Source organism: Chionomys nivalis, chromosome 4 (genome assembly GCF_950005125.1).
Source record: "Chionomys nivalis chromosome 4, mChiNiv1.1, whole genome shotgun sequence".
Classification (NCBI taxonomy): domain Eukaryota; kingdom Metazoa; phylum Chordata; class Mammalia; order Rodentia; family Cricetidae; genus Chionomys; species Chionomys nivalis.
In genome coordinates, this window is record NC_080089.1 from 118419733 (window position 1) to 118563911 (window position 144179).

Below are 144179 nucleotides of genomic sequence, written 5' to 3' on the forward strand. Positions count from 1 at the left end.
GGGACCCAGAGTGGCAGGGTTGTTCTTCATCTTGAGAGTGGCTGTGGTTCTGTGGCTATCTTTCTCTGGGCTTGCAGACGTCTGTACTAAACATGGGACACTGAGCTGTGTGCCAATCCTTAATGCAGCACGCAGGGGAATGATCACAAGGCCAGTAGGGCCATTTTTTGTACCCATCAGACAGTCACTCTCCTCCGTGCTGTGCCAAACACCCAGTGACCCAGCAGACCACGCTGGCCCTCCTGCCTCATCTGCTTTGCCCTGGCCTCTTTTTTCCCATTTTTTCCAACACTTAAGCCTTGCTTGTCTCAGATATTAGCTTTTTCTCTCATTGCTTTGACCAATTACCTGTCAGGAAGGGATTTAGCAACACACTTGAGAAGGGTGAGTAGGAATAGAGCGTCCCACAAGGAGAAGGATGCAGGGCTGGAGAGATGGTTCGTCGGTTGAGAGTGCAGTTTTGAGAACCAGAGTTCATATTCTAGCATTCAGGATAAGGAGGCCCTGTGCACACCTGTAACCCCAGCTCCCAGGATGGTGAGTACAGGAGGATCCCTGGGGCTGGCCGGCTTCCAAACTTAATGTGAGCTCCGAGTTTAGGGAGAGACCCTGACTCATATAGATGGAGAGTGAGGAAGGATACTTGACATCTGTTCTGGCTTTCGTGAACACGAGGGAGGGAGGGAGGGAGGGAGGGAGAGGGAGAGGGGGAGAGAGAGAGAGAGAGAGAGAGAGAGAGAGAGAGAGAGAGAGATTATATTAACTGTCTACCACTTCAATAAGTTCACTTTCTCGTTCTACAAAAGAGGTTGGATCTCTTCTGCCTTAGTTCACGTCCGCAGTTTTTCTCAGCAATTTCTACAACGAGCCCGCTCCCTAGAGAAACAAGGATGAGCAGGTATTCACCAGTTTTTCTTCTGGGTCACCAACCAGCTCCCAGGTCATGACACAGAGACTTACTATTAGTTTTGAACGCTCAGCCTGGCTTAGGCACATTTCTGGCTAGCTCTCTTAACTGAAATTAACCTGCTTCTCTTTAACTTCTGCCTCAGGGCTTTTTACTTTCCTTGCTTTTGTGTATCTCACTTTCATTGCTTCTCTGTGTATGACTGGCTGCTTGCCTGGGGCCTGTCCTTGTTCTCTCCTCCCTCTTCTTAGCCTAGAGTTCTCCTCCTATTTATTCTTTCTCTCAGCCAGTCCCGCCTATCCTTTCTCTGCCCAGCTATTGGCTGTTCAGCTCTATATTAGACAAGTCAGGGGCCTTAGGCAGAAAAGGTGAAACAGATGCAACGTATCTTTACATAATTAAGCAAATACAGCATAAACAAAAGTAACACACCTTTACACAGTTAAATATTCCACAGCATAAACAAAAGTAACACACCTTTACACAGTTAAATAGTCCACAGCATAAACAAAAGTAACACACCTTTACACAGTTAAGTATTCCACAACATAAACAAAACACACCTTTACACAGTTAAATATTCCACAGCATAAACAAAAGTAACACACCTTTACACAGTTAAATATTCCACAGCATAAACAAAAGTAACACACCTTTACACAGTTAAATATTCCACAGCATAAACAAAAGTAACACACCTTTACACAGTTAAATAGTCCACAGCATAAACAAAAGTAACACACCTTTACACAGTTAAATAGTCCACAGCATAAACAAAAGTAACACACCTTTACACAGTTAAATATTCCACAGCACAAACAAAAGTAACACACCTTTACACAGTTAAGTATTCCACAACATAAACAAAAGTAACACACCTTTACACAGTTAAGTATTCTACAACAGCCAGGCGGTGGTGGCGCACGCCTTTAATCCCAGCACTCGGGAGGCAGAGACAGGCGGATCTCTGTGAGTTCGAGGCCAGCCTGGTCTACAAGAGCTAGTTCCAGGACAGGAACCAAAAGCTACGGAGAAACCCTGTCTGGAAAAATCCAAAAAAAAAACCAAAAAGTATTCTACAACATAAACAAAAGTAACACACCTTTACACAGTTACATATTCCACAGCATAAACAAAAGTAACACACCTTTACACAGTTAAATATTCCACAGCATAAACAAATGTAACATATATTTACACAGTTAAATATTCCACAGCATAAACAAATGTAACATATATTTACACAGTTAAATGTCCCACCACACAGGTGTTTACATGGCCTTTCCTGAGGAGTCTATTCGCCCCATAAAGAGGACCCCAACTACAGAACAACAAAGCAATTCCACCCAAGTTTGGCTTAGTGTACCAGTGAGTTTTGGGGGTCACTTTCGGGAGAGTAGGTGACTCAAGACAGAAGCACCGCTGCAAAGCCTACCAGAGTAGGGGGTGACTCATGAGAGCGACACATCTCTGCAGGGGCAGATAGATAGATCAGTCTGTTAGAGGACCCCCTGCTCCAGTAATGGTTACTGCTTATTTGATCTTGGGGAGGGGCCCAGAGAAACTCTGTGTTCCAAGACCTTCCAGAAAGCTGTGTTTTGTTTGCTACCAACTCCTAGAAGTTGTTCTCTGATGGCTGCATGAGTGCTGTTGAGTGCATGTGTGTGTGCACACTTGTATGTGCGCGCATGCGCGCACACCCACACCACAATTTTAAAATTGTGGTGGCACACGCTTTTAATCCCAGAGGTTGGTGGATCCCTGTGAACTCAAGGTCAGCCTGGTCTACAGAGTGAATTTCATGACAGCCAGGGCTACACAGAGAAACCCTGTCTCAAAAAATGAAGAGGGAGGAGGAGGAGGAGGAGGAGGAGGAGGAGGAGGAGGAGGAGGAGGAGGAGGAGGAGGAGGAGGAGGAGGAGGAGGAAGAGAAAGCATTGATGAAACAGCAAAGCTAAGATGTCTGGGACTGGCTGGCAGAGGCTAGGAGGAAGGCCACCATGCTCCTGTGGGCATTCTGCATTCAGCCGAGGTGTCGGCAAGGGAAGCCTCCAGAGTTACTGTAGCAGAAGGCAAATGGTTGGAACCAGGGAGTTGAGCAGCCCAGCCTGGCTGCCTCTGCTGGGTTGTCCCCCTGTCTCTGTTTACAGGTTGCTGCATGGATGCCCCCTACCCTGGAGGAGGGGCATGGCCTTGTGGAGAGAGCACTTGGAACCCTAAAGCCCGAATCCTGGACTGGGTTAAGGTTTTTATTGAATTAGCCTGGGCTTAGCTGGAGTGGGCTGAGTGTGGCAGTGCTGCCAAGCCGGAAAGAGAGCTCATTAAAGAAAGCACATGCAATTACTATTATTTTTTAAGTGCAGTTAGGCTCTCTCAGGCCCCACTTTCATTTGGCCAGAAGCCCTGTCCTTGAATGTGAGCCCTAAGGAGAGCCAAGCAGACTCCCAGAGTTGGATAAATGATACTCCTAGTACTGAACCTGGGATCACAAGGCCTTGGGTGAACCACCAGGATGCTGGAGTGTGGGTGAGTGGCGGAGCCCATGTGCTAGAGAGGTTCCTGGCTGTAGGAATGCTGGTGATGGGCGGATGTGCAGCTTCTAGTTAGTGTGTACCTCACTCTTTGTGAACACAGCCCCAGGACCATAGTTGACTGTGTGTGTGTGTGTGTGTGTGTGTGTGTGAGAGAGAGAGAGAGAGAGAGAGAGAGTGTGTGTGAGTGAGTGTGTGTGTGTGAGAGAGAGAGAGGGGTGTGTGTGTGTGTGTGTGAGTGAGTGTGTGTGTGTGTGTAAAGAAATTAAGAGCTCAGACCTCTTTTTTGAGACAGGGTTTCTCTGTAGCTTTGGAACCTGTCCTGGAACTAGTTCTGTACACCAGGCTGGCCTCAGACTCACAGAGATCCACCTGCCTCTGCCTCCCGAATGCTGGGATTAAAGACGTGCGCCACCCCTGCCTGGCTCACAGACCCAGATGTGAAACTCAGCTTTACCACCTATTAGTACTTCTTCTCCTTTACCAGGCCCCGCCTGCCTTGTGTAAATTGAGATTGTCATATGTACCTACCTCACCAAATAATTGTGTGACTCCAGGCCTTAGCGTCATATGGCACCTTCACTTTGGGTTGGACATTCCCTGCTCCTCCCTTACCCCAGTTGGGTACAGCCTCTGTCTGGGTCTGCAGTGGGAGAATAATATGTTCCTCACCAAGTCCCACAAGGGGGAAGGCTTGGTAGCACCTCTTTGGTTCCCTGTCTCCATCCAAGAATCAGACCCACTTGGTGGCTCCAGCAAGCATTGGGTTCCAGGTCCTTTCTTGATCCTGCAAAAGCAGACACTCTGGAGGGCTACTCTCTGAGATTGCCATGTTCTACAGAACGTTTGCTTTGTCCCAGGGATCTGTGGGTATCCCTTCATTGTGTCAGAGAAGGGTTTTTTTTATTACCAACCCTGGATAATATGCTTCTGTTTAAATCAGTGTTTTTCTTAAACAAATTCACATAATTTGTTTTATAAGAATTTTTCGCAGCAGATCACTTGGCATGCTGGTGTTAGCCTTTCCCAAAATGCATTAAAATAAACAAGAAGAAACACTGGAAATAAGGTGCTGACTACATTCTACATAAGAGCCTTTGGCATCTACAGCCCACGTAGCTCCTGTCAAAGACTGGATCATTGCGTCCTGAAAATGAGGTCCCTGTGCCAAATGGCAGCAATGTAGGCCTGGAGACATGAATAAGACCTGTATTGTTGGGAATGGAGAGCCAAGATTTCAATCTTCACTAGAACTTTCTCTTACTTGAAGAGGGTGAAAACTTTATTTTGAAAGAAAGAATTGCTTCCATGGTCCCTGTACAAACACAACATCTCCCCTTACATGTATCCTCAAGGTCCTTGAAGTCTGTCTTCAAACTGCATGCATTTGTTCTGGAGAGACAGCTCAGCAGTTAAGAACACTGGCCTCTTCCAGAGGACCTGAGTTCACTTTCCAGCATCCACTTGGTGGCTCCCAACTGTCTGTAACTCCAGGTCCAGGTGATCTGACGCCCTCTTCTGGCCTCTATGGGCACTGCATGTACACACATATACACACACACACACACACACACACATGCAGGCAAACTCATTACGTGTAAAATAAAAATTAATGACTCATTAAACAAACAAACAAGAAGCATCTATGTCATTAGTGAGTCACACCTTTGGGTATGTCCATCAGGTGTTCCCAGAGTGCAGATTAACTTCTCTGAGTGTGGGCATCCCTATCTCAGGAACTGGGAACCCAGACTTAATAAAGGTGAAAAGGAAACAGCCAAGTGAGCGGCATCTCTGCCCTTCCTATGTTCCCCGACCCTCTCCCATGTAAGATGTGAGCTCTAGCCACATGTTCTGCCACTGCCACCGTGAATCTGGCTTCCTCTGTGCCTCCCTTTCCCTGGGCTCTCAGACCATGAGGGGAAGATCTTTCTGCCAGGTACTTTGTCACATTCTAGGAAAAGCAACCAACCATCTGTGTCGCTGGAGAATCTTCATCCATTCCAGCAGACTAAAGACACACTGTTTTATTTTGTTTTTCATATAAATAAAATCCTTATCCAAGAAATCCCTAGTATGGTGGAAAAGCAGACGTCTTGTTAGACACGGCCACGGTTTACGTCTGCCACTAAGGCTGCACATTGCAACTGGACGAAAGCTAAGGGGCTGGACACTGGAACGGAGAAAATACTCTCCCTTCACACTGGGACAGGTGTGGTATTTTAAAATTTAAATCTGGAGGGCTGAGGATATGCCTCAGTGGACAGGACTGCCGCCTCACTGAATACCAAATTCCAAGCTAGGAATGTGTTTCTTTCAGCATTTTGAAACTCATTCTTTTAATTGTCTCTATTTTATGTTTCTGAAATGACTGATCTCACTCTGATCCTGGCCCTTTGGGTGTGGCCCAACTCCATAGGGAGCTCCAAGAATCTCCTCATTATTCTGACATACTTAAATCCGCAAAAATATGCTTTATGTGGCTCATTCCCCTTAAAATACCCTCTCTGGGATATTTACTTAAAAGGATATGTTAATCTATTTGTGTTTTACATGCAGAAGTGTTTTACCCGCATGTATTTCTGGGCACTATGGGCATGCAATGTCTGCAGAGGTCGGAAGAGGCGCTGGATGCCCTAGAACTGCAGTTACAGATGGCTGTGAGCTGCCGCGTAGGTGTGGGGATCAGAACCCAGGTCCTCTGCAGCAGCAATGGAAAGATTCCAAAGAAAACTCCTCCGCATGGGAATTGTGCCTAGCCTAGGCCATTCACAGGACATCTTGGCCTAAGAATGATGTAAAGAGGAAAGTGTTTTGTTCTAAGGAGCCCTTTTTAACTCTTGATGCCCAGGGTTCTTCCTCAAACAGATCCAGACCCCCTAGGAACGGGACTCAAAGCACCTGTAGTTCTTGTCGCTCCTCCTGAGTCTCATAACCATCTGAGCTTAGAAGCAATGCGGACCAGCATTTTACAAACTGGAATGTGGCCTTAGCCACCTGGTAAGAACAAAGCTTTAGCTTCCCCGAGGGCTGAGTATTGACCCTTTGCTCCCCCATGACCTTACCTGCCTTCTTTTAGAATCTAACCCCCAACCTAGTGGTGTTATGAGGTGGAGCCTTAAGGGAACCCTCTCCCACGTCTGCCTTACGTGGGCCCAGCAAGGACGCTCTCATCAGGCACAAAGTCCACTGGCCCCTTGTTCTTCGACTTCCCAGCCTCCAGAGCTTTGAACAATACCTCTCTGTTGTCTGTAAATTACCCAGGGCTATTACCGTAGCTAACAGACTAAGACACCAGATGACCCTGTAGCAGCAGAAAAATCTTGCCTGGGAGATGGCAACCAAGCCTAGCTCAAAGATGCGAATTCTAAGTTCACAGTTAACTCTTTTTATATATAATTGCTATCAAAATTCATGTATTACAAAAAGGGATATAAATTTTATAACAGGGTTCTAAAAAAAAAGTAAGGCGAATATTCATTCGCCAAGACATCGATGCTTTTACAAGAAAAAGTAGATGCTGCTGCAGATTTGATAGGGAGGTGGGGGAGGCAGTGGTACCCACCTCATGGTAGGTGTGCAAGCCAATTAGATGTCTTCAGGACACAGGGGCCACTTGCAAGATAGCTTACTGTCCCCTCAACTCTTCCTGCTTGGTGCCCTTCAGCACCACACAAACACCTCTCCTCCAAGTGACAGCCACCTTGACATTCCAGACCAATCACTTCCTAGTCCCTTTCTAAAGGGCATCGGGCAAATTCAACATTCATACTTCATGAGGGCAGAGAAGAGGCCCAGGTTTGCAGAGCTAAGTGTTGATGCATTTCTACAAGATAGAGTCCTTGTGGGGCAGGTATTACCAGGGCTGTCAGGGCCAGAGCTTGGGCCTCAGCAGGGCCGCTCTAACAAGCTGGGCTCTGCCCTCATTCTCAGTAGGGCCAATTAAAGAAGCAAGGAGCTGCGCAAGGCAGAAAAAGGAGACACATTCGTCGTGGCTGTGGGAAGATGGACCGAGAGGCCATCAGACTTCCCCTGTCACCCACTCTACCTGAGGTGTCCTGACATGAGATTCAAGTTTAAACAGAAGACAAGGGGTTTCAGAACTGAACAGTTCAGGTCAGAGTCTGGGCCCACCCATCACCATTGCTTGGCTCTTTGTGTAAAGTTGTCAGAACTGTGTGATGTCTCTTTCTGGGAGGTAAGAAGCCCCTCTGGCTGGCACCAGGCTTTAGCCTCCTTTTCCTCCCCCCAGTATGAGGCTCTAGGGAACACTCCAAGTCCTTGGGGGTCTGTTATTTTACTAGCTTGACAGCCAAGGGAGAGGCGCAATTGGTTCTCTTTAGATTGTCTTTGTTCCTGCCAGGATGGTCACACAGGAGATTTGGGGATTGTAAAATGACTTTTGTTGACTTATATGACCCTTAACCTCCAACCCCCACCTGGCCTCTCATCTTCCCCTTTCTTTTCTCCACCAGTTCACCAGGTGTCATACATCAGAGACAAAGAAGAAATCTGCATTGTCCTTATTTCAAAAATCGGGTTTAATAATTCATCTAAGAGAGAATTTTTAGCAACAAGCCACGAATATAAAAAGGGAACAGGCCTTCGCTAAACCGCGTCTGTTCTCTAGTTGCAATGCTGAGTGGGGAGAGGAAAAAATGGCAGTCGGGCCCAAGTGTATCTCTCACATCGGCTAAGGACACGGCCGTCCTCAGCCTGTTAGGCAAAAGTGATTTTTAAAGCAACCTTTGCAAGGGAAGGATGTCAAGCCACACCCTGAAAAGTCTCCTTTGTTGCTGCAGAAATCCACCGGCAGGTCATTGCAACAAACTAGCCTGCAGAAACACGTACAGATTGTGAGTCTGTTTGTTTCCCCATCTTAAAATGCCACCTGCCCAGACCCCCACCATCGCCTGGAATACCAAACCACTTCTGCTTTGTGAGGCAGACGGCAGCAGGTGAGGGTCTGTGGGTCTCTGCGTGCGTGCACAAAGCTGTTTAGAGTGTCACAGAAATCAGCCATTCATCCCGCCGAGCTGCCGGAGCGAAGCCTGACAGGCTGACTTTAAATACCTGTCACTTGAACTTGCTGATACTCAGGGAGGAGGGGAAGCTGGTGGAATAAGAAGGCAGAAATTAACAGAAACCTCTAATTGCCCAGGTTGCCTGTCATGAATGCAGCTGCACCCGGTCTGCAGTAGCCCTGCAGCAGGAGGCGCCTGCAACCCTTTGAGAGGATGGGAAAGCTGCCAGGGAGTGTTGAACACCTCCTCCTTCATTTGATAGACTGAGGAGGCTCGGCTTGGAGATTAGCATCTGCACTTCCCTTTCCCTCCTGGTTCTCTGAGGCTTTTACAGAGTCTCATGGAATATGGGAGCATCTTGAACAAACTGAATTTCCTAAATGCTTCAACTATCTGTGATCATGTGAAGTCTCTAGAAATCTGGCAGGTTGCTATTCAGGCAATTTTTTCCCCCTTGAAGTTGTAACCTGTTTATCATTCAAGAGTCTCTAGAGCACAGATATCCGGAACTAGGAGAGAAAATAAGCGCATATGCTCTGTCTAGAAGTGTGCAGTTTGACCCTTTTGAAAGTGTGACCTGCTGAACAGGGCATGTAGTTCACCTGGTAGAGAGTTTGCCTAATGTTCATGAAGCCCTGGGTTCAATACCCAGCACCACCTCAAACCAGGCATGGTGGTACGTGTTGCAGCTCCAGCATTCCAGAGGTAGAGACAGGCGAACCTGAAGTTCAAGGGCATCCTTGCCTGCTATTAGAGCTTGCTTTCTATTGCTGCAATGAGCTCCATGACCAAAGCAGCTTGGGAAAGAAAGGGTTTATTTGATCTTACAGCTTACAGGCCACCATGAAGGGAAGTCAGGAATTGAAAGCAGGAATCCGGAGGCAGGAACGGAAGCAGAAGCCATGGATGAGTACTGCTCACCAGCGTGCTCCCACGGCTCCTTCACCCTGGTTTGTTATGACACCCAGGACCACCAGTGTGGGGGTGACACCACCCACAGTGGACTGGGCCCAAACTTCATCAGCCATCAATCAAAAAAATGCCTCACAGACTTAATAGAACTGATAGAGGCAGCTTCTCAACTAAAGTTCCCTCTTCCAAACTGAGTCTAGTTTATGTCAAGTTGACCAAACAAACAAATAGAACAATTACAAGACAGCTGTGTAGTGAGTTGAAGCCAGCCTGGGCTACATGAGACCTTCTCTCAAAAGAAAAAAAAAAAGATGAAAGTGCCATTCTTGGCCCTGGCAAAATTGTTGCTGCATGTTTGTCTTTAGGGAAGAGTCAGGGTGCAGCCAAGATGACTGCATTCTGGGTTCAGCATTTACAAGAGCGAAAGCTGAAAAGCAACTGAGATGGGCAAGATGGAGACCAGTGATTAATTTAAATCTCAGTGAATGCTTGCAGTAAAATATTGCGTAGTCGTTAACATGGCTGCAGAGAGTTGGGTGACTCACGGAAGCATTAGTTTCGTGGAGTTAAATAAAAAACCATAGTATTAGTTCTTAGTTCTTTCTAACAAATTTAAATGTGTTAGATACACACACTTAGGACCACACTTGGGAGTATTTTCTGGACCATCTCTGGAGGAAACTGAGATCAGGCCGCCTCTGTCTTTCCTCTGCACAGCTACTGTGCACAGCACTCGCCGTGAGGAAAACCATGGAGAAACCCGCGGCAGAGTCTGCTGCAGCTTCGCGGCCTTTGTATTGTCACTTTGAAAAGACAGCTCCCATCAGTTCGGTTTGACAAAGCGCACCGGACAGTCCACTTCACCAGGCCAAAGCTAATTGCCTAGATGTGTGCTGTGCCTCTGGGTTTCAGATGACTGGAACAGTGATGCCTGCATTGGAGGGGGCACGGCACTGATCCCTCAACCGCTGCCTTTCAAACAGGAGCCCCTAGGCTTTGTGCTTTGAAGCAACAGGGAGTCGTGGGGTTGAGGGTAGAGATGCCAGAGCCGGACTGTCTGGGTTCAAAGTCTCCTGATAGCTGGGCCACTTAACCTCTCTAAGCCTTGCATCCTCCTGCCGAAATGGGAGATAATAGCACCAACTGGTGGTTGTTGGGGTCACCTGAGAGACTGTGTGCAGGGCTTAGATAGTGCCTTGGCCTAGAGGTGTCCGCAGGCCTGCTCGCTCAGCCAGAAGCTGCCAGTCTCTCCTGAGACTTAGCAGAGGCGTCTGAGGCACTTTGGCTAGGGGAGGGGACAGGGCACCCGAACCAGGGACCCCCTACTCAGGCAGAAACAGTGAATACACACCCCACATTCATGTATACACACCCGGGCCACGCTGGAACCCACCTGACTTTTGGCCCATCTCCTGTCCCCCAGACTGGTTTTTAAATGTTGTCTGCTATCACCCAACAACTACAGGTAACAGAGTGAAGAAGGGAAGTCGGTGAACTACAGAGTAAAATGGGGTCTTCCCCAGGATGAGGCCACCAACCATCTGGTCCCCAGTGTGTGTACAGGTCACTATCCCATCTGGGAGCTTCAGTGGTCTCTAGTACTGAAAGGGAGGGAGGGAGGGAGGGAGGGAGGGAGGGAGGAAGCCAATGAGGAGTGAACAACAGTAATATCCTTGATTGTCCCCAGCCTCATGCTCGTCACCCTTGCCCCAGTCCCTGGTTGTGCTGGGAAAGCCATCTAGAGACCCTCTCGGCCACCCTCCAGAGCTGCTGGACTCACTAAGCCTAGGGCTTCTCCCTAGCCGGGTGGCATCCAAACCATCATGAACCAAGCCCTGAGTACACTGCCAGCACTGAGCCAAGCAATTTCTAATTATGTGTGTCCCTATCTCTGTCTCTGTCCCTTTCCCTGTGTGTGTGTGTGTTAGTAAGTGCATTTGAGTACAGTGCCCAAAGAGGTCATCGCTGTCCCATCCCCTGGGTCCTCTGTAAGAGCAGCAAGTGCTCTCAACGGCTGAGCCATCTGTCCATCCCCTCTATTTTTCTGTCAATCCCCCATTGTATAAGAAACCGATACTCAGAGACAGTAAGTTACTTACCCAAATTGTAGGAGGTGAAATAATGGTTTCCCAGGAGGTCCGTCTTAGTTTTTTTGTGACTGTGACATGTATGCACACTGGGGACCAGATGGTTGGTGGCCTCATCCTGGGGAGACCCCGTTTTACTCTGTAGTTCACCTGTTTCCCTTCTTCACTCTGTTACCTATGGTTGTTGGGTGACAGCAAACAACATTTAAAAACCAGTCTGGGGGCCTAGAAGCAGAGCGGGGAAGGGGCTGGGGACCTGGCATCACCAAAGGCACTTGGTAACCTGCTTCCTGCTTAACCCTGTGACCTCCTTCCCCAGCTAGACCTCTCAAGGCTTCACCAGTCGGGGACCCAGTACTCCACAGGTGAGTCTGTGGGGACATTTGATAATCAAATCACGACAGTATCCTTGTCTGTAAGGTCTAACCCACATTGTCAGGGTGACCGGATTGGGAGCCACCTAGAAGATGTTTTATGAATGGCTGAGCCGAGCACCAGGATTCAGTGCTCTCCACTTCCTGCCTACGGACACCATGTGACCAGATGCCTTCCATCCGTGCTGCCATGACTTCCCCTCCCACCACAGGCTGTACCACCAAATGCCGAAATCTAAAGGAAACCCTCTCTTTCCCTATGTTGCTTTTCTCAGACATTTTGTCTCAGTAATGGAAAAAGTTACTAATGTATCCTAATGTCCAGAGCCAATAACTGTTACCAGACTGAAGCTCTTGAGATGGGGAAGAGAACCCTGGGCCAGTGTGGGCGCCGCACAATCATATGGGTCTTTATAAGAGAAGGAAGGAGGCAGGAGATGTGATAACAGACTCCAAAGTCAGTGATTGCTCCATGAGCCAAGACCTGTGGGCATCTCTGCTATCTGAAAACGTCCAGGAAACAGGTTTTTCTTTGGGACTTTCAGATGAACAGAGCCCTGGCTTACTCACATTAGATTTCTGACCTCTGGGATAGTAGGCAACTCAGAGTCAATATAAGTCACTAAGCTTGTTCTATCCACAGGGGGAAAAATACTAGGCAATAGCACATGCATGTTAAATGGCAGAAGCAGAATTTGAACCCTGTTCCCTGTGACACAAAGATTATGTTCTTATTTCCGTGTTACATGACAGAGTTTCAGTTTAGGACTTTAAAATATGACTTCTATAATATACAATAAACAAGGTATAGGACCTGGAAGGCTTTCATAAGGTTAAAAACGAGACATGAAACAGTGCCAACAGGATGTAAGTAGCATCCAAGCTGGCGTTTCCACGTGGTGAACTGGGCGATGTTGAAGGTGGGAGGGTACCACAGAGCCATGGTCCAAAGACAGAGTATGCAGTCACTGGTAGCAGGAAGCAGCTCCACACAACTTAAAGTTGGCCCCACCTGCACCTTCTGAAGGAAAAATCCAAGTGATTAAAGGCAGAAGAACGGAAAGACTATCAATAAAGCCAACAAAGGACACCCCCATAACCAAGAGGTTGCAAGAAGGCTCTCACACACAGATGCAGCAAATCGTGTTGGGTGATTTCTATTCAATAGATAGCTGTGGCAAACAGGTAAAGATATTTGCAATGATTTTCTTTTTAAATTAGGTTCCAGTGAAGTTCTTGCCACCATGCCTGGACCCACAGGGTAGAAGAAGAGAACAAATTCCAGATTTTGATTTTGATGCTCTCACCATGGCAAAGGCATGTACACAATATACACACTCAAAATAAATCAACAAAATGTAATACCAGGCTGGGCGGTGGTGGTGCACGCCTTTAATCCAGCACTCAAGAGGCAGACACAGGCAGATATCTGAGTTCGAAAAAAACCTGGTCTACAGAGCAGGTTCCAGGACAGTCAGGACTATACAGAGAAATCCTGTCTCAAAAAACAAAAGCAAGCAAATAAACAAGCAAAAGTAATACCAAAAATAAATTGTTTTATATATATTAAAAGGAAAAAACCTCTTGGAAATTAGCAAGAGGAAATTAAAAAACCTTACAGAGGATGGGTAAGAGAGAGGTGTTAACAATTCGCCGCTAAGATTTTAAATACTAATAACCAAGTAATATGATTAAAACAGTGGACTTAACATATTACACCCACAGGAAGAGAGAAAACTATAATGAATGGTGAGGGCTAATGAGGTTGTCAGGAGGCGGGAGGTTCTGTGCTCCACTTCCCAAAGGGTGAACTTGGTAGTCCAGGAAGACTCTCTGATAGAACCCTGCTCCTGGGAACATGGCTGTAAGTCCTGTGGACTGAACCTCTACAGAGGTGTGGGCAAGCGCGTTCACAGCTATGGTTTTGTTTGCTCTTGAGGGTTATTTATGCATATGGGTGCATATGACTTGGGGTCTCCCTGCACCTGAAATAGTAAAACAAGAAGAGACCCCACTTCTTCAACAGGTCAAGGCAAACCGGAACCAGGGGCCGAGGACAGCCGCTTATCTCGCACTGGTAGGAAGTGGAGTGTTTGTTGACAGGTGGGTACTGCTGTCTGCTTCCCCAAAGTCTGAGAGTTGGCTGGACCGAAGGAGACAGAGTGAGTCCACACAAAAAGAAGCCATTCCAAGTTGCTGAAAAAAAGAAAACAATGAGATTTTTTTTTCCAATCTTGGAAAATGAAACCAGAGATTACAAAGATGTGTTTTGTATTTTACAAAATTACGCCTTCAGTGAGGCATCTCAGTTGTTTGTAGTGTTCTGAGCAAGAGCTAGCACACTGAACACTGGATATGTCTGTGAGAGGATGAACGAGTGGGGGCAGGCTCTCGGAACCCAGAACAAACCGCACGTCAGCTTTCTCGGGTTACTCCACATCCTTTCTCTTCCTGCCTTCAAGCCACGAGATTCTGAGTTTTGTGGCTTTCTGAGTTTTTGCTAACCTCACATGGCGTTAGCAGTTCTCCAGCTTAGCATTTATCATCTCCACGAAATCCCGTCTCCTCAAATACTAGTTTCCCTCCGGCATTGATCTGCACTGTTTGCTTTGCTGGCAGCGACGGGGACTTGTCAGCAGGAACCCACTTTGTAAAGGATCTGCCAGAACCATCTGATCGCTTACTTCTGCCTGCCGGGTAGCCTTGCTCCTCTAATGGGAAGGTGACACTGCCACTCAGGTGACAGAGACGCTCTCTGAAGTGGATGAAATTGATGGATCTAGAATCACTCAGGAGAGGAGCCTCTGGGCATGACTGCAGGGGAGCTTCTAGTTGGGTTATCTGAGGTGGAAGGACCCGCCCTAAATATAGAAAGCGCCATCCCATGAACTGGGGTCCTAGACTGAGTCAGAAGGAGAATACAGGCTGAGCATCAACCCCTCTTTGCTTTCTGATGTGGGGACGCAATGCGACCAGGTGCCTCACGCTCCTGCCATCCTGCTTTCCCTGCTAGGACAGAGCGCACCCTTCTAGTGATTTCATTTGTATTTTAATAGATAAAACTTTCCTGACAATCAGAACAGAAAGCAACCACACTAGTCAGCTGTACAGACCAGGGAGTGGTGGCACACACCTTTAATCCCAGCAGCCACACTAGATAGCCATCGAGGCTGGGCGGTGGTGGTGCATGCCTTTAATCCCAGCACTAGAGAGGAATATAAGGTGGGATGAGACTGGAACTCGCTCTCTTTCAGTCTGAAGATTTCATATAGGTGAGAACTCTCCAGGCTTGGCTGCTTTTCTGATCTTCAGGTTGAACCCCAATATCTGTCTCTAGGTTTTTCTCATTCGTGCTGCACACCCTCAAACGGTGCACTCAGGTAAACCCTTCCTTCCTCAGGCTGCTCAGGCATCTTGCCGTGGAACAACAAGCTCTCTATCATCCAGGACGACGGAAGCTCCCAGAAGGCAGACAACTTGCTCAGTGGGCAGTGCTGACAGGGAGAGGAGAGATGGGCAGCGCTGCAGGAAATACAAAGGCGGCGAAAGGATGGTGTGGCTAACAGGGAAGTGGAGGCACGCGCCCACTGCTATTGGTGATAGTTTGTAAGCTCACAGCTCTGGCAAGGAAAGCGGTCTTCGTCCCACACAGAACCATTTCCCTTTTGGTTCTTCATCCTTGAGGAAGCAAGGAACATGAATTTGTCACTGATTGGCAGCTCTGTGCTTCTCAGTCCCCTTGGACTTTGTTGCCCCATCCTTCCCTCCCAGGGGCTGCTTGTGATACACAGTGTCTCACTGAACCTGGAGCTCACAGCCTTAGCTGGACTACCTGGCCAGCAAGCCCTCTCCACCTCTGCCTCCTCTGCTCTGGGCTGAGGCGTGACATTCTTTGCTACTTCTTTGGGGGCTCATCAGCTTTCAAAGCAGAAGGTTGCAGAAGGCCATGAAACAGGAGCACTTGGAAGACACCGGCTAACAGCCCCATAAACAGCGTAGACTCTCCTGGCTCTGAGAGGACCTCAGACTGACAGCGGTGTTCCGCTGACGGATAGCTACACACCGATGTGCCAAGAGAGCTTGGTCTGTGATCCTCCGGCAGCCTCACTGCGGACTGGGTGCCACTGCGGCTGAGAGAGAGTATTTGCAGATCCAAAACCTTAATGAACAATGTGAGCTTCGAGCGTGCGTGACTTCTGGATTTTCATTCCTGGCTTTTTTCCCCCTGGTTCCTCAGCTAGTTCTTGCTTCGGTTGTATTTGCCCTCTTTTCAAGTCATCCCTTCTCCATTTCTCCTGCAACCCCACAGGAAGTGCTGCCAGAACAAGTCTTCCTCATTTAGCTCTCCTGAAGATGCCTTGGGCAGCAAGCCCAGCCACATTGGAGGTCATCAATGTCCCACACAGTAGTCAACCATGGGAAGCAGAAACCTTCCCCATCCGCCCAAGTTAGGCAGCTCTTGGAGCCTTGCCAGTTCCTGGGGGAATTCACTCAAGCCTTTGCAGTGACTTTGTCCCAGTCCTGCTTCTTCCTACCCTTATTTGCCTCCACAGCAGTCACACCACTGAGCGGAGGACTCATCCTTCATGCTGCCTTGCTCCCCAGAGAATCAGATCACCTCCAGCAGCTGCGGAGTACTCAGTCTGGGGTAGCAGATGCCCAGAGAAGAAGGTGATGAGCCTGCAGGCAGCGAAGCTTCTAGAAGCACAATCAGGAAATTCAAAGTCAAAGAGGAAATTTGGGACGGTGGTAGCTGCCCTTAACCCTGAGGAGACATGAAGCAGCCCCCCCCCTCCCGCCCCCGGGCATTGAACATGACGAGGAGCTGATTCTAGAACCATAGCACGCAGTCTGGTTCTCACCCTGCTAAATCTCTCTGGGTCTTGAGCTTTGCCAGGTGTCTGATTAAAATGACATTAATGAGAAAGCGGGAAACGATGATTCAAGAGCAATCATGGAGAAGCAGGCACGCGCTGAAGCCCCTGTCGCTGGGGAAGTCCTGTGCCTTCGGAGAGCTTCTCTCCAGCATTTTTTTCCCTCTGCAGAGATACAGACAGCAGCCCAAAGATCATCAGCATTCCGCTCAGAGCCTTCCTGGTGCAGCACCAGAGACAGACGCCTTGTCACTGAGCAGGGCCCGTGTCCAGTTCTTCAGGGAGCCTGCCAGAGGGCACAGGGCAGCACCAGGCGCGTCTGCTGAAACTTGGTGTGCGTGTCAGCGAAGGGTGGTGTCCCTGAGCACTTATGGTCACCTTTATGGGGAACGGGAATGCGTTGGCTTTGTGTTGTGCCGTCACCTTGTTTCACTAAAAAGCAAACAAACAAACAAAAACCTTATTCAGCAATTCTTAGGAAGGAATTCTATTAGAGAGAATAACTCTGCCCCAACTCCCTTCCTCATCATGTGGTGTGCGTGCGTGCGTGTGTGCAGGGTGCCCCTCTTCCTGCCTCTTCCTCTTCCTTCTGTGTATATGTGTATACATACATGTGCACATCAGAGGCCAGCTTTCAGTGTCTTTCCCCAGGAAGCTGTTGATTGAGACAGGCTCTCTCACTGGCCTGGAAGACCTGCAGGATCGCACTGCTTAGTTTCCATCCAAAGCCTAACCGGGCGAATCGGTGACAGGTAATCGGCAATGCTGTGACAGCCACATCATTTTGCTTTTTTTCTAGATAGTCCTCTTTGATGTCTTCCTGTTGGCAGCAGGTGCCTGCTGTGGTCAAACCCAATACCCAGTTTGCCAGATGCTCTGACAGCAACTAACTTTGCCGTGAGAAGCTCTCACTCTCATTTTTGCCAAGTCAGAAAAATCCCCTTTCCATGATGCTGTTAGCTTCATTTTCATTTGGAAGGGAAGGAATTTTTCCATTCCTTCCTTCACGGAGAGATCAGACCTGCAGTGTGGTCCCATTGGGTCATGCATTTCTGCGGGAGGACGTGGTCGGGGCTCTCTCGTGGTTGTGCTAAGCCTGGCGCACAGTGAGTGGCATGAGCTGCTGGCTGATGGGTGAAGAGGATCATCCCCCGCTGGCCTTTCCGCAGGCTGATGTCCACTCACAAATGACTCAGGGTGCTTTCTTTTCAAGACAATTGGATTTGGAGCTGGACCTTCTAGACACCTGTATCCAAGAAAGCACCTGCACCAAAAGCTAGCAGGAAATAAAGACCCGAAGGGGAAGTCCCAAGCAATTAGAATAGACATTCACGATGGACAGAACAGGGGAGCGCTGAGCAAGGGTGGGATCAGGAACACGGTCTTGTAAAATTTAATAACCTGCAATTGACCCTTATTAGATTTATTTGTGTTACAAAAGAAAAGCTGTTTGCTAACGAGTGAAGCTTTACTCCCCAAATTTCAGATCATAAATTTATTTTCCCTCTTCCTTGCTAGTTTGGTGTGTTCTTAAATGGCTTGGTTAAAATGATTATTAATCCTAAATTAAATCACCTTGGTGATGAATCCCTAAGAGCCGAGGATGTCACCCCTGCTTCCCGCTCCCACTTCTCCATGACCACGGCGCTGTCTTCTTTCTCTAGTACTCCTTGTAAGCTAAATTAAAGCGAAAGAAATAGCCTCTAGGTTAAAGGGAAAAAATACATGAAAACAAAGCAATGAAATCATTGGCTAACCCAGGCAAAGGCTTCTCGGCTCTAAGATGAACTTCCCACCGAGGAGTCTATTTTAAAATGAAATATCAAGTATTTGTGTTCACAGGGTACCTTATCTGTAAGATATGAATAATAACTGTAGTTCATAATCTGTGGGGCTTATGGGAGTTAAGTGCTTAGAACAGCACAAGCCCACAGCAACTATCACCTTCTGGTCCTGGCTTCTCCATGTGTCATCTGGGGCCACTCAGGTTGCTGGATGGCAAGCTCTCAGAGAACACTTTTAAAGATTTCTGAGCATTGTTCAATTTGAAAGGGCTCCAAGAATTACTTTTCAATTAATAAATGTATTTTTTTCGAACAAAACCTAGTTTTAAAAATTGTGTGAGTAGGCCGAGTGGTGGTGCATGACTTTAATCCCAGCACTAAGGAGGCAGAGGCAGGTGGATCTCTGAGTTTGAGGCCAGCCTGGTCTACAGAGCGAGCTCCAGGACAGCCAGGGCTACACAGAGAAACACTATCTTGAAAAACAAACAAACAAAATAAAAGCGTGTGTGAGTGTTTTCATGAAACTAGGAAGGAAGCCGTGAGAGGAAACGCGGAGATCTCTTAAGAGCGGAGGGTACGAAAGCATACATGGTAAGCAAGCAGAGAGGGGGTTCCTGGGGGAAGGAAGGAGAAGAGTCATGGAGGAAGCAGGGGTGAAAGCAACTAAGATCCAAGTGTAACACCCTGTGTGAGAAATGATGTTACCATTGTTTTGTGTGGTAACAAATGTTACCAACACATACTGGTTATGTTCAGTTGGTTCTCCAGGGCAGGAGAGCTCAATAGCATTTGATAAACTTTCAAAATTCAGATGACCAATCGCTCCTACCATCTCTGACTTCTTCTGGTTTAAAACACAAGCAAGAGCAGCTGCTGTGCCCAGCCATGGCCAGCTGGTGAGGGATGCCAGGGTCCTGCACTCGGTTCTACTTCTCACAAGTGACTGGAACCACAGTAGAAAAGAGCCGTTCTGGGCTCTGTATTTCTTTTTAATAGTACATCTTGCTTGTCAGCAGTAACAAACCACCACAGAACTGAGGGAGGCTCTTTCATTCTCATCAAAGGACAGTAGCCATGGCCTCCACCTCCTGAAGTGAGTCTGGCTTACATTTTAACCATGGCTCACAGAGCCTTGCTTGCACACCCAGGGACAGCACATTTAAAAGCACGTTGCCTTTCTGTTTGTACTTCTGTTCAGCAGATGGACCACCCCTTAACTTCTCCTCAGATGACGCCCCAACCTGACTCCTGCCTCATTAGCATACCTCTTGAATTTTCCGTCTAACTAAACCTTCTTCTTGTGGGATTCTCGAGTTGTCTCAATTCAGGACAGAAGCCACAGGTAGGAAGCAAGGAAAGAGAGATCCTGGGGTGAGGAGGCTGGGATTTCTGGATGCAGATTCACTGCGAGCTGGAAGCATGTGCCCTTGGGTTCCAGTAAAATCTGTGTCACTCCCCAGCACTCTCCGGAGGTGAACTGGAACATCTCCCTGCAGCCACCACCTTGACCGTGAAGCTGGCAATCCCTGTGCTTGTCTGGCTCTGTGTGCTTTCGCAGCTGCGCTAACTCTCAGTTCAGAGAAACCCAAGAGGGACGGTTTAATCAAATAAGGGCTTTATTTTCCTCAAGTGACTGAGAGTCCAGATCTGTGGCCTGGAGCTGGCTGCAGTTGCTTCAAATTCACCAGGAATCCAAGGCTGCAACCCCCTGAGCAGGAGGCTTCTGTTTTCCTGCTAGAACAATAGCTGCTTGCCCCAGGGACAGCATCTGCACCCCAGGTACAAGGAACAAGAGGTGTGTACCCATTACCTTCACCCCTATGTAGAAGGAAAGCAGCTGCTTTCTGAGGCGCCGCATCTACAGACTTCTGGGTACGACAGCTTAGCCAGAACCTCTGCTTCTTCAAGCAAGGTTGGGGTTCAAATGATAAGAACACCAGGGAGAGCTGCTGTCGACTGGGGCTGTGTCTGCCTTGGTGTCCTTATTGCTGCCCTGATGATGAAGAAATAGATTTGAAGTTTTCTGAAGTTTTCCTGGTCTTAACGCTGGTCAGTGGCAAAGCCAGGGTATCCACCAAAAAGCTCCATTCGGCACAGATTGGGAATGGAACCTAAATCAGTTACTTTTCTTTTCTTTTTTTTTTTTTTTTTTTTTTTTTTTTTTTTTTTTTTGATTTTTCGAGACAGGGTTTCTCTGTAGTTTTTGTTGTTGTTGTTGTTCCTGTCCTGGAACTAGCTCTTGTAGACCAGGCTGGCCTCTAACTCACAGAGATCCGCCTGCCTCTGCCCCCCGAGTGCTGGGATTAAAGGCGTGCGCCACCACTGCCCGGCTCCAGTTACTTTTCTTATAGCTGCAACCGAATACCTGGTGAAAGCAGTTTACAGACTTGGAAGGGTTTAATTGTCTTGAGTCTTGAGGGTAGAGTCCAGCATGGAGAAGGTACCTGCTATGGGACAATGGTCTTGTACTTTGTAAAGATTTGTCACTTGTATTTTAATAAAACACTGATTGACCAGTAGCCAGGCAGGAAGTATAGGTGGGGAAACCAGGCAGGAAGTAGAGTCAAGGCAACGAGAACAGGAGAATTCTGGGAAGAGAAAGGCTCAGTCTGCAGTTGTCACACAGATGCAGAGGAAGCAAGATAAGACCGCCTCTCTGAAAAAGGTACCAAGCCACATGGCTAACATAGACAAGAATAATGGGCTAATTTAAGATGTGAGAATTAGTTAATAAGAAGCCTGAGCTAGTAGGCCAACCAGTTTATAATTAATGTAGGCCTCTGTGTGTTTCTTTGGGACTGGGCAACTGTGGGACCGGACAGGACAGAAACTCCGTCAGCAGGTACCCAGGCAGGAGCGTGAGGCAGCTGGTCACACTGCATCTGAGATGAGGAAAGCAGAAGAATGCTGATCTGGACCCAGCCCACCTTCTCTGGTTTTATGCAGTCTAGGGCCTCAGCACACAAAATGGTGCCAAGCACATTATGACTTTGTCTTCCCACCTCAATCTGATCTAGACAGTCCCCAACAAACATGCCCAGAGGAGCTTAGACTGTGAGCCACCAAAGCCCCTCCCCCTTAAGTTACATTCGTCAGAGCAATGAGGACAACAGTGGCTCTCGGCACACCATGATGTGAACCCTGCCCAAATGCAATGGTGGGTGGAGAATCCCATCGGTCAAAGGCACATATGGAATTTATGCTTTTACCTTTTGTTTTTAAGACAGGATCTCACTCTGCAGCCCTGGCTGTCCTGGACCTTGTTATCTAAACCAGGCTAGACTTGAATTCACAGAGATCCTCCTGCTTCTGCATCTCCCATGCTGGGATTAAAGGTGTGTACCGCCAGGCCTGGCTCTTTTACCATTTTTTCAAAATTATGAACTGACTTAGTGAAACTGTTTGGCAGTGGCAGAGCAGCAACTGGTGTCCCAGGAGCCAGAGGAAGAAGAACCCTCGCAGATGTGAACAAAACCCCAGAAAAACCCAGGAGGTGCAAAGCTGCTGTGTCCACAGACAATGCTACTAACGTCCTGCCTTAAAATGCTCACCCAAGAATCAAAGCCGTGCTGGGGCTGCTGCATGGGGAGGTGGGATGTGCTGGAGAGTGGGCTGAGAAAGTTTCTGATGTTCATAGCCACGTGGTTGGCTGGCACAAGCCAGCCCCAGCACAAACTCATTCGGTCTTCTCTCTCCTAATTCACCCTGGCTATTTGACCTAGGCTTGCCAGTTCTTTGCCAAGCGTCTCCTTATTGATAGCTCTGGTCCCTGGTGCTGATCAGGAGCAGCGTGAAGCCCCAACAGAGGTCTTCAGTGGGTATCACACACATGAGTATCTAGGGCCACACCCACTGTCTCACTGTGACTCAGCCACCCCCACTGTGTGCCTCGTCCCTGAGTGTCTCGCTAATCCCAGGACTTATCCTCACAGGGAGGCACTGCTAGACTTGATCACCTTCTTGATACCCCGTCCTCCAGTTGAGACCCTTCTCACCCTCAGGCTCCCCTTCAGAGTGCCTGGTTCTATCTAAAGACAGAGGCTGCCACTACGGAAGGTGGTCTAGAGTAGCTATCATTTATCATACCAACAGAAACTCGAGAAGAAATGAAAATACTGCTATAATAGTACAATAATGTAAGAGCAAGGAGCATTAGCGAAGACAGCAATAAAGTGTGTGTGTGTGTGTGTGTGTGTGTGTGTGGTGGAGGTTCATCTTGGAATCAAAGCACTAGGGGTTATTTGGCAGCAGCCACACAAGACCTTGCAGCCCTTCGTGGTCTCTGATGCCATGATTCTGTCTGGATCACACCACTCTCATGGGTAAATGAAGGGCTGCAACCTGCAGAAATGTGTTTGTGTGTGTGTGTGTGTGTGTGTGTGTGTGTGTATCACAGCATTAGTCAAAACAGGAAGAACTTTACCCTGTTGATAGCGGATCCAGTGAATCACAGTTCAACTCTTGACAAAACACCAGGAATAACAGGAAAAATTTCTAAAGACTTAATGGCATATAATTAAACAGAAAAATCCATAAATCCATAAAATAATTTATGAATACTCCATTTTCATTTTTAAAGTATTTGTATGATGAGAACTACGGTTGTATTCTCTACATGCTAGAAAAGACTAAACTTGGGCAGGAGCTGGACAGATGGCTCAGTGGTTCAGAGCGCTGGCTGCTCTTGCAGAGGACCTGGATTCTGTTCCTATCACCACATGGAGCTCCTAACCATCTCTAGCTCCAGCTCCAGAGGGTCCAGTGACTTTTCTCTGGTCTCTGTGGGTGATGCACACAAGTAGTATACAAACACACACACACACACACCGATACTTTTTAAAAAGAAACAACTGTAAGAATATACATACACACACACTTATATATAGTGTGTGTGTATGTATATTCTTACATATTATATATATATAATATATATATATAAAATTCTTATGATTTCCCCTTATTTGTTTCAATAGTTTCTGATGATAAACACAAAATAAGAAATCACAGGGGCCAGTGAGGTGGCTCAGTAAGTCTAGGCGCTTGCTGCCAAGGTTGGCACCTGAGTTCAGACTCCAGGACACACAGAGGAAGAGGAGAACTGGCTCAGTAAGTTGCCCTCTGACCTTCACGTGTCAGCTGTGATACATGCGGTCTCCTCTATACATAAATAAATAAATGCAATTTTTAAAGAAGAAATTACAAAGCAACCTTAACAAAAATATGTTTAAATAAAAAACTTCTAACATAACACATTTCAGTAAAAATACTTTAGATGATTTTCCTGTATCTACGACTCATCCCATCCGACTATGAAAAGAGAGGTGTGTTTGGAACATTCTCTTCAGCCTGGGAGTTGATTTTTGAAGAACCAAAGAACAGTGTCTGGCTTTGCCAAACATGGTTTTTCTTTAGTACATAAAGAGACACTTTTATCCATGAGATTGTACTTTTTATAAAAAACTTCTTAAAGGAAAGATAAATTTTCTGTTTTGTTTTTTACAGCACTGTGTTTGTGTCTCCCCGAGCTTCATCCAGGGGAATCCTGGTCCCCACAGGGATGGCACTAAGAGTGATGGAGAACTCTTGAGCAAAGTCTGGAGGAGGGTCTTCCCCAGACCTACCTGGAAGAGGGTCTTCCCCAGACCTACCTGGAGGAAGGTCTTCCCCAGACCTACCTGGAGGAGGGTCTTCCCCAGGCCTACCTGGAGGAGGGTCTTCCCCAGGCCTACCTGGAGGACGGTTTTCCCCAGGCCTACCTGGAGGAGGGTCTTCCTCAGTCCCTACCCATGCTGGCACACTGACACAGGGGACCTTTAGCCTCCAGAACTGAGAAATAAATCCCTGCTCCTTCTAAGCTGCTCAGTTTCAGTGTTCGTTACAGCAGCTCACAGTTCCTAATACGCACTAAAACTTACATTTGCTTTTCCAGTGGGAAAACCAAGTTCCCCTGCTGTTCTTAGAACCCCAAATGATGGCTGCCCCAGGCTGATACTCACACCGTGGTTAGCCTCAGTAACCAGGGCAGCCTTTCCGGTGACAACAGCATCGAGCTTCCTGAACGTCAGAAAAATCTGTGCTGATGGCACAGGCCAAAACTCGGGTGGGAATTCATTCATGTGGCTTAGTCTGTGTTGCCATCCAGTCCTTCTGCAGCATCTTCAGGAGCTGCATGGTGACAGTGGGAAGCATTTGCCGTGCAGCCATTGCAGTGGCTGCAACTCCCCCACCCCCCCGTGTCTAGGGATGTCTTTTGCAGCATCTTCAGGAGCAGCAGCAGGTGGCCAGAGCATGCTCATCATCAGATGTCATTCCTTCCCCCGAAGGTTGCTCTTGTAATTCCTTCCCAATGCCTTTTTAATCATTCCTTTGCAACTTCTCTCTGTCTAAAAATACCTAGGAGTTCCTACTTTCTTTTATTTAAAAAAAAATTATTGGTATATTTTAAAACTGTTTTATGTATTGTTAGCTTGAGTCTATATGTGTATGTGTGCCTGTGTGTGTGTGTGTGTGTGTGTGTCCATGTGGAGGTCAGAAGATGAATTTTTATCGTTGACCCTCTCTCTACTGTAGACTCTAACACTCAGGTCAGCAGACTTTCACGCAGGTGCTTTATCCACTGAGCCATCTTCCCACCCACTCAGTCCATGATGGGGCCGCAAGTGATACACCATAACTCCCAACCACATTCAGGGTATTTATATTCTAACATTCTGGAAACTGACACTTGGATTTTAACACCCTTGCAAGAAACTAGAAACCCAAGTTGGAGACTCTGCCTCCTCCTCTCTGCTTCACATGGCCACTGCCATTAAAACGGAGCAAAACCAGCCCAGGGCAGCCAGAGGGTGCATAAGGACCTGAGGGCTCTGTGGGTCAGAGTGCCTGAGTTAGCTTCCTGCTGCTGCAATGAAAATACATAGGCTAACAGCTTACAGGAAGGGATCCTGGCTGTCACAGTCCCTACTGCTCTGGACCTGACAGTGAGGGGGTGGTACTAGGAGAGGGTGCAATGAGATCATGGAGGTTAAGAAGCAGAGAGAGAGATCGAGCAAGATGGGGTCAGGTTCCCGAATGTACCCTTTAAGGGCATGTCACCATGATCTACTTCCTCCAGTTATGCTCCATTTCTAGAAGTTTCTACACCCTACCAAAGATGCCGTCATCTGGGGATGAAGCCTTCAGGGGACTTTTGAGACTGAACCATGACAACAGCTGCATCCAGATTGTCTCTCTCCAGGTAAGTATCCCACTCCCTACCCTAGAAGCTGAAACACCAGATAGACAACCAAAATACCACGAGGGACAGTGGACTTCCCTTGGACTTGGTGTTGCCTAGGGAGGGATGGCATGTTCTAGAAGGGGAAATGAAGAACTCGCAAAGAAAAAATGTAAGGTTGAAAGATTTGAGCCGTGACAATGAGAAGTGAGGTACACCACATGGACACCCAAAGATCAGGCATCAGACAGACAGCTCTGAGTTGGTGCCATCTGGAGCTCGGACTGAAAGCCCTTTTATAAGGATGCCATTAAATCATTATCATCAGCCAGGTGGCATGGTGGCGCACACCTTTAATTCCAGCACTCAGGGAGGCAGAGGCAGGTGAATCTCTGTGAGCTCAAGTCAGCCTGGTCTACAGAGTGAATTCCAGGTCAGCCAGAGAAACACAGAGAAACCCTGTCTAGAATAATAAACAAAGCACATTATCATCAATAAATTTGTTTAACTACTAGTGTGTCAATTAAACATTTTTAATTAAAAATAAAAACCTTCAAAGGTTGATTTGTGTTTAAGACATGTAAAACTGACAAAAAACATTTCTAAAGGAATAACCCAACCCCCAAGACACAGGGTCTTTCCTAACTTCTGGTGGGCACAACCCACTTCTCTCAGATTGGCCTAAGAAGCCAGAGGTGACCTGTTCCTTTCACTGTTCTGCTTAGGAGACAGTGTGGGGTCTCCCTGATTCTGCGGGACTGAAGCAATGACAAGCCTGGAGGACAAATGCCCAGTGGGCAAGGTCCTTGTGTGTGAAGACACAGAGACCAGAGTTTCATTTTAAAAACCCACCTAAGGCTAAATACTAAAAGGGGCCCTGGGACCCACTAACCAACCAGTTCTTGGTGAGAGCTCCTGTCTTTAAAAGCAAGGGGATGGTACCTGAGGTTCACAATTGCCTCCAGATAAATGTGCACCCACGGCACCCACACAAATTTGTATGTACACATAGAAAGTAAGAAAGAAAGGAGGGAGGCAGGGAGAAGGCAGGGAGGGAGGGAGGCAGGAAGGCAGGAGGAAGGCAGAAAGGGAAGGAGGGAGAGAAAGAGAGGGAGGGAGAGAGGGAAGGAGGGAGGAAGGAAGGGAGGGAGGGAGGGAGGGAGGGAGGGAGGGAGGGAGGGAGAGAGAGAGAGAGAAAGAAAGAAAGAAAGAAAGAAAGAAAGAAAGAAAGAAAGAAAGAAAGAAAGAAAGAAAGAAAAGAAAGAAAGAAAGAAGGCTGGAGTGAGAGTTACGATGGAATAGTAGGGTCTCTGAGGCTCAATCTCAAATCTTCCTGCAAAATAGCTCAGTCAGCCTCCAATACATGTTTATCAAATCAAACTTCGTTTTTGCTTTTGGGCTTCTCCGCAAATCTCCCAGCTGGAGAGCACTCTGCAGCTCTGATGAGCCAATGTACTGCTCTCATCTCTTTTAGCAACCTTATGGGATTTGGATCAGCTCTGAGGAATCCACCAGCATTAGGAAGTGGGGAAGGGCCTGAGGATAAGTCAGCCAGGGATGTGCTCTGCTGAGCCAGCACCAGCAGAAGGTCTCCCCTGACCTGCAAGGGCTATGAAGTCTCCCTTCCTGGGTGAGATTAACACCAAAGGTCTTTCAGAAGCAACAGAGTTTGGGATGAGCATTCCCTTCCAAGCAGTGAGTTGGCAGGGCCGCCCAACTAAAGTTCACAGCGATCTGAGTCACACTTCCTGGCTTCCTGGCTCCTTCCTTTTCCTTGCCTACTTGTTTGTGAAACACACACTTCTCCTCTGGAAAACACTGTGGATAACACATTTGACACTAATGTAGACACTAATGATTTTAAGTCTCTCCAACCAAATCTGAGCATTTTCCCGTGGTGCAAAAAAAACATGTGCACGGGCTGCCATGGTGTTTCCCCATAGAAGCTGTTTGGAATTCTGCACACTTGTGTTCCCCCATTCCCCCCTAAAGTCTGGTGTTTTCACAAATGCAGGGCAAATGTCTCAGGGGAGGGTACACTGTAGAAGCTTATGGGAGGGCTGTGAGCAATGTCACCAGCCACTTTTCTCGCAGGTAAATGGACTGGAGCTATGAGTTCAGAATCTCACGGTGTATTTTGAAGGTTGACTCCATTTGGTTTTCCTGTTGGGTGCCACATTTTTGTTGTTGTTATTGTTGTTTTGCTGTTTTCCTTAAGTGAACCAGCACTGACTGAGAACACGGCAATAAAGTGGTGTAATTCCTTTCTTCCCCCACACTCCAGAAACAGTCATTTAGTTCAGCTGCTGTCCTGAGTACCCATCCTGCCTTTCTAAATAACAAGAGCAGATTGCAATTTCTTGATTTATCGGTGTTAGAAATGTTCTGTTGATAAACAATAAATCTAAAAAAAAATAAGAAAACAAAACAAGCAAAAATAACAACAAAAAAACATGTTCCAGAGAACCCAAGTTTAGTTTTCAGCGCCTGTGTGGGGCAGGAGGCTCACAACGACCTGGAACTTTGGCTCCAGGCAATCGGACGCCCTCTTCTGGCCTCTGAAAGCACCTGTAAGAGTTAGCAGACACACCTACATTTTCATATATATCTTTTTAAAAAATAAAGAAATAAGCCACTAACTTCCTTTTAGGCTAGATCAGAGAAGCTCCCTTACATTTTGTATACATGCCAGTCGTTGCTGGAGCAGGGAGGCGATTGCATCTTTTCATCTCTTATAAATTGTTGCGTCTCCTGGAGTTTATCATTGCCTCAAGATCTCCCATCCATTTCATATCTGCAGTGGATATATAGAATGTCTGAGAATAACATTTATTAAGTGGCCATGGGAGCAGGGAGATGTTCTCTGTGTTCTGTCGTCTCTCTGGTGATCTCTCTTCGTAGCTCTCCATTCGATAACTATCGTTCTAGGCTGAGTGTAGACTCACCCAGGGTTTCCTCCATGACCATTCTGGTTGGTGTCTCTCACTTGGATCTGTTTCCCTTTCTCTCCTTCGCTTGCTTGAGCTCATCCAGTAAGCGTCTCGGGAGTGGCTGCTGTGGAAGCAGCTTTTGGACGATGTGTTCATTTAAAGACATTTGCTTTCAGGCTTGATTAATATAACTTGAAAGTATAGATTCCTTGGTTTGAGATGTTTCTCCTCATGCATCTATTTTCTCTCCTGTCATCTGACTTTGGTTATGCTTTTGAGAGCTCCAACATCTTTATGCACACAGTGCCTGGTGTGAGGCATATTTTGTAACATTTTCTTGTTTCTTCTATGCTTTGGTATGAACACTTTTACACCTTTACACTGAAGACTGGTGTGTGGCAGGCGGTGAGCCAATCAACAGCGCCTGAAGTTGTTTCTTCCTATGTCTCCACAATGCAGAGAAAGAGTCAGGAGAGCACACCTAAAAGCTGATGGCAGACCAAATATCAGTCACCAAGTGAGGATATACAGATAACGCATGTACAAACATGTGTCATACATGTTCATCTTTACATGAGCATATTTGTACAAGTGCAAGCCACATGGATTTATCTTGGTTATAACCAGCCACACATCTGCAGCGGTGGCCCCCACCAGCATCACTTAGGGACATCACAGTGATCCTGGCTGGGGTATGTGCTCTGCAATGTTGACACAGAGACAACTTCAGCCAGTTTTCTCAGGCATCTTGTCATTAAGCAATCCACGGCTGTGCATCATGGCACATATGAACACACATACATAGGACCAGGCGAGCTGAGTTTCCAGTCTATATTCATTTTGAAACATAAATTTTTGCTTAACAAAAGAAACCATTTAAAAGTCTTCCTATTTTATGGAAAGCCACATGATCCAGGACTTCATGACAAAATCTTATGTCCTTATAAGCTAAGCTTACCTTTATTATGTAGCTTTGACGGTTCCCAGCAAGATGGACTAATGGCCTCTGAACAAGGAGGGAGAAGAGAAGGGATGGAGTAGCTCACAGCTTTCGTTTCATTTGGGGGCAGATCTGGAGAAGGAAGGAGGATGCTCTGGGCGGAACCCACTCCACTGAGGGAAAGGTAAGTCAGGGTTGTTTTGTCTCTGAATGTGGACCCCACAGGAAACTGCCTTCCAGAAATCCTGAGTTGGTCCCACAGGGGCTCCTCCAGAGCAACTTAACTAACTCTGCCTCCTGCTTGGGGACCAAGATGTGAGCTCTCAACTGCCTCGTGTCTCTGCTCCACTATCATGGACTCTAACCCTCTGAAACCGTAAGCCTCAAATTAAACACTTTCTTTTATAAGTTGCTTTGGTCAGGGTGTCTTATCACAATAAGAAAAGTTACTAAAACCAGAGCAACTTATGGGAAGAGTCTTCTGGGATCATAGTTCTGAGGCCCCATGATATTCGGTCCAGGTGTTGGGCAGAGCATCGAGGTGGCCCAAGCAGAATCTGTGACAGAAGAGGAAGGAAGCAGGAGCCCTACAGAAAGAGGCCACAGACTGTTGACAGAAGCTGCTTGTTCATTTCCTGGCTGACCAGACTTCCGAAATAATTACACAGAAACTATATTATTTGCAATACTGTTTGGCCAATAGCATAAACGTATTGTTATCTAGCTCTTACGTATCTAGAATTAACCCATTTCCATTATTTTATATTTTACCAGAAGATTTGTGGCCTACCGGCAAGGTTCCAACTGGCAGCTCACATCTTTCCCCTTTGGCGGCTACTTGGCGCTCCTTGACTCTGCCTACTCTCTGTATATATCTTTTCCAGCCTAGCTATATTCTGTTAAGTCATTGGCCAAAAGCAGTTTCTTTATTCATTAACCAACAAAAGCAACACATATACAGAAGGACTTCCCACAACAGACAATATAATGTTGGGAACCCATCTTCAGTGTCCTACTTCCTCCCATAAATCTCAGGTTCTCCCAGTTCTACAACAGCATCAGCTGGGAGCCAAGTATTCAAATACACCAGCCCTTGGGACATTTCGTATTCAAACCATAACAACAGATTCTCTCTCCTGGAAATAACTAACTGGTCTCTGACATCCAGAACCTACCCAACAAAATCTGAGTCCATCCGATCCTGTTACTATGGGCCAACCAAATGACCTTAAACTTGATGTCCAAGAACCAGGAATGGGCTGGGTTGGGCCCTCAACTAAGGGGTATAAAACTTTTAGTTAAAATCAGATCTTGTCCTTAAATGAATATGTCTTTGTAATAGTTTTTTTTTCTTTTTTGTGGGAGATGTGAAATATCTAAACATTTAGGGTCTCAGTCTTTGAAATTTATTCTTAATGTGAGAACAACAAAAAATAGAAATAAGTGTGAATAATAATGATAATAGAAAAATAAAATATAGAATAAACATGAACAGAAATACATAAACATGACCAAGTTGTCTGCCAACAAAGGAGTGAGCAAAGAAAATGTGATATACATACACAGGAGAATTATTTTCATTTATTAAGAAGTGGGTTATGCTATTTACAAGGAAATGGATGGAACTGGCAATAATCATATTAAATAAATTAAGTCAGTCTCTGAAAACAAATAACATGTTTTCTCTGATTTGTGGTTCCAAGACATTATAGGTATACAGAATCATACACACACACACACACACAGGACATGAGAGTATAAACAAAGCTGTCTGCAGTGGGGCTCAGTGTTCAAGAGCACTGGCTGCTCTTCTAGAGGACTTGGGTTTGATTCCCAGCACCCACCTGGCATCTCACAACCAACTGAAACTCCTGTTCCAGGGGATCTAACACCCTCTCTGGCCTCTGTGGGCACCAAGTACACATGTAGTACACAGACACACATGTTAGACAAAACACCCATACTTATAAAAAAAGAAGAAGAATCCATGATAGTGGTGTAGGGTGTGCTGCCCCTCCCCCAGCTTATGAAATCTTCCCCTGGGGTGTTACCTGGTTAACAGAACATCCCATTTTAAAGTGTGGAGTCTGACCTCTTCTAGGACTAGCTGTGTGTGGGGCCACACATTCTTGCCTGCTGGGCGGCCCTAGCTAGACACAGCTCCCTGTCACAGGACCCTGTGGCCACGTCTTGCTGCCAGGCATGTGAAGTATCCTCCTGGCCTACAATATTTTCAACTTTTGATTGGTTTATCAGAACAACCCCGCTGTAAATGGATGAGCATTTGTATACTGCAACCCGCTTCATTGCAAAACGGTAAGTGTTGCGATAAATAAACCACATCTCGACAAAAGCATTTTAAAGATGCAGGGGGCCGCAGGTTGATATCGTGGAACAACTTACCCCACAGGGCTATAGTGATGGCTCTGGGGTTGAGCATGCAGCCTGCTCTTCCAGCTTACCTGGATTTGCTTCCCACACAGTCAGGGGAGCAGAGGACTTCCCCAGTTCTCCTGGGCCCTACCACACCACACACAATTTCTGATCTAAGACTTGGCACGGTCCATGGTGACTGATGGATTCTCTCCTGTCCATCCCTACCAGACTGAGAGCTTTGGAAGCTGGAGTCTTGGTTTGCTAGCTCTGAGCACAAGGCTGCTTCATCATGAAATCTTAAGAACTGTGTGCCTCAGATACTGCCCAGCCGACTGCTCCGTCTGAGACATTGTAATGTCGGCAAGCCAGTAAGGTTTTTGTACTACTGGGGAGCAGGGGTTAGTTTCGGTTTTTAATCTTTTGTTTTGTGAGGGTTTTCTTTTTTGTTTGTTTTGTTTTTTAATTTTTTTTCAAGACAGGGTTTCTCTGTGTAGGCCTGGTTGTCCTGGAACTTGCTCTGTAGTTCAGGCTGATCCTCCTGCCTCTGCTCCTGAGTGCTGGGATTAGAGGTGTGCGCCACCACTGCCCAGCTGGGAGTTAATCTTTTATTATTTGTTAATTTTATTTATTTGTTCGTGCATTCATGCACTTATGTATGTTGGGGGAGGACATGTGTGGACGCCAGAGGTTACCCTTGGGTGCTGTTCCTCAGGAGTCATTCACCCTGTTTTTGTTTTGGGACAGGGTCTCTCACTGACCTGAACCTAGCTAATTTAGCTGGTCTAGCTAGCCAGAGCCCCCGGGATTCTCCTGTCCCATCTCTCCAGGGTTAGGATTATGGATTCACCACCAGGCTCAGTTTTTACGTGGGATCTGGGGATCTGAACTCAGGTCTTCATGTTGTGCAGCAAGCATACTAGAAGTAGATTTTGTTGTTGCTGCTGCTGTTGATAGCTTAAACCTATCCGGGAGGATTCCACAAAGCCACGGCCGTTCTCTTTGTGAAAATAACAAATGCTACAAGATGCCGGGGCCTGGTGTGACTCTCTCTCTGTGACTGGCAGATGCTTGCCCGCTGCATTCTCGTGTGAACTCCAGCAGTTTCTGGTCAGTAAGGAACAAAAGACAAAAAGACAGAGAGAGAAGAAAAGACGCGTATTTGATGATAAATAAATCAGCATGACCAGACTGTCAATGTGGAAGACAATGCCAAACTATAAAGGATTGCTTAAGAAACCCAAGTGCATGGAGAAAGAATGGGAAAAGTCTGCTCAGCACTGGGCAGACTTAAACTTCTACCCTGGTCACGTCTGCTGTGGAGACCAGGATTCCTGCACACGGGGCTGCAGCAGGTTCTGTCTGAGTCCTCCCACATCGGTGAGTACTTTCCTGGGGAACTAACTGGGCACACAGGGCGGCCATTACCCTCTCTCTCATTGTCTCCTTTTTCCCTCCTCCTGCCCCCTCCCTCTCATCACAGGCTGCTCTCTGGCTCCTTCCCAAGTCTCGGCGAACATCTGGAACGATTTCTCTATTGTTCTTGATCTAAGTTTGAAAAACCACAAAGAACTTCGGTAAACACCATTTCCTTTAGTGTCTAAGCCTACTCGATTTGAGACGTACTCTCTTCCTGTGCTTCTGACTCATGTGTACCTGACTCATCAAGGGCCTTTTTCTTCTTCTTCCTCTGTTTTGAGGTTTTTTGTTTTGTTTTGTTTTGTTTTTAATGAGCCTTTTGCATCCTGGAACCTGGGGGGAGCCTCACCATCCTGGTATCACTCACCTTTTCTCCCAAGAAGGTGGATCATGAACGGAAAAGGAGACTGAGGCAGGAGGGACTCAGGGTGCCCTCACTCACCCCAAACATCACCTATTGATCTGGGAACACTGGGGCGTCTTTGAGAATGACTGAGCCTTTCTCTGCTCAGAGTTAGGGTCCCAGAAACTTTATGACCACCTTGAGCTAGTGACTTCAAAAAGTAAAATTTGTGAGAGAGAGAGAGAGACAGAGACAGAGAACAACTCCTGTGGGAGATGGAGTACCAGCCAACCATCAAGCTGCCAATCCAGGGGCTCTTTAAGGGTTCACAGTTGAAAGGATGCTCAGTCGGTCCAGCCAGGCATTCAGGTTTCTCCTCACAGTCTTGGCCACACAGAGACTTCTGGGCTCAGGCTCAGCGTGTGGCCTCTAACCAGATCAGAAAGTAAGGGAGAAGGGCTAAACACCATGCAGGGATAAGAAGTGTGTTACCTCTTACCTCCAAAGGAAACCATTTCTGTGAAGGGAGGAGGGAGGCTCACAAGGCACAGAAAGCTACAAAATTAGTGAAGGCCACCCCCACTGAAGTATTAACCAATTGCAGGTGTGGGGGTTGGAGCCTGGAGACTCTCCTGGAGATGTTCTTTAGGCTGGAAGCTCCAGGGGTACAACTTCCAGGAATCACCCTTGTTGGGGTGGGATTTCTGGTGACTCCAGTTAATTCACTGGCCCACCAAGTTAGGCTCGGTTGGAATCGTGTCTTCAATCTGTCCTAACTGGGGTGAATAAACATTTGTCTATCGTGCAACAAGAACACAGGTGCGCGTTTTAAAACAAGGCACTTTGTCAACAAACAGCAGTCTTGAAATCGTTGACCTGAATCAAATCTTGGCCCATAAAGAATGAGTGGAGTAGATTAAATCATAATAAAGATTCAGTCTGAGTATTGAAGATAATAACCAGGAATGGTTTTGTTAATGAATGAATGGCGCCTGCACCTCTCTTGCCCTAACGATTCTGAGACAGGCTGTTTGGTTTCGTTTATTTATTTATGTTTATTGGGCAAACTTGTGCTGGAGGGCAAAAGTCCCACTTGTAACGCTAGAAACTTCATACCCTGTACTCAAAGACCAAATCAGAGAGAGATGTTGCTGGGAACTGCCGAGGGTCATCTTCGGCCTCAAGGTCATCCATCAATTGACCTTTGGCACAGGAGGTAGCCAAATGTTGTCATCCAGGTCCTGTCAAGAACACGTACAGAAAAGCAGGGGCCAATAATTCAGAACTTTTCAGAGGTAGGATTCTTCAAGGAAAGGAGTCACATATGAGCCTGACTTCCCCTGCCCAGTTCTAAGCCTGCATCCCTGGTCCTGACTGTTTCATTCACATTTGATGTCTTCAAGATGAACGGCAGCAATATATTTTGCTGAGTGTTTCGGAGACAATCGCCTTACTGTTGACATCTGTTTAACTTGCTAGCAATCCCCATTTTACAGATGCAAACACTGAGTCTCAGCAGGATCTAGTAGTAACTTGGCCAAGGCCACAGAATTAATGATCCTAGTGATCGACACGGGATACCGCGGTTCTGATATCATATCTCCTGGCTGGATTTATGGGGTGACGGCTATGACAGCTGAATCTCTGCATCATCTTGATTTTGGCCCAGCCAGGGAAGACTGGGTTCTCCCTTCCTGCTTTCTTACTGTCTGCCCCCACTAGCATAAAGTCACACTGAAACAAGGTCTGCTCTTGGGGTACAGTTGTCCTGACACCCTGGCAGATCCGGCTGGGGCTTGGGGAGACAGGAACAAGGCTCTGCTTGCTCTTTGCCCATTCGCCTTCAGGGTACACTGGGCAAGATGGGGTGGGGGCAAGGTTGAAATTGCCAAGATTCTTCATGCAGGCAGTTGGCCATGCTTCTCAAGTGGAGAGAGACAATTGTCTCAGCTCGAGTAACATCAGCAACAACCAAACGGCAGCTCCAGAGCGCAGCCCTGAGCAGTGAAATAGAGATGAGCCAAGGAGAAAACAGAGGAAACCGGGAAGAGTTGCACAGTGGGCTAGAGTCCCTGTCTTCAGACGATCGTCTCTTTAAATTTTATTCGTGATTAAGTGCTGCCGGTACCAGAGGCTTATGGGAATGAACCTAGCTGGAGCTGGGAGCAGGAAAACCGGGCATCTAAGCAAGCAAGCGTGATGGAGGCTGGGCCCGCCGAGCAGAGCTGCCAGCACCGGGTGCGGAAGGCTGACTTCCTGCTTCCGCCTGGTCTGAATTCCGAAGACGTCTAACTGCATCTCGGAGCTCTTTACTGCATCTGTCATGAATTTTCTGGCTCCTGCAACCTTTTTAAGGGGGGCGGGCAGGCGGGTGCAGAGAGAGCTGCGTCTCGGCTGCTCTTTAATAACACGGAAGGCTTGGTGAGTGTGTGCGAGTAGGAAGGACCTGAGGAGTGGCTGGAGCCAGGGTTTTCCTAATGCTATTAGAAGGCCAGTGGACAGAGAGCTGTCTGCTGGCAGAGCCCAGAAGACAGACACTGTGGCTGATGAGCCTGTGATGAATAGGGGCTCTTGGGAGTCGCAGCTCCAGAGGGACCCACGGCTGAAGAGGGAACTGTCCTTGAGGAACTTCTTAGACCACAAGGCAAGGGCGCCCAAACAAAGGGTCGTCTATTTCTCTGTAACAAAACCAACTGTGCGTGTCTCGGATGACACACAGGCTTTCCGTACCAGTACCAAGGTCCCAGCTCCAGTGCACAGGCCCTTGTCAAGTCCCTGTTTGTGACTCACTGGGGGACATCTCATTGGTCCTATATTCTAGAAGTGGAGAAATACAGGGCACCCCTCTCTTGATGAGAAGCCTGGCTGGCTCAAGGACCTGAGTTCGGTACTCCATAAGCTACATACAAAGCTAGGCACTGTGGTATGTGCTTGTGAATCGAGATGACAAACAGAGACAGAATTCCAGAATTTGCTAACCAGCTTGACTAACCTACTTGGTGAAGATCCAGGATCCAGTAAGGGAGATCCTGTCCCAAACAAAAGATGGAAGGATCTTGAGGATGACCTCGAAGGTTGTCTTCTGACCTGCAAAGTCACACGCGGGCTCACACGCGGGCACACACACTCATGGACACACACAGAGGAAGTGGAAAGCCATACTGCAAAGAGTATAGAGAAGGGAGGGGACGCATTCTTTGAGCCATTTTGCAAACAGCATGTGGTGTACTGGCCCTGGCCCACTCAACTTTGAAGAACTCCGAGTTTATTTTTATCTCACTTCAGTTCATGGACTTTGGTTCAGATTCATATTTTAAAAGGTCACTCTCGCAAAATGATTGGCAGGATGCTGTGGGGCCAGCCAGTTGAGAGAATTACTTACTAGCTCTCTGCATCTGTGCGGTCTACATCCTTACATGCAGAGCCAAGCTTTGAAAATGTTCAGTGGAGATCACGCGTCTGTAGATGGGAAGATGTTTTCTTATCATTATTCTCTAACAACACAGGATAGCAACTACCTAAGCAGTATTCAGCTGGATGAGACCTTGCAAGCCACCTAGAGAATTAAAGCCTGGAGGATGCATATGCAAATTTGTAGGAGGGGCTTGATACCCACAGGATAATCTCATTCCCACACTTGCCCTGGAGTGACAGGGCATTGTTTTTAAATGGTCTCGGATTCTCTTGCTCTTCACTCCTGGATGGAACAACTGGATGAAGGCAGCTGGATCAGCGGTGACGTCTAAACCGTTCTGTATCAGTGACTGTTTATCCCTATTTTAAACCCAAATAAATTCTTGAGAATCATTAACAGACTCTTGTGCTTTCTCGCTACAAAGAACTGACTCCTGCAAGTTGTACCCTGACTGCCACATTCATGACAAGACTCCACACATGAATGTACATGTATGCCCACATATGTAAGTGAATAAACATAATGTTTTTAATGCATATTGCGAACTCTGGGGAAAAGACTTAAACTTTAAAAATAAAATAAATATGATCAATATGTCAAGAGCTGAAAGTACTTAGGAGCAGCAGGCAGTGTGTCCCCTCCAGTAGCCCTCTGTAACTTGACCTGAAGACTTACAATATCTATCCTAGCTTTGCCTGTCATATGGCAAAGGCCTGGTTTCCTTGAACTGAGAGATCTCTGAGAGGGGAGGAATGCCTTATTTATGTATGCATACTAGCCTGTCTCCCCCACCCTTAGTACAGGAGCTGGGAAGTAGTAAGTGTCTTCGTTGGATGGATGGATGGATGGATGGATGGATGGATTGATGGATGGATAGATGGATGGATGGATAGATGGATAGATGATGGATGGATGGATGATGGATGGATGGATAGATGGATAGACGATGGATGGATGGATGGATGGATGGATGGATGGATGGATAGATGATGGATGGATGATGGATGGATGGATGGATGGATGGATGGATGGATAGATGATGGATGGATGGATGGATGATGGATGGATGGATGGATGGATGGATAGGAAGATGAGTGAATGGGTGGGTGGATATTGTTTACTTTGATCCCCTCAAATAGAGCCAATATAAGACTTGATTGCAAGACATTTTCTAGGAGGTGATCTCAGAAAGAAGTGTAAGAGGAGAGAGAAGAGGAAGAAAAGCAGGGATATGAATTTCCTTAAGGAGATGAAAGGCGTGATTGCTTTGGCTGAGGAGAAAGGATGTTGAACATGTCCCTGTGGGGTCTCACCCTGAACAAAGATGCTGAGATATCTATATACCTCACCCTACCACTCACAGGTTGGTATAACTGCCCACTTTCTTCCATGCCCAGGCTCTTCCTGTTTCTAACTCAGCAACTTCCTGTGTGTAGGAGAAAGCCTCAGACCGGGCATCCACAGCATCTGCTGCCAGTGTGCATGTACCAGGTGTATGGGACTCAGAAACGCTTTTCTTCAGGGTGAGTAGCTCGCCCAGCTCCTGCCAGCCCAGATACGATACTTCCTTTGCAGATGGTCAACACTATTTGCTGTCTGAAGTGACATATGTTGTCCATGTCATAGTCTAGCGGGTGAGTCATGTCCTGTGGCCCCCAGAGACTAGCGTGTCTCTCACTCTGACCCCAATTGCCTAAGATAATATTATCTCATATTTGCTCACTTTTACTTTGCTTGTTTTAGTGTTCAGGACTTTGCACATGCTAGGCAAAGGCTCTACCACTGAGCTACGTCCTCCAAAGTCTGCCCTGAATTATTATAGGTTTTTGGATTCCTAGGCAGATTGAAAGTGTGGCCACCACTCTCAAGGGCCTCCTCACCGAAGAGAAATTATTATAGGTTTTTGGATTTCTAGGCAGATTGAAAGTGTGGCCACCACTCTCAAGGGCTTCCTCACCAAAGAGAATCCTCTAGGAACATACTGGGTTGCCAATGATGTTCTATACAAGGAGCAGAAGAGAGGAGGCTTGGCGGTGCAGCAAGGATGTGCCGTCTCGTTTCAACAAAGCTATATGGTTTTGCTGATGTTTCTCTGAGCTTCGATGGTCTTTCCAGCTGTGAGGAACATACACGAGGGCAGAAAGAACAATTCAGTTCAGAGTAGGAGAGAGGAAAAGCTGTCTGCAGCTGATAATAGAATTGCTGGGCTGAAAGTTTCCCATTGTTCTGCTTTTTCTTTGCATTTTAGGAGACAACAGAGGGAGCTGGAATTCTTGCTGGAACGTGAATACTTTTTCCACTCTAAGCCATAGTGTCTCCTGACTTTCTGATGTTCTTGTTCGGAATTAGAAACCTGTACTCACCTGCACACCCCTGAGCAAAGAAGATGGCCCAGAATTGGCTTATGGGCACCAATCCCAGAGAACAGGACCTCTGTGCTAAATCACAAATACTTTCCCCGTCTTGGAACCAAATACTAAGCGCCTAGATGAAAGTCCAGCAGAGCGTTTCTGGACCAAATCCAAGTCCCTTCAGAAAGTGGTGACATTTTCAGGCCAAAAGAACCTGGGGGGAAGCAATACCAGAGGTGGACAGATGGCCTCCACAGGAAGCATGAAGGAACTAGTAAGAGAAGGTTTGGGTTGGGGACCATTCTCAGCCTGTCCCCAGAAGCTCAGAAGCAAGAATTACCCCAGAAGCTGCAATGCAGCCCAGTCATTGGCTGGGAAGAAGGTCAGGGGGATTTATAGCCAGGAAGAGAGTTGGGGCAGGTGAGTCTCTTACCCAGCTAAAGCCAGTGTGAGCCCAGCAGCCTACACTCCTGACAGCTTCAGATACATTCTTGTCCACAAAGGATCTGTGTGGGTTTCCACAACCCCCACTCCACAGAACCGTCATCCAGAGTGTCTTCATCCACGTGGTATCAGTAAACACGCAGAACCACAGTGAGGCAAGACAGTGATCTGACACGGCTCACTCTGTTTGCCGGGGAGGTTGGTCCTTAACAACTCGAAGTTCCTCTGGACACTTCTCATCTGTTAGCTTCTGGTATTTCAATTGTGTGTGTGTGTGTGGTGTGTGTGTGGGGGAGAAGAGACTAGTAACCACACTAAATAACTATACTGTAGGATTCCAGTGAACTTTATCTTGTTGAAATATATATATCTGAATTGTACTTCTACCACCTGGGTCACAACCAAGTAGAGAAACAAACACCACACAATGTGAGTCAGTTAAATTCATGCCGGGCAGTGGTGGCACACGCCTTTAATCCCAGCACTCCGGAGGCAGAGGCAGGCTGATCTCTGGGAGTTCAAGGCCAGCCTGGTCTACAGAGCAAGTTCTAGGACAGGTTCTCCAAACTGAAAGGTTTTGGGTGCAATTTCATTTGTTTTGAGTCGCTCATGGACATTTGTCCCAAATAAGCATCTGACTCGGTCTTGTGGACATGCTCTCTCCGTGGCACTCACTTAAAAGTCTCATCATTTGCCCCGAAAACTGACCCAGGGAGGGAGGGTACCTGTTTGAGAGCTGGCAGAGTGTGGAGGAGGGGTGAGGATGCGCTCGGGAAGAAGTGACTCTCACTTGGCAGCAAGCTTGCCTGGTTGTTAACCTGTTCATTATGTCCCTTCCTGCCTCTCTTTCTTTGTAAAAAAAGCACCTGGCTTTTGTGTGCATGTGTGTTGGTGCACCTGTATGCATATGTGTGTATACATATATGAGCGTGTATTATGTGTGTGTCTGTGTATAGTATATTTGTGTAGGTATGTTGGTGCACCTATGTGTGTGTGTGTGTATTTTGTGCATATATTTAAGTACGTGTATATGTGTGTGCATGTAGGTTCATGTATATGTATTGTGTAGGTGTATGTATGTATGTTATGTATGTGTGTTTATGTGTGTATATGCATGTTTGTATGTATATCATGTATTTGTGCATGTGTACTGGTATACCTGTAGGCATATGTATGTGAGTGTGAGTATGTATGTGTGCATCTATATAGTGTGTTCGTATATGTACGTTGGTATACATGTATGCATATGTATGAATGTGTATGCATGTATGTATGTGAGTATATATGTGTGTATATGTATGTGTATATAGTGTGTTTGTGTATATGTTTTGGTATACATGCATGCATTTGTATGTTGTATGCGTGTATGTATGAATATGTATATATGTATGTGTATACGTATATAGTGTGTTTGTGTATGTGTGTTAGTGCACCTGTATACATATATGTGTATGTATATGTGAATATGAGTATATATGCATATAGCATGTTTTAATGCACCTATATGCATATTGTGCATGTATGTATATGCATACATACACAGTATGTATTGTGTGGGCTTATGTATGTGTGTATATGTATATGCATAAGTGTAGGTGTGTATATGTGTATATGATGTATATATATGTGTGTATATGTGTATATATATATGTGGGTGTATAGGTGTGTAAGTGTATGATGTGTTATGTATGTATATATATGTTTGTGTATGTGTGTATTGTATGTATTTGTATGTATGTGTGTGTGTGCATATAGCAGTCAAAGGTTGATATTAGGTCTTGCTCAGTCTCTCTCTATCTTATTTTTGAGACAGTCTCTCCCTGAACCCAGAGCAACTGATGCGCTTGGGATTTGCTTGTCTCTGCACCCAGGGCTGTGATTACAGATGCAGGTCTCTATGACTGTGACCTTTTACGTGGGCACTGGAGATCTTAGCCCTTTGTGAACTGAGACACCTCCCCAACCCCTGCTTCCTCCCTTCTTATCACCGTTCTTTCCTTTGCTCCTATACCCTCTGGCCCTGAAGGCAGCGTTGGCACTGACGGCCTGTTTGCTATACTCTAGGGCCTGCAAGACGACAGTGGCAGCTTTGTGCTGGGCCCAGTGCAGCTTCAGTGTCCTGTGACTGTTCCCAGGCAGGAGACAAGGACACTGGAACCCACTTCATTTGCTAGAGGAGGCCCAGGCCGCACCAAGACTGAAGTCGGCAATTGTGTCTGCAGGGCTATGAAGGCCACGGAGCCTGCTGCTCACTTGGGGTTCTGGCAGGATCCCATTGATTATTTTAAAAGATGAGCTTCCCCCTCTTTCTCTTTGAATATTTGCTTACATACACTTTCTCACTTTTCTTCCCATCTTCCCACCCTTCCCACGTACACACTAAAATAGCTCACTCCTGCCGCACTGTCAGAGAGGGGCTGCGGAAGCCTATGGTCTCTCCCTTAGCTGGCAAGCTGCCAAGGAGGGAAAGGGGGGTTCTGGCCCCGAACCAAGGACACAATTATCGACACGCTTAGCATCCAGTGTCTCATCTCCTTCAAGGCCCCGTTAATGAGATAATCTGCCGTGCAGGTCTTCCTCTTCTTAGGACCCCAGAGCATTGCTGGAGTGGAGCCCACTTGCCCAGCCTGATGTTTCTTTTCTTAACAAAAAAACAAAACAAAACAAAAAGCCACTGTAGAGTGTGTATGTACCACTGACCATCTTGCTGACCACAGGCTGATGTTTCTAAGGAGAAATCTCTTTCCAAATCCAGACTGGATTAAGTGCCAGCACACAGAGCACCTGTCTGTGACATCGAAAAGCTCTTATGTCCCAAGGAGATGAAGTGTTCCAACTCTGAAATTAATCCCAATTAGCTCTGAAGCCCTAGGCAGAAGCCTGCACTCAGCGACGAGGTCTGTGATGATTTCACCTGAGGTCACACCTTCCTCAGTCTCCCGGGCAGGCTTTCTTCCTGTGCTATGTGAAGCCACGCCCATACCACATGCCACGCCTGGCAATGTGGTAGGCATCCGCTGGGGATACCTACTGTGTTTGCGGCATCATCAGGAACGCCACCAGTACACATTCCCACACTCATGAGACCCAGGCTGCAGCAATGCCACAGGCAGAAATTCATAGGGCGGATGGCAGGTGGAGCTAGCCAAGCCCTGTGGGTGATCTGAATTGCATGAGGACACATGACCAGGGGCTGCTGACCCATTTTTTTTCCAGAAAAGCTCAATATTCAAAATGTGACATAAAGTCTCTGATTTTCAATTAGTGTTTAAATACGTTTTGAACAACCCGCAGGCCCCATCATGGACTGTCATGAGTTGGATCCTCCCTAAAGCTTGGAGACAGTTGTCAAGCATGAATTGAAACTTCCTGGGAATATTCACTGAAACCTGTGAACTCTGTAGAGATCTTTCTGTCCACATTGTTCAGAGGAGAGGCTGAAGGCTAGATTACATTCTCTGATGATATTTCTAAACTCACGGCAGTTGAGAGACCTGCAGAGGGAGACCGCCTCTGCAGCAGCCTGCAATGACAAAGCAGTCAGTCACCGCTGAGGCAAAGATGCTGACTCACTCAGGCTCAGGGACAGGCATCCCCCACCCCAATACAGGTTACCCCAGCAATTTGAGCCATGTAACGTCTGTCAGTGGGTACTGGGTGGAACCCTAGTATCAGGTAGTTAAATGCTGGATTGTTTGGGCTAGAACAAGACTTCAACCCAGGAATGGTGGGGTATGCCTGCAATCCCAGCACTCTGGAGGTACAGACAGAAAAAATGCAATCCAAGACCACCTACATAATAAGACCCTGTTTCAAAAACCCCAAACAACTCCCTCCACTGAGAGAGAGAGAGAGAGAGAGAGAGAGAGAGAGAGAGAGAGAGAGCAGAAGTATCAATATGCCCCTCTGTTCTCCATCCCTAACCTAGACCCCATACAGTCAGCTGCTGATAGAGAGACGTACTGTGCAGACTCCACCCACAGCATTTCCTGAGGTCTTGATTCCTTCCCTAGGCTAGCCTTCTCGCCCCTTCAGGACAGCTTCTATTTACTTCTATTTACCCCTTTACCAGTTGCTGCACACTCTAAGACTCCCCTGAAGACAATGGCATGGTCGTTCCTCACCCTACCAGTGCCATGATGCCTTCTCAGGCCACGAGCAGAAAAATAAACCCATGCCCACAAAGTACAGCTTGCAGCATGGTAGGCGTCCATGGTGTCTGTGTCTCCCCTCCAAGCCTTGCCTACTCTCTGCAGCTCCTTGCTTGAAGTCTGTACTCAGAGCTGTTGCTTGGTCCTGTGACCCACAGACTTGCTCAGGACACCAAGCCAAACCTTGCGCTTGACTCGCTGTGTATCTTGAAGTTCCTAGCAACATTTAGACATGATGCTCCTTGCTTTCTTTGTACTGGGCTCTGTCAGTTCTGTAGTCAACACTGATGGTCTTCCCTAAAGCCAGGCAGTGCTCTAGGGGAACTGGGTGGGAACACCCTTCACCCACAGCTTTCAGCCTCACAACAGAGTTGCCTGCCTACCTCTCACTGTGGTAGAGAGGCTACACAGTCAGGCACAGGATAGGAGTGGATATTCCCTAATGCCCTGAACCACGAGGGCAAAGCAGAAGGGAGCTAGGATGGGGAAGGCATGGGGGCCTGGGCCACATACAAAGCCCTCTGCAGAGCCATGGGGGCTCTCCCTATTCATAATAAAATGTTATTTGTCAGGAATATATCACATGTTAGGCTCTTTTTGTTCTCCATAGCTTGTCTTTACAGCATAGAAAATCCCTGTTTTATAGAGGGGAAACTGAGTCACAAAAGGTTCCGTAACTTGGACAGAAGACTGAACCTTAGACAGCAACCTCCAGCTATTCCTGCCCTGTCCTGTTCTGGAATAAAAGTGCTCCTTCCTGTTCTTGGGGCCTGGAAAACACCTCAGACGCACCCATGAGGGAGCTCAGGGCCTGAGCCCTCATCCCTCAGCACACACTGGGAAGATAAATATTAAGAAGGGTCAGAAAAGGAAGAAAAGCCAATGACAGGAAGGACAAAGGAAGTCTCACATCTAAGTTTAGTTTAGTGAGCAGTGAGCTTACTAAGTTTACCCACAGGAGCAGGGGTGAGGGGTTACTCACAGGAGCAGGGGTGAGGGGTTACTCACAGGAGCAGGGGTGAGGGGTTACTCACAGGAGCAGGGGAGAGAGGTTACTCACAGGAGCAGGGGTGAGGGGTTACTCACAGGAGCAGGGGTGAGGGGTTGCTCACAGGAGCAGGGGTGAGGGGTTACTCGCAGGAGCAGGGGTGAGGGGTTACTCACAGGAGCAGGGGTGAGGGGTTGCTCACAGGAGCAGGGGTGAGGGGTTACTCACAGGAGCAGGGGTGAGGGGTTACTCACAGGGGTGAGGAGTTGCTCACAGAAGCAGGGGTGAGGGGTTACTCATAGGGGTGAGGTGTTGCTCACAGGAGCAGGGGTGAGGGGTTACTCACAGGGGTGAGGAGTTGCTCACAGGAGCAGGAGTGTGGGGTTACTCATAGGGGTGAGGGGTTGCTCACAGGAGCAGGGGTGAGGGGTTACTCACAGGGGTGAGGAGTTGCTCACAGGAGCAGGAGTGTGGGGTTACTCATAGGGGTGAGGGGTTGCTCACAGGAGCAGGAGTGTGGGGTTACTCATAGGGGTGAGGGGTTGCTCACAGGAGCAGGGGTGAGGGGTTACTCACAGGAACAGGGGTGAGAAACATGGTACTCAGGTTCCTGTTTTTTATTGTCAACTTCACACTACCAAAAGCCACCTGGGCAAAGGAAGTCTTAATTGAGGGATCGCCTGCGACTATTTCTGTGGGAAATCATCTTGATTACTGATTGATATGTGAAGACCCAGTCCACTGTAGGTGGCGTCACCCCTAGGCAGGTGATCTTGGGTTCTATAAGAAGGCGGGTTGAGCAAACCATGAGGAGGAACCAGTAAGTCTCAGTCTTATTCTTCTATGGTCCCTGCTTTCAGGTTTCTGCCTTGAGTTCCTGCCCTGACCTCCCTTAGGGAGTGATGCTACCTGGAAGGGTAAGCCAGATAAACCCTTTCCCCTTGCAAGTTGCTTTGGGGCATGGTTTTGATCACAGTCACAGAAAGAAACTGAAATAAAGGCTATTGGGAGGTCACAGTCGGGATATGAGAAGCTGCATGAGCAAGCAGACAATAGCTCAAGGTGAACATTGTTGTTCTTCAGAAGAGTTCAGAGCTGGGCAAGAACGGACAGGTTCTAGTGCCACCATGCAAAGAGCACTGGGCACACGAAATAGTCTTGGAAGCCGAGGAAGACTTAAAGCCTGCACAACCGGGGTCATCAGCTTACCCAGCTCCTTTCGGCAGAATGGCAAGTCCTTTCTGGAAGACACACCCATAACTACACCATCATGGTGGCCACAGCAGACCTGCACCATCATGGCTGACACACCAGACCTGCACCATCATGGCTGACACACCAGACCTGCACCATCATGGCTGACACACCAGACCTGCACCATCATGGCTGACACACCAGACCTGCACCATCATGGCTGACACACCAGACCTGCACCATCATGGCTGACACACCAGACCTGCACCATCATGGCTGACACACCAGACCTGCGCCATCATGGCTGCCACACCAGACCTGCACCATCATGGCTGACACACCAGACCTGTGCCATCATGGCTGACACACTCAGAACTACACCATCACGGCCGACACACGCCTTTCTCTTTGTAGGTCAAAGTTTCCAGTTTCTGCTGGGGAACCTTCTTCAGCCAATGGCCTTTGAGAGGCTGGACCAGGTTGGGCGTGGCCTTGGGACCAAAAAGGTGCTCACATGTGCACCTGCTCTCTCTCCTCTCTCACCTGGATACTGGACCCGGTTCCTGTTCCCCATCCGTGCAGAGAACTGTGATCTGTGAGTCACCCCTAAATAAAGAACCCCTTATTATACTCAATTCTGAGTTAGTGTGGGTTGCTTTATTAGCGTTTCCTGCAGGTCTCCTTGGGGATGGGTGAGGGAATGCTGCGGATTCCCACTGCCACACCATATGAGTGGAACAAAACCAAAATGAAAACAGAATCTTTTCTCAGCACTCTGGACATAAAAAGGAAGGAGAGACATGGGTGGGCCTCCATGCCCACACTTACAGGCTCAGTGCACACCGTGAGAATTTTCTTCCCTGTCTTCCTTCACATCAAAACAATCACAACTATACTAGGATTCCAGACATGTGAGCAATGCTATCTCTTTGCACAGAGTTCTGGATGTGACACACACGGCTGGTGTCTGCCACTAATATGTGTGGCTTCCCTGACTGCCCAGACCCCTTCTGGACTTTGACTGAGGGGTGCTTTCTGGGAAGACCACATGCTCTATGCTCGCTGGAGACCCAGGGGCTCTAGATCTCTCAAAATGGATGGGCGATTGCTAGGTGAGCAGCCAGGCTCCTGCTCTACCCTGCCCTGCCCAATGGGACAGCTCATCAGGTGCCTGAACAGTAGCACTAAGTCCCAATTGTCCTCAGAAATTAACTGCTCAAAAAAGACGCCTGGAAGTAGAGAGATGGCTCAGCACTTAAGGTACATACTCCTCTTGCAGAGGACCCCAGCTGGGCTCCCAGCAGCCACATCAGGCGACTCCAGCTCCAGAAGATTTGACGCCCTCTTCTGGACTCCAAGGGTACTGTACTCACATGCACATTCGATAGATAGATAGATAGATAGATAGATAGATAGATAGATAGATAGATAGACAGAGACTCACAAATAAACACAAAATTAAAAATAAAAAGTAAATACATAAGCCTATTTTTAAAATTTTTGTTTGATATGTATGGATATTTTGCCTGTGTGTATGTCCGTGGTGCCCAAGGAGACAGAAGAAGGAGTCAGGTCCCCTGGAACTGGAGTTACAGATAGTTGCAATCAGCCATATGGGTTCTGGGAATCAAACCCTGGTCCTCTAGAAGAGAAGCAAGTGCTCTTAACTTCTAAGCTGTATCTTCAGCCCCCATAAAAATCTATTTTTAAAAGTCTCACCAGGCGGTGGTGGTGCACGCCCTTAATCCCAACACTCGGGAGGCAGAGGCAAATTGATCTCTGTGAGTCTGAGGCCTAGCTAGTTCCAGGACAGGCTCCAAAGTTACAGAGAAGTCCTGTCTCGAAAAAAAAACAAAAAACAAAACAAACAAACAAAAAGTCTCTTGCAGCATCTTCCTCCCCTGACCTGAATTACTTCCCCAACCCCTAAAGGGGCTTCCTGTTGACTCCCCACTTGGTCTTGAATTCTTGTCTCAGAGTCAACCTCCTGTGTACACACTGTCATTCCACCCTGTGTGAAGGAAGATTGTCAAACAGCATGTGAAGTCGCACAAATCACCTAGCTGGCACGGGACACTCACAGACGTCTGTCACTTACGGAAGGGTGTTTGGGGGCGCTTACATCTGCAATGGTTAGCTTTCGTTGGCAGAATACATACTCACCTGGGAGATGGTTCCCTGGGCATGTCTGTGGGGATTCTCTTGACTCCATTAATTGAGGTACAAAGATTACCCAGTTTGAGTAGCACCATTCCCTAGCTGGGATCCTGGACTGCTTAAGGGGGAGCTCTCTGCCTCCTGACTGTGGATGTGACGTGACCAGCTTTTCAAACCTCTGCCACCTTGATGTCCCCACCATGATGAATTGCACCCTTGAACTATAAGGCTGAGGAAAACCCTCCTCAAGTTGCATTTGTGAGAGTATTTTTACCAAAGAAACAAAGACAGCATCCTAAAGACAGGATGACTAGCCGCAGCAGGATCTGCAAATCTGAAGATTCTCAAAAGTCTAGGGTCATATCTCTGTAGAATATCAACTCTTCCATGATTGCTACATCCTTTTGCTCCGTGCCACTCATACAAAAAAGAAAAGAAAAGAAGAGAAAAGAAAGAAAGAAAGAAAGAAAGAAAGAAAGAAAGAAAGAAAGAAAGAAAGAAAACAAAGAGAGCACCTCCTGCTGACAGGCCTCACCTGAGACAGCGCTGGCCTTGTCTTCATCAAGGTCCTCTTGCATCCTGCCATAAGGAAGTGCTGGGACAGAGCCCAGGGTTTTGGGCACATCAGGCCAACGTTAAGATGCAGCCCTGTTTCACTCCACTCTCAGACAATGTTGCTATTTTATTTATGTATCTGTGTTTTTGAAGATTGGTGCTCCGTGAGATAAGGGATTTCTATCTGGATGCTGTGAACACCATTGGTTAATAAAAAACTGTCTTGGGCCTGCACAGTGAATAGAGGTGGGGGGGGGGACTAAATTGAATGCTGGGAAAAAAGAGGTGGAGTTTGGAGAAGCCATGGAGCCTCCGGCAGAGATAAACATGCCAGAAACTTGCCAGTAGGTCACAAGCCTCATGGTAAAATATAAAATATTGGAAATGGGTTAGCCAAGCAGTGATTTAATTAATACAGTTTCTGTGTGGTTATTTTGGGAGTCTGTGCAGCCAGGAAACAGACAAGTGCTCTTCCTACAACATCAGTGACCTGGGTTTTAGCCAAACACTGCTGGGGAAGACACTGCCTGCCTTGTTTTCAGGAACCACACCAGCCATCATGGCGGAAACAGCTGAGAGCAGCTAGAGGGTTGATCTGAGCTTGGTTTCTATGCCAGGCCTGGTCTAGGAGACAAGATCACAGAGGGAATGACACAGCAGCGCTAAAGCCAGAGTGTGACCACGGGACTATCCTCAGCTACGTCTACTCCCATTTAGCGTGGACATAGAAGATCCAGCAGCCAGGGCACAGTTACTTGCTGAAAAACAGCTTTGCCGCATTTGGGAACCCCCTTCTGTGTAGCCCCAAGGCTTTGTGAGGGAAAAAGGAGGGTGCTGTAAGTCCTTGGTCTGTACCCCTTTTACTAGACGTCACAGATCTTTCCCACGGAGCCATCGTCCCTGTCCCTAGGAGATGCATCTTTACCTTTCAAAGCGTTGCTCCTGCTCCAAGCGCAAGGAGAGCCATTTCTCCAGCATCCTGACTCTCAGCAGCCGCAGCCCATGTTCCCATACTATCGACGATTGCGTTAGTCAGGGTGTTCTAGATGAAGGACTGAAACAATGAATATGTACTACACAGGGGGGTTGTTAAGCTGGCTTCCACGATGAGAACTGGGTGGCCCGACAATGGCTGCCTACACCCAGGAAGGCTGAAAACCCAGTAGCTGCTCAGTCAGGAGACCGGATGCCTCAGCAGTCCCAACCTGCTGCTGATGGCCTAGAGGATTTCTGGAAGCCATCAGCCTTCAGTCCAGACTGGAAGTTTGAAGAAGATGGGTACCGATGCTGTTGAAAGTCCGAGGCACCGCCACGGGACAAACACATGCACCAGCCAGGAGCGAAGCCGGGCAGCAAATCTGATGTTCCTTCAGACCTCTTTGCACCTGGACTGTGGCTCAAAGTACCACCCATGCTGCGGGGAGGGTCTTCTCCCCACAATCAATCCTTCCTCAGATGTCTTCAGATCTACCCAGAGGCGTACGTCATCGTCATCGATTCCAGACCGATCAAGCTGACTACAGAGATTAACTGCTATATATATGTTTATTCGAGTGACACGCCTTGTCAGGACAATGGCATCAGTCTCAATGTGGGAACCATGTGCCAGAAGAGCTGGGTGTGGCATGGCTACTACACTCTTTAGTGTGCTATCCTCTATGCCCATGCACACAGCCTGCAGTTCCTGGGAATCACACCGCCTGAGAAGATGCAGCACTTCTTCCTCAGAGGCTGAGGGTCCAGCTCAAGGCAGAACTCTCAAGCGCTGCGCAGGCTGTGACATCAGGACTGGAGTCTCAGAATGGAGCAGTTGGATCTTGGGAGGACTTCAGAATGGTGGCCAAGGGCAGGGGTGATTTGTGGCCAGTACCTTTGACTGCCAGATTCATACTCAAATCTGCAAGATGATCCAGCCCGCAGGACCACATTAGAATGAGACTCAGAACTGTGGCTTTGGTTCCTGATATTGGAACTTGCTGCTTTATAGTCTTTGTTGTGTTGGCAAAAGGAGATTAATGCAGAGAATGAAAAGAGGCCATATTAACAGAAGGGACGTTTAAATTTGTATTCTGAGCAGCGAATCAGCAGGGCTCGGCGGCGCTCAGCAGCGACGGGTACAGAGGCAAAGAATGGCATGTTAAATTACCCTTGTCTCAGGCTGTCAGTTTTCAACACCTTGCCTGCATTCTTTTCTTTGACCAAGTACATGTGCATTTCACACACAGTATGAAGGCAACACATGCTAGCCTGCAACGTTGGTCCCTCCCACAGATACAAAGCGTTCAGTGGGGAAGGATTCTGAGTTCAACAGAAGAATTGCTTTTATCAGGAGCATTTTTGTGTATGAATATAGGTCGCTACGAAAGTGTATGTAGTGTGTATATGTGTGTGTGTGTGTGTAATATAATGTAGTTGCAATTAAAAAATAAAGACTGCCGTGGTTTGAATCATAATGATTTGCAACTAAAAATCCATTAGCCCTGTCTACAGAAGATACTAAATATACCCAGTGTCGGGATGTGGTGGACTAGAAGGGTAGCCTTAAAATAGTTCCTTTGAAAATAGCCCCTCTGGATAGCTTTTCTCTGCAGATCTATCTCCTTGACACACATTCCTGGGGAAAGAAAGCAAATGATCAGGGTGCAGGGAGATTGCTATAGACTGTTCCAAGGTGTAGAGCTCCAGGGATACTAAGCCAGGGGTCCCTCACCCCGTTAGATATTGCTTGCGCTCCAATCCTGAGACCCTGGATTGAGGTGACGTTCCCGGGAAGAGTCGAGCTGTCCTGTTGTCAGGAAGTCTCCCTGCAGCTGGGAACATGGAGCATTTGAGAAGCAGAGACGGTCGGGGAAGAATAAGCAGGACTGAGTCCTCCTGGCAGGGAGCTGCTTGACATGACTGTGGAGTGTGATTGTAATTTCTCCTGTTGTCAGGTGCCTGCCTGGGCAGTGGCCTCAAGGCTCAGGGGATTCACTTCCCTAGAGGCAGCCCCCCGCACACCTCAGTAGTTGCGTCAATATCTCAGCTCCCCTGCCTCAATTTGGACAGGGCTGAGGGGCCTATTTTGTGTTGCTCCAGGGTTTCACAAGCGGAATGAGTCTGATCTCCCAGAGGCAGCTGCTTTCTGCCAAGCTTCCATTGGTCGGTTTCTCTTCCCAGCCTCAGCTCCGCCCGCCCCCTTGATAATGTCTCCTGGGGACCCCCAAATCCATCACACTGAATCTTTCTCATGAGTGACTCTTGAAGAGCCCACGCTAGACCCAGCCTGGGATTCCATGGCTATCATTCAGAGCCCTTTGCTGTTTTTTCAGAATGCAGATGAAAGCCGTGGAAGTGCGCCAATCTGATTTTTTTTAATACGCCTTAATTATGTGGGAAGCAGGAATGGAGATGGATGGAGAGGAAAGAGCTCTGGGGTAAGGGAAACAGTACTTGTCTCTGGTCTTCAGGGTCACCTTGGATGCTCTTGCAAGGCAAACCAGGACACCTGGAAATCTCCCAGAAGATACCCTCCTGCCAGCACTGGGGAAAATGAAGAAGACTGTGAACTGATCAAGCAGATGATCTGAGTTTGTGAAAAGCCGAGACTATCTCATTCCAGCTCCTCCCTTAAGGTAGAACTCCAGTTGCAGAGGGAACCAGACAACATAGGGAACCAGGGACCCTCGGCATCAGCATCACCTAGGGACGCACCAACAGTGAGGGGATGATCCCCTTCTGTGGACCCTGGGCGTCTGGCCCGAACACATCTGGCATTTAGAAGTGGTTATCTTTTGGAAGGATTACAGTAGGAGCTAAATGAGTAGACACAACTTGAATAAAAATTGAATGTTACTACCAAGAAAGAAAATAGATGTCTTATATAGTATTATTTAGAACTGTAGATATAATATAAAAACTTTTTTGTATTACGGCAGAGGGACAAGCACCATCTTTTGTAGAAAGGAGTTCAAGTAGATGTGTGTTGGTTAATTGGCATCGTCAACTGGACTGGGTTTGAGAACCACCCAGGAGCCATGCCTCTGGATGCGTCTGTGAGTGCATCTACACGAAGGTTTCCTGAGGCAAGAAAACCACCCCGATAGGAACTGAGTGAGCAGACAGAATAAAGCAGACTGAGGAAAAGAAACATGAAAGCCAGCTGCTGAGCACCAGCATCCCTCTCTCTCTGCTTCCTGACTCTGAACACAATGTGACCATCCACCTCTCATTTCTGTACCTTTGCCTTCCCCACCTTGGACACAATGTGACCAGCCACCTCCCATTTTTGTCTCCTGCTTTTGTGGGGGTACTTTGTCACAATGAGCTAAGAAATAGAGATACCATCACATTGCTTAGAAGCCAAATCTTTTTCAAGGTCCTGGCTCCAGGAAGCAGCAATAGCAGAGACACCATGGACAGGAAAACAATGATTTTATTTTTGTTGTTTATTTTAATTTGTTTCATTTTAATTTTTGACTTATACATGCATGCGCTCATTTCTTTTACTGATGGAGTCAACTTTGGAAAAGAAAGAAGATGCCTGAAATAAGATAAACAAAGACAAAGGGTGAAGGAGTATTTTTAGAACACATAAGACTTGGTATATCTGTAAACAAAGAATAAAACAGGAAACATGTAAAGAGAAAGAAAAGAAGTGGTAATTAAATCTTGGTCCTTTGCTTAGTTTTCCCAAGAATGTTGACAGGATGACAGGAGACTGTATCTTCTGAATCTCAAAAATAAATATTACAAAATGGTTATCTTGTTAAAGATTTCCTCCTTCTCTCCTCCTCTTCCCCCTCTTCCTCTCAAAGCTAGTTCACCCCTATCCATCCTCAAAGGTTGTCATTGTTATCAGTTAGGCAATGTTTCTCTTTGTATCTGTTAGCTAATGCCACATAACAAAATTCCAGAGCCAATTGCTTACATACACACTCACACACATAGTTAAGAATAAAAATAAATCTTAACAATGGTTTCTAATGACTTACTTTGGTATATTAGCCTTGGATCTTTTGACATTACTAAATTTATGTCTTGGCTCAATAGATATTTTATAGATTCTGTGCAGCGGTTTACTTAAGATTATGTAACTTGCAAATGTAAACAGTTTTTACTATTTTTTCTGATTTTTGCACCCTTTATTTATTTTCTTGCTAGTAAAAACTGAGCAGATTTGTTGACCAGAGGTGTTGCCTAATTTCAGCTCTGAGGAGGAAGAAGTTGAGAACACTACCAAGAGACACAATGTGAGCCATTAAGTTTCTAATAGATTAACTTTATCCATTTGAGGAATAACTTTCCTACTCTTCTGAACTGATTGTTAAATGCTTTATCTGTACCTAGTTAGACAATTATATGGGTTGTCTCTTCTATTTTGCTAATTGAATATAATGACTGTTACTTTAAAAAAAACTAAACTAACCTTTCATTCCTCACATAAATACTACTTGCTATATATTATAATTACTGTAAATCAATGTGAGACTTAATTTTCTAGAATTTTACTAAGGATCTTTCTACCTATAACTATGAGAGATATTATTGATCAATAATATTTGGGTGATACTTATGTCTGATTTTGCTATTAAGGTAGTACTCACCTCATGAAGTCAGACAATGTGTTACTGCCTCCCTTGCTTTATGAAAGTTTGTGTAAGAGAATTTTCTCTATGTTTCGTAGAATTACCAGTTAAACCATCTGAGCCTAGGAAATGAATGCGCACGGAAACTCAAGATTAAAGCTGCTTTCATTACAGCAGTGCTTAGATTTCCTCTTCCATCCTGTGCCTATTTTGGTAACTTATATTTGTCAAAGAATCTAAAGGAATTATCCGTTTTGTCCAATGCATCAAACAAATTGTCATATAATTATTCAGAATAGCCATTTGTGAACCTTATTTTGCCTGTAGAACATTTTATTTTTCATTCTTGATATTGCACAACCTCCCCCCATCTCACTCTCCTGTCTAAATACTTTGATTGATCTCTTCAAATAACAAACTTTTAGCTTAATTAATTTATGCAGTTCTTTGTTCGCCTCTATTATATTGATTTCTTCTCTCTTTAGTTTTGAAACACGGTACTGGACAGACTCCTGAGAAGCTGCCGCCAGTCTCTCAACAGCACATGAACGTACGGTGCCATCCCATCTTCCATTTATGTAATAGTTCATCAAAAACCCCGAGGGTCCTCTGTTTCCACCATCAAGGTCTTTTGATGTGTCCAGCTCACTGTTGGGATCAGACATTACGTTATGTCTTTGTTGGCCTTTTGTTTTACCTTTTCTATGAACTATCTATTCACAGGTTTCTCAAAGATTGTTTCTTTCTTGATTTGGAGGCAGGGACTACAGACGTGTGCCATCATGTGCCACCAAGTCCAGTTTTCTCCAGTTTTAAGCAAAATGTGCTAATTTTCATTGGGTCTGTAAGTTTTTATGTTATAATGCCTACCGGTCTTCATGTGCTGCAGTTTAGCCTCAGCACGCAGTCTTCATAACATCTTTCTATGGCGCTGTAGGTTTTTTTTTTTTTAACTGTGCACAGCTTTTCAATATTTTACATTTCGTGTCTTTACAATGCTAAATTTACTCTCAACACTGCAAGAGTTCTCATCCGCAGCTCCTCGTTTATCTCATGTTACTCCTTAATCCACCTGGAACATTGTGTTTATGACAGGAGATAAAATCTAAGTTTGTTTGCTCCAAGTGAATAGGAAATTATCCTAAGCATCTCCCTCATTGAGTCAAGGTCCTGTCTTTCTCTCCCACCACGTTATCAATTCAGGGAGTTCACACCTGGTCTGCTAATCCCTTTATTCCTGGGGCAATGCCTTCCTCCACCACTGTCACTTTTGCTGTGGTTCCGGCATAGTTTGGCCCCTCCAAACGTTAGGCTGAAGTCGTCCTCAAGTGTTGGCAGGTGCTGGGACCCTGGAGAGGTGTCTGAGTTGAGTTCTTCCCTCACTTCGGCTTGGACCAGGGACTATGAGAACTGATTACTTATTACAAGACAGGTCACCCCTCGTGTTCCACCTCCTACACATTCCTGCCAGCCCTTCCTCACCTCTGACTTGTTACAGTGCGGGTAACGCAGCATGTGATGGGGGATCAGTTACCAGAGCCCTCATTCAAAACAAACTGCTTCCCTTTCTAAATTATCCAGTGTCAGATATTTTGTTACAGCGGCTGAAAACAGACTAAGGCCTCCTAGAGCATGCTCTGCAATCAGGGGAACTTTATTGGGTTTTTTGTTTTTCGTCTTTTTTTTTCAAATACATGACTTTGCTGTTCTCATTAGCTTTCCATTGGGGTAATTTTAGCAGATTCTACTGGAGCTTGGCCAATGGTCACTTGGTCTCCTAATTACCATCAATTATCATTGCTTTGGCCAGGAATGAAAAGCAGCTTGTGCCTTGTTCCTTCTGTTTGTGCCCCACATACTTGAATTTCCCATCTTCTTGTCATTTTTATTTTTATTTGATAAGCTTTGCACTGTAGGTCGGGCTCATCGGTTCACTGTCAACTATGCCAGGTGATTTTGTTCCTAAGTATATATATTTTTCAGAGACACGGTTTCTCTGTAGCTTTGGAGCCTGTCCTGGAACTAGCTCTTGTAAACCAGGCTGGCCTCGAACTCACAGAGATCTGCCTGTCTCTGCCTCCCAAGTGCTCGGATTAACAGCGTGCACCACCGCTGCCTGGCTGGTCCCCAAATGATGATGATGATGATGATGATGATAATAATAATAATAATAATTTTACTATTATTAACAATGATATTACTTTTACAATATTACTTTTATGACTTAAACGAGACAAAACATTTTACTTGGAAATATAATTCCATATTGCTTTTTTGATATTGATTCTTCTTACATGATTTTTGTTTGTTTCCTCATTCAAGGATTCAATTTTCAGTATTTCACGGAGTGCAGCAGGCTGGCCAGCTGCCTGCGAGCTTCTACGTCATCTTCATTTCTTTACTCACCCGCTTGAAAGTTTAGGGATCCCATCTTCATTTCTTCACTGGTCTGCTTGAGAGTTTAGGGATCTGCGTTGAGATCCCGAGCACCACGCCACCTCGCCTCCCTAACCAACTGAAATATCTACATCTATTGGACATCCGTCTCCTCAGTATGAATATTGAGAGGAGCAGCCTTATTCATCCCCGCAAACTCGCTCTGGCCTCCACGTGGTCACTGGCCTTGTGAGCTCCGTTGAGAGAATTCAGATGAAACCCAGGATAGTGAGGAGGACAGGGGTTCCTCACACAGCAAAAGAGGGCAGCTGCAGGGGTGAGCGTGGACACTGACCAGAGAGCACTATTCTGATTTTATCGACTATTTTTAAGTCTCTGGGGCAGACAGTTTCCTAGGGAGTAACTTTCCAAGTGACTCTGACTGGAGGGCAACGGCGTCTTTGGTCTTCACTGTAGAGCCGCCTGCTATGCAGTACCCATCTCAGAAGGCTGAGGACAAGCTCTCCCTGAAACTGCAGTTCTTGCTTCTATAAGTTATTGACTATGAAGGAGGGGGTGAGCCTTGATGTTGTTCAATATCTAATTGCTAGCAGCTTACTAGCTACCTGAAAGTGTCCGCATCAGTCCTGTGAAGACTTGGGGTCCTGCTGCTGTCCTTTGCTTGGGAAAGACATTTATCCTTTAACTAGGGAACGGATGAGGAGCCTTGCAGAAAATGCTTGCGTGCGCACATGCGTGCGCACACACACCCATCCATCCCAGGTCCCTCTTCTACCTGCATCCTCAGGATTTAAGAGCGAAAAGAGAAGCCACAGGCCCCCACTTGTGCAGCCAGGAAAGTCTGCTTTTTGTTTAAGTTTGCAAATCCAGCAAATCTTTGTTTTATAAAAGTTATTTCTTCTGAAAAGGAATTTAATGCAAATTTCCTTTTTAATATCCAAATTTTCAAAAAAAAATACTTCAAATATGATCCTGTTTCCAAACCTCAGTTGAATTTTTCTGTTTTAAATGAACTCTTCCATTATGTAAACACTGGGGGAAAAACACCTGATTAAAGTTGTTTAGGGATGGAAAGTTTGGTTTTGGCTCACATTTGAGAGTGTATCCAGTGCATCGTGGTGGAGAAGACACAGTAGCAGGAGAATGAGGTGTCTGGTCTTATCGTTTCCAGTCAGGAAGCAGAGAAGGGAACACTTGTGCCCAGCTCACTTTCTTTTTACACAGTAGAGGACCCCACCCTATGGATGGTGACACACATTTAGGGTGGGTCTTCTCTCGTGGACTAAACCTCTCCAGAAACACACGCAAGGACGGGCATGCTCAGAGTGGTGTCTCCTGGGTGACTCTGAACCCAGGCAGTGGACATTCGAGGTGAGCTATCACTGCCTCCAGAACAGACTTAGCAGGGAGTTTCCTTTATTGGGTTGAAGTCCAAGAATGAAATTATATAAATTCACACAAGATTTTGAAGGACTTGGTTATGATTTCTGGGTATGGACACTGTCACTGAGTTGTTGAAATGGGAAAAAAAGAACAGAAAGGAATATCAAAAGCTCTCTTGAGTCTGCAAGCTATTATTTTTAACAGATTATCAGCACCACAACTAATAGTCCATCATCTAGAACCTTCTTCCTGTAGGTTTTCAAGCCACCAATAGTCTTGTTCCCAGCTAACGACCTACAAAACAAAGGTTCCAAAGACCGACACACAGCCCAGAGTGACACACAGCCACCTCTGTGGAGCGCCGAGTCTGGAGCCTGACGTTCAGCTGGTGCTTGGTGAACGTTTGTTACATGGAGACTCTGGATCCTTTTCCATCTGCCTTTGCCAATGACATCTCACTCTCCCGTGTTACTGCCCAGGTCACCGGGGACCGCTCGTTAGTGCACTGTTTCCCAGAGACAATGTTACACACACGTTGGAAGGTCAGCCTCTCGTCTGTGGTATTTGTGCATAAAATACCTTTACAGAGAAGCGCTCAGCATGTATGAGTCCTCACTCAACTGATAGGTTTCCCAAGAGTGGCATTAAGGGTGACCTTTCATACAGTGACCAATGCTGCATTCGTGGTTGGGGCTGGTACAGCAGTGCTCCAGGGAGCTCAGCACTTAATTCAATGCTCTACCTTCTCCATTTAAAAATTCTGTTTTTGTTTTGATTTTGAGACAGGCTGTCTTAGTGTTCTGTCACTGTGAAGAGACACCATGACCATGGCAGTTCTTATGAAGAGAAACGTTTAAGTGGGGCTGGCTTACAGCTTCAGAGGTTCAGTCTGTTATCAGCATGGCGGGAAGCATGGTACAAGCAGACACTGTGCTGGAGAAGGAGCTGAGAGTTCTGCATCTGGATCGGCAGGCAGCCGTAAGAGAACACCACACTGTCATCGGTCATGGCTTGAGCATCTGAGACGTCAAGGCCCACGCACAGAGACATACCTCCTCCAAAACTACCACACCTGCTCCAGCAAGGCCGCACCTCTGATCACGCCACTCCATGTGAGCCTGGGGAGCACACATTTTCTGTCAAACCACCACAGAGGGTCTCACAACTTAACCCTTGCTGGACTGGAATTTACAACATAGATCAGGCTGGCCTGTAGCTCACAGAGATCTGCCTGCCTCTGCCTCTTGAGTGTTGGGATTAAAGGTGTGTGCCACCACATCTGCCTTAAAAAGTCAAAATAATTTTTAAACAAAGACACTGTAATTTCATTCTTCACTAGGGAATGTCGGTGAGGTTGTCAATCCTATGGACACAGACTAATACCAGAAAAGGGGTGGGGAGGGAATGAAGATTTTTGGCATGTGTGGTGATTTGAATGAGCCATCCTTGCAGTCTCGACACTGAAATACTTGGTCACCAGCTGGCGGACTGTTTAAGATTAGGGGTGTGGCCTTGCTGGGGGAAGCTCGTCACCTAGGATTTGAGGTTTCAAATGCTACATCTCATTCCCAGTCACTTTTTTCTGCTTCTTGTTTGCACTTTAAGACGTGAGCTCTCCAGCCAGGTGGTGGAGGAAGAGGCAGGTGGATCTCTGAGTTCAAAGCCAGCCTGGTCTACCAAGAGAGTTCCAGGACAACCAGGGCTACACAGAGAAACCCTGTCTTGGGAAAGAAAGAAAAAATAGATGTGAGCTCTCAGCTGTTCTTGATGCCATGCCTGTCTCCTGCCACACTTCCCAGCATGGCAATGGACTTTTCCCCTCTGGAACCGTAAGCCCCAAACAAACCCCGATGTCTGCAAGTTTCCTTGGTTGTTGTGTCTTACCACAGCCGTAACAAAGCACAAGTGGTAGACCATATAACACAGGTGGCGTGACGTTACCTGGAGTGCCTGGGACAGACGTGTTTCCATGTCAGGTTGATCTCAGGTTTTAGGGTTTTTTGCGTCTACATAACGAGACACTTTGGAGACTCAAACGTGAGATCCATTCATGTTTCGCGCACGTGTTATTCGCATAGCCCGGAAGTACCAGGGCTTCCGTGCGCCGATGTTGCCAGTGGGAGCCCTACAGGTCAGTCATGGAATTCTCTGCTTGTGGCTTCATGGCAGGTGCTAAAGAATCAAAGCATTTGAGGTTTGGAATTTTTGGGGTTACTGATGCTCAGCCTGTGTGTTCTTTGTGGGAAGACACGTCACATTCATTTGATAGGAGTCGGGTGGTAGTTTGAAACATCACCCATAGACTTATGTATTTGAACGAGTGGTCCCTGGTAGATGGTGCCATTTGGGAAGGTTGTGGAACCTTTAAGGGGTGGAGCTTTGCTGGAGGAAGTAGTCACTGGGGGCAAATTTTGAGAGTTTCTAGCCTGGTTCTACTTTTACTTCATTCTCTGCTTTGCTTTTGTGGTTGAAGATGCAATTTCCTCAGCTTCCTGCTCCAGCCGCCTCCTGCTGCCTTGTCTCCTCCAGCACTTAGCGACTGTCCTTCCGGAACCGTGCGCCAAAATAAATGCTTTCTTCTAGAAGCCGCCTTTGGTCATGGTGCTTCAGTGCAGCCACAGAACGGTGACTAATACTCTGCACAGGGACCTGAGCCCTCCTCAGACATAGGTGTCTGCCTGGCTTACAGTACCAGTTTGCGACCTGTGGAGGCGGGCTTTACATCTAACTGGAAAGGAACTGGCTGCACCTATGCCAGACACACTACTAACAGGTGGGGACACCTTACATGCAGCTGGCAGTGCAGTTTGCAGGGTTCCTGGCTGAACAGGGCAGCTGGCAATAGTTCTCTCCCATCAGCCTGGTACCATGACAGTCACTCTGCCAGGAGGAGCTTCCAGCTCAGTCTCAGGCTGATTTCCCCATATCCTTGCAACCGAAGTGTGTAGTGTCCTCAGCCGCAGAGATTCACAGTCTGGCTTTGGTATGCAACCAACAGCAATAGCAATTGCCTTTTTGGTTTTGGGGGTACCAGGGATCTTCCCGGCCAATAATTCATGGTGAAGCAGCACACCCTGCAGCCTAAAATTTATACCCAACAACCCCATGATGCCTATGAATGCCTTTTCCTACCCACACAGGCTGGCTTCTACATTTTATTACATTTACTATGTGTTTTTGTGCATGTGGGTGCACACATGCCATGGTGCCCATGTAGAGGTCAGAGGAAAACATTTGAGACTTTTCTCTCGTTCTCCACCATGTAGGTCATGGTAAGGCTCGGCAGCAGGCACCTTTCCCGGCTGGCCCATCTTACTGGCTTTTTTCCTGCAGGGAAGACGTGCATACAGTTCTGGAGGAAATGATTGCTTACACTCCTACTATAAGCCTAAGTTTTCACCTGTACTATCCTGCCACTCACTCCTCTTCCACACCTCTGGTGAACTGCTCCTTGGGCTTTAGAACCTTCTGGAAGCTCAGTAGCACAGCATTTAGCTTTCTGTCAGTTTTTCCCCTGAGAATTCCATCTAAATACAAACTTTGCTATTATTGCTTTCAAGTGACCCCGACAGGATCCAACATGTTCTTCTCCTCTTTGAGCCTTCCCTAATTGCCTTATAAACCTGGCTTACATGCCAATTTCAATTATTCAGACTCACCAGAACATCTCATGTTTTGTAACAACCAGGTACCACCATGGGGCTCAGCAAAGTAGTTAAATGCCAGCACCAGTCCTGAGGTCTCTGATAAATCCACTTCTTTCTTCTCCATGGCACTGTCTTCCCAGGACTGGTGAAATGAGCACCAGACAGCATCCTGAGCACAGAACACTCAGCAACCCCTGCCCTTCCTTGCTCAGTTGTCTACCGGTCTCCAGTGTGCACAAGGCACCTGTGAGCCCATCTGTGGCTGATTTTCCTTCTTTTGCCTTAGGTTGTGCAGCCTGTGTTACAAGGGAGGATAAGCAATGACATCCTTGGTGTCTCCATTTCTGTGATGCTCAGACAGACATCCTGCCCATCGCTTGTCCCTTGGGCATGAGGACTCCTTAATTTTTGTTTGAAAATCTTTCCTAATTCAACAAGTTCAGGGGTATTCTCTTATAATGGTTTTCTGTTTTAAGGCCCCTGTCTACATGATGACGCATGGACTTTCCTCTCTTCTGCAGTAAAGAGTGTACTAGCAGAATATTTCCTATCACCTCTACATCTTCCTTCCTCTCTGTCCAGCTCTTCCCACTCTCCCACGTCTTTGGGCCCTAAGAGCTCTTCAGTCCAGGTGTGATTCACGCCTGCTCCCTGGCTGTTAGAAACAGCAAGTCAACCACTCGCTCTTACCTTCACTTTGTTCTACTTTTCTTGCCAAATCCGTGACTAGCACGGAGGAAAGTCACCAAATGTCCTTTTCCCTAAGGCAGGCAAGTTCTTCCTGGGCTGACAGTCATACGTCTTATCACCTACAGCGAATGGAGGTCATACAGCCCGCTTATGACTCCGTGGCATGCATTTTGCCTGCAGGGTTCATACTATTTCCCTACTCATCAGCCATTTGGGGACATTCACATGACAGATCTCATTTGCTAGGAGGCACACCCAATACCAAGAAAAGGATGTCTATCATGGGGTTCAGACAGCCTAGCCTTGAATACCTGTCCAAAACCCATAGTAGGGAATAAATAACCACCATTGCAGAAAGAAAGCACACATTCCCAGTCACACAGGGAATGTAGTCATATTGGAATTGCCCTGCAAACGCGCCACCCTCAGACAGGTCAGCCCCAAGATTATCACAGCAAAAAGGCTCATTCAGTTTCTCCTTAGCCTCGGCCTTGGTTCTGTTGGTTCCTGTGTAACAACAGGTTGGATGGTCGTATGAACAAGTATCTGTTCGCCCACATAGAGCACCAACAATGAGCTGAGGGAGGAACTACTTGGCTTGAGAGGCGTCTCGTGCCCCATTGCAGTTCCCGTGCCGTTGGCAGGAAGTGCCAAGGAAGGGTCTCCTCCTCCCCAGCAATCTTTCACTTGTGTGTATAATCTTAGTGGGGTGAACACCATGAGTCTTGCAACTTTCTTGGGAGCATCCAGGAGAAAATGTGTGAATCCAGAGGACGTAACCAACATGTGGAACACTCTTCATTCAACAACAGTGGTGTGTGTGTGTGTGTGTGTGTGTGTGTGTTTCTCTCAAGAACCAAAGAAGCTATCTTGCCTCATAGGAAAAACCTCTAAAAATTTAAAATAGTGAACTTTGCAAACTGTCTTCTCTGACTACAGTACAGTCGAACTAGAAATCAATAGCAAATGGACAGGAAAAAAAACTTCAAACACTTAGAATTTAAACAACACACTTACAAATTAACGGTTGGTCAAGGAGAAAGTCTGAGAAGGAAATTTAAATGTATTAAAGCTGAATGGTAATGAAAATGCCTATCAAAAATATCAAGAAAAAAGCAGTGCCAGAAGGGAAATTTACAGCTTTTGTTGATTGCAGCAAATGAAGAATTCACAAGCCAATAATGCAGGTTCCTCCTAAGAAGCTAGAAAAGTACAGCCAAGTGAACTCGAAGCAACAGACACAGGAAAAAATAAGGAGGAAAATAATAAACTTTAAAATCAGAGACTTAGGGATGTCTCAGTCAGCAAAGCACTTGTTTCCAAGCACAAGGACTCTGAAGACTGAATCCTAGAGTTCACATAATGTGCTGGGCAAGGAGACACACGCTGGAATCCCAGATCTGGTGTGATGGGTATGAACACGCTGGAATACCAGCCCTGGTGTGATGGACATGATGACACACGCTGGAATCCCAGCTCTGGTGTGATGGGCATGAACACACTGGAATCCCTGCTCTGGTGTGAGGGCATGACGATACATGGTGTAGTCACACTCTGGTGTGATGGGCATGATGACACACACTGGAATCCCAGCTCTGGTGTGATGGGCATGAACACACTGGAATCCCTGCTCTGGTGTGAGGGCATGACGATACATGGTATAGTCACACTCTGGTGTGCTGGGCATGGTGACACACGCTGGAATTCCAGCTCTGGGGAGGCAGAGACAACAGTATCCTGGAGCTCACTGGCCAAATAACCTGTTTGATGAGCTCCAGGTCAGGGAGAGACCCTGTCTCAGAGGCAACGGATGGCGTTTTGAAAGATCACATGACCTTCACATGCACAAACATTATGCTCACATGCACCTGCACACACAAGTGCACAAACATGCATAAGAAGAAAACTAAATTGAAAATAAGAACACAACAGAAAAAAACATGAAATGAAAAGGTGTTCCTTTAATGAAATCAGCAAAGCTAATACATCCTTAGCAGGACTAACAAAACCTAAAAGAGGGGAAACACAAGTCACCAGTATCAGGAATGAAACCAGTGACGTCACCACATCCCAACATCATTAACAGACAAGACATGCCACTACGAACTCCATGCTCCATCCATTAAAAGAAATTATAATGTTTATTTTTTAAGATTTGAAAAAAATTAAGTTGCATTTCTGTGTGTGGATCTGTGCATGAGAATCCAGGTGTCCAAAGAGGACAGAGGCATTGAGAACTAGAGTTAAAGCTGATTATGTAGGTCCATGTGGGTACTAGGAACTGAACCATGGTCCTCTGGATGAGCAACAAGTACTCTTAACTACTGAGCCATCTCTCCAGCCCCCAAAGAAATTTTAAAACTTAGAAAGTAACTTAATTTTCCTCTAACTAAAAACTAACCAAATCCAGCCAATATTAAATATATTGTAGTCCTACAACCATTAAAGGAAATTTTACCTGAAAGTTTTATTTAAAAATTTCCCATGGCCAAATCATTTTAGAAAAGAATTGTACCAAAATTTAAAGAATGAACATTAAGCTTACATAATGTTATCCACAAAATAGAAGAGGACAGAATACTTCCTGATTAACTTCATGAGGCTCTAATCATAAAAACAGACTTTACACAAAGAAAAAACAGAGTAACATTCATACCAATATCACGAACTTGGATGCAAAATTCACAACAAGATTGAACCTAAATATGTAAAGGATTATTACTAATATATCTTTTGGCCAATTGGAATATTCAAAGGTGAATTAGTTTGATTCCTTATTTGAAAGTCAACCAATAATAACATTGTGTCATGTCATAAAATCATGAAAATGGTCAAAAATATCTACAAACCCTTGAGCTAGATATTCTTCAAGGTGAATAATTTTCCCAGGAAGGTCAGGAATGAGGCAAGTCATTTATATCTGCGTTCTTGCCGAATGAAGAGCTGGATGTTGTAGCTGCTGAAATAAGACAAGGGGGTGGGGGTGGAAAGACCTGTGGATAGGAAGGAAGAAATGAAAACACTCTTTATTTTCAGACACGTCATGGCTACCTCTGTAGGAAATGGCATGAGTAAGGTTTGCACGATCACAAATGACCCTGTACATTTTTTAGATTTATTTTTTTTAATTGTCTGTGTGGGGATATATGCACCTGTGTACAGTACCAACAGGATCAGAGCTCATGTAAGATCCCTTGAAACTGGAGTCACAGGTGCTTGTGAGCTGCCAGACCTGGGTGTGGGGAACAAAACTCCGGTTCTCTGAAAGAGCAGTAGGCACTTCAAACAGCAGAGGCATTTCTTCAGCTCAAACATGTACATTTTAATTGTGATTCTATGCAATGATCATATGGAAACCAAATTTTTAAATGAAGTAATATTTATAGCTATCTTCCAAAAAGAAAATAAAAGAAAGAAAAAGATGTCTTAATCTTTTTCTAAGTCAATTCTAAAATGTCCATTAAAAATAAATGAAGGCATAAATAACTTAAGAGATGTATTCACAAAGAAGGAATGTAAAACAAACAAACAAACAAAAACAAAGCAAAACAAAAAACTCTTTTCTCCAAACAGATCTATAGAAGATGTGATTTCTAGCAAAAACCTAACACATTTCTTTAAAACAGATTTAGAAAAGCTTGTAATGTATGTGGAATGGTTAGAGCAATCCTTAAGAAAAGAATAATTGAGAGGAATAATTTACCCAGGATAAATACTTGCAACTCAGCTAAGCGGCTGCAGGGTAAGCTGGTGAAGGGTTGATGGGCACATGGATTGATGGGACAGGATGCCGAACATAGGAAGACCCGTGTAAACACGCCACCTGGGTTTCTATTGTTGCTGTAACACATGCACACCCACACAGAGTAAATAAATGAACAAATTTACTCTCAAAATTGGGGGAAATTGTCAAGATTTAGGGTTAAACAAGAGTTCTCACGCTTGATACCAAAATGAAAGACCGTTAAGATGCATCTACCTCACCTAGTCTGGAAATTTTTGTTCTGCAAATGCCCCAAAACAGACAAGTCCCTGACACAGACAAAACATTTGCAAACATCTCACAAAGGACCTGTCCTAGGATACACAAGTGGGATGTGGACAAAAGATCTGAACAGATATTCTATTTTTTAAAAAGTGTACAGTAAAATTAAATAGGTATTTTTAAAAGATATTCGCTACCATTAGCTCCCAGGGAAATGCACATTTTCTTGAGATATTACTACATCTGTCAGAATGGCTAAAATACAAATGCCGACAGTACTAAGTGCTGATAAGAGTGAGGAGAACCTGAGTCACCACAGACTGCTGCTGTGGCTGTGGAGAGGTGTGGGTGTTCTGGACATCCAAGTGTTTTATAGATGTAAGCTTCTACAGAGAAACCCTGTCTCGAAGAAGGAGGATAAGGAGGAGGAAGAGGAAGAGGAGGAAGAAGAGGAAGAGGAGGAGAAGGAGGAAGAAGAAGAGGAGGAGAAGAAAAGAAGAAGATGAAGAAGAAGAAGAAGAAGAAGAAGAAGAAGAAAAAGAAGAAGAAGAAGAAGAAGAAGAAGAAGAAGAAGAAGAAGAAGAAGAAGAAGAAGAAGAAGAAGAAGAAGAAGAAGAAGAAGAAAGCTTGTGCCAACAGAGCCCAGCAATCACTCTCATGGGAGTTCTTCCCCTCTTCCCCTAGAAACCCATAAATCTGCACAGGGATGCTCATAACATCTTTATCCATGGTAACCAAAACACAGAACCAGCCCTTGAAGGAGCACACTGTGTGCCCCCTCCTATCACAAATGCAACCCAAGGACCAACTGTGGGTGGAATTCTAGGAAATGACACTGAAAATTTTTTGTTGTTTTATGCTCTTTGTTTTGTTTTGTTTTCAGAAAGAACAAAGGAAAAGACCACATGACTATGTAATTCCATTTACTCAACAATCTTGAAATGACAAAACTTGGGAGGGGTGGCCAATACAGTGTTGTCGGGAATCACCTATCATCCTCAGGAACAGGGAGACTTTGGAGGGTCGGCAGTGTTGGTGACTACCCAAAATTTCATCTGTGTGTGGGGGACGGGGATACAGGAATAATTGGAGATGGGGGCAGGGATTCTATTCCGCCATACCCACAGCCTCTAATGTGGCATTGTTGGTGGTTTCAACAATTGTTAGTCAACTCTAACAGTTAATAGAGTTCTTGCCTAGCCTCTAGGAAGCCCCGGGTTTGATCCCCAGCACCACATAAACAGGAGTGATGGTGGAAGCATGTATTTGCAACTCGCAGGTGGAGGCTGGCGGATCAGAAGTTCAGGGTCATCCTAGACCACCTGCTAAGTTCAACGTCCAGCCAGTGCGGCACGAGACCCTGTTTCACAAACAAAACAGCACCAAAAAAGCCTGCATTCTTTCTTAGAACTGCACGGTGAATCCACACTTCTTTCAAACTGCCTGAGTGCTCCCACAGTGTATGTATTCTTAAACATGCTACACGTCTTGACACACACAAAGACAAGGGACAGGTGATTATTTCTTAAATTTGGGGACAGTACCACGCTCCTAAGTGCCATCCCCTCATGTTGCTGGCAGCGACTGCGGGATGTTGGATTTCGGAGTGGGTGAGGAGGATTCAGGGCCTGGACGCGTTGCGATCAGGTGTGTGTAGAGGTGGGCGTTGATGTGAGCGAGAGGCATGGCCCAGAAAGAAAGCGCCAGAGCTAAGCATCCCCTCTTGTCAAAGAAGGTGACAGGCTAAGAAGGTACCATGCAGAATGTCAGTTGGGGAAGGGTTTCGGGAGGATGCTGGAGCCTCGGGAACGCCTTCCCATGCACCTTTCAGGAGGCAGTGGGCGGGGAATGAATCCCCGGGAGCAGTGACCGAACCCCCCCCCCACCCCCCCGCCATGCTCAGAACCAGGTAAGCAAGGGACCCGCAATCGTGCTGGGCAGTGCGGTTCTCAGAGGCGGCGCCGGGTCTCGGAAGCTGCTGCGGAGACGCCAATGAGGCTGAGAGCCTGGGGCGGGTGGGGCATTGCGGAGATCTCGCCGGCGCCAGCCGAGTAGCAGCGGCTGGCTGAGAGCGCGCTCACCCAGGCACGTGGGTGTGCAGCCACCGGCGCCGCCCGGCCTGCGCTCTGCAGCACCTCGGCGCGGATGCAGGCGCGGGAGCAACGGCGCTGGGCAGGGTTGGGATACGGCCCGCACAGCATCCTGACCAGACGCCTGGAGGCGCTCTCCATGCACGTCCCTTCCCTGTTGCCCGGGCCTTCTTAAATTTCCGGAATGGAAAGCCGTAAAACGGGAGGCTTTGTCCAGGGATGGCTGGGGACACCGGAGCTTCTAAACCTTTAGCTCACACCCTGACTAGTGGTGGTGGGGCTGAGACAGATGGACATTGACCTGTGGAGCCACCTTGGGTTTTCACAGGAACTCTACCAGTAGCTGAGCCCGGGACCCTAGGGTAGCCAGCAGGTTCCACGTGGGTGCACTCGGAGCTGGGGCAGCGGTGGCCCGGCTGCGTATATCCGTCGTAGACGCTCCGCAAAGGCTGCTCCCAGCCCCAGGCATCCACGCGTGTCTGGTCCGGGTGCAGGGGAACCCTCTGGGGAAGGAAGGTGGTGGGCGGGATGAGAGGTGAATAGCCAGCAAGGAGGGGGCAGAAGGCACTAGAAGGTAGCGGTCCCACTGTCGCAGCAAGGCTGCAGTTGGCTCAGTGGAGACGACAGGGGCAGTAAAGCGCCTGTCAGGCGCACGATGGTCCTGACAGGGCCTTGGTCGGCTCTGAGAATGAATAGAGGGGAAAGGGCCGGCCCAGACTCTTGTGGCTGCTAGTCGATGTGCAGAGATTTGGTCATAGGGACTTGGAGAAAGAGAGGCGAGGGTGACAATGCTTGCGCTATGGAAGGGAATGGTGACACTTAGCACAGTTCTTGAGTGCATGCCCGCAGCCTGGAAGCTTCTAAACTCCATCTTATCCCGGGACCCCCCAAGCTGCCATTTGTCCCCTTCCACCATGCCCTCGTCGCAGCCTTCCAAGATTAACCTGTCGATACTGCCAGCTCCCTTTTAGATTAAAAACCAGGACAAATTCTGCACTTTATTAACCTGCCCCACCCATCACCATAGAGCAGCTTCTCACAGCCCACACCAGGTGTGGTCACTCCAGAGACACAGTTCCGCAGACCTCAGATCGAGCGGCAGGAGGACGCTGAAGGCAAACACTCTGCAGCGACCAGTCTGGTTCAATGTCACCCCCTTCATCCGGGTTGCGGTGCGCTTTCTAAACAGGGCGTGACCCTGTAGACAGACCAGCCAGGTCGAATCAGGGCCCTGCCCGCATCCAGTCACTACCGCCCAACACCCCAATCCTTCACTGTAAGGCGTGTCTCCCTCCCCCCCCCCACACACACACCGTGCACCGCGCTAGCTACATCAGGCTCCTCTCAGTGCTCTCCAAGGGCAGGGCGTGTGAAAGTCCAGGATCTGACCACACACCTCTAACTATGCGGGACCCATCTTGTGTAGGTTTGTACGTTTAACTACATAACCGTTCCTAGACGTGCAAGATAAAGCATTGGGCGGGGGTAGTTTGCAGTTCAAGTTCAAAAACACATCCTTGAGGCTCTGAAGTGTTATTCACGGCCTCTCTAGGCTTCATCTTTGAATCCAGATCCCCGGAATTACCTCTTCAGGCCTTCCACAAGTGTCCGGTATTCTCCCAGTTTCCCCGAGAGAGGGTTGAGAAAACAGAGTTTAACTGTGAAAACCCTACGATCTGTGTCTTCTGATTTTTTTGGCCATAACCAACTTTCTATTTTAAAATGGTGGTTAACATCAAAATTAACACCTGGGAGCCCAGAACATCCAGCTTCCTTACTAAAAGGTACAGGTCTGTGTGTGTGTGTGTGTGTGTGTGTTAAATGAATTATTCCCCCCTTTATGTAGTGTAGTTTGGAGAAGGACGGAGAGGCATCTGCTTGAAAACAAGAGGCTCCTTAATTTGACCGGTCCCTTTCCTTTTACGTTTCCCTATCTCTCATGGGTAGCTTTCCAGCATCCCCCAAAGTTCCGTCTAGCCCTTGGTGCCTGAAGCTTTACATAACAGTTAAACTTCCTACTAAGCAAACCTGCTGAACATTTGCCCTCTGCCCAGAGAAGCTAAACACTCATAGGACATGAAAGGGTTGGGGACAGGCCCTCTGGGTCGAGGTGGGGGTAGCTTCGCGGATGGAGGCTGGGAGTGAAGGTGGAGCGCTAAAGGACCAAGGGCCAGAGTCACGTCTTCTTCCTTTTCGTGCCTTGGCCTCTGCAGTGATCACCTTGGACGGAAACCGCATCCACGACCAAATCTAGTACAGAACTCTTTTGGACAGAAGTTAGAAAGAAGCTAGGGTAGAGAGAGACAGTTTGCTTCTAATAATCGCATAAGTATACCTACAGTACCGCCCAAGCGGCGAGCAGACGCGGGATTCACCGTCCCCACGTGCTGCTGGGGTTGGCGCAGACCAGTCCGCGGGCATCGCGGCGAACGTGACACCGCATTTTCTCCGAATTCCTGCCATCTAGGATGGTGCAACCAAGGGAGGGGGTCATAGGGAGGTGGCGTGCGAGGCTGCGAAATCCGCTCTCTGCAGAGAACTGAAGCTTGGAACAGCGCGAAACTCCGAAGGCGTTCACAGTCAACAGAAAAGCAACGCCCAGTTGTGGGTGGTTAATAGCCGGCTTCCCACGGCCAGGAGGCTTGTCCCTAGCGGCACCGCTACCTTATGTTTTAATTTGATCTTTATTGGGTCTTTGCTCCCCTAGGCTGCGGACTGGACTTGCGTTCCGAAGGCCACTGCCCTCTCTGGGGAGGGTGGACCTTCAACTGCGGCTCCCTCCCTCCACACACACACCCAGGGAGTCAGCTAGAGTTCCTAGCCTTCTAGACCTGAGTTATCCGGCATCCCCGGGCGTGGTCCAGTCCTGGGGGCTGGGGTGGGGGTGGGGGTCTTTCTAGCCTTGGAGCCGAGCCGTATCTACAACGCAGCCCCTGTACTCCACGCCGGTGCTCAAAAAGGAGAGAAGGGGAGGGGAGGGGTCGCTCTTAACTATGAAGTGACAGTGGTCTACCCAGTGTGTGTGTGTGTGTGTGTGTGTGTGTGTGTGTGTGTGTGTGTGTGTGTGTGTGCTGCAACCCAGGAGGGAGGGTTCTACTGCCAAGGGCAGGGCGGAGGACAGTAAAGGCCGGCTGGTAGAATGAGAGAGCTTTCCCAGGTTCAGTTGCGGTGATCACCCGGCACTGCAGCTAAAGGAGCTGGTTGCACCCTGCGTGCTCCCCCGCCTTCCCTGTGTTCCCCGGCTTTTCCAGGAGGAAAGATGGGGTGCCCATAGCGGGTGGGGTGCGCTGGGCTGCCCAGCCGGGCGATCACGTGTGTCCCCCCCACTCTCCCCCTCCCCCGCTACTGCAGCGGGAGTTCCAATCAGAGCGCGCCAGGGGGCTCCTCCCGGGCAGGAACCACCCGGCTCAGCGGCGCGGGGTGGGCCGCCGTCACCTGACCGCCCGCCCCCGCCCCCCGCGAGTAAGGGGCGGTGGTAGCGTCTGCTCGGTTACAAATGGCCCCTCCCGCCCCGCTCGCCCGCTCGCTCGAGCTCAGCGCGGACCCGCCCGGGACCGCTCCTCGCAGCAAATGCCTGGGTCCCACCGCCCTACCCGGCGCTCGCTATCCGGCCACCTCGAAGGGCTCGCTCAGACACCCGGAGGTCCGGTCACCTCAGTGGGTGCATCGGGCACCCTGTGATCCGACCACAAGGCGAGGCGCGCTGGTCACCCGGGTGGGCGTGCTGGGCTTCTCTGCTGCGGAAGTCTGGACCACAGTGTGATTCCCCTTCTAGCAGTAGGTGAGTGCCCAGAGGGAGCGCAGGCGTGGGATGCTCTCCAACCGTGTGGGGACCCCGGGGTCCTCCGAGGCACTAGCGGATTTGATGTAATGACTAAGTCAAGCTTGCAGAGCGAGTCCGAAGTCGCTTGCCTTCTGGGCCTCTAAAAGGAGTTTCCCCAGTCTCTGGTTTGGAAGAGAGCTCTTTGCTTGGAAGAATTCTTGTCTTGAGATACTTGACAAAGGTTGAAAAGACACTCAGGTGGGAGCCGGTAGCTGCAGCTAGCTGGCGCGGGTTGGGCACTGCCTGAGAGTCTCAATGTGGGGGGCGGGGGCCCTTGTGAAAATCAGCCCCAGATAGGGCGAAACCTAGGCGTCCGGTCACTCTGAAATGCCAAGGAGAAAGGGAAACCGAGTGGTTCTAGCGGTTGCGTGCTGATCAGCCAACCCCCTCTGTAGGTTTCTGATCTACCTCTGTAGGTTTCTGATCTACCCCTGTACTGCAGGTGATTTTGCCAAGGAGGTGTGAGACTTGAAGGCACCTAGGAAATATTTTTACTTTATGACTTTTGAGCAGAAAATACGTGTTAAAGTGTTGAATTGCGAGGAAAGATGTGAAAAAATCATTTAATTAACCTTTATTTGTAAAGTTTTTGTTTTAAATGAAAGGTAGCATCGGTGTAGATATTTAAAATACTATTTTGCGACTGTACCTTTGGCTTTATGACTGGGCTGGGGTTTTTTTCCTTCTTAGAGAGTTGCATCCATATATTTCTTATAACCTTCATCCCTTCGAACAAGACCCTTCAAAATAGAAATAAATACCAAGGTGTGTGTGTGTGTGTGTGTGTGAACAGGACTGGAGAAAGCGGTTCTGGGGAATAGAAGACAGCCTCCTTTGAGTACAGTGATGGCCAATTTAATTTGTCATATGCCACTGGAGGGAATGTCAAGCTGATAACACACAGACTGGAGAGAAAATGAAGTAGGAGTTGCCGGTGAAGGAAGAAATAGGCCCTAATCCAGTTACACTCAGGAAAGAGCCGAAGGCTGAATCCCTCCACACTGGGGCTTCAGTCTGTCTTGGTGGAGGTGGAGGGGTGGAGGGAGGCAGTTTGAGCTGCAAGTGCTGAGAGAGAGTCAGGATTGGGAAAATGGGTGTGTCCAAAGACAGCTCTTGCCCATGTACTCCAGCTACACTGTCTGAAGGGTTCAGAGGTCTGCTGACTCATAAGGAGGCCAGCACAGTTAGATTCTACTTTTAGACCTTAACCATACTTGTAAAGTTTTTTTAAAAAAATAAAACATATAATAACCCTTATCAGTCTTACTCAGTCTCCTCACATCTTGACTTTGGGAGATTTTTCTCCTGGGATTTTATATTCACCCCTTTTATTTCAATGTTCGCCATGCATGTTGGTGCACACATCTCATTTGACTTGACACAAAGGTTTTCATCTCCACCGTGATATTAGAAACAGTGACACCCTTAACCACACGATTATGTTCAAGGTATTGTTGAACATATTGGAAAATTGGAATGTGGGCAATTTAGTTTCTTAACAGCAAAGATTCTCCTTGCCATTGCATTGCAAGATCAGAGAGCCCCACCCTGTTTCTGAGCCTCTGCATGCAGCCAGGGAAGGAGCCCTGCAATTGCAGTGGTGCAGGGCGAGGCACTGCTAGTCTTGGGTGTTGCCTGCACTGTGTGTTCACCCATATTCTAGGGGGAAGACTTCGACCCATGTGCCGGGCTCCAAAGCCTGATATTTCTCCATCTCACCTGCCAGCTTGGCAGATACACTATTTATAATAACTTGGAAAGGTTGCTTTTGATGAAAAGACACTAAGTGAGAACTGTTTCCAAACTTAAGGTCTGGGAAGCTGAAAGACACGATAGAAAAACAGACGGCCAAGGCTATGGATCTCCTGATAAAGATTCCTTATTAAATAAAATAGGTTTTGGAGGTTTTTTATTTTTTTGTTTTGTCTGGTGAGGTTTTCAGGTGATATATGGAATAAGCCAGCATGGGTGTTAAGTCAAGAGCCTGGTATCTTCATGAGGACAGGAGGAAGAAATAAATGAGTGGACTGACCCTTTACCGCAAAGTCCACCAAGCAGAACCAGGTCAAGCCAGGCCACCTGACTAGAGGAAGACCACCTCTGCAAGACAAGATTTCAAATCTATAGGAAAGAAAGGGTTGCAAGCCCTTTGAAGAAAAGGGCTTTATGAATTCATAATTGCTAATCCCCATGGCCGCTCTCCTGCACATCCTCTACCGCAGACAGTGGGGCTGACCAAGAGGAAGGAAGACCAAAGCTTTTCTACTTTCCTCAATTTTTTTTTCTGAAAGATGCCTGCCCACTTAAGGTAAATACATGATTTTAAGAGGAGAAAGAGATACTTCGCACCTGATTGCTTGAATGAGCTAGCACATTTCCAGATCTGGCTGGACCTGTTAGCACTTCTCTCAGCCATTACTCCGAGTGAAAATTGCATGTTCCTTTTTAAACTGATCATTCAAGTTCAGAGCTGATGAAACTCCTTCTGTTCCCCCAACACACACACACCTTCACCCCCATTACATTTCTTACCCTCTCTTAAATCTACGAAGCATACCTACAATCCCAACACCTTGAAGGCGTTGAGTCACAGGAACAAACAGTCAGGGAAATTGCCTGCGATCGCAGGTCATTCTAAAATCAAAATGACTTCAGTAGCTTCAGGGCTCAGATTGGCAGGACAGCTCCAGCACTCTGCTTGGATGCTAGTGCCTTGGCAACCATGCTTGCAAGGTCTTTTCCTAAGACATCCAGTGGCACTGTCTACTTGCTCATTGCAGTGTGAGAAGGTTCCAGAATATTTACTGCCTTGAGTTTCCCAGAGTAAATAGACACACACAGCACTGTATGAGGAACATTCCAGAACATCCCAGTGAAGCTAGTGATCTGACTGAATTAGCACCTGGACTACTAAAGCACACCAACTAGTCTCAGTTTTTACCCCAAGAGAAGCTGTTGTTAATGAGCACAGGTTTCTCAGGACACTGGAGGGGATTGAAGGACAAAGGGGAGGGGGCAATATCTAACTTGGAGCCAACCTTGAGAATCTCTCTTTTCCTCTGGGTATGTCACGCCACACTTGTGATTTGTGAGGCATTTGTTGAAAACCCAGTTTGCAAACCAACTGTTGTCAGGGAATTTTAGATTTGTAACATCATTAGTTCTTGTATGTTTGAAAATTGATACATTTTTATTCTGTGTGTGTGTGTGTGTGTGCGTGCGCACACGCGCGTGCATGTGTTGTGTGTTTGAGAGAATGAAAATCAGTTTTGTGAACGCTGGAAGCTGGGTGTGGTAGTGCATGCCTACGATCCCAGCACTCTTGAAAGAGTGAAGAAGGAGGATCCATGTTCAAGGCTAAACCTTGTCTCAAAACAGACAAAACACAAAAGCCCCACCCAGGCCAGCAGTCCCCGACCCCAGCATTTGGAATTGCAGCCCTTTTCATTCTAAGAGGCATTAAATACTTGCACAGACATTTCTGCAGGATTCAAGAATGCGCTTCGCGTGCATTCTGCCGCATGCACATCCGTCCTACACAGACTGAGTCTGCTGCTTGGGATTATTAGATTTTCATTTTGAGGATACTCTGGGGCTCAGGAGCCTTTGTAGTTGTGTCTTTTCCCGTCTGTGGCTACTAGATTCTGACTCTGTCTAACTGGGCTATCTCTGGACCGTAAGGACAAGTGATGAATAAATATTGGTTTTCCTGTGAGCAAGGGAGGTTTCTCTTCCTCTCACTTTTTTCATTTTTTTAGGTTTCTAATTTGAAAGCAGTCCAGTTCTAGATGTTTGGAGTCAAAATTCTGTGACAAGTAGCCTCGCTCAGAGGCAGCTCAGAAGTCACCCACTTTGGTCAAACGTCTGCCACTCACAGAATCTGCAGACAACTCTTAACTGCTAATGCTCTGACCATTTTGCTCTTGCAGGTGTTCTGACCTCCGACTGCTGCCCTCCTGTCTGAGCGTAGTTCAAACTGTAAGTTCAACAAACCAAATAATTAAATATCGATAGTTTAAGAGATCTATACTGATTTTCCAGTCTGTCTACCTAAGATTCAGGAAGAGGGAAAGGGGGTGGAGACCATGACTTGGGGGGGGGGGGCGTGCAACACCGGGACATTTATTTATGACTCAGCCTTATGACTTTCTGTGACTGCCTAGGCCCTCGCAACCCTTTACTGCCTGTCTTTTGCACCCTCCCTTGCTACATTGTAAGACCCTCCCGTGCTATGTTGTAAGAAGGTGTGAAGCTCTGGTCTCTGGGCAATGCCACCTTAATATTTCCCCAATGTCCTTTTCTTTCTAGATGGCCCTGTATGTTCTAATATCTTAGCTCGAGCAGATGGGTCCTCATATGTAGTTACCTCCAGACTCAGGAGCTGAATTCTTCGGGGTCAGATGAAATTCTGTGGGTAGCAACTTCACCCCCTACACTAACCAAAATGCCGGCTCCCAGCTGGTGAAGACTACAGTCTTGGGGTGCTATACTAGTAGGTTATAAAATGCAATGTATTAAAGTACCCATAAAGAGGCTACATGGCACAAGAGTTTACAGGTTTCCCCAGGGGCTGGATCTGCCTTCTCCACCTTCTGGGTATCAATGCATCCAAATGTGACTCTTTGAGCAATGGGGATCATCTGTGCTCTGAAGGGATCGGTGCTAGGAGAGACACGTTCTCCCTCCTGCTTCACATGCCTTGACATGTAATTTAAGATATTTAAAAAAAAAATCTTAGCATTTAATGCACTCTGTCAGTGGATGGGCTCGGAAGAGCTGTTTTTTTTTTTTTTTTTAATAGAAAAGACATTTCTCTTATCTTCTCTCTTGTTTTTATGCCGTCCTGTGTCTGCCTCCTTGTCTAAAACACAAATTTCTGTTATCATTCAGTTCACTTAATACCACTTCCATTTTTTGTGTCTCTGCAGCTCTTTGCTAGAACCGCTAATAGACTTTCAACACAAATAGTGTATTGATCACTGAAATCTCTGTCGAGCTTGACTGAATATACATAATGGGGTGTCAATCGGAGAAAAATCTCATAATAAATGGCAGGCAACTTATATTCATGAGAAAAATGTCTTGGGCAGCACACAAAATATCATGTTTACTGTAGCATGACAGCTACCTTCACTGGTCCCGGCCGGTCTCTGCCTCATTCATGGTAGGTATTTAATCGCAAAGGCAGGGTTAGAATGCCGAGCTCCTGAATCTTTCGTTTCTTTGTTTGTGTGAGAGGCATTTTTGTACACTCCACAGAGTATAAACATCTTCCAGAAGCACCGCCAGCAAGAAAGATCTTTTATACCTGAAGAATTCATAAATTGCAAACAAATCTGTTTAAGTTGATGTATATTTAAAATCAGCTACTGATTTATGCAGTCCATATTTTTAAATTTTTTACCATGTGTGTACCAGGGCATACACACACTGTATGCAAATATTTCCAATGCATGTATGGGAACACACAGTGTATTTAGAGAGAAGCCTGTTTTACATAAATTATTTTTAAGAGCAACCAAACAGAGGAATAGCCATGCACTAGGAAAACCACATTTTAATCCCCCAACCCAACTCCCTTTAAGCTTGCTGTTGGATGATAACGTGAAGGAATCTCATTTTTATAATTTTATATGCAATCCTTTAAACTTACTTTTCCTGCCAGAAGTCTTGGGTTATTTCTGCAAACCCAGTACCAGAGAGGCTGAGGCAGGTGGTTAGCTATGAGTTCAAGGCCAGCCTGGGCTACAATGTGAGACCAGTGTCAAAACAGTTGAATTACCAGGCTTGATGTCCCACACCATTAGTCCAAGCACTTGAGAAGCAGAAAAAGGCTTCTTGGTGAGTTCTAGGACAGTCTAGTCTACATAATGAGACCATGTCCCAAAACAAAGTGGTCAATCAATCAATAAAATGAATGGAGATGGCTGGATCCCAGGAGCTGGCATAGTCCACCTGGCAAAGGAAAGACCCTGTGTCAAGAAACGAGGAAGATCGTGCCTGAGGACACCAGCCTCCACACTAACGTGCACCCACATGCATGTGTGTACCTGCACTTGCAATTACTACTTCTCCTACTGTGGATGATAGAGACCGCTTTTCCCGATAGAGCAGCCACTGAGACAAGCTAATGTTCCCAGTGAGAAGGGACCTTCAGGGTGGTGCCGCCCTGGATAATCGTAGACACTTCTGGCAGAGTCCAGTTTCTTTATGTACTGACTTGGCAGCTACTAGCCAGCATAGACTCCTGCTCCTTGAGGGATCCTGGATGTCCATGGCATGAGGTGACATCCTGCTTCTCCCCACGCAGTCTCAAATGTGCAGTCTTTCCCAGTCTATTGGGCAAGCAGCCATTAGGTTTGCCTCCTCTTCTCTAAGCAAATTAAACCAATGGCCTTTTGCTAATCAAATTTTGGGTTTTTTTTGCCGGGCAGTGGTGGCACACGCCTTTAATACCAGCACTCTGGAGGTAGAGGCAAGCGGATTTCTGTGAGTTCAAGGTCAGCCTGGTCTACAAGTCCCAAAGCTACAGAGAAACCCTGTCTCAAAAAAACCAAAAAAAAAAAAAAAAAATTGGGTTTAAAAAGAATTACTTAGTGTGTGTGTTTACAATTTTCTTGATGGAGCACAGACCACCATGTGCTGTGGAGGCCACAGGACAACCTGTGGGAGTCGATTCTCTCCTTCCACTGTATGAGCTCCAGGGATCCGCTCAGGTCATCAGACTCTAGCAATTTCTAATATACCGTGGGGGGGGGGGGGTCGGGGGCATACGAAAAGAAACTAGTGGTTGGAGAGATGGCTCGTCAGGTAAGAGCACTTGCTGCATAGCCAGGCTCTGAGATCAGATGCCAGCACAAAAGCTAGATGTGGCCGTCTGGGCACCTGTAACTTCAGTGCTCTGTGGACAGACGGGAGGATGAGTGAGGCTTGCTGACTGCCAGCCCAGCTCAGGTTCAGTGAGAGCCTCTCAAGGGACTGAAACCATGACAGAGTAGAACACCGGATGTCCTCTGCCCTCCTTGTATATATGTATGCACACACATGTGCGCATGCGTGCACATACACACACACTGACCTCCTTGTATATATGTATGCACACACATGTGCGCGCGCGCACACATACACACACACTGGCCTCCTTGTATATATGTATGCACACACACACACTGACCTCCTTGTATATACGTATGCACACACATGTGCGCGCGCACACACATACACACACACTGGCCTCCTTGTATATATATACACACGCACATGCGCTCACACACACACACTGGCCTCCTTGTATATATGTACACACACACGCTGGCCTTCTTGTATAAATGTACGCACACACATGCATGCATACACACTGGCCTCCTTGTATATATGTGTATAAGTACACACACTGACCTCCTTGTATGTATATATATGCATGTATGCACACACACACACACTGATCTCCTTGTATATAAGTACACAGGCACACTGACCTCCTTGTATATGTGTATACACACACACTCTCTCACATACACACACATACACTCTCTCTCACACACACACACACTGGCCTCCTTGTGTATATGTATGCACATGCACACACACCGGCCTCCTTGTATATAAGTACATACTCACACTGACCTTCTTGGATATGTGTATGCACACTTACACACACACATACACACACTCATGCACTCTCTCACACACTATCTCACATCTCTGCGGCTTTGGAGATGTGGTAAGTGCGGTGCATTGTGGTTTTCATGGTTCCCACCTCAGGTGACATTCATACTGATCATTGTGCCAATTGGGGCAAGTAAAACCACTGGGCATTGAGCTCCAACCTTTCCTTTCCGTAGCAAGGACTTGCATCTTTTTTTTTTCCCTGCTACTTTGATGAAATGTTTTTGACTCTTTTGTTTGTTTGTTTGTTTGGTTGGTCTTATGTTCTTGGCTAGCAAATGGGTTGGGTGCAAAGTTTGCTGAGAAAATGGATTTTACCGGAAAGCTGGTATTTAGAGATCCAGGGACATGTATTATGGGAAAACTGCCCTTACCAGCAAATGGTAACTATAAAATATGCCTGGTGAATAATCTATATGTATTCTTTTGTATGTCAACAACTTGGTTCCAGTTAAAAACTGTGTAGGGTATGTGTGACTTTTCAGAGTCAGTCAGTTACATAGCTTATGCTTGGAGACTATCTGGTAAGGCTTTAATGGAAGGTAAGCTTAAACTCAGTTGTAAGAACCAGCCTCGTGAATTTTAGCCAGCAGAAAAGTACATATGTGAAAGTTGGAGGAAAACTGGGGTTTCTTGGACGTCAGCGATGAAGGAGAAAATTAAATCCTTAGAGAAAAGAAAATTGGAAAGGAAAAGTATCCCTAAAGGATGTGAGTAGCAAACCTGCATTTGTAGATCCTGCTTGTCTTGAATGTTGGGTGGTTTACAGATACATCTCACTGGAGTGGGCGAGAAGAGAATTATACGATCTTGCCTTGGGCCTGTTGGTGCAGGCTCTACCACTGGACCCCACCTTTGCTCACACGACCCATTTTCTCATTGGAAGAACATTAAAGTAGCTCTTGGCTATAACTACCCAGTTTGGCGATATAAATATGTAGTCTGCTTAAATAGATTATGTTCTTGCCAGTTTTTAACGTACTCTTGGGCTGAGGCTACTCAAAGATAAACAGAACAAATCTGGTGGAGTTAAAAAAAACCAGCTTCTACACTCTATCAAATTTTTAGTAAAACTTTCACATCATTTAAAAATATATTCAAAGGCCAGGCAGACAGCTCAGTCAGTTGAGTAGTGATCTGAGTTAAACACCTAGAACCCGTGTTAAAAAAAAGAAAAGGGGTGGGGGCAGGTGTGACGACAGACATCACTTGTATTCTCAGCATTAGGAGCGCAGAGACAAGAGCATCCCGGTCTCTTACTTTCCAGCCCGCCTAGCTAAACAAGTAAGAGACCCTGTCTCAGAAAACAGGGTAGACAGTGACTGAGCAACAACACCCGAGATTGTTCTCTGGCCTCACACATACGTGTATGCATGCAGGACTATGCACACACATATACACGCACACACGCACACACACACACGCACAGTGCTAAAAGGCAGCAGAATGTACAGCTGTTTCACAAACATGACGTCACCACACCTAGAGTTTGTGCTGTATGGCTGCAGAGAAGTTAAGAAAGATCTAGAAGTCCTTGTGTTTTCATTTCAACCTGACTGTGTTTTTAGCCGTCTAAGCTCAGTGCGTGTAGAGTTACGACCACGAAATAAAAGGGCAGCTGAGACTAGTTCTCATCATCATGTCCGTGAGACCAAGGGTAACACAGTGAATGAGGATGATGATTTGCTTTTTAAAATACTTGCGAGGTTGGCTTTTATTCCACTTTAATAAAGAACGCATTTGGGTAAAGAAAATTTTTGGTGTATGCAGTAATGCTGTTATCAGCAGGGTAATCTGGTGTAAATGACTTTTAATAATTTAGTTTTCTGTTTAATAAAAAGTTTATTTTTAGGTTTAATTGCTTGCTAGGGGAAAATTGAGAGAAATTTGCTTAGGGCATGTAACTGAGCATGAGGCAAGTTGGCTTCACCAAGGAAGTACTGTAACTGAACATCTTCTAGCGCATCTCCACGTGTCTCTCCAACCTCTGGACCATCGTGAGAGCAATGACAGTCAGGGGAATTCATATCATGCTTATTAATATATGTGCACTACATAGGTATAGAAAACACCGTAAGTACTCAGTAAGTAAATTGATGCTTAAATATATACGTCATTTCAAATGAGCCAAAGCCATTTCTGTTTAACTTAAGCCTGATACTTAGACACGACTAGATGTTGTATAAAATAAGAAAACAGGCGTGTTGATTTTCATACTTAGTTTTGTATGAGGCACGCACTATATTAAGTGATTTTTCTCGAGGACTGGGGAAATGACTCCATAGGTAAAGCATTTGTAGAGCGAGTGTGAGGACCTGAGTTCTGGTCCCCAGCTCCTGTGTCAACTGGACATGGTAGCGTCTGTCACTGCAGTGCTCTTGTGGTGAAACGGGAGGAGGGAATGGGAGGATCCTCAGACTCGAGAGCCTGCTGGACTGTGGGGAGCAGGGGGCCTGCCTCAGACAAGGAAGGGAAGAGGGCGAGCACCCAAGGCTGTTCTTAGACCTTCACATGTCCTTAGACCATGTGTGCCATGGCGTGTCTACATGCATCTACATGTCATGCACGTACATACACACACATGCACACACGCACGCACGCACACACACATGCACTCACGCACGCATATACACGCACACGCACACACACAGAGATTTTATTTTTTAAAAGCTACTTTCTCGTTGCTAGGCAGATCAATCGTAGCCTCGCAGAACCTGGTGAGTTTGCTTATTGTTTGTTTGATGCGGGAAGGAAGTTTTTAAGGAGCGAGATTCTTATATTTAAAAAAAAAATAAAAAATCTGCAAAATCAACAAATCCTACTTCCAGCTTCAGTTTCCTCTTTTGTCCACTCCGGTCCCCTTCAGACCGTGTGATGGCCACAATAGTGTGACAGACGTGCGAACCCAGCGGAAGAGGAACTGGGTTTGGATCCTGCGAGTGGCCTTGTCTGTGAATTCTGTCCCCGGGGATTTGAACATCCAATGTCAGAGCCAGTGTGATTCTCAGCCAAGGCAGCCACATGCTCTTCAAGCCCCTCGTCTGATGGGTGGATTTCCCCTGGTGCTTGGGATGGAACCCACGCCTTGCTCATGCTACCACTGAGCTCCACCCCAGACCGGGTGATTTTTCTCCTCTGTGGATGCCTGAGCTGTTCTGCAAAACCCTGTAAAACCACCTTTCCTCTTATTCTCGCAAAATGAAAGCTTGCAGAGTTCAAGATAAGATTTTAAGATGTGAAACTTACACAGATCATGTGACTGGGCTCTTGCGTTTGGATACAATCCCTGGACATCAGCCTCCGTGAGGCACCGACTTCTGCAGGTGCTCTTGGCAAATGTGTACAGAACTAGGCCGCCTTAAATCAGGCAGACGGACAAACCTCTGGGGCTAGGACTTAAACTGACAGAAAAAGAAAAGGCAAAACAGCACGTGGTGAGGATTTAAAGCAGTGACCGCTGACGCCTCTCTGGCATCAGGGACATCGGCCACATGCCGGTATTCTTTCTTCTTTTTTCCTCCTGTAGTCCCCAAAAGATGCCCCTGAAAGCAACTACAGCGACTGAACCCTCTTAGCCTTACCAGCTCTGAGCATGAGCTTATGGGGTTCCGCACCGTCAGCATCAGCATCTTCGCTGTGTCAGCCGGGGAACTCTCCGTAGTGAGGGGCACATTTCCTATCGTACAACTGCTTAGAGCTGGACAAAGAAACTGTCCAGCATGGCTAAGAAACCGAATGTGTTACCTTACAAGTTTTTAAAATGTCGCATGTGGCTACATATTGGTCCATCCCGCTTTGGCAACTGATGGACCCGTGTCGGTTCTGCGCGAAAATCCTTAATGCTCTGTAAACAACCATGGTGGTGGTGAAGGCTCAATCTGGGAGGATCAAGTCCTCTTAAGAACCGGGGTATGACGCCACTGTTTCCCTCTGGAGAGTCTGGGTTATCTCGACTTCCGTGGGTCTTGGCTGATTCGCTTGGCTTTGGGGGAACTTCTGAAATGATCACAGAGTTCTGGCTTTGGCAGAAGAGCTTAGTGGCAGAACCTCTGGATTCGCCCTTCCAGATTCTTCCCGGCCTTTTCATCCTTCTTTTGGTATGGCACTTGGTCTCCTCGTCTGACTTACATCCAGCCCCTGGACTGTGAAAGAACATTTCTTGAACCCACCATAGAGCTGGCAAGGCCAGCTAATAGGCTGAGATAGTTCATTCACACAACGACACACCGCTTCGGAGAGCCATTGCCTCTCTTCCCCACCCATGACTCACCACCATAAAAGCCCCAGAGCCTGCTAGAGATACAAGCATCTTCAGGCAAGCTGGCTTTTCCCAGTGGATCCTGGTTTTGTCCACGGACAGACATGAGGGGAGGGAAAGTGGGTAGAGGAACCACATGGCTGTCCTGCCCAGAGTGACACTGTGCTACCCAGAATACACTGGGCACTCAGGTCTGTATAAGTGCAGAGAATAGAGCTCCACATTCTCCTTAGGTCTGTCACACCCAGCCCCATATCTCATTTACAAAATTAGAGCCTTCCCCTCAGTTCTGTCTTCGGAGGCACCATCAGTTGCAGAGAGAATCAGAATCTTAGGGAAGATGCTGGATTCTGGCCGCTAGAAGTTCCTTCCCTCGGTTGTTCTGTGCAGCCTGAGTTTGGGGTGTTCGGGAAACATTTCAGCGAGGTGTAAGGCCCATCGGCATTTTTTAGGAGCCTGCATTCGCATGGCAGTGTGTTTGAGTGTCCCTTGCCTGGTCACCTGTCGCCTTCCTTTGTAGTCATGTCTGCTCAGCCCACTGGGCAGGCTCTCCTGGGTCTCTCTCCCTGGTTCCCAGTTCCCCAAGCAGACTGGAGTACTCAGCAGCACACATGCACCGGTCTCCTCCCAGGAGTCTGGATGCAGGCCTCCCTCTGCCGGTCCTCATATGCCCCCACCCTGTGTTCTCTGTGATGCCTGTTCCTCTCCCAGCTCTGCCTCTGGCTTCCCTCAGGCTGGCGCTATCTCGTGTGGGCTGTTTCCATTGCTTCTCCCGCTCTCGGCCTCCTTAATGGTCTCTGACTCAGGTTGCCCTTCCCCAGCTGCCACAGTACCCTCTAAAACTGCTTCTCACTGAGAAAAGGGCAGCGCAGGCCTCCCTCATCTGCCCTAGGCCAGCCTACATTGTGACCTGCTGCCACACTGTGGTCCCTGCTCCTCAGTGCCATGCCCAGCCAGCCACTAACCTCCCCATCCGAGCTCACTGCCCAGTCTGGTTAGCCGACCACTCCACAGACTTCCTCAGATGGCTTTGCCCAGACAACCCACACCCCCTCCTTTAGGCTTTTTGCTCAGCTGTCTTGTTGATAGCTAGAGCTCTAGGGCCATCCCAGCCAGCACCCAGATGCACCTTTCCCTTCCCCCCTCGGACAGGATGCTTGCAGAGACACAGTCACACTCTGACACAATGCCGAAGGAGTATGGCTCTTAAGTGCTCCTGAGTAGGTGTTCTGGGCAGCGAGGGAGGCCTTTGGTTTTCCTTTACATATGAGTGTACTTTTACCGCCACTCATGGGCTCTTTCTCTCATATATATGTGTGCATATACACACACACGCACACACACATACATACATAATACGCATGCACGCATGCGCGCGCACACACACACACATACATACATAATACGCATGTACGCGCGCGCACACACACACACATATATATGTATGTATGCATGTATGTGTACTCAGTTTTGTAGTCACAGCCTGCTGGGGTTTACCACCATTCCCCTCTGTCCCACTGAGACTGAGCGAGGTGAGGGAACTGTCAGATATATGTCACATGTATGTCCCATGTGCATATCATCTCACCCCACCCACTGTCACCTCCCCCTTCTTGTTGTCCTAGCTGCTCACTGACCCTGTATCCTCAAAGTGGCTTCCTGTGCCACAGTGAAGCTTTTGGAAAACCCGGTCCATCCCCCCACATTCTTCTATTACAAAGTAACCCGAGGGCAGACATGCGGAGCAAAGGCCAGTCCATCTCCCCAGCTCCGTAGCTCCGGGATGGCCAGATGGAAGCCAGCCCAGGGCGAACCTTCCTAGCTGAACCTGGGGAGCTCCCATGTCAGTCAGGTACTCCTGCTGCTTTGAGGGTGACCTCAGATGTCTGAGCCAGGCTATCAAAGTCACCTGCGTCCACCCGAGGGCAGTCCTTGGGAAATCTGCTCTGGACAGGTGCGTGAAGATGCAGGCAGTGGCCCCCGCTTTTGAGTGCCCTGGGTTGAAGAGAGCGGAAGCTGGGGTGCTGAGGGCTTCATCCTGCCAGTCAGGTGGGAGTCAGTCCTGGAAGGGGAGAAGGAGGCAGAGTTGGCGACCACAGCATTAGAAGCCCAGAGGTGCCTATCAGGGCAAGTCTGGGGGAGTGCAGAAGGCAGGGTTCACCAAGCACTCCAAGTCCATCAGCATAGGATGGAAATGGTGGGAGATGGTGCAGCCAGGAGTGCCGGCTTTGGGTCCGACTTGCTCTTCTGGTTCAGTTCTGTATCCACGTGGATTCCAGCTGCCTGCCTCAGCCTCCCTGACTGGCTAGGCCGGCATAGCTTTTCCTGGTATGATCACTGACAAGTATTACTGTTGTGTCCGCCGTAGGTGCCTGTCCGCTGAGGTCATTGCAAGTCTGAGGGGCAGAGTCAGTGCTGACAGGCCTCCTCACCTCGCTCACCAGCGGGGCAGTGCGAAGTGGTGGTAAATCCCAGCAGGCCGTGACTACAGAATTGAGTAGAACGTTTCCACATGCCTGTCACTGGGAAGCCACGGGGTAGGGAGTGCATAGCCAGCCTTTCTCTCCTCTCAGATTGCTTCCTTACTGCAGCCCCTCGAGAGCCAGGGTGCACTGGACTGGGACTTGCCTCCTTCCTGCAAACCCTCGTAGGCCATGTCCCTTGGCAGCCCCACAGGCCCGAAGCTTGAGAGGAGGCAGCCGGCTCTGGGAGGCCCCCACGCACACGCCTCCTCACCAACAAGGTCTGGGCCTTCAGGGAAAACTCTCTTCTCCTCTTTGCTGTCAGGCTTGGGGCTGACAATTGAGCCACTGAAAGAAGAACAATTCACAACAGGCCTACACAGAGGAGTCTTTTCGTGCCACGAATGGCGGAATCGTCCCCGTTGGCACCATTTATGTCTTGAAAACGGTCAAGAAACCTTGCTCAGAAAAGGATGTTTGGCCGTTCTGTGGAAAGCATCCTGAGAGAGCCCATTGTTTCCAGCTGTGAGGGGGCCCTAGACCAAGAGCCCTGAGTTTGCTCAGTGGGGGACGGGGAGCTCACTGACACAGTGATTGTCACTCTGATTGGCAGAGCCTTGGTCATTGAGATTGTTAGCTGGGGAGGCTGCAGTCGGGTGACAGGCTCTGCTCAGCCCCAGAACGTCCCAAGGAAGGACACAGCGGCCTATGTGGCCAGGGAATCCAAGGTTGTTAGTGGCGACTTGACGTCACAGTACCAAAAGCCAGCATGGAAAGGACAATGGCTCCTGGCCTGTGTGCTCTATCCACTCACAGAGACAGCTCATAGACATCCCTTGAACCTTCCATACAGACATGTCAGTCTGAAGGCATCTTCAGAGGGACCTGGTGCGATTTTAAAGATGATCTCCGCCTTCAGGAGTCAGAGCCCCTGGGAAGCCCCACCTTGGCTTATCTGCTCCCCGCTTGGCTGATTATACCAAGTCAGATCTCCTTTGTAGTACCAGTCCTGCCCTAATAGACTGTTGGAGAAACAGGGATGTCTGGAATGTAGGGTCCTGTGCAGGTCAGCGTCGTACCTAGTCACTGGGCCAGGGTCAGGGACATCCTCTGAATTGGGAATGTCCAGAGGTGTGCTCTGTGACCCTTGGCCAACTGGCCACCTGGTCCTTGAGCAGCAGCATCCAAGACAGAAGGGAGCTTCTCCCCTCCCCCGCTCATTATCACGGCTGTGTTAACTTTGCAGCATTGTCTGGGCTCAGTGCCTGACTGGCTGTTTCTGTTTTATCTCCATGACCACCCATGCATTTTTGCAAGTGAAAAATCCGGCCCAAAGTGGGCAGGCCAACGGCTCAAGGTGGCATGCCTTTTGCCATCCTGCTTTCTGAGGCTTAGACTCCACATGGTCTCAGCCCAGGAGTCCAGGCCCTCCACACCACCCACTCCAGGTGCTTCTGAGTCATGAGCTGTGAGGAAGGAAAGGAAGGATGGAGCCAGAGGTTTGGTGTGCTCCAGGCTCTTGTTCCCCATAGCTGCCTTCTGCCAGCTGGGCTAGCGGGCCTTGGTAACCATACACTTACTCCCCAGGCCCCACTCCATTCTGTCTGACGTATAAATGACTCATTTCCTCAACTTTTCCTTTTCCTTTACTTATTAGAAGAATAAACATTCTGCACAGAGATTTTATGTCTGCCTCGATTAAATGTTCCAAGGACTATCAGAACTATACATGTATATGTATATGTATATGTATATGTATATGTATATGGAGGTGGGTGTATATATATGTGTGTGTGTGTGTGTGTGTGTACTGTTTCAGCAAAATCTGTAGCTATGAACCCTCAACCCTGGAAATGGGCTTGGGTGGGGTCAGCACCCAGGTTCTATGTCTTTCCACAGTCTTAGCCAAAAGATGTTACAAAAATGTGTCTTAATTTTCTCCTTACTGTGACCAAAGATCCTCAAGAAGTAACTTCACAGTGGAAGGCTTTATTCTGGCTCATGGCTTGGAAGGGTGCAGTCCATCATGGTAGTGAAGCCATGGCTACAGAATCATGAAGCAGCTACTCACAATGTATCCCCAGTCAAGACAGCTGCTCACAATGTATCCACAGTCAGTCTGGAAGCAGTGACTGATGGGCACTGAGCTCACTTTCTCCTTTTATTGCATCTGGGACCCCGGCCCATGGAATGGCCCTGTCAGCATTTATGGCGGGTCCTCCCATCTCAACTAACCTCGCCTAGATAATTACTCACAGACATGTCCAGAGGCCTTCAGTGATTAAGTTGACAATCAATATTAGCCTCCACAACTGAAGAACTGGGTAATGCTTTGGATATACAATGTCTGTCACCCCTGGTGCCTCATAACCATGTGAGCAAAATGAGAGCACGAGGCAGATGGGCAGAAACTTGGAGATGGCAGGGGCACTGACTGTAAGCCTCCATGCAGGGCTTAGCTCCTGAACTTATTCATGCAATAGCGTGCACCTTAATTTAGATGCCTCGGGCTGTATCCTGCCTGTGTATCTCCTCGCTGCTGTGTGTCTTTGGGCAAATAATTGAACCTCTCCAAAAAAAAAAAAAATCAAATTTTGACTCTGTAAAAGAATTTGGTTGCCACCCCGAGAAGCATGCCTGGAATTGGCAGTGGAAATAAAAGGCATGTTTCTAGGGAGGGCTATTTAGAACAAATGGCCGAGAGAACTTTCCACCCAACAAGTCACAGAGACAAAGGCAGTAGCCGTCCTAGCCTTCCAAAACCAGGAGAGGTCCCTGCCAGCCACATCTCAGAATTCAGGGAGAATATGTGCCTTAAAGGTTTATTTAATCAGTGTGTGCCATGTGGAGCTCCACAGAGAGTCTGTTCTGTCTTCCGCTTGTTTTTTCTCAATTGCTTTTTGATAAAGGAGGCTAAGGCAAGCACTGGTTTGTCTTTGGAATCAGGCCTGAGACTCCAGAACCCCTGCCCTCAAATGTTTGTGCACCCTTGGCTGGTTGTTCTTCCTTCGATTACCTGTGCCTAGTGGGGGTGGGGACAAAGCTCCACCTGTGCCATGAGTATTTCCCTGGCCCTCTTATAGACACCTGTCCCTTTTCAGAAAGCTCCTCCTGAGCTCAGGCTATGCAACACCCAGTGGTCTGCTCTGTGCTGCAGCTGGGCTGGTTCTGGTCTGTCACAGCCTCTCTTCTATATCTGAAGTCCGCAAAGCAGACATTGGCTGGCACCGGGAGCTTGACCTACTGTGGAGTGTCATTTAGGAACTCACCCAGCCCTCTTGCTCCTGCTGCTCGCTGGTGAGACATTCTTAGCCTTGTGTCGGTAGGCAGGATGTGAGTATGTTTCAGGGGACTGGAAGTCCCTCCTAGAGTTGCCAGGCAGCCAACTGTGTAAGCCCTAGCCTGCTGTCATCCTGGCATCCTGCTCTCCCTCACACCCACACACTCCATCCAGAGTTACCATTAACTGGAACCCTTCCTCTCTCTCTGGAGCCCAGGCTTCCCAGGTCCATATGTGTCAGGGTCTCCTCCACCCCTGCTTTTCCCCTTCCCCCAGCCACTCATCCTCCAGGGGCATCTTGCTCATAAGAATGTGTGTTGTGCCTCCTTCCTCTTCTCCTCCCTGGGCAGCAGATTTTCCATGCTTTGTGCATATGTGTCTGTGTGTGTGTGTGTATGTGTGTGTGTGTGTGTGCATGCATGCTTAGGAATTGTCTTTTCTAGCCACCATCAAATGTAAGTTCCACCAAGCAAGGCTGTGTTCCATACTTTCTGTACCTCACCCCTAAGCTGTCCTGATCCTCATGCCTCGGGAGTAGAGAAATGAACCCAAGAAAGGTCTGGGGACCATCTGCTCAGGTGAGAGGACCCATTGGAGGTGACTGCATAGGCGAACTGTAGAAGGAAGCCCCCGAGCCCACCTGACCGCCTTTTCTGCCTTCAGGAGTTACTGGGAGCCATTCTTGCCAGGCAGGACAAAGTACTTCTGGGCACATGAAGGACCAGGGCATTTCCTCTTCCCCAGTGGGTGTTGAGCTCTGCTATGCTGGGTAGGTCACAAGAACCTAACATGACTCCTGAAGGACCTTTGTCACTGGTGCAGTACCGACACTCTCATTCCACTGATACCCAATCTTTGTGGAATCGTTTGACCTCATCAAAGGGAAGAAGTGGAGGGAGGCGCAGAGAATCTGGTACTGCCTCCCTTCCTGTCCCTTCCCTTTCCCTCCCCTCTGCTCTTCTCCCCTTTTTCCGCCTTTCTTAACCTCATGAACATGCACTGAGCAATTCTCCCAGGAAGAAGCAAGCATTCAAATCTCTGCCTCACTATGATCCACACAGCTATTTCCAGGTCATCGGCAAGGTGGGGTCTAACACATACCAGGGCCGTCCGGAGATGGTGATGATGGTTTGTAAGACAGAGCAGAGTTTCTACGCACAGAATGTCTGGATTTGTTCAGGACAGGGTTGCTGTGTGTATCTGAGGCTCAGCCAAGCAGGATGGAGGTCTCACCCTGGACTGAATGCTGTCAGTACCTGTGTGGAGTATGGGGGTGATGAACAGCAACACAGATGGGTGTGACCTCACTTGCATCTATATCAGCATCTGGGGACTGTGAGTTTGGTGACACAGCAAAGACAATGGCAGACAATGGCGTTCGTGCCGGCACAGCCGCAATAGGCAGAACCGGCAGATTGTGAAATGGTGGTGGGGATGAGACAGTTAAAGGAAATAGACCAAAGAACGGAACTCAGACAGTAGACCTAGAATTCAGGTGAGCACCCACTTGGGTGGTAGGAATTCAAGAACAGCCTTGGTTACATGGAGGATGAAAGCTTTGTGGAGCTCCAGGAAGCCCAGTCGCCAGAGCAATCAGAAAAAGAATGCAAGGCTAAGGGTGGAGGCCTAGTGTCTTGGTGTGTGCTGTCAGGATTTCAGAGGTGCCACCAACAGGCCCTGTGGCCTGGGAGGGAAAGAGCCCCCGAGAGCAGCTCTGACCCGCTGTCTGTTCTTTCTGCAGCACCCTCTCCTGAAGCCTGTCCAAGCATCCTTACTTGTGTGCCTGCCCTGGGGAAGCTCGCAGGAATCCCCAGGCTGTGCTGGCAGGGCGCACTGTGGTAATAGCCCATGTTTTTCCAGCCCACCCCTTCTCTAATCTCTTCTTCCATTCTGCTGTCTTTACCTCCTGCTTGTTCCCTGCCAGACTTTCACCGCCATGACCATGACGCTCTTTCTTCCCACCAGAGCCTGAGACTGACTTGGGGGAAACACTCAGGACAGCAACTCTTCGTCGGTCCTGACTGCGATTTCACCAACAGCTCCTCCAGACGATAGCTTTTCATTAGAGCGACTGGAGAAACGGAGGCAGCAAGATTGCCTAAGCCTAGTTGAGGCGAGTGAAGGAAGAAAATGCATCTTAGGTCCTTTTCCCCAAACCCCACAAGATGTAGGAGCCCTGGGACAGGAAGCTGCCTCTTCCTTCTGACTGCCTCCAGCCTCACAATTGCTTCTGAGAAGACTTTAGTTATAGAGGCTACAGATTAGGTCAGGCAGAACTGAGCTGCATGGCAGGAAGGGTCTACACTGCCAGGCTCACTTTAATACACTCTTGGGGGATAGGGTTAGCTTGCCTCCTGCTTACAGTACTAGCCAGTAACGGTGACTGACATGAGGGTGGTCAGGGTTAAAAGACCCCTCTCCAAGGTTCCTTCTTGGGTTTCCAGTGGAGTAGCAGACAAGCCATCCTGCTGTGGACTGGGGTGTGCCAAGCCTCCAGCACCTTGAAATCAGTAGACACAATCCTAGGACATCTGCTGTGGGGTGACCTCCTTGCTGTCATTTTGCCTCTTCTGCAAAGTAGAGTTGCCACTACCAAAGCTTTACCGTAGCGCTGCGGGTGTCACGTTTATATAAACACGACCACATTTGGGTCTGCTGTATCTTCCTTTCAAACAGTGGTACTTCAGTGGCTCCAGCCACTCCAGCCCTGCCACTGTGTGCAATGGAGTCAGTTTTTGTAATCATGCTGTTAGAATCCTTCACAAGATGCTCAGCCTTCTCAGGCCATGGTGCTGCTGCCATGTCAGAGTGACAACGATGCCAAGGCCAGGCAAGAGCATCTCAGGGAAGGAAGGACCAGGAGGCCAGGGCACTGAGAGGGCAGACAAGATCCCAGGACACCCCCAGCTGTCAGACACAACCCTGAGGTGGGGAGTCCACTGGTTTGACTTGTTATCTGGGATTCCCTAGTGGATGCACAGCCTCCAGGAACCGAGCGTCTTGCACTGTTCTGTAGACAATAAAGCTTGCAAGCCCAGGCTAGAGTTGTGAGCAAGGCATGTGACAGGAAATGGCTCTTGGCCTGCGCTGAGGGTACAGAATGGGAGATTGAGTCTGTACAAAGGCAGGTGTGACTGAGACAAAAAGATCGAAATGTTTGAGCAGCTGCAGATCCACTGGGCAGTAGAAATGTCCCCAGTGCCACAAGATTTCCACTGCAATTACTACAACAAACATTTTCCTATAGAGGATAAAAATTCTGAACTTGAGCAAGGTTACCCGTCTTCCATGCTGTTGGGATAGTAGGGTTTTTGCCTTACCTTAAAAATAAGAAATCGTTCCACACTTAAATTACTTAAACCGCCAACCAAAACCAAGTTTATAATTCATATTAGTTCTCCCAGTGAATATTAATCTTGTGTATAGCAATCCAGTTTCCCTGTTAAAGTGATTTGTTACCATGAGATGTTGGGAGGGCTTATTTTTGTTCTTCCAAGAGGAGCTGAGGGGTCACTGCCTGCTGGGCGTGGTTTCAATGCTCAAAACAGCAGTGAACCCAATGCCCCACCTAGTTACATGTATACCCCGTTCAAAACTCTCTTGATTCTCTGTACTAACACTGTATTTTGGGTTGGAGAGATGGCTCAGAGGTTAAGAGCACTGTCTGCTCTTCCAGAGGTCCTGAGTTCAATTCCCAGCAACCACATGATGGCTCACAACCATCTGTAATGAGATCTGGCGCCCTCTTCTGGTGTGTGGGAAGCAGAATGTTGTACACATAATAAATAAAAAAAAATTTAAAAAAAAACACTGTATTTTGTGGAGAACTTGATACGACTTCTTGGCTTTCAGGAGTCCCACAGTATTTATGAGTTTATTCGGCCCCTTGCCTAGATGCCGTGATACTGAGGCCAGTGTTCCATGAGAGAAATTGGGCAGGAGAACAACCTCAGCTGTGCTGAGAGATGTTCAGATAGATATTGGATATGGGAGTTCCATGGCCAATGTTGAATTAGAATGTCAATTGTCAAGAGAATTTTTTTCTAAAAAAGGAAAAGAAGTGTGTGTGTGTGTGTGTGTGTGAGAGAGAGAGAGAGAGAGAGAGATTTAAGATTTAATTAGCATGTTAGTCATCTACCACAGATTTAGAATCCCAGCTCTTCCTAGGAAGTGGCAAAGGCTCATACGTTCTATTAAGAAGTGCTTGTATAATGCAGATTGATTTTAGCATTAGAATAAACACAACCTAGTAGGAAATAGCAGCCAATGTGCATGTGCATGTATATGTTTCTCCCCAAACCTGTGGGTGACCCTTGTCCTTGCAGAGTGGTGGCATTTGTACCTTATGGGGTGCACTTCCCACCTCCCTGCAGGCTGTCATGTCTGCCTCATTCCTTACCTTGGGTCTGAGAAATTAAAATTTTACATATGTGTGACAATAGTTTCTCAGTCCTAGAAAGCAAGTAAGAAAGCAGAAAGCATCTAGATGAAATGTTGCTGCTTTCGAGGCGCTCCAAAATAGACGGATATAAATGATATTGATTGATTCCCATTGATTTTTTTTCCTAGGGTTTTTTTTATTCTGTGGAGTCAGAGGAGGATGTGAGCTGACGGGGCTGGTGGCTTTCTGTCTTTATAAGAACTCCAGCAATTTTTTTTTTTTTTAGCAAATTCTAACATAAATGCTTCCTGAACATTCCATGTTTCAGGAAACCTGCATGGGAGAGCGGCACCCATGCATTGGAACGCAGCACCCATGCATGGGAACAATGCAGCATTCTGCTTTGTCTGCCTATAGGAACTGTGAGCCGTGCTCCAGCCAAGAAATGCCAGCCACCTCTTCCTTCCCACATTCCACAACATTAATTATAAGAACAGTGACTTCTGTTCTAGGGCCCAGACTCTCTGTGTTCTCTGTACCTCAGCTAGTCTCTTCCCAGGTTCTCCCAAATGGACGCATGCTTGCCGAAGGATGAATGAGGAAAACGGTGTGGTTGTGGGTATTTATTTCGTGACACTGCCCACAAGGGCTCACTGGCCTGTAGGCGAGATGCCAGCTACCAGCCCGTGATTTCTCCGTGAAAATGAACCTTTTAGCTCTGTCACCTCCTGGAGAGAGCTGATTTTCCAGCAGTCAGGCTCGATCGGGGTAAATAATTAGAGAGCTGGAGAGGGAAGACATCACCCCAGTGCTGTGTGTGATTCCGCTAATGCAGCCAGCCCCTGTGACTCTAGGCTGATACAGTCTTAGTAGAGACGGGAGGGGGAAAGAGGAGAGGGGAGAAGAAAAATGGAAGGGGGAGGGGGAGGGGGAGGCAGCAACAAAGCCTTGCTTTGCATCGCCTTGAGAGCCAAAGAAAGCAGCTCCTTATCTAGTGTAGGGTGAACCTCCATGGGCTGCCCCTCCCCCTTCTCTTCAGGCATCTGCTTCGCCAGGGCAGTAACCTGGGCATACTGACTTGTTTATACAGCTATGCGGCTCTGGGCCGGGCCGTTGAAATGTGCTGGACTCTGGGTTGCTAAGCTGACCACTTCAGGATCAAGCAGACCCTGGAGGGGCTCATAGCTTGCTGCTGAACTTTCACAGATACTCAGTAAAAGCCATTTTAAAAAAAAAAAAAAAGTAATTTTTTTAAAAAAAAAAGTACATTAACCATTTATTTGTATATCTCTGCAGATATCTGCTATTGTGAAACTTACTAGGTTTTATCCTGTCCTGTGTGGTATTTATGAAAACTTTCTAAGGCAGTGGTTCTCAACCTTCCTAACGCTGCGACCCTTTAATACAGTCCCTTTTGTTGTGGTGACCCACCAACTAAAAAATTATTTTTGTTGCTACAAAAAGTGTCCTTTTGCTAATATTATGAATCATAAGGTAAATATCTGTGTTTTCCTAGGGTCTTAGGCACCCCCTGTTTGACCCAGAGGGGTTGAGACTCACAGGTTCTAAGGCTTAGTGAAGAACTCATGTTTCCTCTGTGTGTGTCTTTACTGAGGAGGAGTTGTTTAAGCAGGCCAATTTGATTTACTGGGAAATAATAATTGAACTAATGGTGTCTTGCTACTTATGAGAAAGATACAGTTATTAGTGAATAATAGGAAGTAGAATACAACCTAATTAAAATCATAACCACCACATAGTTGTATAATTACAAGGACTCTTAATAAACAGGACCAAAGCGGGAGGATGTATGAAAGAAGAAAACCGTAGCTTTGGGTACCTCACCCGAGCGGTGTGGAAGACCCCTTAGAATCAAGACAGGTAGCGGCCGGCTGGTCTAGCCAGGCTAGTCTCTGATTTACTCATCACAGCTCTCAGAACTAGTGGGCCTTGTTGCTAGAACTTCCATGAAGCTGTGTGATGAAAACTACTTCAGTCACCAACTCAGCAGGCCCTGCTGCGTCCTGGGTTTGTAACAAACCAGGGTAGTCTAGGCTCATCTAGAGAGTGTATCTGATTGTGCTCTGATTGTGTGTTCAGAGCACACTTCTGTATCGAGACTTCTTCCCTTCCTTCCTCCTTCCTTCCTTCCACCTCCTCCTCTCTTCCTCCTCCTCCCTCCTCCTCCCTCTCCCCATCTTGTCCTTCTCCTTCTTCTGCCCCTACTAATTTATTAAGAAGCAGTTTGTCTTAGAACTAAAAGCAGCAGTGGTTGGTGTTAACCACCTACTTAACCAGCCTAGAACCTTCCTCCCCCTCCCTTTTCTCCTTTCCTCTTTCTTCCACCCACCCTTCCCCTCTCCTTCCCTCACTCCTCCTCCCTCCCTCCCTTCTCCTCCCTTTCTTTTCTTTCTTCCCTCCCTCCTTTCTTACTGTCCTTCCTCCTCCCTCCTCTTCTCTTCCTCCTCCCTCCCTCCCTCCCTCTCTCTTTCCCTTCCTCTTTACCTCCCTCCTTCTTCTCTGCCCGAAACCTTAGGGGCTTCTCAAGACCACTCCGAGGCTGCGGAGGTGTCAGAGGACCGGCCACTGGCAAAGCGGGTCCTGGCAGGAAGGTATGTGCATGGGGCGTGAAGTGTGAGAGAGACCTCGATTGCTCTCGGGTAGGGCATTGAACAGTCATCTGGAGAACCCGGGAATACTTGTCGCGGAACAGCGTCGGACTCTGTGTCCTGGTGTCATCAGAGAAACCTCAGAGGAAAGCAGTGTGCCAGAACCCTTGCTCCCTGTGCGCCAGCAGGTTGGGCCCTGGCGGGCAGTGTCTTTGTCTGCCTGAGCCCTGCGCTGTGCTTCCCATTGATTTTTGGCGCCGCGGGAGTTGGGGGCCGGCGACTGGCGAGTGCCTGTCCACATGAGGCGAGCTCGCTGCAGCTGCGGGGTTCCTCTAACTTCGAATTTTCTTATTACACACACAAAAAGAGGTTCCTCCTGCATCCGATGGAGTCATTCCATCTGCTAGTGACGCGGACCGGTAAGTAGGAGCCGCGCTCCAGTGGCCGGCTTTGGGGCTGTGCTGTGCGCATCGGGCATACAGGGAACCCAGCAGATGAAGGTGCTGGACGTCATCTCCTTCACTTGGCAAGGTGAGCTCGCCCCTCCCCCAACCTCTCTGGGGATTTTTTCCTGAGGGTAAAATCCCTGCTCTCCTAGCATCGCAGGTGTCTTCCTGGAGCTCAGTCCCAGGCAGAGGCTGGGCGGAATAGGGTAGCTCTGCTTGCCCATCTAGCCTGGAGCCTGGCTTGACATTTGCAGGTTGAGTTAAGGATTTTGTAGATCTTACGGATGCGGTGTGTTTTATTTTATTTTAGGTATTAGGCAGTCCAGAATGTATGGGAGAGTACTTCTCAGGAATGTTCACGACTAGAAAAGAAAGACAAAGGTGCCGCCCAGCCTTCCATGGCCTGGTGACCAGACTATGTTGCTCTATGAAGAGTTAATTAGGGGGAAAATACACGCACATATGTATATGTATTTATATTTGCTGCATATTTTATATTATATATATTTTATATTATATATTATATATATATTCTCTGAGATTCCTTGGATTCCTGTATGTTTAAAATGTGCACAGCTCAGCAGTCCCCTCCCCACAACATTTGACAAGTAACAGCTTCTGGCCCATCATGTAAAGACTGGATAAGACACCGTGTGGCTTCTGTTTAGGGATGAATTCCAGGTTGGGATGTGTGGAAATGAACGCTGGGTTTCATTGCAAAAGCTTCTCCCGCAGTGACAGTGAAGTGGGGCTTGGGTTATTTGCTCCCCTTTAACCTAGCTCGGACTTGGTCTTCATCTTGCCAGGCTTGGGCTGTCTTCTCTTCCATCCAGAACTACATCATTTAAAGTAAAATAATTCTCTTTTGTCAGTGCCAAGATCTCCACTGTGTCTGTAACTTGGCTTGGACGGTGCTACCAATTGGGTTGGCTACTTTACGGGAAATTGCAGCCTGGCTCAACATATACCATGCCCCACCCCAACCAAAGCATCTACATTGTTTTAAGAGATTATTTTTAGGCCACTGAACACTTAGCAGAAGTATCTTTATAGATTCTGATAAACCTATTTTTAGTTTCAGCGCTATGAAAGCTTGCTCAAACCAGCTGGTTCTAATCGATCTTTCTAACCAGATATATTTATATTGTTAACTGTTAAAGTGTTGTACACGCACTCTACGGCATAGCTCATCTAATAAAATAGACATTTCACTATGTAAAATACCTCTCTAATTTTAAACACTTGGAATGCGTTAGTCGTATTTGGAGAGGAGGCTCCGCCGAAGACTGAATTAGGCCCAGTAGCATTTGTTCCGGGTTTACATTCCCTGCAAACTCACTCTGTATTCTACCCAACATGTGCCTATCACTTTTTAAAATGATCTGCTAACATGTGTTCAGCCTATGTTGTATTAAGATAGATGATGGAGTGTGCATATGTACACGTGTGATTTACTGCGTGGGTAGAAATGACAGCCATCCGGGCGGCCATCAGGAAGTGGCTGCTGATGAGAAGTGGGTGAAAAGTCACCCTGAGCGGTATCGGTGAGCAAGCAGAGTGATAAGGAGCCAGAAAGCCCCCTTTGCTGTAGCTCTCCCATAGGCTTTCCTGGTGGCTGCCCATTCCCCGTGGAGCACTGAAGAAAAGATACAAAAACAGGACATTTATTGAGCAATAATGTGCTGCTTTCGTTTTGCTTATTTAACTACAAAATTGTGGAAAGGCCCTTATGGCCTGCAGAAAAGTCACCCTAGGATGAATGTTGTGTACGTGGCCTGAGTATGAGCTGTTCTCGGGAGCATTGCTTGTAGACCTGAGTTGCAGGTGTTAGCTATGGGGAAGCCAGCACGGTAGACACGGGAGGGAGCGTGGTGTCTTTGAGCCTGGTGTGTGGAAAGCTCGTTGCGTGCGTGTGTGTGTGTGTGAACCACCACACTAATGTATTGCACGTGGAAGGAGTGTATAGCATTCACATAGCAATAATGCGGTTATTGTAATGAGCCGTGCAAACATCTTTCTGAGAGCCTGAGGAGAAAGGAACCTTACAGGAGACTCCAGGAAGGAAGGAGGAAAGGGAAGAAAGAAGAAGGGGAGTTGAAATGAGACTGAGATGCCTCTCTTCAGTACAAGAGATACTATGGCTTAAAATGTGGGTTTTGTAAGGGAGCAGACGCTGGGGACCCAGTTAGTGGCGCTCTCCGTGTGTGGCCTTTGTTCGTTGTGGTGCAGTTGACTCTCAGTCTCTGGGGTCTATAAAATCTTTTACTTATGGCCTGAATTCTATTGTGTTCTATAAAATACATACACGCAAACACACATTCATTAAACAATAGCCTGGCTATTATGTCCTCATGGAGTCCTCTTTAGATCAGAAAAAAAAAATCAGTTCATACCCTTAAAATAAAGTTTCTTTCAGTCAGAAATATTTGAGGCAAACATCCTAGCCCTACCTGATGTTAATCCATCGTTTCAAATCGTCACATAGTAAAAAGCACTTTGTCATTTTGGTGACTAATTAACAGGGACAGGTTAATATGAAAGCTGTGTGTTGTTCCGCGGTGTTGCATCAGCGATCTGGGGAATCGATTCCTGAAAATCCTCTTGATCTCTCATTTACTAGGGGTGGTGTGGAGAATATTAGAGATTATTTTATAGATATTTTACTGGCACCTGAGTCTATTTTTTTGTGTTTTTAACCATAGCTAAAAGTAAGACAGGACACTTTGAGGAGGTGTTGGTGATACCATCGTGTTTACCAGGAACTGGGTGGCGGGAAGATCAGAGTTCAAGCCCCACAACCCAAGTTAAAAGCCCGAGGCTGGTCACGCACATCTGTGATCCAGCTTACTTGCTGAGTTTCGGGCCACGAGAGGCCTGGTCTCAAAACACAAGGTGTGTGGTGTTTCTGAGGATGACACACAAGGTTGACTCTGGTTCCCCCACACAGAGGGTGGGGGGAGAGGGAGAGAAATTGAACGAATGAGGCTCTCAGAAGCAACGGGATGCTTATCTACAGTCCCTTTGTGATATAAACTGTGGGCCAGCCTCTCTTCTGCCTCCCGGAGCTGCTTGACTGGTGTTAACAGTTTGACATGTCTTGGAAGACTATAACCAGGACTCACTTTCTAAAAATCCCAAAGGCTCAAAGCAGCCAGCTGCTCGTGGATTCACAGTGGGCAGTTGTGAGTGTCTTTGACTCTCCTCCCTGTGACCGCTGGGTGATGGGTGGTCATGGCTTCTGTGGGATCTGGTGAGGGATGAAGAGTTGTGTCATCCCTCAGATTTCTGCACCAGTCTCCAGTGGCAGAGGGGAGGCAACTCACCCTTTGTGCTTCAAGGTTGACCACAAGGTTAAAGCACATAGTGAGGTCTGTAACGGCGTAAAATGAACGTCAGATGGAAGTTATAGTAAAATATTCAGCTTTAATTGGGGAAAAACTCACAGAAACCAAAGTTCCAGTGGAGAACAGGAAAGCAGAAGGGAAAGCGGGGAGCACGCCCGCAATCTTTATAAGTAAAAAATATCCTCGGGGGACCCCGCCCTACAAGCGAGGTGATTGGCTGGGTCTTCCCTACAGAGGTCAAAGAGCACAGCCTCACTAAGACACCTTTGAGTGTTTAGACAGTGGAAGATTTTAGACACTGAGTGGTGATAGTCCTTTGGAGTGTCTAAGAGAGCTTGCCAAACACAGCATCCTAGATGAGACTCCACAGCCTAAAGAGAAACTTGTGACATATTCTTACACATATTTAAAGCGTAACCTTCACACCAAAGCAGAGCTACCAGCGACAGCTTAGTGGAGTGTGGCAGGGGAGAGGAGAACCATGTGCAGAGCTGATCTGAGTACTAATTTAGGCTCGGGGATTGACCAATCCTCCAATCCCGCCAGTCCCTCAAGTCCTTAAGGCAGGGACCAACCACATCACTGCAAGAGGAGACCCACCCTACTCTCCTCTTAAACAGACCTCTCTTTCTGTCTTCCAAGAACCCCAGAGGCAGGAAGAGAATTAGGATGGAGAGGAAAGCGATCCTGCCAAGATCCTTTCCCCACTGTGTCGTCTTAAGTGGTAGAGCAGGTGATCTCTGTCTCCATGGGGAGGGGATGTGTGTGTTAGCAGAGCGGGGGACTCCAGCACACAGTGGAAGGGGAGCTGGTACCTGAGTTCCCGGTGCCGTGGGAGGCAGGACATTACAAGGGCCTTCCCATAGAACCCCCACCACCAGCTCTCTGGAGATCAGCTCCTCCTGGAAGATACAACCCTTAGTGATGGTCCCTAGGATTGGCTTCATGCTGAGCTGCATCCGCCTATGTCCAACATACAAAATCGCAAACCATTTCTAATCTTGCCTCGTTTCTTCACAAAGCAACCAGATCATATAATCCCCCTGCCTCAAGATGTACCGATGCCTTTCTAAGAGCTGATCCTGCCTCTCGTGGTTCTCCTGGAATCTCCTGCTTCCTCCTAAGATGTCCTGTATCTCACCAGCCATCTTATGCCTCAGAACCCTTGCCCTGGCCAGTGTCTTCTGTGGCTGACTCCTTTGCACCATTCGGGCCTCACCTCAAATGTCTCGTCCTCAGACAGGCTCATGCTGCATCTACAGGACATCTCCCCGGCCCCATTGCCCTGCTTTGTTTCCTTCATAGTACTTTAACCTGGCGCAAACCCCACTTCCCCTTGCCTGTTCCCCTGTTGTCCCTTCCTTCACGGTGGTGGAGAAAGATGGCCTTGTGCTGTGCTGTGCCTTCCACCCAGGACCAAGCAGGTGGTTAGTGTTCGCTAATGGATGCATTGGGCACTTTGTACACCCGAGAGCCCTCACAGGTGCAGCCGAGCAGAGCCTAGTGACGGCTCCAGCAGCTTCCTGCAGGTGCAGCCTGTCGTGCCCAGCCTCCCACTTCCAGCAGACACTTCAGTCAGACTCCTTCACTTGGGAAGGCTGGGACCTATGGAGAACTACTTTCTCTACTTGTCTTCCATCTGCTTGGGCTCCTTGGGTGGTCCTTGAAAGACTCAGCTCTTTTACCCACAGTGCATAGATTCTGTGTTTCCTTGACCTATTTTCCTGTCCCCTACTTCTGCTGAGCTGTCAGCCCGAGAGCCCTGGTTCTAGACAGTGTTCTTGGGTGGAACTCGGGCTACTGAATGAGATGGACTCACAAGAAGGTACGTTAGGTGACATGGTATTTTCCTGGAAGATTCTCCATTCAATGAAGTTGCTGTTCTCACAGTCAGTCAGTTAACATATGGTGGCTCAGAAGGACACTGGAGCTCAGAGACACTGAGTAACTGGTGCTAGGTTACACAGCAGCCTACAACCAGCCAAGTACGGTGCTGATGAAGCACACTTAGGGTTAGCTCCCTTCCACTTCCTCACGGCCAGACACTCTCTCCTGTCTGCCACTGCTGTGTCACCAACAATGTCTGTCCTCCTTTCTTATCTCACAGAAAGTAGCACGGGAGACCAGGATGTGGTGCTAACCATTCCTTCTGCAGGGATGGGCAGGAGCTCATACCACGCTGGCTCCTGCATTTTCACCAGCTGTGTGATGCTGTCAGCCTGAGCACCCACCGCACGAGGGTCCCTGTCGCAGTGAGGGCTCGGGTGTGTGAAGGATGGGACAGTCAGGGCTGAGCTGTGCTATCACCGCCCAAGTTGTGTCCTCACAGGCCACACTGGGGACAGAGTGAGGCAGAAGGTGAGTCAGCTGTCCTCTGGTCTTTCTGCCTGTAGTAGGAGAGGTAGGAACACAGAAGGGATGGGCGCTGCCGTTGTCTTTCCTTTCCTCCCTGCCTGAGCCCTCACTGCTCTGAAGAGCGCCTGTGATTGGTGATCACTAGCGGAAGTGCTTCATTCCTTGTTTGCATGGGGTGGTCATGTATATTGCCTGCAGGCATGTTGATCACAGATGATTTGGTATTGGGTTTTGAGTGGAACTTCGTGGGGATATTTATTAATTTGTTTGTCTGTTTGCTTATTTTTTTTCCAAGACAAGGTTCTTGTAGCCCAGACTAGCCTTATCCTTACTCTGTAGCTGAGGGTGACTTTGAACTCTTGATTCTCCTACCTCTATCTCCTAAATAATGGGATTTCAGGGTCGGACCAGCATTTCTGGGGTAGTATTTAGCTGCGGAAGGAGCTGCTCACACAGGGATGTACCAGAAGCTAGAGGATGTGACTGAGTTTCCAGAAGAACCAAAGCGTCCGGTGTGTTCCGACGGTAGCCCATCATGAATTTCTTATCTCAGCATTTATTCCTGGGGACTGCCAGTTTCCTTTAGTGCATAGGACTCTTGACATGACAGATAATAATTTATCCGTCCAGACGCAGGGCTCCACTGCATCGGACAGCTTTAAATTACATGCCATTCCCTTTACAAAACCAAGGGATAAACAATCAGCAAAATGACTGATGTGGAAAATAAAGTATCTTCCCTTTGGAAAAGATAGGCCTGGAGAAACGGCTCAGCAGTTCAGAGTGCTTGCTCTGCCAGACGATCTGAGTTCAGTTCCCAGCATCCAGGCAGCTCACCGTTGCTTTTAACTCCAGCCCCAAGGTATCCAAAGCCATTTTTCTGACTTTCTTAGGTCTCTATACACGTGTAGCACACATATGGCACATACACACACTTTAAAAAAAGAAGAAAACTTAGAGTCTTTGCATAAGCAGTAGATAAATTGTCTTGGTGTCTCATTAAACACTTTATTAGCACATGCTAATTGTTAAAGTAATGAGCTTCAGGGAGGCCATTTCATACACACAGTGACCTTTGATCACGTCCATCCTAGGCACCTGCATCCCCCCCCCACGCCCCATCCCACTTTCCCTTTCCTCTCTCCCCTCATAGTCCTCCTTAAAATCTAGATTCCATGAGTAAAATTGACAAGATAGTCAATTCTGAAACAGGCTTTCTCCTCCTCCTTCCAGCTACCACGATTATCTTCAGTCCTGTTTCCTTGCACACAGTGGGATGGTGTGTCTTGTATTTCTATCCTAAAACAGAGTCACGCTTTGAGAAGTTTCCTCTCTCAGTTTGTTCCTTGATTCTAGTGGAAGGAGCCCTGGTCTCTGGAACATGAGTAGAAGTAACAGGCATTTCTTTTCCTTTAGGTCTTTTGCTATCATTCCCAAAGATTACTCTGAAACACAGCTGGAGCCTTTGGACTCCTAGGGCTCCAAAGAGAGCCCTTACCTAGTGCGAGGCTTAATCTCACTTGTCAACTTGATGACATCTATAATCACATAGAAGACTCACGGTCTCTGGACATGTAAAGTCAATTGAGGAGGAAAGACCCACCCTCTATGGGTGGCGCCATTCCCTAGGTTGGGGTCCTCAACTCTATAAAAAGGAGAGAGTGGACTGAGTCCAAAAGTTCACCATGCTCTGTCTCTTGCCAGTGGATATGATATGAGCAGCAATGGAAGCACTTGAATAAGTCAAGCCTTTAAACGCAAACCTGCTCTCTTCCTCTTCCTGCTGCAGGCTGTGTTGGTCACTGTGGTGCTCTCTGTTTCTCCCCACAGCCAGTGGGCAAAGCCACCAACGTCTTTTGAGCGAAACTCCATACGTACTTCCAAGCTCAGGCCAACTCCTTATCTTCTCTTTGCCTCTTGGCTGTGATTTATTTCACCCTCTTTTGTCTGAGGAAATGTCTCCATGTTTTTAAGCGTGGTAGGAGAACTAGGTCAAGTGTTTTAAACTTTTTTTTTTTAGCCAATTTTTCATGTTTTTAAAAACCTCACAATGAAAAAAAGAAAGGCTGCATTTTGGAAAGTGGAACCATTAACTGGTCGTCAGGTTAGAATCACAAAATCACCGGTAGCTGAGCGAGCCCATGTAAGCAGAAGAGCAACTGTCATTCATGACTTATTCAAGTGCTTCCATTGCTCTTCCTGCTCACTCACAGGAGATGAGATGCTCCCGTGCAGTCCAGAGGCATCTTACATACGACGTGGTTGGCTTCCTCACTCTACTGGCATTGGATTCTTTGTTTGTACACAGGACCATTTTAGAACCCATGGATTCCTCTTGGCTACCATTTTAAAGTTTTGTTGTTATCAAGTATAGCAAAAATAAAATGCCTCCCAAAGTTGCATGGTGGTCAGGATAAACAAGGTAGACCACTTAGCCCTCACAGACTCCTAGGGCCATCTGATGGCCCCATTCCCAGGACAATGGTTAAATCTGGCCCCACTGGAGTTGCCAAATGATAGAAATTCATGATCAGTCAAGAAACAAGTCTCTAGGAAATGGTGGATTAATGGAAAGATGAGGATGGGGTGCCTGCCAGCACCAGGATCACGGACTCAGTGACCCCTCAGTGGAGGTGCATTGAGACCACCCGCGGGAGGGTGAAGAATTGGAACTCCAAGCCTATGGTTCCCCAAACCTGAGTTCCTGATTCATCTGAAGGCAGAGTTGGGAGTTTGCATTTGAAGCCTTCCGATGCCTGTGACTGACAGACTCATTTGGTTTTCTTAGCTTCAGTTCTCACATCCCTAAAAAGAGTAATAGCTTCTATTTCACAGGGTTGTTGGCAGGAACTGAAAGAACGTGTGGGCAAGGGCCATGGGAACCGTGAAGTGAGACAGTCTGAGGCTCGCTGGATTGGTGGGTTTGGTTCTCAGCTTCCTTCTGGAGTTTCTGCTCTCCACCCTCAGCTGAGGTCACCCCTCCGTGGGTAGACAGATGCTGAAAAATACTTTATTCCTCATTTCCAGACAAGATTCTCAGCTCCATTCTCCACCTTCACCTCCTCTCAGTCCCCTCCCTTTTTCCTTCTTCTCCCCTCCCCTTCCTTCCTTCTATGCACAGACTGAGCTCCATAGTTCCAGGTGTTTGGAAAACAATGGACATTGTCTTTCTATCATTTGTTTTTTTTTACCCAGATAGGAAAAGCATTGTGGTTTGGTTGCTAGAAAGGTCGCCAGTCAAATCCCAAGTGCTCTCTGTATAACCCTCAAGATAACTTTGGCCACACGCATCTTCAGTTTGTTCTAAGATTAATTCCTAAAGCTGGGGAGAGAATTGCCTCTCCAAACCCGACTGTCCGGCCTTCCAGAACTCTCCAGAACCTTTCAGAATCCTCCTTATTCAGCAACTCACAAAGGCAGGTTTTCCCTGGTCGTACTACACAGCTCTTTCCTGTGTTGGCTTCTGTATAGCCCCAGCCTGAAGCTGGACTCCTACTGTGACCACACACAACCAACTGCAGAATTGAGATCCCTTCATGAGTCACTCTTCTAGAGTTCCAGAAAACCCTTCACTTGAAAGGCACCCTGAATTATTGTGACTTACCTAGACTATTTTAGGATAACGAGGACCATGAATTAAAGGTAGACTTCTGTGACAGGAGGTGAACACAGCACTCTGGCTCCAATGGCACGGGTCATCCTTCTGCTAATGCCAATAGATGGTAATTCTGCGGGAATAGACTCAGTCCACAGTCAGGCTGCACGCTGCTTAGACAAGAGATCACAGGTGTAGAAAAAGTACTGGAAGCAAGCATGGAAGAAACTGAGACACAGAAGTCCAGCGGGCTAGCAGCAGAGGGGCAACTCAGGCATTTGTTACCCCCTGGTTCCCTCTTCCTCCCCCCAGCATGGATGGTGTGTCTTTGGTAGGCTCAGCCTCAGGCCCCTGAGTGAGGGAGTTACTAAGATAACAGCCTGACTCAGGCTGTAGTAGTGGCTTCTCTGAAAGGACCAAGCGTTTTGGCAGGCACCAGGTAGAAGCCATTTCTCTCAGAGTGGGATCCCCAAGGCTCCCCATTACCTGTGAAACAAAGATGTAGCTCCTACAGCCCTCCGTCCTCAGCCCCACCGCCAGCTCTCCGTCCTCAGCCCCACCGCCAGCCCTCCGTCCTCAGCCCCACCGCCAGCCCTCCGTCCTCAGCCCCACCGCCAGCCAGTCTCAGGCCACCCTGGCCTTCTCTCACTTCCTTGGATGAACCACGTAGCCCCCTCCACATAAGGTTCTTGCCTTGAGATCCAACCCTTCTTCTATTTGTGGTCCTCAGATCTCAGCTCAAAAGGCAACTCTTCAAAAGTGCCTCCTCTGTGCTGTTTAAAGCCGTCCAGCGAGAAACAAAGTGCCCTGATGTCCAGAGATAGTCCCTGTCGTCCTGCACCTCCGAGTGCCCTGATGTCCAGAGATAGTCACTGTCGTCCTGCACCTCCGAGACCTCGTCAGGGCCCTTAATGAGTGTGTGCTGTGTGCTCCGTGTGGGAAGGAGGGAGAGGTGCTTCAACCCGGAGCTGCACTTTCCCTGTGTGTCCCACCAAAGCATGGCCGTGCTGAGCTTAGTCTTCTCCCTGACCCACTCCTCCTTCGTCTCTCCTGCTAGCACAGCCAGGCACCAGGCTGCCTACGTCATGGCTCCTGCATGACATCATAACCTCTCCCCTCTCACACCGTTGGCCTTCTGTCATTTCTCCAGCATCTCCCCTCAGAGGCCATCCCCACAGCTTCACCCATACTCCGTCCTGGCTATGGCTATATTCCAGATCTCAGCGTCCTGCTTGCAACAGGTCAGGCAGTCCCTTCTCATATTGTCATAGTGGGAGGAATTAATAAAGGGTGCTGGATTGTTTAAAGTAAAAATTTTATTATGTTTGTATTTATCTTGCATGCGAGCCCATGCGTGTGCATGGGTAGGAGCATGCTATGGCACGTGTGTGGAGATCTGAGGACATCTTTCCGAAGTCAGTTCTTTCCTTCCCCTGTGTGAGTCCTAGGGACTCATCTCGGTTCATCTTGCTTGGTGGCAGGCACCTTTTCCCACTGAGGCATCTTGCTGACCTAGAAGTAAAATTTTTAGTAATTGCCATTTCTCACTCAGAAGTCCAGGGGGAGGGAAGCAGATTTTTGCTGAGGCTTGTGCGGTACACGCACCAGAGGGCACCAACTTGCTTACCTCCCGATGTCCCTAGAAGAGGGCCTTGGTTACTCAGAGGAGCATGAATCAAAACAGCAAAGCAATACCTAATCAACAGCTTTCGGTTGCCCCAGGGCTTGCCCATCGCACAGCCCCTGCATGAGCCCAGCACCCCTCAGCTGCACCCTCGGGGGCCAGTGCTACTGTCAGGCACATAGCTCAGATCTGAAATCAGGTCTCTCGTTGGCAACAAGGCAAAATCTGTGCCTCCCAGTTTCCCCGGGGTGGAGGCCTTCCTGTGTTGTATGGCGCTCCTTGCCTGGTCCACTTGGGCACCTCCATCTGCCTTTAATGCCAAACCTCTTCTGATCTCTTGACCCTCCAGACCTTCCAAAGTACTCGCTTTTCTTAAAGAGAGTTTCATAGAAGCTGGGATACAGCTGAGCCTGGTATCACCGACTTGTAATTCAGCTACTTGGGAGGCTGAGGCAGGGAGATTGCAAATTCAAGGTCTAAAGTTCAAGGCTAGCCAGGGCAACGTAGGGAGACTTTGTATCAAAATAAAAATGGAAAAGGCTGGAGATGCAGCCTAGCAATAGAAGACTTAACTTAGCATGCTTAAAACTCAAGGTTCACTCCCCAGGACTTCAAATCATAACAACAGTAAACAGGGATAGAAAGCAGGAGTTGGCCAGCGGTAAGGGGGAACAACAGAGACATGAAGGCTACTGACCTCCCCCGCCCAGCCGTAACCAGGACCCACAAGTCCTTGTCCGTGTCACAGTCTTCCTCTTCCACACCACAACCTGTTATTCTTTATCATTTACAGATCTCGTATTACAGATTATTATTATTACTATTACTACTTTGTACATTATTGTCTCCCTTGCTCAACTCTGATCTCAAGGGTAGGCAATAATAAATCCTGCTGTATGCATTTAGCACCCAGTACAGTGAATGGTAACTAAAGACTGGATGGATATCCGGAGGAATGGATGGGTGAATGGGTGGATGGGTGGAGCTTCAGGGTGCTCCATCTGCCTTGGACCAGCTCCTTGAGAGTGCCACGGTTTCTGGGGGTGACTTCATAGTACTTGAGCCCACAGTGCCTTGGGTCCAGCTGGGGCTCCGTTTGCCCTGCCAGGGAAGAAGGGCTAACCAACAGAGGCCATCGTGGCCAGGGGAGAAGGGCTAGCCAACAGAGGGCACCCTCTAAGGACAACAGATAAACAGAGTAGCTGTAAACTGAAGTTGCTGGGGAATTAAGGAAGCTGCACCCACCCGCCAGGAGCAGCCCCACATATTCTGCCTCTTCATTGTCTGGGCCCCCACCGCCATGGTGAAGTTGCTGAGGATAGAGAATTCACTTTTTTGGGCCTTCTTTAATGTCGTCCCTGAAGACATTGTGATACAAAAACTAAAAAATCAAAGATGATACTCTACTTCAGATCTTTTTGAAAGGAGGAAGGTTATAAGTGAAGAATTCCAGACAGTGTAAGTGCACATAGCAACAGGGATTTCATGTTCCTTCCATTTGGGGGTAAACTCCAGTTTCCTAGCATTTAAGTTCAGACTCTGAAGCCATCTTATTCTGGAAAATTTAAATTTACTCTGTGTGTGTGTGTGTGTGCACAAGTATGTGTGTGTGCATTACACACATACGTGTATATATGAGACACAGAGAAAGAGAAGAGAGAGAGAGGAGAGTGTGCGTGTGCCCTTGGAGGCCAGAAGAGAGCCTTGGATGCCCTGGAGCTGGAGTTGCGGGTTACTGGGTGCTAGAAACCAAACTCGGGTCTTCTGGAAGAGCAGCAATCACCCCTAACTACCGACACCACTCTCTCTCCATCCCCACCCAATGTTTTAACAAGGATTCTGGGTGTTGAACTCAGGTTCTTGTGCTTACAATGCAAGTCCTTTACTGACAACTGTCGTGTTTTTCAAAATAATATTGTGATGATAACAGTGCTGATAATAAAAGGCAGTTCCTGAATGTTCTCTGTGCCGTGTAGAACAATTGTTTGAAAGCAGTTGTTCATTGAGAAACTGTTTTGTGACCTTTCTCTCCTCCCTGGTTTCTCATTTCCCAGTTAGGTAGCCTAAATGATTCCTTGGGATTTGGACCGGTGAGTTCTATTCTCTCAAACGCCCATTTCCCAGCTCTTCTATCTTGAGGTTGGAGCCGAAGCCTGTGTTTTCTGTGGCGCTGAGTAGCGAGCAGGTTTTCTCTCTCGCACCCACCCACACCCACGCCCTTTTAGGAGTACAGTACCGTGGGGTGTACCTCATTTCCATAATAGCGCCGCTGCTCCTGGGCGATGCATGGCACACACAGTTATTTTTTACTATCCATATTTTTTTCTGATTCTAAAAGTAAGATTTTAGACAATTTGGAAAGTACAGCAAAGCACACAGGAAAAATAAATACCACCCACACCCACACCCTACGACAACAAGAGACCACCTCCAGCCCAGCCCCGCTGCCTTGGTCTCCACGCCGGCACTAACAGGGTCTAAGCTGTGTTCACTTCCCATTCTCTTTCCGCTCCCTGTCCTCTGTCAAGCATGTTCTCGTGGTGTTAATCAGGTGAACTCTGAAGACTGTATATAAGCTCCGGGTGTTTAATTGTCCCCTGCTAACAGATGTCTCTCCTCCGATTTTTGTGAGTAGGCATTGTTCACTGTCCTACACCTGCAGGCACATCTCCAGCCCTGCACTTTAAAATCGAGGTCTCTTGTGCATACAGTATGACATTCAGGTCTTCCGTGTGCATTTTGCATATGAATTTACCACGTGTATTCAACATCGAGGGCTCCTTTCTCCAGACATCAAATTTCTGCTCAGTCATTTGCCACTAACTTCCAGGGACTTTCTGCATATAATTCTGCCCAGTGCTCTAAGGCACCCTGTGATGGGAATACTGGCAGTCCAGCTTTGAAGTTGAGAAAACCGAGTCCAAGTCTCCGGAACAGAGTGGCTGAGGTCATAGGGCAAAGGTCAGTAAAGTTAGAACCAGATCTCCGTCCACCTGCACCCAGAGCTCAAGTACTTGACAGTGCTTTTTATGGGAAAGTGGGAATCGAAAGTACTCAGCATCCTATGATAGGACAGAAAAGCACTGGGTTTTGTTTTGTTTGGGTCTCCCTGACCACCTTCACTTTGAAAGCACAGTTTGGAGGAGACTGGCTGGGGAAATTATTCAATTGGTAAAGTGCTTTCTAGGCAAGCAAGAGGAACCATGTTCAATCCAAGACCTCACATTAAAAAATAATGAATGAAAAAAAGGCAGGTTGCACATTTGTAATCCCGGCACTGGTCAGGCAGCCTAGCCTAGTCAGCCAACTCCAGGTCCCAGTGGGAGAGCCTGGCCCCTGACGAGCCACAGCCGAGGTTGTCCTCCCCTAGCCTGTGTGTGCATGTGTGTGTTTGTGCTCATGTGCACACTTCCATGTGCATAGCATTGGTCCATCAGTGAGTGACCAGCACGACCATCTAGTCTAGCGGAGGACTGGCCCCGCTGCTGCAGGTCTGGGTGATGCTGTGTGGTTTGGGGTGGTTTTTTTGCACGTTGTGCTCACGGCTGCAGCCCTACCCCACCCACGTGCAACCCTCCCACATGCAGGCTTTCCCAGCTCTGTTACCGAGAAGAAGAGTGCTTCTGAGCACAGAACCCGATGACAACCCAGTTAACAAGTTGTCTTGGGCTTGGTTGCCAAGGCACCAAGAAAGAGACGGCCTCTGTTCAGGAGCGGTGTAGACTGGAGATGTGTGCAGAACTCCGGGATCGTCTTACAAAGCCTGTTCAGTTCACACTGAGTGTGTCTGCCTGGGGAGACAGACAGAAAGGGCGTCTCGTCAGCCCGGGGGACGCTGCACAACGCGAGAGCTTCCTGAGGTGACAGCTGGGTGAAGGGCAGCCATATTAGTGACACTTCCGCTGTCGTGACCCTTCCCGACCTGGGGACATTACCTTTCCCAGAATACCCATGTGTGTCACGTAGAAGCACCCTAAAATAAGCACTTAGGGGTGAGAATGGGTGAAGACCCCCCAAGTTCTCAAAGAGCAGGCTAGACTCACAGTGACTCTTCCGTGGACCTCTGTCCTCAGTAGGGGCTTGCTCTGGCTTTATGTGTGAGGCCGCTACACCCAGTGCTACTCAGATACCAGCCTTGTGCATCCATGTGAGGTGCCCCTTCTGTAGACCACCCTATATGTCACCCCAAGGCCATCCCCTCAGGGTACTTTTGCCCTCTCTGGAGAAACACATCTAATATTTAAAAGGCTAGTCACAGGAGCCCTGTGTCTCTGGGCTGGCTCCCCTTCCAGAGGGTTTAGTAGGAATAATGGCAGTACCACTCAGGAAGGGAGCAAGAATCAAATGAATTCATTGATGCCGTAGTATTTAAGATGGCACCACATTCCACAGCAATGAAAAACTCCTGGGTTTATCTCCCATAGCAACAGACCTGTGCCCTTGACCAGAGACTTAAACTACACAGCGCTGTGAATTCACCCGGCCTTACTTTATTTCAGGATCAAGTCCCCTCCATCTTACACCCTCCATCTTGTGGGTGTAAGGCTAAAAGCCTTGATTGAAATGATGGAATCTTCCAGAAGGAAGGAGCTGCTGGATCCTAGGCTCAGCCAGGATTCTGCCCCAGAGCTTGTGTGATGTTAGCAAACACTGATCCAGTAACCATCCTGGCACAGAGCCCTAGGGGAGGCGGGGTCACCAGGGACTATGGCTGTCCCTGGTGATAGCAAAGATTCCGTCCCACCATCAGAATCATGTTCCTGGCTCCGGTAGCTGCCAGCTTCTCTTCCGACGTCCTTCCTGTAGGTTAGGTGGCTTCTCTCTACTGCTCTTTCTATGTCTTCCGTGTTCCTGGTGGAGAGCAAGGAGAGGAGATGATGCCAGGAGCAAACCATCCATGGAGGATGTCTGTCTCTTATTTCCTGGCTGGCGCTCAGAGGCGGCAAAAAACCGAGAGGAATTTTGTTTGCCTGTGATCTGTGTGACATCACTTAGGAGTGGATAGAATGGCAAACTTCCTATCTATTGATAAGTAGAATGAAGGACCAGGGCGCTGCGAGGCCCAGGCAGACCTGGCCTCCCTGAATTCCACTAACTTAGACCTGCTCACCTGCCTGTTGGCTCTGAAGGGATGAGCAGGCCACCTGGGAAACGACCTTACTGTCAACCACGCTGCGTTTGTTTCAACGTTCGCTGGTGGTAGGTTCTGTGATGTAAGTGGAACTTTCAGACAAAATCAAATAGCTACACAATGCCAGGGTAGCTCTGTAAAACTGTACCGTGAAAATAATTTTTCAAAGCTTTGTCATGTAACTAAAAACTTCTGAAAAATGTCTGACTATCTACATGCATGCATTACACACACACGTACACACACGTACATACATGTACACACATGTACACACATGAGGACTCTAAGGCAAAAGTGGCAGTGGACTCGCAAATGGCCTACAGTCGTCTGAATGCAGAGATCCATTATTAAAGCCTCTGAGTACCTAGGACACACACGGTAGCTTTACATTAGAAGTCTAGCGTAATGGATTAACCTCGGTCAAATGCTGAGGTGTCTGAAGGTTTCAATGGATAAAAAGATGCTTTACAAAAATTTTCGTTCTTTCTCAGTTTTAAAAAATTACTAACCGCTGTGAGTAGAAGGATATTTGCCAGAGAGTTAGAGTAAATACCTTGACCAATGAGTAATAGGTTACACGTAAGAAATGCAAAGACGCCAGTTCCTGGGTCTGTAACTGTTCCTGGGCTAAACTCTGTAACTTCGTGAAGGAATAAATGGAGAAGGGTTGAAAAGGAGTGAAATTTCGGTTTCCTTGAAACCCATATGGCAGTCTACCTAGAAAACCCCAGATAATCTACATAGTTAGAAGCATTCCATACATGTGGGAATTTTGACAGAGACCTAGTTTAGTAACATTCTTAAGCGCTCCCAACTTCTAAGTAGAAAATGAAGTTTGAAGAGTTCCATTAACTGGGAAGTGAGAAACAGAAATAAATCTAATAGCAGAGGAATGAGAATGTGGGGAGCTGTTAACTTTTCATTGAAAGAAAGAATATTTAAATTAAACTAATACTGCAAAGGGGAGGGGCAACTTCCCCCCAAACTAGCATATTACTTCAGTACAGCTTCAATAAAGGTATTCACAAACTGGATCCAGAAACCCATGTTGAATACTGAATACCAAACACAGAATAACAAAGACAAACTGGGCTTGGTGGCATGGGAGGCAGGACAGCCTGGATGACGCAGCATCAAGACCCTGTCTTGCAAGAACAAAAGCCAACCAACCAAACAGGAAGAGTCAAGCAGTACGAATCAGGTGTAAGTGCTCGCCTACCTCGCAAGGAGCCCAGGTCAGCATAAATGGTTGAGGAGGGCGCACCTGTGGCCTCGGCACTGATGAAGTAGAGGCAGGGGGATCACTAGGAACTCAAGGACAGCTTGAGCTACACAAGAACTCACCAAATAAATAAATAAAATAGCAAAACAAACAAACACCTGAGTCACACAGGGTTAAAAGCATTTGCAGAGAGGAACCTATGATACTTGGGTTCTGTCCCTGGAGCGTGGCATACGGCCAGGTTCATCTTCAGGAGTGGCACTGTCAATCAGTGCAAGAAGGGAGCCAGCTCAGAACGCCCTGCTGGGATGCATGGCTTTTTTTTTTCATACAGGGAACTAACTATAAATTTAGATAGCTTTCTCAAATGTGACATAAAAATAAATTTCCAGATGGATTCAAGACTAAATGTAAGACAACGTTTTAAAATGTTTAGAAGGAAAATGTACATGTCTTTATGACCTCAGGGAAGGAAGCATTTCTTAAAGAAGACCACTCCCCAAAGCACCAATGATTTAAGGAAGTCTGATGTAGGCCGTGGAAACGGAGTCGAAAGGGTAGGAGAGAGAGTGTTCCTAGTGTTTAACAAAGAATTGATTGAGACTCTCCTAAGGGGTCCTAGAAGTCAATCCGGACCACTGAGAAACTGATCCGGGTTAAATAAATAAATAAATAAATAAATAACCCCTGAGCTGCTGCTCTGTGGAGCAAAGGAGTTAGTGCATGGGCATTTGAAACGAGATTCAACCGGAAAGGAGAAGATGGGCATTATAACCTTAAAAAGCCACAGGCACAGCCAACACCTTAGCTAGGAGGTTTTCTGTCAGCTTTGAAGTAGTCTGTCGGACCAGGAGCAGGGTGTACCCTAAACCCAGCCACTCCTCCGTTAAAGCTTCTACCCCACTCACTGTGGGAGCAAAGAAAGGCACCATGGTGCCCTGTGTGGTGTCTGTAACCCCAGGTCCAGGCAATCTTATGTCTTCTTCTGGTATCTGAGGGCACCAGGCATACAATTGAGAAATATACATACATGCAGGCAAAACACCATAGAGATAAAAACTAGGGGTTTCTCAACAACAGACACCTAAGGTTCTTGTTCCTACACTATTGAGGCCACTTGCCTTTATATTTAGTGAAAAACTCCTTCTAGGGGCTTTCTAATAGAGAACACTGTGTGCTTGTGACAGGCAGGATTGGAGAACCTTTGACTCACCAGAAGGCCACAGTTCCCAGTGAGGACCCAGATGTCTTTCTGGCTAAGGCCACCCCTGTGACCACAGTCCACAAAGCTCTGCCCACCTCAGCCTTCCTTCCGTTCCCCCATTTGCTCCCTGAAGAGTCCATCAGGTACAGCGTGGCCCTAGAGGGAGACCATTGCTTCTTTTCAAAGCTTGACTCGCAGGCCAGTGTTTGATGTCCAGGCGACAAGTTAACAAACTCCATGCTGTCTGCAAACTCAGGAGAAGCACATGGTTGTGAGAGACCTGGAAGTGTCCACGCACGCTCCTCAGGAACACATCTGCAGCAGCAGAAAGGCAGAGATGAGTCAGCCTGCAGGCAGCTGCAGTGGAAAAGCCTGGGGAGGAGGAGGAAAGATGTGCCCCACGCTCCCGAGTACCCAAAAAGGGCAGTGCACAGCAAAGCAGGCCCATGACTGTACCCAGTAGCCTTGCTAAAGGCCACTGCCTCCTCCTCTTCGATCTTTCTCATTCCTTCTCCCTCCTCCTCCTCCCCCCCCCCCTTGAGATAGGTCTCACCACAGAGCCCAGGCAGGTCTTGAATTCAGGTTTCTCCTACTTCAAACTTCCAAGTCCTGGGATTGCAGACATGATCCACCATGCTTGCATGATCCATTCCTTGCCTCCCCATGATCTTTGAATGCTGTTCTCCTCTTGTCAGAGCGACTTCAGCAAGCTGGGCCCTTTTTGAGCATAGGCTGTTCTTCTCTTGGCAGAGTGACTAGCATAGAGACCTCGTTCCTCAAAGTTCCTACCTGTCCCCTTCCCACTGGCCAGGACAGGAAGAGAGTCCCAGGAACACACAGTCTGTGACCTTCCCTGCCCTGCAGCCAATGCAGGAAGCTCACATACTATCTTCAAAGAGTGCCACTCTGAACGGCTTTGGACTGAGCTCATTCCAGCGAGGCTGCAGCCTCCACATTAGTTAGCCCACTGGGAACTTGCTGGCTTTTCACTGGTGTCTCTGAGGACCTTGCTTTCTCTCGTTTTTAAGATAACATGGGAAGTTCCTAAATGATTTGCATGCAGTTTCCTCCATGAGGACTCTCCTGCAACCTGGGTCGCTTTCTCAAGGTGAAGTTCAGTTTGACACTGGGGAAAATGGGGCACCTTGGTTCTCCCCCACATCGGTTACTGTAACAGTCACCCCCAGAAGTCCCCAGCATGGGGACTGCTGTGCTCAGCACTGGGTAGGCTTTAATCAATGAAATGTCCTTGCCCATTGTTAATGACTTAGAATTTGAGGCCTTAAAACAAAAGAACAAAAATAACATTTAGCCAGGCACAATGGCTCGCAGCCTAGCACCGAGGAGGTTGAGGCAGAAGGACTTCTGTAAATTTGAAGTCAGCTTACCCTACATAGTGAGTTCCTGGCCAGCCAAGCTGTTTGCAAGATCCTGTCCCAAAACAACAGCAGTGACCAAGTGAAATCTGAAACTATCTTAGCAGACAAATTATTTGGAGATCTCAACTTTTAACATTGTTTGAGTGCGATTTTTTTGTTTTAATTTTGTTTTTGCTTTCAAATCCAGTCATATTTTCAAAAAGTACAGAAGGAGGGAGAGGTCTGTGTCCTACGTAAAGTCAATTCCATTAACATTGTCACTGGGTAGGATGAAAATTTGCCTTAGCCTGGAAGGCACTTCCCATGAGAGGTGCCTTCTTCAGGACCTACTAGAGTGTAGTTGGCATTCACACTCTGTGTGCCTGTCCACCCCATGGGTACAGGCTTCTGTCCACCCCACTGGCACCTTCTCCTTACCCAGCACAGCCTGGCTCCTCGTGGAACTTTCTGTCCAACGGGGTCAGGGCCCCTCCCCAGCTGTCTGCAGCTTGCTCAGGCGCGCAGTAGAATACCCTGAAGTGACTTCCCTATCATCCTTCCTCCTTGCTGGTGCGGTGAGGTCAGGAGTCTTGACCTTCATCTCTGTTTCTAGCATAGAGTCTCTGTAAACCAGGTTTATCTGTAACACAGACTGCTGGACATTCAGACCTAAACCCGGACCTCTTACCTCCGTGGTGGCCACTCACTCCTTCGTCCTATGGTGGAGTAACTGCTGTTTTTCTGCTGATGCTTCAGTGTTAAGTTTGAGCTGGGTGGGAGGGTATCAGGCATTTTTGGAGTCTCCACCTGATGCGGGTGGAAATGGAGTTAAATAGCATTTTTATCAGACTTTGTGTTGGGTTTGCACTAGTTTGAGGTTAATTCTATACTAACGTTTACTCTCTATTTTTAAGATTTGAACTTGAAGGGGTTCCCCATGCCACTCAGAATCTATCTGAATGAAACAAAAAACTATACAGGTTCTTAATATTTCTTATTGACTATCTGAAAGTTGGGTTACACTGAGGTATTTTAACTTTTCTTGATGTCCTAATTGATATCAGCTTTTTATGAAAACATTTAAATCCTATGCTATTACTACTAACACTATTCTATTTACGGATGTATATTTCTTTTTAAATATTTTTATTTATTTTTATGAGCATTGGTGTTTTGTGTGCGTGTGTGCCCGTATAAGGTTGCCAGATTCCCTGGAACTGGAGTTACAGACTGTTGTGAGCTGCCACGTGAGTGCTGGGAATAGAACTCAGGTCCTCTGGAAGCATAGTCAGTGCTCTTAACCACTGAGCCATCTCTCCAGACACATGGTTATGTATTTCTAAAATAAAACGAACACTTAAAGCTTGTTTATTTAACCATCTTGTAGATACTCCCATGAAAATAATGGGGTGCTTCATTCCTTGATCCCCTCCCTACCACCCGTGCTAAGGTCCCCAGTCACAGCTGCCCTGAGTCCCCTGGGAGCGTAGAATATGGTCTTGTTAATGACTTGTTTCTCCACATATCTGGCTGGGGGTTGCCAAGGTGATGGCTGATAAACTCTCTGTGCTGGTGGAAGAAGTGAGTGTTTGGGGCTCTTTCTTAGAACCCCTGTCTCCAAGACTCGACAGGTAGCAAGTTAGCATCAGCCATATTGTGCTGAACACATTCCTCTCCTGGCTGTTTAAACAGAAGATAACCCACTGTGGCGCAGGAAAGATGCGACGTGACAGACCACCATGCATCCTCAGATAACTGATAATGAACCCAGTGTGCGCCTGTCTGGGGTAAGATAACAGCTTTTTTTTTTTAACTGTTGGAATAATGTCCTTCAAACAAACAAACAAACAAAAAACAGGCAACGACTTCATTAGTCTGCCATCATCAATCTAGAGACGCTGAATGCAAAGAAAGTACTAAGAGGCCTCAATTGTATGCAAGAGTGTGGTGATTTTTCCTCTAAGCCTTGTGTGCTACGTGGTGTGGACATGAATTACTCCCTTCAGAAGTCTGGGGTGAGATGTCATATCTGATGTCTATTGTTAGCTCTGAATGATAGACTAAAGAGCCCCCTAAAGGTACGCCACCAGCATCATTCTCTCTGAGAAAAGGACTGAGCACAAGCTGTACGGAAGACCCTGTTTGAATACCTTTCCTTATATGCAGACGTTGTTAACTCATCAAGTTATTAAGCAGTATGTGTGTTTGTAGTGTGCTGCATGCGTGTATGTGTATACACACACGGGAGGAGGGATGTGTGCACACACGTGTGTGCATTTGTGTGAAGGCTCGAGGTCAGTGTTAGGTGTCTTCAGTCACTGCCCACCCTTATTGTTTTGAAACCGGGTCCCTCAGTGAACCTGGAGCTCGGGTTCAGAAAGACTAGAGGGCCAGCAAGAGCCAAGGGTCCTTCTGTTCCTGCCTCCTCCACATTAGGGTTGAGAGCCATCAGTCACATGCGGCCTTTTACATGAAGATCCAAGCTCAGGCCCTCATGTACATGAGACAAGCACCTTGCCACCTATCTTCCCAACAGGGTTTTACAGCCCTGGGCTTTCTGGTTTTCTCTGTATGTGTGTATTTCCTTGCCTAAAGGTGAGAAAAAGACAGTAGGAACAGACTGTAAAGGTGGTAATTCCTTAGCTCTTAAGTGAGACTTGAGAAAGCCAGGCTTCCTCACGTCTCCTTGTAATCTAAATGCCCCAGCAACTTCCCGCTGAACAGCTGCTTACACACACACACACACACACACACACCCCACAGTTCTAATAGACCCGGCTGTGTTCTCTGTTCCCAGTAACAAAAACCACACTGAGGAGAGTGTTTGGAAGGTCATGGACTTGATCTGAACCCAAAATCATCCCAGCCACACAGGCAGGGCCTTGGGCTCCTGGGCTGCACTGGAACCAGCTGCTCCAAGTATTGACCTACTTCCAGCTCCAAGTTTTCCATCAAAGGAATTCTGATTGCTTCAGAGAACCTGCTCCTCCGCCCCCGCCCCAGACACAGGTATTAGGTAACACTGACGTGTGAGGTACAGAGCCATGAGTATCCTTAGATTCCAGTAAAACCAGCAGAAAACAAATTTCCCTGCTGGGGAATGCAGCACGAAGGTCCTTAGCAATGGCCTCCATCTTGGCAGGATGAGGTTATGGGTTACTAGCCGGGGGCAGCAAAGCAGGGTTTCCAGCTCTGAGCTGCTGCATGGGAGTCACTGACAGCCCCCTTCTCCGCCCCTCACTGCAGCAGACTCATCAGAATGCAAGCGATATGATTGCATGGATAGGCCTGACAATCGCTATGTGTAAAAGTCAATCACAGTCTCAGATTTTTAAGACTTTCTTCGCTCTCATTGGTTTCACGTTGCCTCAGAAGCCGGAGTGTGATACACCACTTTCTGATTATTTGCTGATCTCTTAGCAACAAAACCCTTTCTAGGCCAGGGAGATGAAAAGTGGTTAAGCACCCTTGCCAGTGAGGCAAGTGTGGGGTCTGTAGTTCAGATCCCGGAAACCCATGTAAATACTAGCTGGGTGTGGTGGTCTGTAAATATATCCTCAGACGGTGGAGGCAGGGTGTCTTGGTTATGTTTTTATTGCTGTGATAAAACACCAACCAAAAGCCCTTTGGGGAGGGAAGGGTTCCTTTGGTTTGCATGTCACTGTGTGCATCCCAGCACAGTCCTCTGGGGGAAGCCAAGGCAGGAACTGAAGCAGAAGCTATGAAGGAATGCTGCTGGCTGGCTTGCTCCTCCCTGCTTGCTGAGTTTGTTCCTTATTTGCCCTAGGACCATCAGCCCAAGAGTAGCACCACCCACGATGGACTGGGCCCTCCTTCATCCACCATTCATCAAGAGAATGCCCCAGGGCTCGCATACAGGCTGATCTTATGGAGGCATTCTCTCAATTGAGGGTCCCTCCTTTCCAGTGATTCTAGCATGTGTCAAGTTAACAATAAAATTAGCCCTATGAGGAACCTCTGTCTGGTTTTGGTAGAGGCCCAACTTCAAAATATAAGGTGGAAGAGTTACCAAGGATGCACACCCTTGAAAAAATGGGAAGGAGGGGCACTTTTTCCAGGGGAAGACATAGAAGCTAGAAGAACCTTGTTGAAATTATCCAACCATCCAAAAGTATCGTTCGCAACCACATCCCTCCCAGTTGGTTCAGTTAGCAGCATCCACATGTTTGTAGAGTCAAGGGTCTCAGTTCATTCCAGCACCAAGGTTCTAGAGCGAAAGGGTAGACTCTCAGCAGTCTCCAGAGTTGACATGGTGACCAACAAGCCTTGGGATGGAGGAGAGACAAGAAACAAAGCCAACACAGGAGCAATTTAAGCCCTCTGTGTGCTGTGATTACCATTAATGAATAAAGAAACTGCTTTGAGCCTATATAGCAGAGTAGAACTTAGCTAGGCGGGGGGGGGGGGCAACTAAACTGAATGCTGGGAGAAAGAAGGGCGGAGTCAGAGAGACACCATGTAGCCCCCCTGGAGACAGACACTGGAACTTTAGCCAGTAAGCCACAGCCACATGGCGATACACCAATTAATAAAAATGGGTTAAATAATATGTAAGAGTTAGCCAATAAGAAGCTAGAGCTAATGAGCCAAGCAGTGATTTAATTAATACAGTTTCTGTGGAATTATTTTGGGGCTAAGCGGCCGGGAACCAACAAGCGGCCGGGAACCAACAAGGTTGAACCAAAGTTCAACCTCCTTTGAACTGTATGACTGCCTCCTTATCTTGGGAATGCATTGGGATAAGCATGGCTTCTGGGTCATACCAACTCTATCTGTCTTCTCTAGCGACTGAACCTTCTGTCACTAATCAGGTCACAGCAACCCAAGAGGTCTTCGGTGAATGGTCATCTTGGCTCTTTGTAAAGACTTCTGAATGAGGCTGTTCTCCATGAATCGTCCAGATAAACAAAGGGTCCAGTGTGCCAGCCCTTGCTGGTGTTTCTACCAAGTTCTTTGAGCCAGCTTTCCTCAAACAGTCCATTTTTGCCATTCTGAGCAGGACCAATGGTTGACATCTGACAACCTTAGGAACAAAGTTTCCACAGTCCATTTCTCTAGCGGGGACCCTAGGCTTGGGACCCATAGATAAGGCAATTTCCATCTGATTTTAAATGAGATATTCTTGTCCTGGTTGGGGCGGGGATTGCTGGGGTGTGCAGAAGTGAATTGCTGTTTGAGATAGGTGTGGGGATATTGCATCCCCTTGATTCATGCTATCTCTGAGTACTAGGGAGTGACAGCCTGCAATCTACCTGTCACCTCAGGGCCAACCTTCCTGTATAAAGTTCTGTTCCTGGCAGTGGTGGGATTTCACAGTGCCTTGGTGAAGGGCTGTGTCAGCGAAGGACTAGCCAGAAGTTACCAAGAGGTGGCCTCTGAATGCTGGGTGACGTCTAATCAAAGCGTTTGTTTTCCCCAAGTGAAGGGTTATCCTTCCATCACAGAGCCAACATCTCTTTTCAGCAGCACGAGAAGCGTGTGGTTCTGTGAAGTCTAACCCACATCAGCATGTGAGCTGATTGCTCTTCTGTAGGCAGAGCTGTCAAATGTGATCAGAGCGTTTTCCACAGGCTCTCTTCTTAGTAGATAAGAGCGTCTGTACGGATTAAATCCCACTGCCTCCTCTGCAGGAGCTCTCTGGGATCATTGCTTGTCTTAGGACAGCATGGACTAGGGCTCAGGGATGTCAGGAGGAGACCTTATGATCGTTTCCATAAGAGGTTGATTTAGGGGTAAATTTCATTTATTATTTTGGCTCACCTGTACCTCTACATAAAATCCTTTAAAACCAGAGTAAATGAGTAGGTGTATCTTTGTCTCTTCTCTTCAATACGGGCATTTTTACATATCTTCATATAATGGTACCTTTGGCTCATACAAGAACAGAAAGACTTCTATCTCTAAAGGAATTTACCTACAAGTTCATTAGGAGTTTTTGATCCTTACGTCTCAAGGATAGCTTAATGGTCAGGAGCTGAAATGCTTCGTCCAATTTCAAAAGTAGTCTTCCGTTCTAGCTAGAGGTTGTTATGCCGCCGAGACTCACAGGTGCAAACACAGGGAGCAATGGCCAAGGAGTGCCTGTCGCCTGGTGTGCCCCTTTCCTTGTTGTTGGAACAGATTCACTGATAAAAGCTACTTAAAGAAGTAATTGTTGGGCTCCCAGTTTTGGGGTACCGTCCATCATGACGAGAATACTGATCACTTTTCATCCAGCTGAGAAGAGAGAGGCAAATTCTGGTCCTCAGCTTGCTCCGCATTTTCTGTTCATCAGGGACCCCAGACTGGAGCACGGTACCACCCACATTCAGCATGGGTCTTCCTTTCTCAGAGGAAACACCCTCACAGACACACTCAGGGGTGTGTTTCCATGGTGATTCTAAATCTAGTCAAGCTAAAGATTAACCGCAGCACATGGTGTGACAAGGAGCACGGAGTGCGAAGGAGCCTAAGGAGAGAGCACTTGGCAGACGCGCCAGCGCCCTCCGAGCGTCTGTATGCTCGGTAGCATCCGCACTGCTGCCTGTCGGAGGGCCGCTTGTCAGCACTAGCCATTGCAAAGCAGTGACCCTAGCGGAAAGCCATGCCCGTTTGTCCCAAGGGCACAGCGCTCCCACTCCAGAGCAAGTGGCCTGCCTCGTGAAGACAATGGTGTGTGAGGGGCCCTCTGTGTAGTCCGTGCAGTGCGATGCCAGGGCCGCAGCTGACTCAGGCTTGCTTGTACCGCAGCCCTCACACAGCTGGCCTCTCCCCATGCTGAACACGATGCTGGCACCTGGGATCTCAGTACGTTTCTGTTGAGCTGAAACGGATCCTTCTTCCCTGGTCCTTATGTCCTGGCCCCAGAGCACAAGGACCGTCACTGATGACTTCCCATTGAGCCGTGGTGAATCAGACAGGGGGAGACCGCGGACATCTCCAGCACCCATGTGGCTGTTTGCCCACCCTCCCAGGCTGCACAGCTGGCCTGTTGCTGACACAAAGCACAGAGTCTGGTGTAATGTTCTCCAACGCACCCTCGCTGTCGTGCACAACTGCCGGGCACAGCTGCCAGAGCAGCAAGCCTCATGCCTGCCACTCGGGAACTAAGTTCGTTCTCAAACTTTGGTCAAAGTTTGGTCCATTTCCACTGAGTCTCTACAGCATGAAAGGCATGAAATCAGCTCTACAGCATGATTAAAATGGGCTCTGCATAGCACAGAGATTCTCGGATACTAGTGTAGCACTGTTCACCGTGAGTTACAGAACAGACCTCAGCGCCCAACATCAGAGGAGTGGGTTTAAAGAAAGTGTATATATGCAATGGTATTTACCCAGCCATTAAGAACAATGGAGTTGTTTTGTTTTCAGGAAAATAAATGCAAGCAGATAGTTGTATTAAGTGAATTAAGCTAGTTTCAGAAAGACAAATATTATATTTTCTCTCCTTTAGTTCCTAGATATATGGTTACAGAAAGGGGTGTGTGTGTGTGCTAACCAAAAGTAGATGTGAAGCTGCAGAAATGAAAGGAACTAATGGGGCAGGTGCGGAGCAAAGGAAGACAGGCAGTAAGGGGTGGGCTCCACGTGCTCTGTGTATTTGTGTGACTGTCTTTATGTAGCCCAGGGGCGTGTCCTTTTGGGGACTGTGGCACTCAGAGAAGGAGTTCGAGGGCAGCCTGGGCTATAAATCCTGAGTTGCAAAAATCACTTAGCTTCTTCCTGACTGGAAAGCTACAGTCCTTCTGGGTCTCAGCTTGTAAGACAGCTTCTGTGTCTCAGGGGGAAGGAGGCAAGGAGCGCTCTGTCTTCCTTTCCTCTCTTTAGCCGGGCAGGCTGGATGGGCTAGTTTTTGGCTTTTGGGTTTACCTCCTGTGCTCTGTGTGTTTGAGGCATTGGGACTCATTTTCTTTCCTTCTGTCATCACATCTCTGTGGATAGGCTACACACGCTCACTAACCAGCAGGTCTTCACGTCTGAAGCCACTGCTGATGGACTGGGTCCATGTAAGGGCGTCCGTGCCCTGGGAGCCCTTAGAGGCAGGTTCGCCTGTGCCCCCACCCCTACCCTTGATAAGCCAATTTTAATAATACAAAGCAGAAAAGGAAGATGTACTCAATATGTCTGGCCATAAGGCTAAGTTCTGACTCTAACTCCAAGAACAGCTTGGCTCCCCAACCCCCAGAGTTAGCGAGGGGAACCCTAATATGGAGAGCCAGATCTCAAGTATCATAAAAGTACAGACTTGGGCGTCTGTGATAAGAGCCGTGGAGAGAAACGATAACCATGTGTTTCCTTCTCTAATGTCCAGCTCTGCTGTTGGAGGTCTGTCAGGTGTGGGAGGTGCTGGGCTTCCATATGAGACCCCCTGCAGAGTGGTGCTTGGGTGCCAGGCAGGAATGCCAGCTAGATCGGGGCATGGTTCTGCCTAAATAGGGTGGCACAAACTGTCAAGAGGGCCACGGAAATCAGTGCAGGAAGGGAGAAGGGTTTGGCAATAAAAGCATGACAGTAAAACCAGAGGAATTTCCCTGTGTCCTGTTTTTAACAGTGCTGCTTTCAAAAATCTAGATCTAACAGCAAAAGGCAAGAGGATCCTTCTTAGAGCTACTGGGACTGATTGAACTTGGCATCTGAGATGAAGTCTGAGATCTAATCAACACTCAGCAAGGGTCCTGTAATTGATTATTAATGTCTGCCAAGGGCATAAGAAGGAGAAAGCCCAGACGCTATGCATCTGCCATTTTCCTTTCTTCTCCAAACCTCCTGTCCATTATTCTACCCCCAAAAGATTTACATTAAAGTAACGTTAAGGGGCTGGTATAGCTGGTCCTACCAAAGTTGTTGTGACCTATCCTGGCCGCTCGCTGAGTGCTCATTTTAAAGTTATTGTTTATGGGTTAGAGAGGTGACCGAGGGATTAACATCTTGCTGCTCTTCCAAAGGACCAGTGTCTGGTTCCCAACACCCATGTGGGGTCCCCCCATGACCATCAGTAACTCCAGCTTCAGGGGATCCAGCTCCCTCTTCTGGCCTCCACAGACACTGCACTCACGTGCCTGCAAGCCCCCCAGCCCCACCCCAGCATCCTGGCACTTGCCTGTGACAGAAGCACATGGCAGAGGATGGGGAGTTCAAGGTTATCCTTGTCACGTTGAGTCTAAGGTCATCCTGAGCTACACAAGACCGGGTCTCAGAAAAGAAATGAAAAGGATGAAAATGTCTGGGGACCTCGAAGAGTCAGGAAAATCAAGCAAAATGACATAGACCTTTGCCGGAGGTGGCACGCAGTCCGTAGGATGTGTGCTTTTCTCTTCAAACTGGCACCTCAATCTCACTTTTGACCCCTGAGTTGTTTTTATTCTGAAGTAGCTGGGTTGTTTGGGGAAGTCGGTGTTCCGTGAACCCGAACCTTGAGAGTGGAACCCTGCATCCTTTCCGTTACTACTTTCCTTTCTTCAGAGACAACCTAGTGCCGAGTTAGTGGGTTACACCAATATTCTAGTGCTTACGATGCGGAGGCAGAAGGAGTTCCTGGTCAGTCTGGGAAAGTAAGACTCTGAGAGCCCTCTCCCCATACACACACAGATGGGGGAAGGGAAGCCTACAATATTTTCTCAGTTGTGCTAACCTCACAGCTTCTGCTCTGTCAAAGAGAGGAGAGAAGCCAGAGTCAGCCAGGGACCCAGCCAGCTCCAGGGAGAGCACATTGGGTACACTTCTGGCAGTTTTCTCCTTTGTAAGTGTGGTCTGCCCTGAGAGGTTGATAAGTCCACTCAGCATGGCAGGCGAGAGCCTCCTACAGAGGGCTGTACTCTCTGGAGTGTTAATGGGACGTGGAGCAGGCGGTCAGGTTTCAGGAACCCCCATGGCATTTTGTTGCTGTTTTGGGGTTGTTTTGAGACACAGTCCCTCTGTCTAATCCTGTGACGGTGACTTATAACCCACGGCAGTCTTCCTACCTCAGCTCCCCGAGGGTGTGTGGTCCTGAAATGGGAACAGACATTGAACACTCCTGATTTCTGTAGCTCCCCCTTTTGCCAGGAATCCAGTGCTATTAAAAGCATTATTATATTACTCTAAACATAAAAAGTCTGTAAAGTATTGGGTACTCCCTCAAGACACACCCTATTTCCTTAATTCTCCTGGATCTCGAGAAATTAGAGCAACCCAGTAGCTGTTTCTCATCCTGCTTGAAGACTCTAGGGCCAGCCTTCCTGTCAGTGTTTGTAAGAGCCAGGGACCTCTTGAGACAGGCTGTCAGGAGGCCTCATGTCCCTCTTGCCTTAAAAATGTCTCCTGTGTGTCCCTGTTCCCGTCTTACCCCATGTGTGTCCATGGCCAAGTTCTCCTTCTCTGTTTTTAAGCCGGCAGTGTTCAGTGCTGCTCTGCTGTAGGCTGCTGGCCTCTGGCAGCAAAAGTTGACCCCCATCTTCATGCTAACGTGGAAAGGCCAGGGAAGAAGCTGGCTTTCCTGCTGCCCAGAAGCCCTGAGATGGTGACAGTCTGGGCCAGTTGCCCGGTTCTGTTTGATTACTGTCTGTCTGTACCTCTGCCTCACCGTGGAGGATCTGCCATCCTCATCACAGCACTGCCCCAGCTTCTCACAGGCAGACCCGTTTCTTTAAACTGCCTTCCCAATTCCCCACCTCATCCTGTGACATCTGCTTCCTTCCCAAGTCTCTCCCAACACTGCCTGCCCCTTTTTATACTCTGCCTTCTCTCCGGCCCCTCTCTCTTCACCAACAACCTACCAGGCAGACTCCTGAGAAAGAGAGGATGGGTTTATCTCATTCACAGTTTGTGGGTGCCTGATGACGGGGAAAGTGCCGGCGTTCAGCTGACTCCCCCTTTTACCAGGCCAGGAGCCTGGCCTATAAGATGGTAACCCCCAACACACACACACACACACACACACACACACACACATTTAAGATGGGCCTTCCCTCTCTGGAAATACCCTCACATCACAGAAACATCCAGAGGTGTGTTTCCATGGTGATTCCAAATCCAGTCAAACTGACAGTAAAGATTAATCGTTGTGATTACCGTATTTTTCGTTTTCCCCTGCATGTCTTCCTCACTCTGGACATTCTCAACTTCTTAGAATAATGCTGATCCATAAATTCCTCTGGAGTGGGACTGGGTCTTCCCCATCAGGCTGGAGTCCCACCTCCATCCAGGGTAGCTTTAGACTTCTTAGCTCTTGTGTGTGTGTGTGTGTGTGTGTGTGTGTGTGTGTGTGTGTGTGAGAGAGAGAGAGAGAGAGAGAGAGAGAGACTAGAAAATTTGGGAAATAATCTTACGTTATCTATTTCCCCGCAAATTTCTAGTTATCAAACCCATTGTCAGTTATTAAATAAAGAATAAAGGGAAACTAATTTTTTAAATCACATTTTCCTTTCACTAACACTCTTCGGCTCCCTTGCTAGTGGCCCTGATAACCCCACACGGGGTCCAGTTCCAGAACCCAGTGCCCAGGGCAGCAGGTGGGCCAACATCAGCAGTGTTTGTGCTCAAGTCAACAGACCTGACCTATCTTCATGTCTGCCCCCTCCTTGCCTCCATCCTGCCCACCACACTTCTAAGGCGCCCTGTTCTTTCTCGCTTCCATGCTGGGGATGACACTCAGGGCATCTCTGCCACTGACTATGCTTCCAGCCCTCTGCTGCCCTGGTGGGGAAGAAGTCCTTTCTCAGTCAGGGGGACAGAAATGGGAGCTTGGGTGTCACCAAAAGGCTGTCATTCCTGACACTCTGAGGCAAGCAGGTGTGCTGTGTTTTATTGTTTTCCGAGTGAGACAACCCGGATATTCAAAGGATCTGTGTGTGTGCACGCTCACACCCTGAGCTTGCACATGTGTGCACACTCACACCGCGATCTTGCACATCTCACACCTCCCAGCTGCCTGGCAAGATCGTTTGTGAGGATAAAAGGCATTAAACAGTCCCTCAGAGCAAAGTCTGAGGAGACGCAGACAGAACGCGCCTGCCAGAGCGACTATCCTTCTTAGCATGCCAGACAGGGGCTCACAGGTGGGTGTGAGCAGCCCTCTTCCTTGGGCTTCCTGCCACCTGCACACCTGGCACAGGCAAGCTGCCTGGCCCACTGCCTAATCCGCAGGGCTCACCAGGCTCCTAGGAGTGAGTTTGCTAGCCCCACAGGAGGAGAGTGTGCTGAGGTGTTGTGTGACACCCAGTAGTATTCACCCAGTTCACAGACCCCACTTGAGAGCAGTTCCTGTTCTCACTATTTCTCCATGCAGTTCTTTTGGTCGCTGGCCCCAGACAGTCGCCTCATCCAACCTCACCCGTTGTGGGTTAAGCATTGAGTGTCTGCACCCAGGAAATGGAGACTGGAGGGCTGTCGTGGAGACCTGCAGAGCTTGCTCCTGAGGTCTTTTTAGTGCTAAAAGCTGGTTTTAGAAAGCACAGCTGGGAAGTTAGAGGAACAGGAGATTGGCCTGTTGGGGAATCATGGGAATGGGTGACCTTGGATTTCATTTGTGTTGCTTCTCTGCCTATCCCCTGAGAGAAGGCGGGGAAGACAGTTCTATGTCTTTCTCCAGTGTCTGTTGAGAACCCACGGATCGCAGCTGTGTAGACATCCGGGTGGCCACCAGGACAGAAATGTCATAGCCCTGAGGGTCAGCTGTGTGTCATTCTTGTGACTGAAACCGTAGCTACACAGGAAGGGGACAGGACCTACAGAGGTCTTGATTAGATGCCACTTGGGGCGGGCCCTGCAAGAACACCCTTGGGTGGGCTGGGACCAGCTTTACTCTGTGCATTATCATTCTCAGGTCAAAGTCCTTTAGGTGTCTTTTTCCCTTTCTCTTTTTAAAAATTTTTATCAATTACATTTGGTTTTACTACTTTTATTTTTCTCAGATTCTTTTTGCTAGACTAACCAAGTTCTTAATCATTTTTTCCTCTCCGGTAATTTAAAATTTTTATCCCATGTATATTTGGTTCATAGTTAGCTTACTTTTAAAAATTATCTTTTGATAACTTCATGCATGCGTAGATTGTGGTTTTATCAAGCTCACCCCCAATTACCCCCTTCTCCCACTCCAGTAACTGCTGAACCCTTTCTTCTCCAGGTTTGTCTCCAGGTGGGGGTCGTGACCCACTCAGTTTAACTAGGATTGCTTTCATTAGCATGAGTGAGAGACTATTTACTGGAATATGAGCAATTGACCAGGGCCTATACCATTAAGGAAAATGACTTCCTCATCACTGATAGCCATTAGTAGCCAACAGAACCTCTCAGGACCCCCATATTCACAGCTGATAGACCCCGTCTTGTACAAGCAATCACAGCTGTGTGACTCCGTGAGCTCACCAGCTGCACCGTGTGCAGAAGACCGCATTTTGTGGCGCTCTTCCATCTCACATAGGCCAGGCTGGCTTGGAATTTATGTGTCACTGAGGGTGACCTTGAGCTTCTGACCCTCCCAAGTACAGGGATTACAGGTATGGCCACCATACCTTGCTCATTTGTGCCAATGATCAAACCCAGGGTTTCGAGTATGGTAAGCATGGACTAACTGAGCTACATCTCCAGCCCAGGTCAGGTTCATGTGAATACAGAAATTCTGGGATGCTGAGCTTGGCCCTACAGACATCTTGAGGCGGGTTTTGGTATTTGTCTTAAGTCAAGGTCTCCCAATGTGTCCCAGGCTAACCCCAAGTGCACAACCCTCTTGCATCAACCTCCCAAGTACTGGGATGGCAGTTGTCCATCACCGTGCTTAGCTCAAGCTGGGACTTTAAAATGCATTAGATGTGGTCAGTGGGTACCTTAAGCCCTCCCAGCTACCATGCTGACTATCGGAGAGAAACATGCCAATCACAATGCATTTTCACTTTAGCAGAGACACTGGGAGAAGGCAAATTTCAAGCCTCAAATTAATGAAAGCTAGGGGGGAAGGTGAGGATGTGACCAACTAGTTGGAATCCTGCCTCCCTCCTTTTGTTCCTAGACAAATCTGTTTTTCCTAATTGCTGGGCTCCGTGACAGAAGGCAGTGTGCGCAGTCAGTATGCCTCATTTGTTAGGCCGCGGCAGCCCCCTGGAAACTCAGAAATGAAACTTGTGGTGTCAGGGAAGATGAAAGAAAGGGGTGTCATTGAGTTCTCAGTAGTCCTCATTGTCCGCTATGTTCAGCGAGTCCGGTTTTATCCCATGCTTTTTCAGACCCAGGCCAGCTGGCCTTGGTGAGTTCCTAATAGAACATCCCCATTGTCTCAGTGTGTGGGTGCACCCCTCGCGGTCCTGAGTTCCTTGCTCGTGCTCTCTCTCCTTCTGCTCCTGATTTGGACCTTGAGATTTCAGTCCGGTGCTCCAATGTGGATCTCTGTCTCTGTCTCCTTTCATCGCCTGATGAAGGTTAATATTCAGGAGGATGCCTATATGTTTTTCTTTGGGTTCACCTTCTTATTTAGCTTCTCTAGGATCACACATTATAGGCTCAATGTCCTTTATTTATGGCTAGAAACCAAATATGAGTGAATACATCCCATGTTCCTCTTTTTGGGTCTGGCTTACCTCACTCAGGATAGTATTTTCTATTTCCGTCCATTTGCATGCAAAATTCAGGAAGTCATTGGTTTTTACTGCTGAATAGTACTCTAATATGTATATATTCCATACTTTCTTCATCCATTCTTCCATTGAAGGGCATCTAGGTTGTTTCCAGGTTCTGGCTATTACAAACTACTGAGAACTCAAGAACAATGGCAATGGGTTTTTGATTCTACTGCACGTACTGGCTTTGTGGGAACCTAGGCAGTTTGGATGCTCACCTTACTAGACCTGGATGGAGGTGGGAGGTCCTTGGACTTCCCACAGGGCAGGGAACCCTGATTGCTCTTAGGGCTGATGAGGGAGGGGGACTTGATTCGGGGGAGGGGGAGGGAAATGGGAGGCGGTGGTGGGGAGGAGGCAGAAATCTGAATGAAAGAAAGAAAGGAAGGAAGGAAGGAAGGAAGGAAGGAAGGAAGGAAGGAAGGAAGGAAGAAAGAAAGAAAGAAAGAAAGAAAGAAAGAAAGAAAGAAAGAAAGAATAAAGAAAGAAAGAAAGAAAGAAAGAAAGAAAGAAAGAAAGAAAGAAGCAGGGCAACAAAAAAAAGAAGAAAGGGGTGTCAGAAAAAGGAAGAAAAGAAAGAGAAGCAAAGGAATCAGCCTCAGATGTGCCTCGCCAAACAGCCAGGCGTGTGCCCCAAACAGCCAAGCGTGCACCCCGCAGGCAGGGTGTGAACAGCCTTCCTGCAGCCATCTGGGGATGCCTCTACCTGGCTGCTTACTTGACAGGAGCCCAAGGAAAGGAACCACAGAGAAGTCACCTCACGAACGGCTTTTACTGGTTAAGCACGTTCTCGGGTGTATTTTCTTTTACTACCGACTTGTGGTTTCTCCAAGAAGTTAACTGCTTTGATTCTTCCCGTTGACCTTGAGAGAGATTTTTATATATATATATCCGAGAGAAGTGACATTTTAGTTTTCTAATTTAGAAGCACAAAGGGATTTGAGAGAGCTGGTGAACGGGCCCAGCTCACACTTTATGGAAAAGTGCTCGGGTTAAATTACATACTCTTGGACCCGGGAGCAGAGATAACATTGTTAGACCTGTACAATAAATATGACTGATAGAACACAGGGGTGATGTTGACGCCCCTTTGTGTGCACAGCTCTGGCTTGTGTATCCTGAAAATGTGGGGAGTCTCTGGCAGTGAGGCTGGACTCATTTTGCCTCCCTATGGCTGGGGCTTCAGGCCCAGGCCACCATGGCCCAGACTATGACACGGTTGCTGCGGACTTAAACTCGGGTCCTTGTGTAGCACGTGTTTTGCCACCTGGACCATCTTTCCAGCCTCTATGTGGGTACGATCTCTCCAGTCTCTGGGCTGGCACCATCTCTCCTGTCCCTGTGCTGGCATTTTTAAAGAAGAGCTGGTTTGATCTCAAGTGAGCAGGTTGATTCTTCCCCAGTCCCCAGCTGATCTCAAGAAGCCAGCATCAGCCTCTGAGATATACATTTCAGGGATACCTGATCTCTCTTCAAACACAGCTATTTAGGGGTGATGACGTCACAGGTAAAAATGTGCCTGGCAGATTCTCAGGAAGTGTGCAAAGCCTTAGTTCTCTCATGAAGAATAAAATAAAAGGTCGGTGGGACATTCCCCAAGGGTTAGGTGTTTGTACACCACAAATGATTTAGGGGGCTCATATACCAATCTAAAAGACAGAACACCCTTGGGTATAGTTTGTCTTCACATCAATATCAAAGTAATTTGTTTGCCTGAAATAAAAATGAGACTAGTCATTAGTCCTGCTGGAACTTCTTAATGTATCTATTTTTTAAATGCTTTTTTAAAAGACACTTGTGAAAAGCACCATAAATTCCTATAGGTTATCTCCTAGATTTTAACTTACCTTGTAGTTATTAAAAGAAAAGTATATCCAATACTCATTTGACTACTAGAAATCAAATCCATCAATTTAATCCCCCCCCCCATTATTATCAGTGCTCCTCTGTCTTTGCCAGTGCCTGGTGTTCATTCACTGTGGTGGGAAGAACAAGGTTGATGGGATAGGATTTCCCCTGTCCGCCAACCCTAGCAGCAGAAGCACTTTGGGTCCTTCATGTCGGTATTTGCCTTAATCCCTTCAAACCTATGCTGTCTTCACAGTGATTCCAAGATGGCTCTTGAGGATGTGTCCATTATTAATACACTGGCTGTATCTCTGGAAACTCAGCCAAGTATTAGAAACTGGCAGAGAACTCAGCCTATGCTGGCACCAGGTCACCACTGTCCCTGTCCCCACAGGCAACCTACAGGGACAGCAATGAGAGAGAGAGAGAGAGAGAGAGAGAGAGAGAGAGAGAGAGAGAGAGAGAGAGAGAGAGAGAGGATGAGGGTCTGTGGCAGGGGACGGTGCATGGAAGGCATACGCCAGGAGAATGGAAAGGTGGCTCAGTGGATAAGAGCACCCGCTGCTCTTGTGAAGGACCCAGGTTTTGGGGATCTGATGCTGTGCTCTGGCCTCCCAGGGCACCCAGACACACGTGGTACAATCTACACACACACACACACACACACTCATGCACAAAGTGAGCAGTGGAGGCAGTCTCTAGTGCAGAGTTGACGCTTGTGGGAAACAAGAAGCCACAGCCAGATGAGTGGCTGGTGGGACAGTGCTGCTTTGCAGAGATGCCCAGACTCGATGTGGGGTAAACAGAAGTGGGGTGCTATACACATGCTACTGCAGACACCTGGCAGGGCTGGCAGATGCACCCACGCTGGAAAGAGAGGGACAGTTATGTGGGCTTTAAAGAGCTCCGTGAGAAGAGGCTGGTGGGGTGTAACGTCAGAACCAGACAGCAGCCATGTCCTTAGCTGGCCATCCATGTGGTCAAACTTGCTTCTTGAGTTGGCCAGTGCAAGGCCTAGCACCCAGTTCCAAGCAAGGGCCTGCTTCTCTGCAGCCCCTTTGCAACTAGGTCACCTACTGATTTTTCTCATCTAAACTGATGTCCAGCAAACCTCAGTGACCCTCCTGTCTTCACAGCCACCACCCAAGGATTAAGGGCCTGTTTGGCCATGCCCTGGTATGGTATGTGCATGCATGTGTGTGTGCGTGCGTGCGTGCGTGCGTGCGTGCGTGCGTGTGTGTGTGTGTGTGTGTGTGTGTGTAGCAGGTACTCTTACTCATTGAGCTAGCTCCCAGGCCTTTTTTAATTCAAGATTTGTTGAACATCTGTTTCATCCTTCCTATTCATTCTTGCTCTTAAGGATCTGTCCACTGAAACGGGGAGGTAACTAAGCCGTATGGTGGCATGTACCTGTGATCCTAGGACTTGAGAGACAGAGCGAGGCAGGATCCAGGCTCAGAGCATCCTCTGCTGCGTATCGAGCTTGACGTTAGCCTGGGCTCCATGCGATCCTGTTTCAAAATTCAAATTTCATAATTCCTACAACTGCTTAACAGTGCAACAGAAGAGGCAAGGGTGGGGCACAGGGGACCCTACTGGAAGTTGTCAGAGCTGAGAGCAGAGCATAGCCCTTAAAGACGCAAACACTGCAGTCTCTGCAGGTGCCTGGCCTCCTTTGCTGGGGTCAATAGGTGGGCTATTCAGCTTGTGTTCAGTCTTGGAGACATGGAGGGGCATGTTGCGGAGATGAAGTTGAGGGCATAATGAGGGCCTCATTATAGACATTACCAAATACCCATCACATGGTGTGGCCAGACCACATATTGGACACCCATGCCATACTTAGTGTAGGTAATGGTGTGATATATATATATATATATATATATATATATATATATATACATATATATACATATATATACATATATATACATATATATATATACACACACATATATATAACAGAAATTATGATTTGAACATATATGTATATACCTTGTAATTTGCACATGCACATATATGTGCATGTGCAAATTACAAGGAAACACTTTGCTCTTACATGCAAAATAGAGGCTACACAAAACAACCCTTTATGTTTGTGTTTTCTGAAGGTCTGGGAGGGCCCACACCAGCCTGTTCACAGCAATTACCTTGGGAAAGGAAAACAGAAAAGAGAGAGAGTGTGGGTAGGGGGAGTGTCAGTGGAGACTGATCATTTCGGGGCAATCTTCTAGTTTTATTTGAACAAAAAAATGTTATCTTGACATTAAAATTAATTTTAAAATTCAAAGAATAGATGGAGTCATTGGCTTACTGCCTGGCTTGCTCTAGAAAAGCTTTTCAGTTGGAGTCTGCACGTTCTGAGAACTGGGAAGATATTTTCTGAGACCAAACAAAACTCAAAGATATATTTTTTAAAAAAATCCCCATCCGCTCCCACTTTTCTCCCAGCCTGAGCAGCCTGTTCATTGCCTCACTGGTGACCAAGTGAGAAAGCACACTCCTGCCCCCCAGTGACTTTGCAAAATGGCTCAGTGTCCTTCCTGTGACCGGGTGGCACCCTGTGGCGGTGGCTGGCTCCAGGCAGTGGTGGTAAGTATGTTTTTCTCTTCCCTGGCACCAAGATCATTTTCTTGGAGAGTCTCTGTGGACGTTGGCAAGTAGTTTTGGCCTCCTTCCAACAGATTGGGTTTATACCAGCCTAAATGAGGCAGGCATTCAATCAGTCACCCAGGGAACAGGCTGGAGGCCCTCTGGTATCTTCTTTATAATTAATTTTTAACATTTGTTTTCAGTATAAAATTTGGGCCTTTATCCTCTTTGAAATAAAAACATAGCATGCATATTAGACGGTATTGGCAGTGAACTTCACGCGCTATTCTTTTATTCCTCTCCAACTATTAACTCCTATTAAACAAGACAGAGGGATAATCAGATCCCCCTGTGCTCCCCCGGCTGCCTGGCGTGTGCCGTGTCTCATCCTCCCTAATTGCCTTGGGTGGCCGAGCTCTTTCCTATCATTAGTGTGCCATCAGAGGCCACTTGGCAGGGACCAGGCCACCTCCCAAGCTGTTCCCTCGCCCAAGGTCCCCTTCCAGGCCCTGCCCCTTTCCCTGGCCCAGACACGGGGACACGGGGAGGTTCTGAGTTACTAGGTGTTAACAAGACACAAAGGCTACAGCTGGAGCTTTAACCCTAGAATTTAAACATACATGACTAGAGGTGATCTCCCCCCTTTTGTGGTCTATTTGGTTGACCTGCTGCTGGCTTCTGAGCATCTAAGCCTACATTAAAGAGACCAGAAACATCACAGCACTTCTCAAGCCTGGTTGTGTGCAAACAGCTTCTAGCATGCTGTTGAGGATGGTCCAAGGTCCTGTGGAGCATTAATGGTGCATGCCTGGAATCCCAGCCCTTTGGGAAACAGAGGCAGCAGGGACAGGGGCTGGCCTGAAATGTGTAGTGAGTTCAAGGCCAGCTTGAGTAAGATCTTGTCTCAAAAAACAACCGGACAAAGGAAAAGGCCAAGGAGCAGGGGTGGAGGGTGGGAGAAATGACTGGTAAAGTGCTTGCCCGAAACGCTGACCACCAGCCCAGCACACATGAAAGAATTTTAGGAAAAAAGTTAAAAAACTAGGTGTGCTAGTGCACACTTGCAATCCCAGCCCTGGGGAAACAGAGTGAGGCAGATACCTAGGGCTCGCTGTCCGGCTAGGCTTAGACTACTTGGCAAGTTCCATGCCAGGTGCCTCAAAAACCAAAGCGAACAGTTTCTGAGAAACAATATTTAAGACTGACCTCTGCACAAGTTGTGCATGCACAAGAGCTCTCTCTCTCTCTCTCTCTCTCTCTCTCTCTCTCTCTCTCTCTCTCTCTCACACACACACACACACACACACGCTCTCACTCACAGGCACACACACACAGAGTCACACACACATGGAGACAGACATACACACACACTCACTAGCCCATAGAGAGTCACACAGACAGACACTCACACTTGCTCACATACACACACGTGCACACACGTGTTCACACAGAGCAGAGGCTAGGGATGTAGCTCAGTGGCAGAGCAGTTGCCGGGTATGACAAGGCCCCGACTCTGGGCCAGCCTCTCCACGTGCCCTGTTAGAGTCCTTGGGGCAGAGGGAAGCCTGTTTTTCTAGCCCCCTTTTCATTGCTCTTCTTTTCAAACCCCTGAGTGCAGGGATCGTCTTCATTTTTGCCTAAAAAAAGTCTCAGTTCAAACCTGTCTCCAGGCTTACTGCCCTGGTGTGCTGCCACAAAGCCTCTGTACAAGTTAGAGGAGGGTGACCTGGGCTGCTCCAGGCTTCATGGGAGGCAAGGCCTAGCCCATGTAGCCATGGGTCTCAGCACCATTTACCTCTGTGACCAGGAATCTTTATGTAGTTCACAACCCCACTGCCTTGTGCCCGGCTTACTTTGTGCCCCTAAACCAAATGAGTAACACCCCTCAAGGGTCCCCGTGTGTTAGAGAATTGCTAGCAGCGCTGTTGGGGTAGCAGAGACTCTAAGGGAGACCCTTAGATCACTGGAGCAATGTCCTTGAAGGTGACAAAGGGCTCCCAACCCATTTGTCTTTCTCTTTCTCTTCCCTGCCATGGGGTGAGCAGCTTTGTGCCACCACACACGCTCACTTTAATGTATCCCCATGGGCTCAAAACAACCGGATCCAACCAAAGGAAACGGTTTCTCTTGTGTGGGGCATTTTGATATAGTAACCAAAGGCTAATACAAGTCTCTCCGTGTGTGAGCATAGGCTTGGACTTTTCCTAGCTACTCGCTATTTTAACCACAACAGCAACCTTTAAGCTCTCCTGTTGAGGAACAAGAGGCACAGAAAAATAGATTTTCCTAAGATAAGGCGGTCATAAAGAAGACCTCAGCCAGACCTGTGGTGAGCAACTGAGCTGGAGGGGAGAGTCATTTAATTAGTGAGACCGTGGGATTTTCCTGTCCCTCCCTCCCAGAAAACCGTTAACTGAAGAGTTTGGGAGAGATCCCACAGCGCATAAGGGAGCTGTAGGCCTCCAGATGATGGATGAGAAAGAGCTTCGGAGACACCAGGAGACCAGAGGAAAGGCATGTGGCCTAGCAAAGCATTAACGATTGCAAGTTCATTATTAGTAAAAGTGTCCCTCTCTCCAGCCAATCGGCAGGACGAAGTCTCATTTTTTCTTTTGCGTACTGTGTAGAAATATCAGCAGCATGCTAGAATCAACGACCCCATACTCAAGTTGTCAAAGCCCCTCCACTAAAGAGCTCAGTAGTCTGCCCTCTGGGACCAAGGGCTGTCTGGAGCAGAACCCTGGCCTGGCAACCTGGGTGGAGCTGGTGACAGTTGCATCTGTTCCAGGGCCCCTGTTCCAGGTATCAGTGGTCGAGATAAGAACTCAGCGGCTCTACAGCCCACAGGCGTTATCACAGGCCCACAGGGCTGCTGTAGCTCAGCTTCTCTGGAGTTTGGTGGCCCCCTGCTGTGTGTCTGTGTTCCCAGCGCCCGGGTCTGGGGTTGGTTGGGTACCTCCACTCATCTGTGGGCCAGGAGACAGTTAGGCAAGCTCCGCTTGCAGCAACAAGAGACAAACGAGCTAACACGCGAGTTTTCTCGACATGGACTCTGGGGCAGCACAGCACCTGCCTCATCCTATCGGCCAGAGCATGTTGCCCGGGCAACGAAAAGTCGGGGCAGACAAGAATGCTCCCCACCCTGTGAGTGGGAGGGCAAGTTCTCAAGACAGAGGAAGGGGATAGGATAAGGATGGGAGCTGGTAATGCCCCTGCTTCGGTTTTTCATCCCTGGAGCCTCTCGGTGGAAGCTTCTTCCTTTGCTTTCCCTGTGTATGGGGGAGACACGGCACCCTTCCTCCATGGCCTGTCCCCAGAGTTGTGCTTTCTGCATAGCTCGGGATTCATCCAGGCAAGCTGGTCACACTTGAGGGAAATCTGTCCTCCATCAAATGTTCAGTTAATTGCAAATGCACTTGAAGGAGCATCTTCTAGAAACAACACCGTCTGCTCTTGGAGAAGACAATTCAGTCTTGATCCCTTCTTCATACTTGGTACATACTGAAATGTCTAGATTGCCTTTCCCATAACGGAGGTGGCTCTTCATCTTCGTCTTTCGTGATGTTGCTCCTTCTCAAATAGAATCAGGGGGTTGAAGAACCCAACCACCCTCATTTTCTCCTTCCTCAACCCAGGCAATGGGCCCCTGGAGTCACCTTCTGATGTGACCACCAGGGGGCATACAGGCAGCATGTGTCCTTGATTGCACCACCCCAGGGTAAATGCAGGTGAAGAGGGCCTTCTAGCCTGGTGTGTCCTGAACTTGGTTGGGCATTAACATGAGCTGTGAGCAGATTCTGGGCCTGGACCAAATGGTTCTTTATCCCAGAGCACTGGTTGCTAAGCTGTCAATTAAGGGTTAGGATGGTGTGGTAACAAGTACAGGGTTTTTGCTCATTGCTGTTCTGTGATCCAGGCTCAGGGTGGAGCTGAAGGGTGAGCTCTTTTGGAAACTGCCAAGTCACTTAGACTGCTGGACCATTCCCACTGGGAACGACACACTGCTCCAGAAACCGATTCCTGCTCTCCTTTCCAACATGATTTGGATGTGAGCTGTCCCTCAGAGGCTCTAGTGCTTTGGTCCCCAGCCAGTGGGACTGTTTGGGAAGGTTGTGGAACCTCTAGGAAATGGAGCCTAGCTGGAGGAAGTAGAAGTCAGGAAGGCGGGCCGTGTGATTTATTGCTGGGTACCACTTCCTGCCATGTCTCTACTTTCCAGTCTGCCCAGATGTGAGCAAGTGCATTACACCGCCACGGCCACGGCCACGGCTGTTTCTGATGCTGTGGCTTCTCTGCCGTGATGAACTGTGCCCCTTAAACTCCAAACCAAAAGAAGTCACTCTTCCCTTCGGTTGCTCGAATGGAGTCTTTTATCAAAGAAGTCAGACAGGTAACTAGCATTCGATGAGTCAGTAAGACTTGAAGTGTTGAAGAGTGTTATGCAAATGTCTTGTTGAAGCGGTATGTTCGCCCTCCTGCAGAAGCTGGGTCCTGTGTGTCCCAGGTAGTGAGTCCCTCGCGTTCTATGATCCTGAGAGTCCTGTTTTAAGTGTCCGAGATGTTTTGTTTGTTTGTTTGTCTGTCTTAGGTTCATACAGCTAAATCAAGTCCTCTTCAGGCTTTGAGTCCTCAAAACAGAGCAGTGTCTACCCGTGACATCCCAAACAAAGCTGATTGTGAGGGCAGAGGAAGCATTCACCTCATAACCTGTGTCCATTTTAATAGTTCTCTTGAAAGGATCTAGGGACAGAAGTTACAGGTCCTGCTTTAGATTATTGCCATTTCTTACGCTCACCATTCTAGTCTTCAGCTTATAAAACCAGATTTGGGTCATCTGGAATCTTGGGACTCAAAGTGACTCACTGGAGCTTCTTAGAGTCTGGGCTCTCCCACGGGTCCCAGATTGAACACACAGGTGATGTGTGAGCACACTGGATTGGACGAGGCATTGTTCTATAAGGTGTCTTCTGAGGAATTCTGAGTCCATGCTTTTGTGGCCACTGTGGCCCCATTCTTTTCCGTACTTTTGCCCTGCCTCTTTTAATCCATCTGCTAGTTCCTGGCCCCTCTCTGGGTCAAGTTGGCACTAAAGACTAACCAGGACACATGGGTTCATGAGGCCACTCAATGGAACTGAGGAAGAGTTGAGTCAGTGGTGATCTTCTGGGCAGGAGGGCATAGCAGGGCAGCCTTGTAGCAACAGAGATGGTGGTGAGGAGAATGACCTCATCGACTCCTTGCTCAATCCTTGTTGCCGTGGAGGCCGTGGATTTGACTGGGTGGCAGAGGGAAAGGCAGCCTGTTAAAGTGACCGCTTTCTCCCAGGCAGGGTGCAGTGCGGCATCTCACACCTTAGGGCAGAGGTAGTGTGGGTGTTGCACGGCAAAGTGTCACATGAGGGTCAAGACACAGAAGCACTTTGCTGTCTTTGGGGAAAAAAGAGAAAAAAGATGTGTACATCACAACCTATATTCAAGTAGAAATTGTAGTGTGTGTAATCAGCTGTAATGAGGCCAGGTTTATATAGAAAGTAGGAACCAGTTGAAAGTTGGATGGTTGGGAGGACGGTGGGAGCTGGAATGCTCTTCAGTGTGCCGCCTCTGGTTTGCAGTGGCACCGTGAGACGCCCCTTGTGAGTCTCTGTCTATCAATGTCATGTCCTAAAGTGGGGGGAGGGGGGAAACTGTGCTTATCTTTGGTTTCTAGCCTGCCCTGCTGGATCCTGGATGCTGAGAGGTTTGGAGAAACGCTCAACTGGAGTAGCCACACTTCTGGAAAGTGCTGTGATTGGGGCTATTGGGCCTAGGCTGTTAAAGAGTTAACTGTGCGTCTTTTGAGGTTATTCATGCCAGCCAGAAGTAGGACGTGATTAATTGTTTAGTGGTAAGTGGGACAGAAAGTAAGAGACTGTGGAAATGAGGGAAAAGCAGAGTCCTTTGGGGTTTTCCCGAGCAGACTAGACTCTAAAGGGACAATCAGGAGTGGGACAGACCCTCCACTGGGCGGCAGTGGAGTAGAGAGGCTGCCAGGGCTAAAGTGGAGAGAGGGTTGCTGGCCGTCCCCTAGCTAGGAAGATGGTGGCTCACCTAGATTGTATGCCAGGACATAGCATCCAGGGGACCCGAGGCAGGGTGTAAGCTGGGCTGACGTTCCAAACTGTCTTTGTCCCAGTGATGGATTGATTGAAGTGAGAGGTGGGAGTCTCAGGCCATCAGGAAGGCAGTTTAAGGGATCAGGAACTTGAGATGGGACATGGAAGGTCTGTGCCCCACATTCTACACCACCTAGGGAGCTCAGGTGTGGACTCCCAGGCCTAAGTTAGGCCAAAAAGTCTGAGGTCTCTCCCCTTCTGACTCCTGAGATGCTGTGTTAGGTAGGATGGGTGGTGATGGCAGATGAAAACCCGGACGGAGCAAGTGATAACACTCGGCTTCTAGGAGTAACAGCATGACCTGTTACCCCCCGGGACATTTTAAATATGCTGTGTGTGAGGCTGTGAAGGGAGCTGTCTATTGGTTGTAACAGGAGAGCAAGGGAGGGAGAAGTGGCCGGTGGGACCTTGAGGAATGTGGTATCTGTAGAGCAGCTCGGTCAGCGCCCCACCCCCACCCCGCAGAGGCAGCAGGTGCCACACTGGTGTTATAGCCGGGTGGTGGTGGCGCACGCCTTTAATCCCAGCACTTGGGAGGCAGAGGTAGGTGCATCTTTGTGAGTTCGAGGCCAGCGTGGTCTACAAGAGCTAGTTCCAGGATAGGCTCCAAAGTTACAGAGAAACCCTGTCTCAAAAAAACCAAAGAAAAAAGGGTTTGATAAAGGGACTATGAACCAAACAGAAAGAACCTGCAGAGATGCGGCCATGTCTAGTCTGGGAACCGTACTGACCTGCAGGTACCAGAGGGAGCTGCAAAGGCCTGAGCTGATGGGCCTGCATGGAAAGGGAGCCTGAACCCTGGCTTCCCTATGCTGTCTGGAGGGGAGGAAGCCATCGATGAAGTCCCTTCCTGTCAGTCCCCCAAAGCCACAGCAGCGCCACAGAGGGAGAAGAAGGGATGCAGGCATCACAGGCAAACTGTAAAGTGGGGAGCACTGAGCAGCAGATGACACAGTGGCAGGTGAGTCCTGGGCAACCTCAGTCCATGAGGGATGGAAGCTGGGAGCCAGTGTGACTCCTGGAGTGAAAACATGGGAGAGAAATGAGGGCTTGTGGTCAGAGGACAGCCAAGATGGAGGGGTGGGTCTGAGTCCTGGAACCCAGCAGAGTGTGGTCAGCCCTCCCTCTGGGATTAGAGTGATAACAGCAGATGTGTGCCTGCATAACCCATGCGGCACAGGTAAGAGAGCAGAGTCCTGGCGGCCTCTCTGCAGCTGAGGGGGCTTTCTATCCTGTGGAGTTCTTCTTGTAAAATTACTAAGGAAAGGGCTGGGGGTGTGGTTCAGTTGGTAGAGGGCTCTCCTAACATACTCAATGCCCTCGCTAGAATCCCAGCCTTCAGGGGATAGAGGCGGGAGAATGAGAAGGTCAGAATCATCCGTGGCTATAGCATGAGTTCAAAGCCAGCCTGGACTACATAAAACCCTGCTTTTTGTAAAGGAGGAAAGAATGGGAGGGGGAGCTGAAAGAGAGGGGAATAACAAGAACCCACAGAGCCCAAACTCCACCCAC